This window comes from Canis lupus, chromosome 3, assembly GCF_003254725.2.
Source record: "Canis lupus dingo isolate Sandy chromosome 3, ASM325472v2, whole genome shotgun sequence".
NCBI classification, from domain to species: Eukaryota; Metazoa; Chordata; class Mammalia; order Carnivora; family Canidae; genus Canis; species Canis lupus.
This window is the reverse complement of record NC_064245.1, coordinates 64976376-65120554: the sequence shown is the minus strand read 5'-3', so window position 1 is coordinate 65120554 and position 144179 is coordinate 64976376. Positions and strand designations below refer to the sequence as shown.

The window sequence follows — 144179 nt, the reverse complement described above, 5'->3', positions numbered from 1 at the left end:
CTCTGTGGCTTTCACAGATCCATGCTTTTTATTTCCATACTAGTCAGCAAGGGTTGGGCTATACTGCAATAACCATCAGTACCCCAAACTCTGAGGCTGAAAATAACAAAGGGTTATTCATCTTTCACACAGAGAATTTGGGGGGGTCTAGATGTCTCTCTGGGTTGGCTATCCTTTATGTGATAGTTCAACATTTCTCCTCCATGTCAGAACTTCCTGGATTGCTGGGGTCAGAGAAAACTGGGTGCTTGAATCTCACATAGACAATTTGTTGATTTGCCTGAAAGTAACATGTAGCACTTCTACTCACATTTGACTTATCAAATCAAACAATGTGGCCCTACATCATGACTGCCTTTCCATCCTCACCTCATACCACTCACCTCTTTCTCACTTCTGTCACAGCCGACTCTGAAGATCTCCAAAAAGGGCTGCATCCTCCACCCTACCCCCCAACCCCACACTTTCCAAAGTGCGGTTGACTATTGCTGAAATTGTCCACCCGTGACTTATACCTCCCTGTCCTTACTCCCTCAGGACCCTATCACATTGACTTTGAGCTTGGCCGTGTGATTTCCTGTGGCCACTACATGTCTGCTATTTATGGTTGGTTTGTTATGCAGCAAAAGCTAACCAACACACAAGGACTATTCTGTTGAGAAGGTTCGTTCTGTTAGCTTTTACTACACTGGCTCCCTTCTTCTCTTTCAGGCCTCATGGAAAATGGCAACATTTTTATATCTTAATTATAATGACAGTTTGATTTACACAAAATCATCAGCATTTATACTTGATTTATAACTTTTGATTGGCTAGGGCCAATGGTTTTTATGAAATTATTTCCATTTGTCTGGGCAGCAATATCTATTATACCCACAGCACTTTTTATCCCCCTTACCTTTATGTAGTGAAGCTATTGCCATTCTTGTATTTTTACCTAAAGCTTCTCATTTTGTCCCCCCCCAACTGCAATGTCTTACAGATCTTCCGAAGATATTCAATTGTAATTTAATAAATGCTTCTAGATATCTGTTACATGATCAGCGAGGCACTGAGCACTTACAGATGAGTAAACCACAGTTCCTACGCTTGATGGTTTACAGTAACAAACAATACATGAATAAAGGAAATGCAGAAAGCAGGATGCTTGTAATAGCAGAAACATGAGGAGGGGCAGAGATATCACTATCACTGGATAGGAGAGACTGTCCCAGGTGAAGAAAGGGAGAGACAAAGCAGTCCATTGAATACGGCTTCTTAGAGGTTATTCTTAGGGCTGTATTTTAAAAGATAATAGGTGGACTATGCAGGGAAGAGCATTCCAGGCTGAGAAAAAGACCATGAGTAAATTTATTTTTCTTAAAGATTTTATTTATTTATTCATGAGACACACAGAGAGAGAGGCAGAGACACAGGCAGAGGGAGAAGCAGGCTCCATGCAGGGAGATGGACTCAGGACTCGATCCTGGGTCTCCAGGATCAGGCCCTGGGCTGAAGGCAGCGCTAAACCACTGAGCCACCCGGGCTGCCCCATGAGTAAATTTAAAAACCAAACACCCCAGGGTATGGGTCACAAGGGTGGGGATAGACTACAGGCTGTTGTGTGTTCCTGGAAGTTGAGGTGCAGGGGACACCAAGAGGGAATGATGCTTCCTGACCATGCAGGGGCCGGATAATGGTAGACATTGCACGCCATCCCAAGGAATCTGGATGTTCTGATGTCTTCCTCCACTTCCCTTTATCACATGGATTATTGCCCAGGAAATAAGTGAGTCATTTGTATCTCACCCATCTCCACTCAATCTGCACCACCTCTGACACAAAGGGTGTTTATCTGCCTTTAGGAAAACAATTTCCTGCTTTCCAATCTGTTCTCTCTCTTCCATTCAACACCTCCCGTCCCTGTGCTTCCACCAGCAGATCTCCCCATATCATACACAGTCTCTCCTGTTGTTATTGGTTTCATTGCTAATTCTTCCATTCCTACCCTCCTCTTACACCACCCTATATTACAAATGAAATGATTTGTAGAGAACACATTCTAAGCAAAGACCAAAGTGTGATTTAAGATGAAAACCAGTCACTTTTATGAGCAGCAGGAAGGATGGAGTGAGAAGTCATGCCATCAAGGATGTATTAGTTGGGCTGGAGTCAAAGGTTTGTGTTTGGGGGACAGCGGGTGTTTGGGGAGCAGTGAGTGAGAAAGGAAAGGTCCAACAATGGTGGGCAGAGTCACAGGCTGAGATGTCTATCTATCTTTAGATGTTTCCAACCTGAAGACAACAGGGAGCTTCTGCAGACTTCACTAGATGATCCTGTGTGATACTGGATGAATGGGAGAGGAGTTATACACTGTATTCGGATAAATTGCATGGCACTCAAATAAAGAAAATGTTATCCAGAACAAACATGAGAGGAAAGGACCAGAAAGAATAGAAGAGTAAGGGGCACCTGGGTGGCTCAGTGATTGAGCATCTTCCTTTGGCTCAGGTTGTGATCCCCAGGGTCCTAAAATCCAGTCCCACATTGGGCTCCCCACAGGGAGCCTGCTTCTCCTTCTGCCCATGTCTCTGCCTCTCTCTGTGTGTCTCTCATGAATAAATATATAAAAGCTTAAAAAAAAAAAAAGAATGGAAGATGAACTATGCAATGTAAGGAAGGGTAGTCACACAGGTTACATGTCCACTATCATGTGCTATGTGTCAAACAATACGATAAACTCTTTATATGTGTTCTCTTGCTTCACCTCATTAGTCCTCCCAATAGCCATGTGAGTGGATACTATTGCCCCTATTTAATAGATCAGAGATTTAGAGATTTAGTGAACTGAGCAAGGTCACATAGCTGGTGGAACTGGGATGGAACTGGGGCTCAAATCCACAGTCAATCTACAGCACTTGGAACACTTATAGGAAAACGCCTCCAGCCCCCTTAACAGGACAGCCTAACCCTTAGGAGCTCCACACAGCCCTCATTTAGATGGTATCTTCCTCTTCCATCTGTTCAAATAGAAATGTGTGCTTGGTTCGCCTTCCATATATGATTCATGTCAAAATGTATTTTATTTTCCACATTCCCTTCTAAATTCCAACCTCTATCTCTGTCATTAGTTTTCAATTTTAGAGGGACCATAGAGGCCTTCTTTGTGAAGGTCCCCTCTCTCCTTCTGCAATTAGGTTATTATGATTTACAGCGGGGGCCTCTCCACTGGTGGGGAGAGGACAGGTGCCTGTCCTCTTGAAAGAGTCCATTAAAAACCAACTATCAAGCCAAATGCAGTTATATCCCTCCCATGATGCTCTCTCTCCCTCACACCTGCAACCACTTTCTCATCCTGTCCTCCAGGAATCCCCTGTCCTCTCCTCCATCCACCTTGGGCCAGTCCTGGTGCTTACCCTCTTCCTAGAAAATTCTCTTTGCCCTGCTGCCCTGGGTCTCTAAATCACTTTTTGGCCATGAATGTCCAAGCTCTCCACTTTTTCCAAGCTCAGCTATCCCTGCTTCCTTTACACCTGGATCTGTACCATTTCCTCCCAACTGCACTCACTTACTGATGCTTCATGTGCTATTACTCAATAAATATAACAGAATAATGACTCTCCAAAGATGTCCACAACCTAATCTCCAATACCCATGAATGTGTTACCTTCCATGGTAAAAGGGACTTTGCAGGTGTGATTAAATTAAGGACCTTGAGATAGGAAGATTATCCAGGGTTTTCTGAGTTGGCCCAATGTGATCACAAGGGACCTTACAAATGGAAGAGGGAGGAAGGGAGGTAAGAGTGGTGGAATGTGGGAAGGACTCCAAATGCTGCTGCTGGTTCTGAAGATGGGGAAAGTGGGCCACACGCCAAGGAAACCAGACAGCCTCTATGAGATGGATTCTCCTCTAGAGGCTCCAGAACAGAACGCAGGCCTGCTGACACCTTGACTTTAGTCCAGTGAGACCTGTGTTGGACTGCTATGCTATGGAACTATAGAATAACAAATTTGTGTTGTTTAAGCCACTAAATTTGTAGTAATGCCTAACAGCCACTATAGAAAACTGATATGCTCCCTCCCTGAGTCTTTTTAGAAATTTTTTAAAAAGGAAAATAAATAAATAAAAATTAAAAATAAAAAAAATTAATCCTGGATCAACAAATTACTCCAGAAAGGGGAATTTGGGGTCTCCACCGATTAACTAAAGGTCCACCTGAAAGTCCTTTTTGCTGGAAACCTTTCAAGAAATATTCTTGAAATACTATTTTTCCAGCTCAGTAAGCAGAGTGTACTCTACAGGCTTGTTACTCAGTATAGTGTTTGGGCCAGCAACCTTAGCAGCACCCAAGAGCAGACTAGGAAATAAAAATTACAAGGGGCCAACTGGCTCAGAATCTGAATTTTAATAAGATGTGTAAATGATTCAGGTCCACTTCAAATTTGAAATGCACTGTTCTCCACAATTACAAATTATACTAACATACTTGTATTGATTGCATTCTTGCAGCCAGTCACCATCTGTTTATTCAGACTTCTTCAAGTCGAGAGCTGGACAGCAACTTGATCACTTCATCTGGTGGGTTTTCAAACATATTCTCCAGAAAAACTTTATTTTAAAAGAAATCGTTCCAATCAGGAGAAGGATATGTGTCCACAGAACCCTACCTGCCTCCATCCCTCTACCACCAGCTTGAGAGTCACTTGCATGGATCTCTTTGGAACCTGAAGGGGTTCACCTCACATGGTTTGAAAAACACAGATTTTAAGCTAAGTCCTTTTTAATATGTGTGGAAAAATGAGGACTTGAAGAAGAGAAAAGATTTGCCAAGAGTCATAGATATAATTATGAAGCTGCAAATAGGGGCATGGAAGACCTAGAAGCTTCTCAACATGATAGACTTGTTAATGATCTTGACTACACCCCAAAGAGGGAGGATCTATTTCCACCGTTATTGTGATGATGGTCTCTGTGTCAGAGATGACGAACCTGAGGCCAAAGCATAGAGAATGAGCAATAAAGGATGGAGGGAGATCTTCCTGACTCCAAAGCCCCAGTTCTTACTTTTAAGCTTTACTGGAAAGGCTTGCTAGAAAACAGGTCTAGTGTCTCAGAGAAGTAGTAGCCCTTAGATCTTCTGAAGACCCTTCATTAAGTGTAAAAGCTTCTCCTTATTGTATTTATTTTACCACTAATAGGTTTTTGAATGTATGCCTCCCCAGATCTGGGTGAATTTCTGCATCCTCAGGGCTTAGCACAGCATGCAGCAGTACACAGTAAAGGTTGACAGAATAAGTTAATACTAGTGATAACAAATGGCTTTTGAAAGTTTACTGTACACCAAGAACTGTTTGTTTCATCTTTTCTGGCCTCAATTTCCTGCTTTATATAATAATGGATTGATGGACAGATAGACAGTTGGTTGGATAAGATGGATGGATGGATGGATGGATGGATTATTGGGTGGATGGAAGATGGATGGATGAACAGAGAAATGGACAAGCAGGTATTAAGTTATATTGTTGGATGCTCAGATAGGGAAAAATATACCTTAATGTCTAGAATATTTTTAACCAAAATATTGAATCTGGTTGCAATTCCCCTCCTTTTGTAAGTGCGAATATGATCCGCAGAGCACAAAAGCTGGAAATGTTTTAGGATGGTCTTGATTCAACCATTCTGAGAATTAAGGGATTCTTGCCCAGAAAGTCCTTTAGAAATACAGTTAGGAAGTTTCATGAAGAAATAACAACTGAATTGCTGGAATCTCTCTCAGTATATGCATGCTGCCCTTTCAGAGCTTTCAAAAGATTTTTTTTAAGTTCAATTTTACAGGTTTAAAAAAATTATTATTTAACACTTCCTCACAATAGCACTAAATAAGTAGATTACAAGGATAATATTTTATTCATCCCTTTATTTCTACTATGAGGCATAGAATTTGAAACATATTGTTTCAATAAATACCAAATAAATCAATGAATGAATGAACTTGATTGCTATCAGAAGACATTTGAACACCGAGAGTTTATAAATTTTTCATTCTTTCAACAAATGCTAATAAAAGCCTGCTATTCCCAAGGCCCTGTCCTGGTCACCCTGAGAAATGCAAAGTGAATGCAACACTTTTAAGGCAGACATAACTTCACTGTGTTTGCATGTGAAGAAACTGAAAAATCAGGTCACTGAGTGAATGCATCCACTCATGCAACAAATATCTACTGACCACCAGCAATATACCAGTAAGCTGTATTTTGAGAAGAGCCTGGAATGCCACGCCACAGATTTTAGATGTCATGCCAGGGACCATGTGTAGTCATGGAAGGGGGGTTGAAATGGGGGTGCTGAAATCAGAGCAGAGCTGCAAAAAGAAGTGGAAGGACAATATGCTGCTATAAAATTGAAAAATTGCTAAGTACTTTCTCCCATAAATGCTTAGCTGTGCTTGTCTCTGTCAAGCTCTGGTTTCTTTTTTAAATCTCAAAGATAAGAACTTTGTATAGAATTCCTATATGGTGAAGGAGGACATGAACTCTGGAGTCAGACAGACCTGATGTTACATCCTAGCTGTGCTTCTCATCAAAAGTGTGATCTTGGGTGAGTACAAATCCCTCTTGGCTTCAGGGTCCATGCATGAAAAATGAGAGAAATAACAGTAACCCTGATACAGAGTTCTAGTGACAGTTAAATAAAGTAATAAATGCAAACACTTAGCTCTGTGCATGGCATACAGTAACCACTCAATAAATACCAGATATAAGTGCACAGCAGGCAAGGGGGTGGATGGGGCTAGCCAATTATTGAGCACCAAATATAAGACAAGTCCTCCACTAGATGTTTAAGCATGCATTTATTCAATGAGCTTCATGAAGCCTCTGTTCAGTGTCAGGCACTATTTCAAAGATCTGAGCTACAGCAATGAAAAGAAACAGAACAGGAACAAAAGTCTTTACCCTCAGGGAGCTCCCATTCTAGCGGCAAGCGAGACGGTAGTTAAAAGCTGACCTGTCCTCACACGGTTGTGAGGAAAATTCAATTATTAAATGTGAAGCACTTCAAACAGCACCTGGCACAGAGTAGAGGCATGTAGAAGGCCTTGCTGCTATAAATAATGAGTTTTGTTCTTCCTACTGTCTTTATTATGTTTGTAGGGAATCATGACCTACCTCTTGTACCTCTGGCACCAGCCGCAAAGCAAATTGTAGGAACTATTACCTATGTTTTACAAAGATATCAAGTAGTCATATTAAAATCACACAGTTATTAAAGGCAGAGCCAGAACTTAAGCAAAATTTGTCTTCAAAATTGACACTCTTAACCTGCTATAAACATTCTCCAGCTTCCTCTCCACCCACCCTTGAGAAAAATTTATTTTATATACACTGACTAGTATAAACAATTATATCATATGCTTCTTTTCCCAGAGTCATTTAAGCTCTTAATAAATGGGTTTTTCTGATTTTGCAGTGATGGATGAGAGAATTAGCAGCACTTTTGGAATTTCTACTCCCAGGCTGACCTCATTAGCCTTGTTTATAGACCAAGCAGGGCAGACAACGTTATGTCCTGTTAAACAAAGAAGGAAGGCCTTATAGGTTGGGGCAGCTTGCTTTGATTATCCATTCTGGACCATGGAAGCCCATACAGTAGTAATTTTTATTAAGTGTTTTAATACGAACCAGTGAGACAACTTTGGAGTTCTAAAATGCAGGCAGCCATGGGTTTTTTTGAAAAGTGACTTTTTAAAAGTCTGCAAATTTGTTGTTTCTTTCTTTCTTCCAGTAATGAATATTCTGGACCTTTTCTCTAAAGACAATTTGAAATCCTCTTTAATCTACAGATTAAAACCTAGTTGGAAATTACATTCTTTCTCTGATAAAAGGGACAAATAAGACAAAGATCAATATTGTGTGTGGCAGTGTTTCTCAAAGAGCTAAGTTCAAAGATACAGCTGAAAACTTCAGGGGGAAAATATGCAAAGTATACAAGAGGGAAGTTGAAAGATAAAGAAGAAAAAAAAACTGGGTTAATAAAAATCTTTGCCAGGGCAGGAAATCAACCTAGACATATTTTATTTAAGCCTTTTGACTTTCTGTTTGGGTTGAATTCCAATGGCTTTGAACTTTTTTCAAAAACATCGAAAAATATTTCTTCCAGAGGAGGAAGCTCGGCGTGAATACAGGAATTCAGTGAGATCCATTAATTATTTCAGCTCCTGAAATCCTTGTTAAAGTGTCTAGATTCTTCTGGTGAATGAGACTCTCCTGCTGCTTAGAATGCACCTGAGATGCTCATTAAAATGACAGGTTCCCTAATCATATCAGAGTCTTACAGAATTAGAAGCCCAGGTGCAGGAACAGTGTGTGGGAGAAGTTCGTAGTATCAACAAGGCCACAGTAACTGTGAAGCAGGTCGGGACACTCTTTTCCAACCTTTCCTCACTGGTCTTGTGGCCCATTTTGTGGATGAGAAAACTAAGAACCAGAGAAGGAAAGTAACTCATCTCTGAATTTTTTTTTTTTACTATGGTGAAATATACCTAACATAAAATTTACCATTTTAACCATTTCTTTGTGTGCAGTCCAGTGACATTAAGTATATTTACCTTGTTGTACAACCAACCCACCATCCATCTCCAGGATTCTTATTACCCCACAATGAAACTGCATACACATTCAACACTACCTCTCCATCCCCGACTCCCCAACTCCTCCCAATCATTACTCTACTTTTGGTCTCTGTGAAATTGACTATTCTAAGCACTACATGAAAGTGGAATCATACAATATTTACCTTTTACTGTCTGGCTTCTTTCACTTAACATATCTTCAAGATTCATCCATGTCATAGCATGGTTTCAAATTTCATTCCTCTTTAAAGTTGGATAATATTCCATTGTATGTATATACCATATTTTGTTCAGCAAGTCATCCACCAATATACATTGGATTTTTATTTTTCACCATCTTGGACCAAAGACATGATTTTTCACTTTAAAATCTCCCTTTTCAGGCAGCTAGGGTGGCTTAGCAGTTTAGTGCCACCTTCAGACCAGGACGTGATCTTGGAGTCCGAGGATCGAGTCCCATGTTGGGCTTCCTGCATGGAGCCCGCTTCTCTCTCTGCGTCTCTCTCTCTCTCTCTCTCTCTCTCTCTGTGTGTGTGTGTGTGTGTCTCTCTCATGAATAAATAAACAGAATCTTAGAAAAAATGTAAAAATAAAAAAAATAAAATCTCCCTTTTCCAGGGCATCTGGTGGGGCTCAGTCAATTAAGCATATACCTTAGGCTCAGGTCATGATCCCGGGTTCCTGGAATCCAGCCCCGTGTCCAGCATCCTGTTCAGTGAGGAGTCTGCTTCCCCCTCTGCCCCTTCCCCTGCTCGCTCTCTCTCTCTCTAATTAATAAATAAAAATCTTTACAAAAAAAATCTTTCTTTTCCTATTCCCATCACTGAGTCGCTGGATTTAACAAATGAACATACAGAATGCCCACTTGAATTTCAGGTAAAAAAAAAAAAAAAAGGGAGGGGGGTATAGATTTTTAGTGTAAGTATGTTCTATGCAATATTTGAGGTACGTGTATGCTTAAAAAAATATTCACTATTTATCTGAAATTCAAATTTAACTGTGTGTCTTGGATTTTTATCTGGCAGCCCTATAGACCACATTCAGTAAAACCACAAGGAGATTCCTGTCTATGTCTACTTGGAATCTTGAGCTGCCAGAATTCTTGTTTTTGAAACTTATCTTAATCAAGATTAATGTAGAGCAAATAAAAGCACAGGATAAGCAAGCAACGTTTGTACACTTCTCAGGATCAAAAGTTTTGTCTGATACTATACACTCTTGACTCAGTCTTACAAACACCATCTCAACTTTCTAGATAAGAAAACTGAGGCTTGCATATGGGGATTTCCTAAACTCATACAGGTGGCAAAAATCAAAGGTTTGGTTCCACTCCAACACTCCCAGATTTCAAATCCAGTCTTTTTTTTTTTTTAATATTTCACTTTAAATATAGAAATAGGATAGATGATGGGGAGAACAGATAGCCTCATTCAATGCTGGAGGGGATGCAAAATGACACAGTTCCAACAGGGGATTTAGCAATACCTAACAAACAACCCAAGCAGAAGGCATTTGTCAACCCAGCAATCCCACACCTGAAGATCCACCCCAACCGTATACTTCCAATAACATGAAAATACATATGCACATGGCTTTATTGTTTTACTTGTTATTAAAAATATTGGAAACTAGGTGGCTCAGTGGTTGAGCATCTGCCTTTGGCTCAGGGCATGATCCCGAGGTCCCGGGACTGAGTCTCACATTGGGCTCCCTGTGTGGAGCCTGCTTCTCCCTCTGCCTGTGTCTCTGCCTCTCTCACTCTCTCTGTCTTTCATGAATAAATAAATAAAATCTTAAAAAATATATTGGAAACTATTTAACTGCCCAGATATAGATGTCGGGTGAATAATCTATAATAGATACACACAGTGGAGTACTATGAACCTGAAAAAAGACAAGAAGCTCTAGAAATTGGGGCACCTGGATGGCTCAGTGGTTGAGTGTCTGCTTTTGGTTTAAGTCATGATCCTGGGGTCCTGGGGCTGAGTCTCGCATTGGGCTCCCCTCAGGGAGCCTGCTTCCCCTCTGCCTCTGTCTCTGCCTCTCTCATCAATAAATAAATAAAATCTTTATTAAAATCTTTTTTAAAAAGCTCTAGGAATTGATGTGAAGTGATTTCCAGGAAATAATGTCAAATGAAGAAAGCAATGTACAAGAACCCTCTTACACTGTTGGTGGGAATGTGAACTGGTGCAGCCACTCTGGAAAACTGTGTGGAGGTTCCTCAAAGAGTTAAAAATAGACCTGCCCTACGACCCAGCAATTGCACTGTTGGGGATTTACCCCAAAGATACAGATGCAATGAAACGCCGGGACACCTGCACCCCGATGTTTCTAGCAGCAATGTCCACAATAGCCAAACTGTGGAAGGAGCCTCGGTGTCCATCAAAAGATGAATGGATAAAGAAGATGTGGTCTATGTATACAATGGAATATTACTCAGCCATTAGAAACGACAAATACCCACCATTTGCTTCAACGTGGATGGACCTGGAGGGTATTATGCTGAGTGAAGTAAGTCAATTGGAGAAGGACAAACAGTGTATGTTCTCATTCATTTGGGGAATATAAATAATAGTGAAAGGGAATAGAAGGGAAGGGCGAAGAAATGGGTAGGAAATATAAGAAGGGGAGACAGAACATAAAGACTCCTAACTCTGGGAAATGAACTAGGGGTGGTGGAAGGGGAGGAGGGCAGGGAGTGGTGGTGAATGAGTGACAGGCACTGAGGGGGGCACTTGATGGGATGACCATTGGGTATTATTCTGTATGTTGGCAAATTGAACACCAATAAAAACAAATTTATTATTATTAAAAAAAGAAAAAAGAAGTCTATTCTTTGTGTAAAAAAGAAAAGGAAGTAAGAAACAAATGTGTATATTCTTCTCTCTGCAAAAAGAACCACAAGAAGGATCAAGCAGAGAAAGCTGAAGTTGAGTAAGGGAGAACAAGGTGGACAGAGTCCAGGAGTGGATGGCACCTCTCTGAGTACACCTTTGACATAGACTTGACCTTTAGAAGCAAATTTATTTCTATGTATTTAAACAGTAATTTTAAATTGGCAAGGATGGGATGGAGGAAAGAAAACCTAGAATGGAATACACACTAAAATTAATAAAACCAGGGACCTCTGGGTGGCTCAATGGTTGAGCATCTTCCTTTGGCTCGGGGCATGATCCCAGAGTCCTAGGATTGAGTCCCACATCAGGCTCCTGCAGGGAACCTGCTTCTCCCTCTACCTATGTCCCTGCCTCTCTCTCTGTATCTCTCATGAATAAATAAATAAAATCTTTTTTAAAAATTAATAAAATCAATGTATTTAAAATAAATGCAAAAACCATACTGACAGAGGATGACTAATTTGAGTAATGATGACACAGTATTTCACTATACATCCTTAGTCTTGAGTGGGGCTGGAGACAGGGGACAACAGATCTGCTTAGGAAGTGTGCTTTCCCCAGTGGTGTGGGTGAGGCAATTTAAAAACTAATCTAAGAAGGGTGCTTGGGTGGCTTAGTTAAGCAACTGACTCTGATTTCACCTCAGGTCATGATCTCAGGGTCATGAAATCAAGCCCCATGTTGGGCTTGGCTCTAAGCATGGAGTCTACTTAAGATTCTCTCTCTCCCCCTCTCCCTGTGTCCCTGCCCCACTTGTGTACTCTCTCTCTTAAAAAAAAAAAAAAACTACTTGATATGTATAATAGGACTGAACAGATGAATAATGTGCCATTGATGATGTTGGGACCAAGGATTCTCACAAAGGAAGAAGGTAAATTTAAATATAGAATGAGGGATGGCAAGAACAACCACCAGATCAAGATCGGAGTTCAAGGTTCTAGTCAATGCATGCTCATGATTCCCAAAACATGTATGCATGTGTATACACGTGTATATGCATGTGTATATGTGTGTATGTGTATCTATGGTATGCTAGAGACAGAGGTCTCATTTTTCAATTTTTAGGCACTCTGAGCCCATTGTTAATATGACTACTATTAAAATTAAGTTATATAAGCTTTAAAAAGTTATATAAGCTTAAAATTAATTACATTAAAAATAAAGAAGTGTTTGCTCACTTCTTTACAGTCTGCCTCTATCTCTTGGGAACATTCATTCTGAGACAGCAGAACTTCATGCATTTTTTTTAACTTTTTTTTTTTTAACTTCATGCATTTTATGGACCACTGCATGTAGTGTCTAGGACACAACCTGCCACAAGGTGAGTAGCTGATAACTTTTTGCCAAATGAATGAAAAGACAAAATGACTAATCATCCTCATTTAAAAATTCTAAGGAGTCCCTGATTTGTCACAGCTATGTCACTACAAGCCTACTAAAGAATCCCAAGATTCCAGCCAAATTTGAGATTAAGAGACATTATCTCCAGCAATGTAAATAGAATGGCACATGAAATCACTGACTTCCCTATGTAGGCTGGTGTCTCCCAAACTTCCTCTCCACCACTGCCCAGAAAACAAGGGCCCAAGGGCTGTTGTGATCATTGCCAAATCCCCAGCTTCTAGAATAGTGTTTGCCATGTACTAGTCCCTTGATTAATGAAAATGGGATCTCTTCTGGCAGTTCTCAAAAAATAAACTTGAGGCCTTTCTCTTTTGGATCAGCACTTACACACAGCCACTGTTCCTTAATCATCATGCATGTGACTTCAGATAAATCAAGGGAAGTTATTTTTAGGGAGGAAAAATGTTGGGAGCCCAAGTATTCAAATCCAGTGAAAATACTTTTGAATTCAAAGAGGTTATTCACTGAAAGAAAAAAAAACGTTCAGGGATCCCTAGGTGGCGCAGCGGTTTGGCGCCTGCCTTTGGCCTAGGGCGTGATCCTGGAGACCCAGGATCGAATCCCACATCGGGCTCCCGGTGCATGGAGCCTGCTTCTCCCTCTGCCTGTGTCTCTGCCTCTCTCTCTCTCTCTCTCTCTCTCTGACTATCATAAATAAATAAATAAAAAAAAATTAAAAAAAAAAAAAAAAAGAAAAAAAGAAAAAAAAACGTTCAAAGGGTAATCACCGTGGAAAGCCAGTCAGGTGAGGTAACACAAGAGGCCCACCCCAGGATGTCTGCCTGGGAATTTAGAGTTCATCCTTTTCTGAACATGCGCTCCACTGCAAACCTCTGAAATGTGAATAGCTAGCATTCATGTAAGCATCCTCCCTGTTTGAGGATAGCTCTGACCTTGGATTTTTTTTTTTCTGCTGCTTCCTTTACAATCCTTAAAAATCCCATCTCCTCCCCCAGGAGTCAGAGGACCTCATTCCCAAACTGCTTCCTGTTTGAGGAGCCCAAGACATCATACTTCCTAACCTTCTGATTGCACTGAGAGAGGACTTTAGAGATAGAAAAAAAGAAGAATATGGCAAAAGTCCCATGCTAGTTAGCCTCACAGCCCTACATCAGAACCAGAGGCACAGAACAGTACTGGAATTGACTCTTTTGCTTTCTCTTAACATAACCAGCCCAACCCCTCTCTTTTCTTCCCATGGGAGTATCCTCTGGGAAAGAGAGACCTTATTTAACAAACATCATTGGACACTTACTCTGTGTCAGGCACTGTTCTAAGAGTGTTACAAGTATTATAACATTTCATCCTCACAACAGCCCCATCGATTAGCTACTAATTATGCTCACCAAATATTTCCAGCTCTCCACTCTCCAAGCACCTGCTGAACTCCTGTGGTTGGCCAAAATCATGTGACAGGTTCTGATCAATGAGTTGGAAGCAAAAGTGATGTGTATGCCTTCTGGGTTGAGCTAGATTGCCAGACCCTTCAGAGATCTCTTTTCCATGTGCTATAGGTACCCACAACATTCAGATGCCAAATGTTTCATTGAGAAATGGAAGGGGACTGAAAGAAATTCAGGAAGACACAAAGAGATGGAAAAATATTCCATGCTCATGGATTGGAGGAATTAATATTGTGAAAATGTCAATGTTACCCAGGGCAATTTACACGTTTAATGCAATCCCTATCAAAATACCATGGACTTTCTTCAGAGAGTTAGAACAAATTATTGTAAGATTTGTGTGGAATCAGAAAAGACCCCGAATAGCCAGGGGAATTTTAAAAAAGAAAACCATAGCTGGGGGCATCACAATGCCAGATTTCAGGTTGTACTACAAAGCTGTGGTCATCAAGACAGTGTGGTACTGGCACAAAGACAGACACATAGATCAATGGAACAGAATAGAGAACTCAGAAGTGGACCCTGAACTTTATGGTCAACTAATATTCGATAAAGGAGGAAAGACTATCCATTGGAAGAAAGACAGTCTCTTCAATAAATGGTGCTGGGAAAATTGGACAGCCACATGCAGAAGAATGAAACTAGACCACTCTCTTCACCATACACAAAGATAAACTCAAAATGGATGAAAGATCTAAATGTGAGACAAGATTCCATCAAAATCCTAGAGGAGAACACAGGCAACACCCTTTTTGAACTCGGCCACAGTAACTTCTTGCAAGATACATCCACGAAGGCAAAAGAAACAAAAGCAAAAATGAACTATTGGGACTTCATCAAGATAAGAAGCTTTTGCACAGCAGAGGATACAGTCAACAAAACTCAAAGACAACCTACAGAATGGGAGAAGATATTTGCAAATGACATATCAGATAAAGGGCTAGTTTCCAAGATCTATAAATAACTTATTAGGGATCCCTGGGTGGCGCAGTGGTTTAGCGCCTGCCTTTAGCCCAGGGCGCGATCCTGGAGACCCGGGATCGAATCCCACGTCGGGCTCCCGGTGCATGGAGCCTGCTTCTCCCTCTGCCTGTGTCTCTGCCTCTCTCTCTCTCTCTCTCTCTCTCTCTCTCTCTCTGACTATCATAAATAAATAAAAATTTTTAAAAAAGAACTTATTAAACTCAACACCAAAGAAACAAACAATCCAATCATGAAATGGGCAAAAGACATGAACAGAAATCTCACAGAGGAAGACATAGACATGGCCAACATGCACATGAGAAAATGCTCTGCATCACTGGCCATCAGGGAAATACAAATCAAAACCACGAGATACCACCTCACACCAGTGAGAATGGGGAAAATTAACAAGACAGGAAACCACAAATGTTGGAGAGGATGCGGAGAAAAGGGAACCCTCGTACACTTTTGGTGGGAATGTGAACTGGTGCAGCCACTCTGGAAAACTGTGTGGAGGTTCCTCAAAGAGTTAAAAATAGACCTGCCCTACGACCCAGCAATTGCACTGTTGGGGATTTACCCCAAAGATACAGATGCAATGAAACGCCGGGACACCTGCACCCCGATGTTTCTAGCAGCAATGTCCACAATAGCCAAACTGTGGAAGGAGCCTCGGTGTCCATCAAAAGATGAATGGATAAAGAAGATGTGGTCTATGTATACAATGGAATATTACTCAGCCATTAGAAATGACAAATACCCACCATTTGCTTCAACGTGGATGGACCTGGAGGGTATTATGCTGAGTGAAGTAAGTCAATTGGAGAAGGACAAACAGTGTATGTTCTCATTCATTTGGGGAATATAAATAATAGTGAAAGGGAATAGAAGGGAAGGGAGAAGAAATGTGTGGGAAATATCAGAAAGGGAGACAGAACATAAAGACTCCTAACTCTGGGAAACTAACTAGGGGTGGTGGAAGGGGAGGAGGGCGGGGGGTGGGGGTGAATGGATAACGGGCACTGAGGGGGGCACTTGACGGGATGAGCACTGGGTGTTATTCTGTATGTTGGTAAATTGAACACCAATAAAAAATAAATTTATTAAAAAAAATTAAATTAAATTAAATTAAAATTAAAATTAAAATTAAAAAAAAAGAAATGGAAGGGGAGGTGGGTGGGAGATGGGGTAGCTGAGTGACAGCACTGAGGAGGGCACTTGATGAGATGAGAATTGGGTGTAAGACTATACGTTAGTAAATTGAATTTAAATTTTAAAAAAATTGAAAAAAATTAAAACAGAAAGTTTCTTATACATTTTATCCTTATCTCAATCTTACAATACAATCTCAATTTTTATGATGAAGACCTCTGACTTTGATCAAAAAAAGTGTGTTTCTCAAGATCACATGGATGATAATAGATACAGGTTGGGCTCCAGCTTTTTTTCCCCAACTTCATAGAAAAAAGATGTATGCTTTTAATAATGAGCTCTGATAGGATAGAGCAGAGCTCTAATTGACCCACCCTGAAGAGGGAATATCAGAGAAATAAAAATCTCTGATATTATAAACTACTAAGAAATGGGTGTCATTTGTTATAACAGCATACCCTGGCCTCTCCTGACACATTCTGTGAGGTGGAGCCTACCATTATTCTCCTATTGAGGATGTGGAAGCACAGTGGTATTAAGTAATTTCCCAAAATCACAAAGCTAGTGAGCAATGGGGTTCCTATTTGAACCCAGGTGGTTTGGAAGAGGATTTATCTCACTGTTCTTCGAGCTGGTTTGTTTCCCAGCAGTTGATGCTTCCCACTGCCCAAGTATCCACAGAGAGCTTAAAGGTGCTGTCTGTGATGACCATGGAGGAAGTGTACTCATTTTAGAACTGCCATAAAAAATTGCCATAAACTGGATGGCTTAAAGCAATAGACATTTCTTCTCTTGAAGTTCTGAAGATGAGAAGTCTGAGATCAAGTTGTCCCCAGGGCCATATGCCCTTTAACGGTTCTAGGGGAAAATCTATTCCTTGCCTCTTCCAGCTTCTGGTGGCTCCGTGTGTTCCTTGGCCCATCATTATAAGCCTCCTCTTTTCCTATGTCTCTTGTCTGTGTGCCTTATATAAGGACATTTGCCATTGGAAATTAGGGCCCAACTGGATAGTCCAGTATGATCTCCTCATCTGAAAATCCTTGACTTAAATACATTTACAAAGACACTATTTTGAAAAAAAGACCACATTCTGAAGGACTCAGGACAGTGCCTCTACTGCCTTTCCCAGAACCAAGTGGGCACTGACACCAATAAAGGTTTATACTCCAAAGACTTTAGAAAATTGTGTCAAAACTGTACAAAGTTGGAAATCAGGGGCTGGGGGCACTGAATTGGGCAGTAGGGAGAGGGTTATGTTGAGAGGACTACAAATCAAGAGCCATTGGACTAATGAAGTCACCTTATTCTTTGATGAGCTCTCACTGCCTAGGACACCATCCTCCTAGATTCCTTCTTGTGTTCGGCAAAATTCTGCAGCAATGGGTATCCACTCAATGTCATAGGCATGTCTCTGTTTCCCACTTAGAGGGAAAAGCTGGGCTTCAACTGGTAGTCTTCCAGTTCCCTGGAAAAGCAAACATGAGCTCTTGCTTTATAATGAGGGAGGATATGACTATTTGGTCCTAGAGATAGGGATAGGAAATTACTGTCCTCAAGGACTCAGCTACAGATATCCTGGTTGACCAGATTCCCTAGTCTTCCAAAGTAGCCTTGACTTTCCACTATCCTGTATATAGCCTACTCTCTCATTTATCCTATATTCCCAGACCCCTGAAAGTATTTGAGTTTGAGCCTCTCTGGGATATATAAAATTAAATGTACCTCACCACCAAGAGAATCATTCTGAAAATTCTTGTCTGGTCTACATTAAAAATTCATAATCTTGCTCCTAACATAACTGACCTCATTCCTTGAGCACTAATAACCTTAGCCCTATTATTCGTTTGCCAGTCCCCATCTTCCCTGCCAATTCCACCCCCTCCTTCCTGCCCTTATTCACATTACAAGGTTCCAATATTGAAGGGCCCCATGCCCCAAGAGTTTCTCTCTAATCATTAGGTCTCTCCACTCACCACAGGAAGGAAGATCAAAGAAGAGTTTCTGTTATCACTGGATGCCAATGATTTTTGCAACCTGCTGGAATGCACCAATAGCATTGCAAGATGACTATTTCAGAGGAAGAGGAACTATTCCTAAAACCAGACAGACCCAGCTCTGCATTTGGCTTGCTGAGAAAGCATACACAGAGAAACCCCAAGTTTTAGCATCTTCATGCCTTTGTACCTAAACAGGGGTAGTACATGGAGAAGTTAGATGAGATGATAGAACTGAAATCACTTTTCTTGCTGCAAAACCTATATAAACACACAGACTGCTATTTTTCAATCCATGCACTTCAGTTTCCTCCTACGTGAAGTGACTCTTCCATCCACATCCAGAACTGCCAACCAACCCTTGATTTCTTCAGTTTGCAAAAGCTGTTGACACGCCCATTGGAAGGCATATGTGGATAATCAGAGAGGACTTCAAAGGGGAAACACTAACACCATCATCATTATAGTCCTTGTAAGATTTTAGAAGAAGCACTTCCTTCCTGCCCATCCACCCCCAACAATTGCTTTCAGGTTCCCTTCACAGAATGACTATAACTTGATCCCCAATTTGGCTGCTTATGTCAATGATAATCATCTCCATAGTCTGTAATTATTGAAACCTGCTGAGTCTCCACCAGCACCCGCCCTTGGAATAGGAAAAAGACTTAAGTACATCATCAACAGATGTGACCAAATAAAGGCGATGAAATATGGGAATCCACAATGAACCCTTCCTGCTATGCATTACTCCATCAATTTTACTGCAATATGAAGAGATACAAATTAAAAATAATAATAAACATTTATTAATGGCTCCAATGTGCCATTATTTCCCTTAACCCCTGTGTATCAGTAAGGGTTCTCTAGAGAAATAGAACTAAAGAATACACACACACAAGCACACACACATATGATTAGTGACTGAAAACATTTAACAGCTCACAGTTCTGTAGGTCAGAAGTTAGGGTGGTGTGGAGTAGAGGGTTAGCTGGATTTTATACTCAGAGTCTGATAAGTCCCAAATCAAGGTATTGGACACACCACTCTTACCTGAGGATCCCAAGAAAGAACCTGCTTCAGGCTCATTCAGATTGTTGGCAGAATCCATTTTCTTGCAGTAGTAGGACTGAGATCCTCACTCCCTCCTGACTGACCCAGGGCCCACTCTGCTTCTAGAAGCTACCTATATTCACATTACTTCTCACATGGCCTCCTCCAACTTCAAAGCAGTAACAGCACATTGAGTCCTCCTCACCATTGGAATCTAACATCCTGTGTTGCCACCAATAAGCCAGATGAAATGCTCTGCTTTTAAGGGCTTATATGGTCCCAGGGCAGGGTGACCCAGTCATTGATAAGATGAGGCCCACCTAGAAATCTCACTCACTTAGGTCAACTGTGATGACAAAGTACAAAACATAATCAGCAGAGTAGTATCTCATCACATTCACAGGTTCCAAGGATTAGGGTATATAATTCCTGCATTTTCCTTTCTTTTTTTTTTATTTATTTATGATAGTCACAGAGAGAGAGAGAGAGAGAGAGAGGGGCAGAGACACAGGCAGAGGGAGAGGCAGGCTCCATGCACCGGGAGCCCAACGTGGGATTCGATCCCGGGTCTCCAGGATCGCACCCTGGGCCAAAGGCAGGCGCCAAACCGCTGCGCCACCCAGGGATCCCAATTCCTGCATTTTCCAACACCACCAAACACCTCTCCAAATTTCAGGGAACACTTAACCAGCTATCCCACAAATTCAACTATCTACCTACAGATAGTGTCAGATCCCGCTGGTTAAGAGCTCAGCCTCACAAGCCTTTAGACACCAATCACAAGCCCAGGTTATTTCTTGTGCTTCTGACTGACCAGCTGTAGATCAGAGGCTCCCATGACTTCCTCCTTCTTGGGTTCCATTAATTTGCTATAGCAGTTCACAAAACTGAAAGAAATATTTTACTAACTAGGTTACCAGTTTATTATGAAAGGATGTAATTCAGAAAGAGCCAAATGGAAAAGATGCACAGGAAATTATGTGAGAAGTGGTACAGAGCTTCCACACCTTCTCCAAGTGGGCACCCTTGTGTTCATCAAGTGGGAAGCTCTCCAGACCCCATGCTTTTGGAGGATTCATTACATAGGCATAATTGAGCAAATCATTGGCCATTGAATTTGTTTCAATCTCCATCTCCTTCCTCCCACCACTCACTCACTGCCCAGAGGTCAGGAGGATGCAGCTGAAAGTACCAGCCCTCCAATCACACGGTTGTTCTCCTAGCAACTAGCCCCCATTCTTAGGTATTTTCCCAAAGTTACTTTATCAACATAAACTCAGCTATAGTTGAAAGGGGTTTGTTATAAATATCAAGGCATCTTTATTGCTCTCCTCATTTAGGACATTCCAAAGGTTTTAAGAGCTCTGCGTTAAAAACCGTGACAAAGACCAAATATATATATTTCTTATTATGAATCACAATTATCACAGGGTGGGACATCTTTGAGAGCCTTGGAAGCTTCATCTTTGAATTCTACCCCCTATAGTCATGATTCCCATATGCAACATTAAAGCTTGAGAAGCACTGTTTTAGACCATTTAGAATTGTGATTCACACTGTTGATTCTTAAATGTGGGACGCAAGACCCTCACAATTTGGTTAGCAAGTATGGCCCATTTTGGAATGCACTTGTATTATCTCATAAAATTCTTCAAAGAGCTCATGTATGGTAATGGATGCTTCCCATTTGAGGATGAAGCTGTTACTCAGAGAGCCTCAGAGTTCCATCATGTCTCATGACAAGTGCACAGAACCACTGATATTTGAACCTGAACCCCTACTTAAAAGCCAAGCAGGCTTCCTCCCTCTCTTTCATCCAAATAATACTCCCATACACTTAAAAAAACTAGTTTCCATAGATTATTAGAAAAGCAAGTCTGATATTAAGCTATTTTCGCTGAAGCATCAACAACTGAAAGAATGATGAACTCGTTCAGTATTTTGTGAAGGACTTGGTTCTGTGTGACAGGCTTGTCCATTGGTGAGTATGAATGATTAGAACTGCCCTCTTCACTGGAGTAAGATGTCAACAGTTAGCAGACAGGGTACTCTGGCAGCTAATGACTCAAGGTGAGAGTGAGGAGTTCTAACCTGGTCTAGGAGACTCAGGAAATCCCTCCAGAGGGTCTTGCAATTTATGGGAGTCGATTCAAAGAGAATGAACCCAAATAGCATTTTTGAGGAGGGTTTTTTGTTTGATTGGTTTTTTGTGGGGGTTTTTTTGTTTGTTTGTTTTTGTTTTTGTTTTTTTGTCAGAGCCCCTTCCTTTGAAATCCTTCAAACCACACCCCCAGGATGATATAGGCATACTTCTGAATCTGTGTGTAAGGTAGAGAAATTTGCCTTGGATGAAAGTTTGAGATCTAAAGCCTGGGTCCTCAACCTGACATCAGCAACTAGCTGATATCATGTACTAGCTCTGAGGTACAGAGCTAGTTTTTTCTGAAAACTGAGGTTTTCAAAAAACCTTGGATAGTTTTTTAAAAACCTCAATTGGAAAAGTAACTCTATGATCCTTTTTTTCAAGGATGCTGCCCTAGAGACAGCAGTGAGCTATAAAAGGAGCTCATGAAAGAAAGAATCAAATACCTGGAAACTATTTATGAGAAACCATCCCAGCCACAATGGTCCCAGGGCAGGGTGACCCAGTCATTGAGCAAAAGCCAGAAAATCTGGTGGCATTGGAGTGGGCCAAGAAAAGGTGGTCTGGAGGAACTCTGTTGTTGACAACTTTCTACACAGTCCCACCTCGGGCCTGACAGCCAGCTGGGTTCAGTAAGGGCATGGATCTCTTCCAGCTACGGACTCAAGTCCTGCTGAGAACACTGAGCCAGATCCTTCAGTGCCCACCATCAGCCACTTTCTCTTTTGACATTTTAACAGCTCAGATGGAAAACTCTTGGGGACCCAGTTTCTGAAGCATGATGAGTCATGTCATCAAGTTAAATGATGCCACCTGCATACTTTGTTTCATCTGGAAGGCTTTTAAAGTTTTTTTTTTTTCAAGGACTGTGAACAGCTGGCTACCAGATGCCAGTATCCATCCCTTGAGTTGTGTTGGCTGCTTATAGTTGGGATGATTTAGTGACCAATCTTCACTTAAGTTGGTGCAGTTACTGCCAAGTTTGACTTTTATTATTATGTGGCATTTATATCCAGGACTATGGAAGCCTTAATGAAAAGAGGTAGAGGTGGTTCTGGAAAATAGTCCTAATGATAGATTGGCTATAGGTGACAAAAGTTTTAGAATTTTTAGTTTAGAACCTTATGCCTAGATAAACAAATGGAAATAAATATATAAGATAAGGCCAGCTTACAGGTAATAATGCAAAACAAGTACCAAATCCAAGTACTTTTCAAGACATTCTAATATTTATCAGAAATATACCTCTGGCACAATGAACTGAGGACAACACGAGTGTTTGAACGTCAATAGTCATGTTTGCCTTACTACTGCAGCATTGCTTTTCTGAACAGGAAATGCAAGCTGAAAGGAAGAGTCAAAATTCTCAAGATATTTGCAAAAAATTATTTTCAATATTTTTTCTTTTTATTAACTTTATTTAGGTATAATTCACATATAATTAAAAAATTCACATATAATATATACATAATACAACCATTTTCAGTGCATGGTTCAATGAGTTGTGACAACTGTGTACCATTGCAACCACCACCACAAGTTAAGATCTAGAATGTTCTCAGTACTTCCCTAAATTTTTCTGGAGCCTTTCCCTGCAGCCCCTTTGTTTTTAGTCTCCACTCCCACTTTAGATCCAGGCGATCACTGATCTGCTTTTCACTATAGATTTGTTTGCCTGCTCTAGAATATCTTGCAAATGGAATCATACTTCCCAAGACAGTGCTCTCACCTCCAGGACAGTGCTATATGGGATTTCATAGTTTTCCAGCTCCATATCATCCACACCAAGATCCAGGCTGATGGCATATTCTCTTTTGTATTTGTTTTTTGTTTTTGTTTTTTTTTTTTTTTTTGGCTCAGAAACGTTTTTGAGATTCATCCATGTTGCAGTCCTTCATTTTCCCCCCCGAGTAGTAGTCTGTTGTATGAATTTACCACAATTGGTTTGTTCCCCAATTGATAAATTTGGGTTGCTTCTAGTTTTACTGCTGAGTAGTGTTCTATCATCTGCATGTAATTAGAGTTGTTAATCCAATCACAGGTGGATATTTTGTTTTCAGCTTGCGACTATTATGAACTGGGTTGCTGAGAATATTTTTGTATTCACTTGTTGCAGATATTCTTTCATTCTCTTGGAAAAATGGCCTAGGAGTGGAATTGCTGGATTTCACAATAACTCTATGTTATTGTCCATCGTTAACTCTATGTGAAGGTGCCAACCAGTACTCAAGAATGTTTGTACTGTTCTACTTGCCGACAAGCATCATACAAGAGTTCTAGTTGCTCCATGTATTTGTCCACTCTTGGCACTGTTAATCTTTTTTGTTTATTTGTTTATATTTATTTATTTATTTATAGAGAGAACAGGTAAGCAAGCAGTGGATGGGGAGGAGCAGAGGAAGAGGGAGAGAATTTTTTTTAAGATTATTTATTTATTTATTCATGAGAGAGAGAGAGAGAGAGAGAGAGACGAGGCAGAGACAGAGGGAGAAGCAGGTTCCCTTCAGGGATCTTGATATGGGACTTGATCCCAGGATCACGACCTGAGCCAAAGGCAGATGCTCAACCACTGAGCCACCCAGGTGTCCCCGGGAAAGAGAGAATCTTAAACAGGCTCCATGCAGGGCTTGATCCCATGACCTGAGCAGAAATCAAGATTCAAATGCTCAACTGACTGGGCCACCCAGGCACCGCTTGGTCTTTTACATTTTCACCACAGTAGGGAGTGTGTAGTGTTACCTCACTGTGTTCCAATTCCCATTTCCCTGGTGATACTTTTTTTAAGACATTTTTTCAGATAGGAAGAAAGAAGACTTGGATGCAGGTATAATACTAATGAGTAGAGTTACCATATGTTCTAGTGTGTCTAGGACAGTCCTGAATTATACCCAGTGTCCTAGTGTAATTACCAATAGCAACCCCATAAGAAGTCCAAGACAGGTGCTGGCCAACTTGGTTCCCCAGTGAAGCTTCCCTTCCCAGCTTGCAGGTGACTACCCTGTCTCTGGGTCCTCACATAGTAGAAAGAGAGAAGCAAGCTCTCTGGTGTCTGTTCTTATGAGGGTGCTAATCCCATCATGTGAATCCTACCCTCCTAACCTCATCTAAACCTGACTACTTCCTAAAAGCCTCATGTCCAAATATTATTACTCTGGGGTTAGGGTTTCAACATATGAATTTGAGAGAGGGGCACACTCTATGGCAGCCCTGTAATTTGGATTAAGTTTTGCTGTTGGGCATGTGATATAGACTTCTCTAACTCCTCACAAAACTTCCAGTAAATCTGCCTGTCTCACTAGTACATTTGAGGTTATAGTTGGGTTTGTAAATCAGGAGTATTAGTGACCTGGTGAGACCTCATTACATCCATGCACAAACATTATAAGCTTTGAAAACATTCTAAAAGCAGCAATGTCCACAATAGCCAAACTGTGGAAGGAGCCTTGGAGTCCATCGAAAGATGAATGGATAAAGATGTGGTCTATGTATACAATGGAATATTACGCAGCCATTAGAAATGACAAATGCCCACTATTTGCTTCGACGTGGAGGGACTTGGGGGGTATTATGCTGAGTGAAATAAGTCAATCAGAAAACGACAAACATTATATGGTCTCATTCATTTGGGGAATATAAAAATTAGTGAAAGGGAATAAAGGGAAAGGAGAGAAAATGAGTGAAAATATCAGTGAGGGTGACAAAACATAAGAGACTCCTAACTCTGGGAAATGAACAAGGGGTAGTGGAAAGGGAGGTAACTCCCCAGTTGGGGTGACTGGGTGATGGGCACTGAGGGGGACACTTGGCAGGATGAGCACTGGGTGTTATGCTATATGTTGGCAAATTGAACTCTAATAAAAAAAATTTAAAAAGTAAACACTACTATGTGCATCACCTTATTAAACAATTAGCTTTTTTTTTTTTTAGTCTAGTGTTTTGGTTTGAGGAACAAAATTTACATCCTAAAAGCATACTATAAATTAAAGAATGACTATTATCAATGAAAATATATTATTTCAAGTTCTAGCCATTTCTAAAATAAATGAGATTTATCCTCTAACATTTTATTTTGACCTTTTGTGAATTGAAAGAATTGTACTGCACACTCAGGTACAAGTGTATCCATGAAGAGAAAATAAGAGTTGAGCCAAAGATTTTGTCCACCCCTGAAACTAAATCCAAGAAAAAATGTTTTCTTGACTCATTTCCCATTTTCCTCTTTCATTCTGGCAATAAACTACCAGCAGAATGTAATGATTTCAATTTCACATAGTCTATCTCTTTCCTGTTCACAATATGATTCACAATATGATAACGTCCAATTCTAAGCATTACGTCTGGTAGCACTTCATGACAGGTTAAAAATGGATGGAAGTATGCATGCATACCTTAAATTTGCTACATAACTCTGAACACATTTTCACAACATAACCTTTCATATGGTTTTACCCGTATGAGGTTTCATTTGGCAAATTTTTAGCATGTACATAAATACAAGATAGCACATGAGGCACCATGGATATCAGAGTTACAGAGAAGGTTAAAACATAATCCTAGCCTTTGAGAAACATATACGTTAGTATGGAAAGAGGAGGGAGGACATTCACGTAAAGAAGTGTAACATAACGCAGAAAGCAAGAAGTACCCTGTAAGTGAGATTAATGATTATAGCTTGGAAGCTTTGAGTGTCCTTGTAGGCAGGGTTTTGCTGTGCCAAGAGAACTTTGCATATAAGAATTATTAGCCAAGCGGGGGATAAAGTAATGCATACGAGCTTTGCAAGTGCCTCTTTATACCACCCCCTAGACAGAGAAAAGCAAAGCTGATCTTTTCCGATATTTAGCATTAAAGCATGAGGTTTGTAATTTTATTCCAAAGTGAGCTTTACTACTCCATATCGTCCATCCCCATATCCAGAGTAACGCTGAATCCACTTACTTAATCAACTCTGTGGATCAAAAGCCTAAAACAGGAGGATCCCCGGGTGGCTCAGAGGTTTGGCACCTGCCTTCAGCCCAGGGTGTGGTCCTGGAGTCCCAGGATGGAGTCCCACATTGGGCTCCTTGCGTGGAGCTGGCTTTTCCCTCTGCCTGTGTCTCTGCCTCTCTCTCTCTCTCTCTCTCTCTCTCTCTCTCATATGAATAAATTTTTAGAAAATCTTAAAAAAAAAAAAGCCTAAAACAGATTGAAACAGTGGTGGGCCCAACTTGGGGAGAGATGACATAGTGCCACACAGAAACAAGAAATTGAAAACCATACACATCACCTGAGCAGAGGAAATGAGGGGGTAGACATGAGAATTGTCTCTGCTCAGCCCTTATTCCCTGATCTACTACAGAATCACTTTTTGAGGATCACTAAAAAGCCCAGTTATAAAAGCCCTAAGCTGTCAAGGGCATGTCTCCATCCACTAGTGAACTGTGGCCAGTAAATTTCAGCCTTGGATCCAGCAAATTATAATTCCATATTCATTAGAGGAGAGCTAAACTAGGAAAGGAAGATTGTGGAAATGGAAGACAGGAGTATTACCTCTCCCTCTCACATGGGCTGAAGATGAGATGTGAACAGGGAGATAAACATATTCTCCCTCTCCCCACAAATGTCATGACCCTAAAACACCCTCTTCTTGAATGTATTGTGACCAATATTTGCATTTCTTTGAATCAGGTGTGGCTTTGGAAAAGATGGAGTATTTTATCCCTCAGTGGAAGATTGATTGCACTCATGGTTCAGTTTTTTTTTTACATCTTTGTGTCTGTGTCTTTTGTAGAATCTCACACTGACTATGGGCTTGAGCATGTGTCTTGCTTTGGCCAGTGGGTCAATAGCAAACTTGATTCAAGTACAAACTTGAAAACAAATACTAGCATATTTTTACTTCTTCTCTTGGACTCTTACAATTGCCTGAATATATGTCCATACTATACTTCTAGAGAATAAGATAAATGAAGCAGAGTCAATTGCCCCCGCCAAGGCCATCTTAGATCAGCCAACAGCCAGCAGATCAAAAACATATGAGTCAGTGCCCATCAAGACCAGAAGAAATGGCAAAAATGAACTATTGGGACTTCATCAAGATAAGAAGCTTTTGCACAGCAAAGGATACAGTCAACAAAACTCAAAGACAACCTACAGAATGGGAGAAGATATTTGCAAATGACATATCAGATAAAGGGCTAGTTTCCAAGATCTATAAAGAACTTATTAAACTCAACACCAAAGAAACAAACAATCCAATCATGAAATGGGCAAAAGACATGAACAGAAATCTCACAGAGGAAGACATAGACATGGCCAACGTGCACATGAGAAAATGCTCTGCATCACTTGCCATCAGGGAAATACAAATCAAAACCACAATGAGATACCACCTCACACCAGTGAGAATGGGGAAAATTAACAAGGCAGGAAACAACAAATGTTGGAGAGGATGCGGAGAAAAGGGAACCCTCATACACTGTTGGTGGGAATGTGAACTGGTGCAGCCACTCTGGAAAACTGTGTGGAGGTTCCTCAAACAGTTAAAAATAGACCTGCCCTATGACCCAGCAATTGCACTGTTGGGGATTTACCCCAAAGATACAAATGCAATGAAACGCAGGGACACCTGCACCCCAATGTTTATAGCAGCAATGGCCACGATAGCCAAACTGTGGAAGGAGCCTTGGTGTCCAACGAAAGATGAATGGATAAAGAAGATGTGGTTTATGTATACAATGGAATATTACTCAGCTATTAGAAATGACAAATACCCACCATTTGCTTCAACGTGGATGGAACTGGAGGGTATTATGCTGAGTGAAGTAAGTCAGTCGGAGAAGGACAAACATTAGATGTTCTCATTCATTTGGGGAATATAAATAATAGTGAAAGGGAATATAAGGGAAGGGGGAAGAAATGTGTGGGAAATATCAGAAAGGGAGACAGAATGTAAAGACTGCTAACTCTGGGAAACGAACTAGGGGTGGTAGAAGGGGAGGAGGGCGGGGGGTGGGAGTGAATGAGTGACGGGCACTGGGGGTTATTCTGTATGTTAGTAAATTGAACACCAATAAAAAATAAATTAAAAAAAAAAAAAGACCAGAAGAAATGCCTAGCCAAGTAATGCCAAGTTCAATGGAACTGCTCAGTCAACCCATGGATTCACAAAGAATAATAAATGGTTGCTTTTTTAAGTCATGAAATTGTTGTTTTTGTTGATTTTTTTAAAAGATTTTATTTATTCATGAGAGACACACAGAGAAAGGTGGACACACAGGCAGAGAGAAGCAGGCTTCCTGCAAGGAGCTCAATATGGCACTCAATCCCAGAACCCCAAAATCACAACCTGAGCCAAAGGCAGACGCTCAACCACTGAGCTACCCAGATATCCCTGTTGTTGTTGTTTTTAAATAGAAATACCTAATGATATATCTTAAATGAGATTGCTGTGAACTGAATTGTGTCACTCCAGAATTCATCTATTGAAGCCCTACCATATAATGTGATGATATTTGAAGGTGGGGCCTTTGGGAAATAAGTTGGTTTAGATGGGATCATGAGGGTGAGGCCCTCATGACAGGCTCTGTGTCTTTATAAGAAGAGGAAGAGATAACGGAACTTTCATTTTCCACTCCATGTGAGGACACAGTGAGACGATAGCCATCTAAAACACAGAGAAGAGAGCTCTCATTAGAACATGACCACACTGGCACCCTGATCTCAGACTACCAGCCTCTAGTCCATAAGAAAATAAGTGTCTGCTGTTTAAGCCACAAGTTTATGGTACTTTTTATGGCAGCCCAAGCAGACTAGGATGCTTTTGGTACCAAGAAACAGGGTGTTGCTGTAGCAAATACTTGAACATATGGAAGCAACTTAGACATTGAGTAATGGATAGAGACTGGAAGAGTTTTGGGGTATATAAGAAATATGGACATTAATGGCAATCCTGGCAAGGTCTCAGATAGATGAGGAATGTGTTATTGGGAACTGAAGGAAGGGTAATCCTTGTTTAAAATCTTAAAATCAGCAGAGAACTTGGTTGAACTGTATTCTAGTGTTTTGTGGGAGGTAGAAAGTATGAGCAAAGAAACTGGATGTTTGGCTGAGTTTTCTAAGCAAAAAGTTGGAGACGTGGCTTGGTTTCTCCTGACTGCTTACAGTGAAATGCCAAAAGAGATAGATTAATTGAAGAAAGAATCCTTAAGCAAAAAGGGACCAGAACTTGAGGATTTAGAAAATTCTCAGCATATCCATATTGTAAAAAGGAGAAAGCTTGTCCTGAAGAGCATACTAAGGATGTAGCTAAACAACCATTTAATAAAGAGATCATGCATGGAGCTCACGAACTTAATTGAAGCCAGGAATAGAGATGGGACTTTATTAGCAAAGACACTGCCACTTTGAACTAAAGGAGGAAAAAAAAAAAAAAAAAAAAAAAAAGGTGAGATGGAATGAAGGAAAGCTGTCAATTTTTTTTTTTTTTTTTTTTGGATTTCATAGGATGGGACTATATTGCTCTTTGATAGTAAACATGTACTATCTTTCCAGAAAAGGGAAGAAGGAACCCCCAAAGTAATTTAGAAATCATCAGAGCTACCACTCTGATGGTAGGCCCAGAACACACAGACCCGGAGCAAGACTGCTTCCACCTTAGTATTCAAAGAGTGAGACCACCACCTAGCATGCCTTCATGGGTGTGGGCACTCTGCTAAACTGTGAGGGTAATGCTACTGCCCCAGTCAGGCTGTAGGGCAGAGCATCAAACCAAAGAGAATTACTCACAAAACTTAAGATGTAATGCAAATTGCCTTGCTAAATTTTGGGCTTGCTTGGGGCCTATGATCCCTTTCTTCTTTCTTATTTCTCCCTGTTAGAATGAGAATGTCTATCCTATGCCTGTTTTGGAATCATATGACTTATCCGGTTTCACAGGTTTGCAGCTGGAGAGAAATCTGCCTCCTACCTAGGGTTTCACCTATATCTGACTAGGATGATATTTAAATGAGAATTTGGACTTTAGAATTGATACTAGGACAAGTCAAGACTTTTGAGGCTGTTGAGATGGAATGAATGTATTCTGAATACAAGAAAACATGAATTTTGGGAAGCCAAGGGCAGAATGTTATGGACTGAATTATGTTTCCTCAAAATTCATATATTAAAATCCTAACATTCAATATGATGGCATTTGGGGATGTGGCCTTTGGGAGATATTTAATTTTAGATGTTACAAGGGTGGGGCCCTCATGATGAGATTAGTATCCCATTTAAAAAAAAAAAAAGAAAAGAAAACAAGAAAGAAAGGAATAGACACAAGAACTCTCTCTCCTTGCCATGTGAGGACACAGTGAGAAGGTGCCTGCAACAAGACAGAAAGGGTGCTCTTACCAGAACCTAACCCAGCTGGCACTCTGATCTCAGATCTCCAGCCTCCAGAACCATGAGAAAATACATTTCTATTGTTTGAAGCACACAGTTTACGACATTTTGTTATGGCAGACTAAGAGGTTCCCATATATAACTAGTATCATCCAAACTTATTTTACTATCCTGTCCCTTCCCATGGCACATTCCAGAATATGATCCCACAGACAACACTTCCAGAGAAACAATGGGATAAATAAATCATAATAATATAAGTGCTCCAGGATGCCAGATTTTAAAGACATAACCAAGAAAGGACAATCAGGATTTTATGATGGAATGTTTTGGGGGAAGTAGAAGAGGGAGTAAACGCAATATTCAAAATCCTGAGAACCTGAGAGGATTGTGGTTTTAATGACAGAATTAGGCAGCTCAGGAAGAGTGAGTTTGAGGGAAAATAGTTTTGCTTTTGAGATATTAAACCTGAAGGGATGGTATTATCTCCAGGAAGTGAGAGCCAGCATGAGAAAAACAAGAATGGTGCTTCTGGAGAGGTCATATTAGTTCTATAGATTCCGAATACTGGGTGACCAACTCATGAAACAAAGAGCCTGCAAAGGAAAGTCAAAGGCCAAGTGAGGCTTCTCAAAGTACTGTGATGCAGGAGGGGCACACAGAGGCCCAGAGTGTGAAAATGACTTTTCAAGGCCAATAGCAGAGTTCAGACTATAACTCAGACTGTTGATTTCTGGTAAGCTTAATACAGTGCTCATGAGTCATTTAGCAATTAATTGGATATTGGTTCACTGAAGGGCAACCAACCAAGATGGTAAGTTAATTGAAATCATGTTGCATGAAGAACAATTGAAAGAGCCAGAATTGTTGAGCTTGGGATAAGGAAGATGGACCTGTGGGGAGAGAAGAGGCCGAGTGTTGCCTTTGGAAATTGTACCAGCTTTTATGTGTGAAAAATGGAATAGGAATATTTGCTGTTACTCAGAGATTAGCCTGATAAAGTTGTGGCCCCTCTCCCTGGGAGCTGTCAAGCAGAGTGGCTTTCTGCCAAGGCTCATGAACAGAGAGAGAGTGAATTAGAACCTCTCCAATCTTCTTCCAAATCTACAATTCTATGATTTACAAACAAATAGTCTCCTTTTCTAGTTTTGACTGCTTGCAATAAGTTGATCTGCTACCCTCTACCACCAAGAAAGTTAAAACAGGCTTTCAGATTTGCTCAACATGACTGGAAACCATGAAAGGTGAGTGCTCGAGAAACTCAAAGAAAGGCTCTGTCCGGTGTCTGTTTCTCAGAGCTAATAGCAACAAGCACACAGTAGGTATCTGTGTATCATCTGACCCTCTGGAGCAGAATCAGCACCCCCTAAGTGGTTTCACTTCAGTTAGGACTGTGTAGTGGTAGGATTTCCTACCACTCTCAATAAAGAACGTTTCATTTACTCTCCAATCTCCAAACTTCAGTAACATCTTCCAAGAGGAAGATGAAATTTTCCAACAAGATTCATTTCTCCTTTGGCCTCTTCCTCGATGTCTTCACATATTTGATAGAACTTAGCAAAGGCTTTATTATAAAATCCAGATGAAGCCACCTGGGTTTTAGGATATAATTGGAAACTTGGCTGCTGCATTCATGCAAAGAAGAAGAAATAAAGTTAACCATAAGAGCACAATCCTTAATAAATGAAAAATGTTCAAACTTTATAATTACATTCAGATAGGGAACTGCATGTTTTCCAAGAATAACAACCTGCTGCCACTAAGAGTTTGGGGTGTCTTTCAGAAGTAATCTGTATTCATCTCTAATGTAATGGACGCTAAGGAAAATATATGGTGTAAGCATAATCTCTTCATTTGGCAATAAGATTGTGTTTTAACCAGCATTTAAGAGTTCAGGTACTAGAACCAAACAACCTCCATTCAAATACCAGTTTTGCAGGGTTCCAGGGTGGCTCAGTCAGTAAAGTGTCAGACTCATGGTTTCTGCTCAGGTCATGAGATCAGGGTGCTGGGATCCAGCCCCTCCTTGGGCTTCACGCTCAGTGGGGGGTCTGCTTGAGACTCCCTCTCCCTCTCTCTCCGCCTTTCCCCCTTCTTTCTCTCTTTTTCTTTTTCTCTCTCTCTCTCAAATAAATAAATCTTTAAAAATAAATAAATAAATCCTATCTCTGCTACTTACTGGCTGTGTGACCTTGAGGTAGTCACTTAAGCTCTCTGTACTTTATCTAGGTTCCTCATCCGTAAATTGACAATAATGTTAGTATCTACCTCATAAGACTATTGAAAGAATTAAATGAGTTCATATACTTACAGAGCACATAAAGCAGTGCCTAGTACATAGTTAATGCTCAACAAATGTTTGTCATTGTTGTCATTACTGCTTTAAAATGGTAAAGAACGGGCAACACTCTCGGGTCCCCTCTCTCTTTGGCAGAGTTGTACTATCGCTCAATAAACTGCTCTACTATCACTCAATTTTTAAAAAAATGGTAGAAGAGAAAGGGGTCTGTCTGACCCTTTAAAAGAGTTTGCAGAGTGAAGGAAGCTGTATTTCTAGTGGGGAGTGCTCAAAATACTTGAGTTAGAAACAAAACATATGAACCAGGACCTTCTGTACTGCCATTTACAGCAGTTCAAAGCCAACCACACATGGCCTGAGTAGAGGGCAGCTTTTGGAAACATTAGCTCTCAACTAGCATGAATACACTCTTCAGCACATTTTGACTGAGGAGCAGCCTGGAACAGTCAATGTCAGGATGACAGCTTTGTTCTGTACACACAGTAAAATAAATGTTTGGGTAAGTGGAGTTTACACTGGTTAAATGCTAAAGAGTGTATTTAACTTGTAACTTGGAGTTTATAATTTCCTTTATCCCCTGCTTTGAAGGTTGCTTGTGAAAGTTGACAGCAACTCATTGGACAATTTTCGTAATAAATGCAAATATTTTTAAGGATGGGGAATGAATTTTGTTTTCAGCATCTATTTCTGTCACTAATCTTTCCATAGTTTCCAATTTACTTAGCTCAACAGCGCACCATTTACAAGCCTTAAATTTATAATGTTCACAACTGACATTTATCTAGATTGGTTTTGCAAGAGCAGGAAAGTGGGGATTTATGTTTAATATAAAAATACCCACCATTTGTTCAGAACTTTTTATTGTGTCAGGCCCTCTTCTGCATTCTTTGCATATATTATCTCTTTTAATCTTCCAAAAATCTTTCAATGCAGCTATCTGCATCAGAGTAGTTGTCACTAGCCAACTATGACAAACCCCAAACTCAGTGGGGGAACACAACATAGGTTTGTCTGATGCAGTCAGGCAGTTCTCCTAGGCAGCATCTTCTAAGAGATGCCACAGGGTTTGGGGTGCCTTCTACTACAGGTCCAATACCTCTTTTGCTTCCTGCCATAGGGGTAGAGGGAAGAGAAAAAATGTGGAGTAGGTACACCAGCTGCTACCCCAGCCTCAAATTAACCCTCCATTACTCCTGCTCATGTCCCATTGGCCAAAATCAGTCACATGGTCAAACAAACAGCAAGGGAGGCCAGGTAATGGAGAAGAATATAAAGACATCACTAAATCCTAAACATACTTGCCATAGTTTACCCTTCTGGTCACCACATATCCATTTTCTTCCCTCTTTCCTTATGTATAAGGAGAAGAACACAAACACAGAATACACACCTCTTCAAAGGAAAAAACCTCAAATTCCATCTGGTCACTGCATGGATCAAAGTGAAGACTTCTGAGTTATGTGAATTTCATGTCATAAGTCTGGATGTGCCATTTCTCTTTTTAAGATTGTATTTATTTATTCATGAGATACACACAGAGAGCAGAGACATAGGCAGAGGGCTCCCCAGGAAGCCCAATACAGGACTCGATCCCAGGACCCCGGGATGACAACCTGAGCCAAGGGTGGACACTCAACCACTGAGCCACCCAGGCATCCCTGGATGTACCATCTCCTGATCCAGTGATCTGTAAACTAAAAGAAAAGTGATCTCTATCACCCCAAAATACAAATTTCCTCCCTCTCCCTTTCTCTGTCTCTCATTCTCTCTCTCTCTCTCTCTCTCTCTCTCTCTCTCTCTCTCACACACACACACACACACACACACACAAGAAGTGAAGTAACAATAGTGATATAACTACAACAAAAATTTCCCTTCAGAAGGGAAAGAATAGGAGACACACAACAGACACTGATGCCACATCTGGCCAGGCAGACATGGTAAGACCATCTGCCTTAAGGGTGAAAGAAGTTGTGGATATGGGCCTGACTTTGTTCTCTGAGAACTCCCTTGTCCTTTTTTCTCTATGGCCCTCAGTCCTTCCTTCTGAGTGGTTCTGCTTGCTTCCTCTGTGATATGTATTGAGGAGCCAGCCCTCCTCAACAACATGCAGGCAACAGTTCACCGGCTGATAGGAGGATTGTTTTCAAACTTGAAAGATATTTCTAGTACAGGCTTATAGTTACTTTAGCAAAATAAGACTTTCAAAAGATTGGTAGGCTCCTAAAAGCCATCAAATTTAGGTACCATCTCTCTATTCTCTTTTCTTTCTGTTTATAATTTAGCCATTTCTTTCCGAGGCTCATTGCATTCTTGAAACACCTTGCAAAATGCAGTAATAGCAGCCAAGACACACACAATGGATGTTCCTTCTCCCCTGCCCCCCCACCCCGCCCTCTCATCCTAGGGCTACAGGGTAACTGGCACAGATGCTTTGCAAGTTATCATAGATGTCAGTTTTACCAACGTGCCATTGGGACAAAACACGGCACCTCACCTCACGGCGTCTGGTATCCAGCTCCTTGCCACTCAGCTCCTGACTACTTAGCTCCTGACTACTTAGCCAACAACACTGAGTGTAGGCTTTTGTTACAGCGGCACCCACACCCGTTACCAATTTTAGTATTGGTCAGGGGAAGCAAGGCTAGCTGCTGTGGTAAATCACAATGACTCACAATAGGTCCTGCTAAGTAACATAGTGAGGAGTTTATTGACTTTCATTGGATAAATGCAACACTGTGTGCATATATGCAAATAGGTTGTTTAACATATTTGTATTTAATCTTTCACAATTAAGTAAGCAAATGCTTAAAGAGATTAAAAAAACATGCGAAGTCACATAATTGGAAAATCATGGATCCAGGTCTGGGACAGACACTACACATCCTAGTGCCTGTAGATGTCTCCTCAGTAGAAACAGAGCCAAAAACAGACTCTACCTTTTTCTCTGCTTTCATAGCAAAGAAAATCTGAAAGCTGACCCCTTCCCTGCAGTATTAGACACTTTCTCTCTTTGCACAATTTCAGTCAGAGGTATTGTCCCCTGTCCATAGCGTAAGAGTTACTTTAGGTAACTCAAAAAAACACCATGAGAAATAATCTATAGTTTTAAAATAATGAATGAGGCTTTTGTACTGTAATTGTTTGCATAAGCTTACATAGTAAGCATACTGAATAGATCATGCCTGTTTTGACATCTCTATTCTCCATTAAATGGTTTATTTACTTAACTGTTTTCTATATTAATTTAGGTGATTTTTATTATATCATAACCATTCATTAAATCTGGCAAGAGCACACGTTGTCCTGTTTACTCTCTGTACAAGCTTTGACATATTATCCTTCCCCGATGTGAACATATTCTAAATGCAAACCCAACTTGTCAAAACTGTTGAATGCCCTGAGCCATTACAATCCTTTATTCATGCAGGAGGTATTTACTGAGTACTTATTATCTCTCAGATACTAAGCAAGACCAGCTTTAAGATATACTATAAATATTTTTTTTAAATCATCACTTTAAGTTGGCTGTAATTTGAATTCACAAATGCTCTGTGTGTGTGTGTGTTTAATGGCAAATGGGGAAGTGTGGTTGAAAGAGTGAAATCAGGAACATTGATTACAGTCTCTATGTCAGAGACTTACCCAGCTACATGGACACACTGCAAAGCGAGTATCCCTCCTAGAGTTTATGATTCATATACAGGATGCAAGCTAAAATAAGTCCAATTCAAATGACATCATTTTAGGTATTTTCCTCTTTTATGAAAACGTAATGCACATTAATTTTACATTTTCAAACAGATGAATTAGGGCAGAATTGAATAGAAATAATTGTGTTAGCAAAAGTTTAAAAATAATTTCACTAGTATCACTGTCCTATAAGTAGAGACAGAAACTTTTCTGTGTGTTTTTTTTTTTTTTCTTCCAGTGAAGTGATGCCTTTTGGTCTCAAGGCATCACTTGAAAAGGCAAAGAAGCAACTTGAAGTAACAGAGTGAGAAGAGCTACGGGTAAAAGAGACAGAATTGCTCAGATACCTGAAACCTTTGCTTCCCATTTGCCTCGGTCCCGGGTTTGCAGAGGAACGTCACCCGCTCCTACTCTTTCCTAACGAGCGTATATATTAAGCTCTTTGAAATGTGAGTATTATGGGAAGGATCGCAGTTGCTTTAAATTATAGACGTTGGCAAGTGGTGGGGAGGAGCGGGAGGTTGTTTAAACTGAGAAAGACAGTTGCAAAACTTCGTGCAACAGCATGAGCTCCAAGCTTCAAACACAATCTCATGCTCAGAAGAGCACTTTATTTTTCATCGCGTTATTTTTTGTATTGTTTCGAAGCAGCTTCGAATAAGACACACATATTTCTGCTTTAAATTTTTTAATGGTTTCTAAATTCATGGGACAACCAAAGCAAGAAAGCCTCATGTTTTGGGGAAAATTTTGACATCAGCCATGCCTAGAAAAGGTAAGCCATTCTCTTGAACTTTTTGCCTCCTGTTTGGCCTTCATCAAAAATATTTACTGGAAGAACTTAAGACAGCTACTTGTAAAGAAATGAGGAACTTGTAGAAAGTATGTCAACAAATGATAAATCAGAGGTTGGAAAACCTCAGCAGTCATGCCTTCTCCTGCTTTCTATTCTGCTTGACGCAAATCTCTGTGAAATAGCTTTGACTATTTGAAAAATGAGATTTCTCTTAGAAAATGTGTGCAAGATATTCCTCAGAATCTCCAACCTGATGCGCCTCACATTCACTAGTGTGGTGATGGGCTCATTTATTTCCCGGGTCAGAGTATCTGTGTTTTCTTATCCCGTTACGTGCAATTCGGCTTCCAGAGCTATGATCTTTCTATTAAGTTGGAAATCTTTCCCATGGAAGATTTTACTATCATTCCAAAAAATTTTCTTAAGTGTGGTTACTATGACTTCTTATAAACTTGTTTTGCAGAATATGTTTTTTAAAGTTAAATAAATCATTTGGCTTTTCCTTTGTAACGACCGGATAAGGATGTTACGGCTCTGATGTCCTAGGAGAAAAAAAGTTCAATTCCATGTTTGTTCATTCTGGTTGCAGTTGACTGACAATGCTAGGGTCTGGTGAGGGTGGCTTTGCCCTCTTGATTGTGCCTTTGATACAAGCAGGGAGCAGAGAGTCTTAGGTATTCCTTGGTTTTCTATGGCAATGATCATATGGGAAGTATGCGGTGGTTTTAGGTGGAGGGACACGTAAATGTGTGATGTGCTGTTCCTATTTCCCTGGGAAAGTCTCTCTTATCAGATTTCCCATCTTTCCGAGACAGAATTCCAGATGCAAATAGCTAGCTATCCACAGAGATCTATCTGCAAATTCTCTCGGCAGGCTTCAATTTTAACAGAGCATTCATTCCTCCACGCACACATATGTACTCACGGGCGGAGGCTAAAAACCTGGTGGGTTTGACCAAGCTTGAGTGCTCTGGGACACCTAGGCGACTTCAGTCTACGAGACCCACTGGTGCAGAAGCAAGAGCAAACGTGCTCATTAGGCCTGGGTGAGAATGTGAGGCTCTGCCCGGAGAAGTGTTCTTGGGTTGGGAAGGGCTTCACCTGCCTTGCCGGACCAGCTGCTGCTCTGTTTCTGGGATATTTTTTCCTTCTGTGTCAAATTCTAATTATATAAGATGGATTATGGTGGCTTCCCCTACCTTTTGTGGTCTCAGTGAGTGAAAAAAAAAAAAAAAAAGAGGTTAAGATCAGAAGAAGGACATTACAGAGAGGAGAGAAGGCAGCTTGATCGGCTCATTGCAAGGTGGTCAAGAGAAACTGCTAGCTCCTTTTTCCATCTCCAGTTGTTAATGGAGGAAGTGAGGAATCCACGCCTGCCACTCTGCTCTCCTTCTCCTCCCTGTTTCTTCCCTGCTCTCTCTTCCTCCCTCCACTTCTGTCCATGCCGGCCATGCAAGCTCAAGAGAGGGAGCAGTGGGTTGGACGGACAAGATTATTACCATCTCCTCATCTCCACCATTCCCAGGCCAGTTGGGGAAGCCCCCACCCTATTTGGAGGGGGGGTCTCCATTACCCCACCCCATGACCTCATCACAGGCAGCCAGGGAGCTGGGATGGCCAGCGGTTGCATGGCGCCTGAGTGCACCCTGGGGAAGGGTGCGGCCCAGAAATGCGCAGTGTGGCATGACGTGGCTGCTGGGGAGTGGGGCGCGGACTTCCCATCACGGGCTCTTGTGGAGGCTGGCGGCATTTCTGGAAGCCAGGCCCGCCAGGCCCGCCAGGCCCCACCTCTGGGCCTCAGAAGGCCCCAAAGAGGACAAAAACAAAAAGGCAATTAGAGTTGCTAATGAAGCCCCAAGCCAGCTGACTCATCCAAGGCACAGCCACTGGGGGGCTTTGTAATGAAACCTAGACAACACCCTGGAAAGGACAGGTCAGGTTTGTCCCCAGAAGGACACTGACAAGAGGCCCAATGTGACCTAATCGTGCTCTTCACCTCACAGAGGCTGGGGAGAGGCAACATCTGCGAGGCACAGAGGGGGGACAGTGTTAACTAATGAACTGCCAGGGAGTTCAGGAGTGATGCTCTCCAAACCTGAAAAGGGTTGGAGCCAGACTCAGCCCAGGTCACCAGCTACAGTCATAACCCGCAAGTCTATGACCTGTGACTTAAAGAGCCCCAGGCTCGGGAAATGACCCCCTAGAGCAGCTAGGAAGATTGTGATTCACTAAACTCTGAGTGCCCACTCAGTGCCAGAAACTTTACCGAGGCTCTTTGAGCATGGCTCTTGACAGAGAGACTGAACATTAACAGGAGTGGAGAACACAGATGCCTTTGCACATCAACCTGCTGACATCAAAGAAAGCTCCTCATACAGTTGCATTTGAACTAGGCGTTGGAGGAAGAGTAAAATGTTATGATAAAGGCGAGGTGAGCAAGAACATACAGGCAGAGGTCAGTAAGCAAAGTGCAGAGGTGGAAAGGTCACGGCTGCTCCCATGAACCAAGTAGCTTGGGAAAGCAAAGCTCTGTTGCCCAAAGTGCATCCCAAGGGACATGACTTTCATGGGTTATTAATAAGAGGATAACCAAAAGTACTTCCTGATCAGGCAAATCCAGGAATATGAGAAGCTGTGTATCACAGTGAACCAGAACAGGTTCTAGAGTTACAAATATCTGATTCCAATCCCAGCTCCAACTCTTAAGAGTAAGGAGCTGTAAGAACTTGGACCATTCAAGCATTGATTTCTTCATCTATAAAGTAAGGATAATAATTATAGCATTTGAGGATTAAATTAAAGAATTCGTATAAAGGGCCTACTATCAAAATATCTGCCATGAAAGAGCTCAATGAATGTTAGCTACTCTTATTAGCTATTAAGAGCTGGTTTCTTTACTGTAGGACTTCTCACACATTTTAGTTTCTTACAACATCCTCTGTCTCTCCATGAGTGGGTCTTTAGAATCTAGTGTTTTCCAAGCGCATCAGAATATAAAACCTTGCCCCCCATCCCAGAAGTATCACACAAACCTGGAATACAGATGGCATGATGGAAAATGGTGAGGCTAAGTTGGCCTAATTAGTTCAGGCCACAGACATGTGTCTTTCCCAACTTATCAATCTCTACCAGCCTCTTCACGCATTATCTGCCATGTTTCTAGAAAACAAAAGCCCTACAACTAGGATTCTCATATCTAAGGAAACTGACTTTAAAACAAAAACAAAACAAAAAACTATTGTCAACTTTTAGAGGGAAGAGAAAAGTGACAGCAAAGCAAATTGTTGTGGGGAACCTGGGTGGCTCAGTGGTTGAGCATCTGCGTTTGACTCAGGTCGTGATCCTGAGGTCCTGGCATCAAGTCCTGCATTGGACTTCCCGCAGGGAGTCTGCTTCTCTCTCTGCCTCTCTCTCTCTCTCACACTCTCTCTCTCTCATGAATGAATAAATCTTAAAAAAAAAAGAAAAAAAGCAAATTGTTGTCATACCCAAATTTCACGCCTACAAGGTCAGCCTTTGCCTGTGGTCTGAGAGCTTACAGAAAAGAGGTCAATGCACAGGACACACACTAACTAAACCACGATCACACCTTCAAGGAGTTACAAATAGCATGGGGAACACAACATGTGAGTCCTAATATCTAAAATGCAAAACCCAGATTTACAAGGAAGACTATCAGAGAGTTCAGATGAATGGGAATTCACAGAAAGGGAGTCTGCAGTTCCCTGGAATAATCAGAGTAGTATGTAACATTCTTTGATGTTTACCACGTAAAAGGAACTATGCCAAGTACTTCACAGTATGGCTGTCCCATATGTACTTCATAAGGCTACATGGTGGATATTGACTTGCCCATATCACAGCGAGAAAACTGAGCCCTAGAGAAATTCAATAACCTTCCAGAGATGTTCTAGGAAGTGAGGGGCAGGGTATGCTCTCAAACTCAGGACCATCTGATGCTGTGCATCTTGCATGCAGGGAAGACTCCTCAGAGGAAGTAATGTGTAATTTAGCCTTGAAAGATAGATAGGGATTGGTGGAAGGGATATCCAGGCAGCAAGAACATTAGTAAAAGCATGAAAGAGGACAGCGTGAGGAGTAGCAGCAAAGCTACCGTGGCAGAAAAGGGCGCACATATAGAGCAGAGGGAAATGAGCTCAGAAGACTTAGATGGAAAAAAAATAACCAGACTTGGTTGTAATCAGATCATAGAAAGCCTTGAATGCCAAACCACAAAGTTCAGATTTCTCTTTTCATGGAATAATCATTAAAAGTTTGTAAACAAAGTAACTCCTTGGAAGTTTATTAGAATGATGATTTAAGATGATTAATCAGTGTCCAGAAGGAGCAGAGACTAATTCTCCAGTTAAGAAGCAATATCTGTCCAGATGAGATAAGAATAGCAGATGTTCACACAGCAGTTAAAGGGTAGAGATGCTCGTTGGGCCCAGTCCCCTAAACCTGCTACAGCAAGGCTCTGACCATCACAGAGTCCTGTCAGAATAATAACTTGGAGGCCTCGCTAAATCCAGATTCAACCCTGTAAAATGAGAGAGGGTAAGAGATGGAAAGGACAGGAGGAGCAAGTTGGTGTCCAACGGCCTTCCAACACTTCAAACTCCATGAAAATAGCCTGCTATGCACTTTTATGGAAATCATTAACTATACAGTTCCCTATTCAATCACATTTCTAGACTGCTTCTCCATATCAAGCAGGCATATTTCCAGAAGAATTTTAGGGTGTGCAAAAGTTTTATGAGTATATAGCCTTGGCAATTACACAGTAATGGTACAGGCATGCAGTGATTGGGGGAGGGTACATTTTAATATATCCTTTCAGAAGAAAATTTACCCATCATCCTGGCTGTGTGCCTTTTGCAAAATTTAGCTGCCTACCTCTTGTGATGGAGGAGTGTTAACTGTAGTTCGTTTTTATCCCATTTCACTGTGAAATCTAATTTGACATTGATGGAATCCTCATCAGGGGATCCTTTGAATTTATCACCATTACCAACTCTTTTATCATAGGTAAATATCTATCAATTTCTTGGATCATTAGCATCTCCTCTTTTCCTTCCCAGTAAAGATCAATGGAATGGTCTTGGAGGGCTTTTGAAAACCTGTCTTTGGACCACACTCCTTGTCCACGTTCATCTCTCCAGCTCCCCATATAGCCACATATCCAGGTATACTAAGTACCACAGGCTGGGGGCTTCAACAACAGAAATTTATATTCTCACAGTTCTGGAGGCACGAAGTCCAAGATTAAGGTATCAGTAGGTTTGGTTTCTTCTGAAGCCTCTCTGCTTGGCTTACAGATGGCTGCCTTCTTGCTGTGTCTTCACATATTCTTTCTTCTATGCAGAGAAGCCCTAGTAACTCCTTGTGTATCCAAACATCTTCTTACAAGGATACCAGTCAGATTGGATTAGGGTCTCCTTAATGGGCCTTATTGTAACTTTATCACAGCTTTAAATGCCTTACCTTCTTGTACAGTCATATTCTGAAGTCCTTCAACCTGGAATTTCAGGGGAACACGATTCAACCCTCAACAACCCAATACCTGTGTATGGTGAACTCCACATTTTCTCAGGCATTCTTTTCTCCATGTCTCATAGGAATTGAGTTCATCCCTTGCCTTTGTATGAATTATGCTGAATCATATCAAATTGCTGACCTTCAACCATTTTATTACCTACCAAAAATGGCAATTTTATATGATTCCGATATAATCTGGAAACGCAACAAAAACTTTGATTCCTGATGACAGTTTTATGTGCCAGGCCCCTAAAATATCTCAGAAACTGTTGATCATCCCCCTGTTTGTCCCTGAGGCTGAGATGGAATAGTATCCAAACCGACTTTTAGAATTTTTTTTTTAAGATTTTATTTATTTCTTCATGAGAGACACACACAGAGAGAGAGAGAGAGAGAGAGAGAGAGAGGCAGAGACACTGGCAGAGAGAGAAGCAGGCTCCATGCAGGGAGCCCAACTTGGGACTCGATCCCAGGACTTCAGGATCACGCCCTGGGCTGAAGGCAGCTGCTCAACTACTGAGCCACCCAGGTGTCCCTAGAATTCTTTTTTAAGATTTTATTTGTTTGAGAGAGAGCACAAGCGAGGGGGAGGGGCAGAAGGAGAGGGACAAGCAGATTCTCCGCTGATGTGGGGCTCGATTCCAGGGCCCTGAGATCATAACCTGAGCTGAAGGCAGATGCTTAACCAACTGAACCACCCAGGCACCCCAAAAAGACTTTTAGAGTTTATCCACATTACAGATCTCACCTCCAGCTTCATTGTACCAGTAACAACACATTCATACTTAATTAGGCAGCACCTTCCATTAAAGCACCACTGGTCAACAGGAAATTCTTTATCATGCCCAAAATATGGCCCCTTTTAATGTTTCTCCATTAGTCCTTGTGCTGCATTTAGCCATAGCAAGGAAACATCCACTTGAAGATGTCACTGTGTGCCTTCCCACCCTCCCCTGGTCTCCCTGCACTTATAGGAAGGACTTGCCCTGGACACCATAGGATTCACCGAGAATATTCATGCCCCTCTTGAAACAGACCTCCAGACCCGAACACCAAATTCCAGATAAGTTTCACATCTAGTGCTAACTCCGTATCAGCTTTCTGGGATAGAGAGTGACTACTTGGAGTCCCACATTGAGAAAGGATCTGAACTCACTCTAGGACTAGCAGGAAAGAATGTAGAATGAAATCAGTGAATTCTAAGGGAGAACCGGGTACTTTCTAGAGCTGGTCTAGCTACTACTTTGCATACTGTCTACAGCCCAGGCTGCAGGGAATCCAATGTCCAATTAACGCTCTCTGACTTAAATACTCCATTTTTCTTGATGCTAAATAAGGATCCACTTTGCTAGTAAGCCCATCTCATACAACACGTGGTTATTTTTTAAACTTAGTTGTAGCAAAGCCAACTTTGACCCATGTTGTGGTATTGCTTTTCTTCACAGTTACCTAGAATGAAGAAGCAGGAACTGTGCTTGCTCTGTGTGTATTTTCAGCCCTAACCCTTCCTAGTTGTGCAAGTTATTTGAACTCTGAGCCTCTGTTTGCTCATCATCGAAAATGGGAATAATATATTCCTATTCTACTGGATTCTGGAAATAGTTGATGTGATATGATGTAAGAAAAAGTATGTGAGCTAGAAAGTGATACAAATTTTTGTTATTGTTAGGAGCCTGATACTTTTGGCCAGCCATCTAATGTTTCCCTCAGCCTCGTTTTTATGGGATTGCTTCTAACTGGACACACTGACATCTAGTAGGGGATTAAAACAAAAGCACAAGGAAGAGAAAGGAATACACACAGGATACTCGGTAAATGGACTTGCATGTGAATGAAACGTGTTAAGGGAAAGGATTTCAGCCAAGAGGCAAGTGTTTCCATGATGCCGTCAAAACAGAGTGACAAAATCCAGACTGGCTTTTCCGGGCTTGTTTTGATCAGCCAAGGCCTCAGGATGTTTGTTTTGCGATGATTTATGCTCCCCATTTGCTCTCACGGTTCTACATACTTTTGTTCTAATACTTTTTCCTGCAAAAGAAAGTGTACCCATTTCTCTGTCTTATCAACAGCACATGAGCAGAGCTCTAGGCAATACATTAAGTCATGGGCTACCATCCTAAAGCTATTGGACCTCGCAGGAAGTGTACATGAGTAAGTGAGAGGTAGAGACCCTGGGGACCTAGGGCAGCATGCTCCCCCTGAAGTGGGCAGTATCTATGGGGCAAAGTGGCCTCATGGTGCTTAGATCTAAAGATATTTCAAGTAAGTCCATATATCTGCATTTGTATGTGAAATGTTCCTTTTCAAAAAACACTTACTGTAATAAAAGAGGGGGGTACCTGGGTAGCTCAGTCAGTTAAGCATCTACCTTAGCTCAGATCATGATCCCAGAGTCCTGGAATCCAGCCACACCTTGGGCTCCCTGCTCAGCTGGGCATCTGCTTCTCCCTCTGCCCCTCCCACCCCCTTGTGCTCTCTCACATGTGTGCTCTCTCTCTCTCTCTCTGTGTTTGAAATAAATAAATAAATCTTAAAAAAAAAAACTTACTGTGCTTTGACCCTTAGAAATGGCAATTTTGCATGACTCAATATAATCTAGAGACAGAAACAAAGATCCCACTTTCTTGTTGTGTGGGAAATCTCAAGAGCCTTTGCTCTTCAAAAAACTTTCCTTTGAAAGATGAATGGATAAAGATGTGGTCTATGTATACAATGGAATATTACTCAGCCATGAGAAACGACAAATACCCACCATTTGCTTCAACGTGGATAGAACTGGAGGGTATTATGCTGAGTGAAGTAAGTCAATCAGAGAACAAACATTATACGGTCTCATTCATTTGGGGAATATAAATAATAGTGAAAGGGAATATAAGGGAAGGGAGAAGAAATGTGTGAGAAATATCAGAAAGGGAGACAAAACATAAAGACTCCTAACTCTGGGAAACTAACTAAGGGTGGTGGAAGGGGAGGAGGGCGGGGGTTGGGGGTGAACGGGTGACGGGCACTGAGGGGGGCACTTGACGGGATGAGCACTGGGTATTATTCTGTATGTTGGTAAATTGAACACCAATAAAAAATAAGTTTATTATAAAAAAAATAAAATAAAATAAAAAACTTTCCTAAACAGGGCAGCCCCAGTGGCGCAGCAGTTTAGCGCCGCCTGCAGCCCAGGGCATGATCCTGGAGACCCTGGATCGAGTCCCACGTCAGGCTCTCTGCACGGTGCCTGCTCTCTCTCTCTCTCTCTCTCTCTCTGAATAAATAAATAAAAAATCTTAAAAAACAACTTTCCTAAACAAACATGCGCACAGATGCACACAACACTAACAGCTATACTTAACGGAGTGCATGCCCTCCCCATAAGGTACTTGTGTGGTAAAGCCTTCTTTAATCCTTTCAGAACTCCCAATAAGGCTGATGCTGCTTAGCAGTTTTTACAAATGAGACCCAAAATCTCACCATCAGTTAGCTGTGACCCATACATACCTGAGCATATAATCTCCTGGCCAACAGAGCTGGTATCCTTGTGTTCTTTGGATTGGAGGAGGAAATGTGAAACTTGTGTCACTGCCCACCTCCCAGACATGGGCAGGTTGGGGTGAATGCTGATTCTCCTGGCCTCCTATGGGAATCTTCAATCTCCATACCCCTTGTCTTTGTGCACTCAGGCCACCATAGCGAAATAATGCCACAGCCTGGGACTTGAACAACAGAAATCTACCTTCTCATAGTTCTGGAGGCTGGAAGTCTAAGAGCAAGGGGCCGGCAGGGTTAGTTTCTTGTGAAAACCCTTCTTTCTGGCAGACAGCTGCTTTCTCCCTGAGTCTTCACATGGCAGAGAGAGAGAGACAGAGAGAGAGAGAGAGATCTGGTGTCTCTTCCTCTTATGAGGACACCAGTCCAATTGGATTAGAGGCCCATTCCCATAACTTTCTTCACCTTAATTACCTCCTTAAAGGTCTTATCTCCAAATATAGTCACATCGAGAATTAGGAAGGGCTTCATTATGTAAATAGGGGAGGGAAATACCATTAAGTTCCTAACACCTCCAGCCCTTTCCATGGAGACACCCTGTTCCCCTTCCATTGAGACTCCATCTCTCCTGCCATTTTCTTTATCTTCCGATTCACACCCCTTGTCCTGCTCCTACTCACCCTCTTCACTCAGCCAGCTCCCTTCCCGTCCCACCACTTTTTAAAAAGCTTTATTTATATATTTGAGACAGATTGGGAGAGACAGAGAGATCACAAGCAGGGGGAGGAGCAGAAGCAGAGGGGAGAAGCAGACTCCCCACTGAGCAGGGAGCCCAACGTGGAGCTCTATCCCAAGACCCGGAGATCATGACCTGAGCCGTAGGCAGATGTTTAATCCCCTGAGCCACCCAAGCACCCTCTACTTCTCTCTTCTACACAGTATTTCCTTTCCCTGCCCCCTCCCACATTCGCCACCTATCTCTGTCTTCTGCTTTTCCTGCCCATCTCTCTTCCATTCCAGCCACCTCCTTCTCCAAAATCCTGTCCTCTTCCCATTTTCTCCTCACCCTCTTCTCCAAGCCTCCCCCGTCGGGCCTAGCCTCCATCTTTGTGGGTACGCATGCCCCCCAGCACTGGAGAGCCTAGCACCGTGCCTGGCACAGAACGGAAATGCCATTCGTGTCAGCGTGGCCTTCCCACACGGGATTGGAGCCCAGTTCAAAGACAAGTGCAAAATGAAGCAGTTTTAAGAGGAAATAGAAAATCAAAGCCATGAGCTGGAGGACGGGCAAAATGTGCAAACCACAAGGATGAATCCGGTTACCATGATTGAGCGTGAAATTTCACTTCCTGGCAGCCAAACCCAATCTTTTCAGACATCAAGCGCCTCGTGTATTCTCTGGTGAGTTCAGGATGCAAGGTCGCAGGAGGGGGGTGATGACTTCCCTTTCTGTTGCCCTGACCCCATCCCACCATGGAACAAGTGTCCTTCCCCACGTCTCAGCTCACTTTTCCGTCCCAACCTCTCCACCACCGTGTTGCATTAAAATCTCACTCACATCCTTTTTAAATGTTGTTTTGTGGGGCAAAGCACGCAAATCTTATAATTAAGGCAATTGGTAGCTGAAGTTGTTGCCATGGTGTTGCTAGAGGGAATGTGCAATCCATGGTTAATCAGAAAATCTTTCTGAGTGCGGGTTCAAGGGACAGCTGGCTGGTTTGGGGAGAAAGGGACCACAGAATTGAGGGAGGGATGGGGAAAAGGAATGGTGGGGGGAGAGGTGGAAAGAAAGGTTTTGCTGAATCCTTACCTTTTTCCCTAAAGACATTCCTTTGTCCCATATTTCCCAATCCTGCACTCTTTCCTTTTCTTATCACCAATACTTCCCCTGAGACCCTCAGAGAAACCTTGTCTCTCCCTCCCAGCAAAAACCTGGTCCTTCAGGTACCACACTTCCTACTGAGCAGAGAAGACGAGTGAGCCACCACAGCAAACTTTCTGTGTCGTTATTGACTTGGCCGTTCTCCCAGACATGTGGCATGCTTGGTCCCTGCCCCACCTGATGCCACCACTGCTCTATGACTCCAGACACCACCTGTTCACATGGCATTGCCAAGCAGAACAGAGGTGGCCTGGGTGATGAGAAGAGGAGAAGCATGAACACAAAGGCACACATAGAAGGATGGCAGGGTCCCACTCCAGAGAAGGGAAAAGGGGCATGAGATACAAGACCAATTTCAGGTAGTTGAATCTCCCTCAGGAAGGATTTCTGAAGGAGTTCTCCCAAGATTTGGCACTAATTACTTAGGATTCTTTTTAAGATTTATTTATTTATGTATTCATGAGAGAGAGAGGCAGAGACATAGGCAGAGGGAGAATCAGGCTCCCCATAGGTTGCTGGATGTGGAACTTGATCCCAGGACCCCAGGATTACAACCTGACCCGAAGGCAGATGCTCAACCACTGAGCCACCCAGGTGCCCCAAATCCATGGAGGATTTGACCTGAGTTAAAATAACAGCTCTCTCATTTTCTAGGCTTGTGTTCTGAGGCAACTAACTCTCCTGATTCCATTTCCTGGCTGTAAAAAATAAGGAAAATTGTATCCTTCTCATCAAAGTTGCTGTGAGGATATAATATGGTGCTCAATCAATCATAGCTAACATTAATATTCCTGGTACCTCTGTTGAGATGCAGAAGAGAAAGCATTAGATATACAGGGTTATTAAGTTGTTTGGATCATGGAGTATAAGATTTTCCTTCCTTCTTTCCTGTCCTCCCTCCCTCCCTCTCTCCTTCCTTCATTCCTTCCCTCTCTCCCTCCCTCTCTCCTTCCTTCATTCCTTCCTCCCTCCCCCCCTTTCTCCTTCCTTCATTCCTTCCTCCCTCCCCTTCCCTTCCTCCTTATCTCTTTCCCCATAGCCATCCAGCTATACCCTGAACCTACATTCAGTAAGCTCCTGATGAACCAAGAATTCCAGATTCCTTTAGCAACATGATAGCAACGACCCCAACTATAACTTGCCTTACTCACAAAATTGCATTCTAAACAGGATTTGGGTGACACCCTGAAAGAGATTCAGAAGAAGTGTTCAAGCAGGGGAAACAGAGCTTTGCAGTGTTATATGAATGAAGGAGAGGAGTCAACTTAGCTGTAATTCTCAACTTTAGCTGCCCCTTAGTCATCGACAGGGGGGCTTTGAAAAATCCCGGCACCCAGGCTGTACCCTAGACCTAAACATAAGGACTTCTAGAGGGTGGAATCCAAGCATCGATCATTTTTTTAAAGCTCCCCTCCCCAGGTGATTCTAATATGCAGCCAAGATTGAGAACTGCTGTTTGAAAGGAAGTGCTGGCCGTCAGGCTGGAAAGCTGTAGAGTTGACAAGGCTGTAGGGGCAATATGAGCACAGTGGTGACTTTCTAGACTCAAGAGAGACCTTTCAGGAGAACTGTGGAAACAGAGTAGGCTGTGAAAGGAGCAAGAGGTTGAGAAGAGGCTACAGGCCTCAAGGCTCCATCCTTCAACAAATGTGGCAGAACTGGAAGGGAAGGGTAAGGAACAGAGCTTGAGGAGTTAGTGAAAGCAAAATAATTTCTTCCTAGAATATGGGAGACCTGAATATATTTGAGCCAGAGATGAGTCTACGGTATCTTGTATGCTTGCAATTTAAATTTTGGAACATAGTGAAAAAATGTTTGCATCGATTTGGTAAATTTCATCTGGACCATTTCTGGTTCATCACAGAGTCCTGACCAAATGTGCTCTCTGCTTTCTACCTCATCCCTTGGTTCATTTTAACTGTCGCTTGTTATATTTTCTGCTGTGTGTCAAATACATCACTTGATTACCACTGGTAAGCCTCACAAAATCCTATAGAGTGACTGCTTCCCATCTTAGAGATAAGGAAATTCTTCAGGTGAGGAAATGAGATTCAGAGAGGTTAGGTGGTTACTCAGAGTCAGTAAGTGGCAAAGCGGGGTTCAGACCTGGATCTGTCTGACCCCAAAGTCCATGAGTCTTTGCAGCCTTACCATTGCACCACCAGATAAAACACAAATTCAGTCTTTGGAGAGCTGCATGCTCCCATCAAAACCCACCAAATGACAAAAACTGACCTGGAAAGTCATGTTCCAGCGCTGGGCCCTCTGAGTGAAATGATAGAAAGAGTGGAAGATGTATCAGAGTCTGCAGCTCCGACTCTAGGTTGCAGAGAGCTTGAGCAAGAAGGGGTGGGCATGGGGTCATTGGCATCACTCACATCGGTGCCCGGGGAGATAGTGGAGGAACAGCCAGACCCAGGATCGCCTGCAGCTGACACTAACCTGAAAATGCAGCATCTTGAGCTCAGGTGTGGCAGGGTTCAGACAGCAACAGCCACACTCAACACCGTTTCTCCGCACCACCTGCTCACTCCTTCCTCCTTCCCTGGACGTGTAATCCTGCTGACCTCTGACACATGCCAGCTCATTTGGCCACCTTTACTTGCTGAAACCAAATCTCTACCTCCTTTCATTAGCCCTGAAAACTGATTAATGTCTGTTTGCAAGCAATATTTTCTTTCTGTACATCCTGGTATATATGGTCCAGAGGGCTACTTTGATTTCTGGAATATTAGCTTAGAGGAGAAAGAAATCTAATAAAAAATATAATATTAGCTCCAAATAGCTGCATAATCTGTGTCAAAGAGATGATTTCCATTTGGTTGCCATCTGTAGGTATTATTATTAGTTATCCCTTGCACTCAGATGGGGGACCGAGCAAAACATTGCTTTCCTTTCCAATCAAAAAGCCTAGAAATTGCTGATGCAATGTCTACATGAAAGAGCCAGTGACATTTTTTGTTGCCTTTTAAAAACATATTTTAATATCATATTTTAAAAGCAACTGGCCAGCAAGTTCATTCCAGGACAAGTTTTAGATTCTTTGCAAATCAAGTTGGGTAAGACCATAACAGAGACTGTTTAGTTTGGACAGAAAAACTACCAACATGCCCATAAAAGGGAGAACTGGCTGAGCATTTTACTTTCAGCTCTTATTTTCAGATTTTCTTCAAAAGTTAAAGAAAAATTTGAAAGAAGCCATACGATAGACCCATAAAACACAAACACCTCAAATAGAGCTTGAGTCTCAGACCGAATCCAACCAGGGATTTTGTGGTGATTCAGACGAAATTCCTGTCTATGATATCCCTAACTGATTATAAAAGTCATCGGAATAAAGGAAAGGTGGACAGTTGCTGAGTGCCCACTTTGTCTGACACATGCTTCATGTCACTGTTAGACAAGCATTATCTCATTATGTCTTCCCAGTCACTCCCTGAGATTAGTATTATTCCCATTTACCAGGAAAGAAAAAGAAGCTGGGTTATTTGTGCAATAATGAAAATACTATTTGTCCATAATGTGTTTGAACCAATAAATGAATGAATCTCAGAAGGTAATCAAATATATATATAATTTAGATATAAAATATATAAATAAAAATATGTATTATATATTATGAATAAAATATATATTATAAATAATATACATGTAATATATAATATATAAAAATATATAATTTATATATATAATATATATATTTGTAAGGTTTTTAAATTTATTTATTTGAGAGAGAGATAAGATGAGTGGGGAGAGCAGCAGAGAAACAAGCAGACTCTCTGCTGAGCCGGACCCTGGGATCATGACCTGAGCCAAAGTCAGATTCTTAACCCACTGAGTCACCCAGGCACCTATATATATATATATATATATATATATATATATATATATATATATATATATCTTTTTTTTTAAATTCCTTTTTAAAGGGAATTCTATAGGGATGCCTAGGTGGCTCAGTGACTGTCTGCCTTTGGCTCAGGTCATAATTCTGGAGCCCTGAATCAAGTCCCACATCAGGCTCCCCACAGAGAGTCTGCCTCCCCTTTGCCTATGTCTCTGTCTCTCTCTCTCTCTCTCTGTATTTCCCATGAATAAATAAATATAATCTTTAAAAAAAAAGAATTCTATGAAGTAAATAGATACATTAATGATTTTATCATTGTGGACTGGAGCATACAAATGAAATTTCAAATGATAGTGCATAACAAAAAAAGGACATTTTGAAGTAAAATAGATACATATATATCTAATTTTATGTATATTTGATATATATATTGAGATGGATAGATAGATGATAGATAGATAGATAGATAGATAGATAGATAGATAGATAGATAGATGATAGATAGATAGATGATAGATAGATAGATATCAATTCTAATGTATCAATTCTAATCCTTGGAAATCAGAAGCTGATGTATTGTGTGTCCAAAGCTTCAGTCAAGGTACATGGCAGTATTTGTGGATCTCTGTGATGAAGTGCTGCTAGCCCTTCCTCTTCCACAGATGTTTTGTGGAAGGCTGATTGTGTGCACTTAATCCTCATCAAAAGTTATCTGCCAGCTTGGGAAAATAAGGCTCATAAGTCCCAAATTTCAAAGGAGAGGAGGCTGGACAAGGTCTTGAAGAAATAAGAGGACACACGTGTCCTGTGGGACATAGCAGAAAAGACTCACATATGGAGTCTCCAGTGAAGGCCAAGTAGCCCTTGGCTGTGATCAGAGTAAAATGTTATGGAAGGAAAGTAGTAAGATATAAGTTAGATAAGGTTTGGATAAGAGTTAAAACTGTGATAGACTCAATACAGGAGAGGTAATGTTGACTTTATCCTAGGAACTAGGGAACCCATCAGAGCTCTTGAGTGAGGGAGACATATGAAATACAGAATTTTAGAAGGATTAGCCTGGCCAAGGTGTGAGAGAGGGACAGAGTGTGGGGAGGACAGATGGAGAACTTTACTCAGAAGGATTCCATGACACTCTGAAGGCCATGGCTGTTCTCTGCATGCCATCTGGGCTCTGCTGTGTCCTATTCGGAATGAAGCAGGCATCTTTAGTCTGTTTGTGCTCCACCCAATAGCTCATGTTGAATGGACTAAATCCCGTGGCCTTTGATGTGGAAATCTCATCCTGACAATGAAGGAATTCTAGGAACTCTTCCAGCCAAGAAAGTCCACCCGCTAAAGACAGAGGCCCCATACACTCATGTTGACCTTAGGAAGCAGGAACACAAGATAAGGGGAAAGCCAATGGGGGAAAAATGTACTTGTCTCCTAAAGGATTTTTCCCAATGCTGAAGAGAAAAATTTAAATTACAGGCCCCAAAGCATAAATTGTCAGAATATAAAATGCACTTGAACTTGTTTAATACTTAGAGATCAATTTCCCAGAAAGACATTGCTGCCTCCCTCCACCCTTGTTCATGTATGCAGGTGTGACACCACTAGATGCTTGCTTTTAGAAATTGATGCATTAAAAATATCCTTGCGAGGCCTTGCTTGGAGGCAAATAATGGGTCCCTGCTGTGTACAGGTTGTAAAAATTCAAGAAGACTGTGTGGGAAAAGGGGCTGGAAAGCTCCGATTGAATCTCAGTTCATTTAGCCAGATGATCTGGGGCAAATTCATTCAGCTGCAGAATCATAATGAAAGCACAAGGATCAGATGAAAGAATGTAGGTAACAGCATCAGACTGGAAGGAAGGAGCCCACACAGCAGTGAGCAGGGCTCTAAATCAATATCTGCAGCCCCAGGCTGGAGATGCAAATGAAAGCTCTGGGCCCCAGTGAAGACCATGAAAGCTAGACCCTACCGCTCTACCTTAAGAGGGCACCAGCTGCTGGAATGCTCTAAATGTATTTTCTGGTTTTTAAATAATAGCAGCTAATTCAGATCAGTTAAACCCCAAATAAAACAGCAGATCAAACTTGACTGCCAGTTTGCAAACAAGGACTGACAGCTTGCACACTCATGCTCAACCCCACGTTGGCCACTTGCTAGTTGTGTGGGTTTAAACAAATTCCACACCTTCTCTGAAGCTTACTTTTCTCATCAAAGAAATGTGGATCTTGATGGGATAAGCACTGGGTGTTATTCTGTATGTTGGCAAAGTGAACACCAATAAAAAACAAATTTATTAAAAAAAAAAAAGAAATGTGGATGATAAGGGTCATGCAGAGGGCAGTGGCAGAGATGAACTGAAACCAAGTGTAAAGTGCTCTGTAAAGCAGGTCAGAAGCCCTGGCTGCAACAGGCATTAACCCTTTCATTGATGGTCTGCCTAGAGGTCTGGTGGGTGGGAGGCTGGCCTCCATCCAGTTTCCAGTCCCCCATAATGTTCAATAAGTAGTGACAGTTATTATTAAGGTTTGTTCAATTAAAGTTTGTCTCTTGCACCTGCTCCTCATATCCAGAATGGTTTTCATGCCACTTGAAACCACCCTGCATCAAGGGGGATAATATCTGAGAAAGAGGCAGGCCTATCTCTGACTGTTAGAGGACACATGACACTTAAATGACTCCTCACAGGACAGAGCGATATGGTTAGAACTGAGCTGGTCTCTGCAGCTGGGGGGACCCCTGACAAATATGGGTTTGTCATCAGGGGCCTGGCAGGGCAATAACCATGGCCTGGCCCATGGAAAAGGCCTGCAGTGGCCTCCTTTTGGCCAGGCAGCCATTCTCCAGATAGCTAGTGAGAGCTTTAGAACTGGAGCAGGTGACCAGGCATTGGAGAGTGGGGTCTATGAGCAAAAAGAATCCATCAGTCTTTTAAAACCCATACAGTCAATTCTTAAAATTCCCAGTAGTTCTGTTCTATGTAAAGTCATTCCAAAAACTGAATTAGCAAATCCTGAATCTCTGCTCCTGGGGAAAACACAGGGTTAGGGTCCTGCCAGGTTCTGATCACGTTTTCAGCAGTGGATCAACATATAACCTTGTTTTACATGTGTTTCTGTTTAAAGGCACTTTATTTAATGTGTATTGTTGATTCATTAACATTGAACTCATGGCCAACAGCACAGTAACTCATGCCTGAATGAAGCTTTTCTTTCATGGTTTCTCCCTAAGGCACCTCACAGCCCTCTTGTGCTTAGGGATCACTGGATAGGACTTTTATGCTCGGGGACCATTTGAACAACAAAATCACCCCTCCAAAAAAAAAAAAAAAAAAAAAAAAACCTCTAAGTGCTCAAAATGTGGTACTAAATAGACTTGCTAAAAGAATACTTGTTTATAGTATGAGAAATTGAAAGAAGAAGGGAATGCATCCCCTGGTCTGATCTTAGCTGGGAACATGCATGTCAGGGTCTCAAATTTTTGCTGCTCTGCATATATCTGCAAATGACCATGAAAGCACCTTGAGTATTGATTTGTATTCACCAATAAATTTCAGCAAGTAGGCAAATTCACAAGTACAGAATTTGAGAGTGTATCTAAAATCCTTTCACATACTTTATATATGAGACATAATATTTACACATAAAGTCAGCCTAGCAGAGCTCTGGTCAATTCATATCAACTCAGTATTTATCTAAGACCTGCAAGTATTAACTAGCCCAGAAGACACAATGGTTTTCAAAAAAAAAAAAAATCTATTGTAAAGTTGGGTCTCTTTTTCTCCAAAGGACATAGACCCCAAATGGAATTACTACTGAGACAGCTTTCCAAGATACTACATCAGCCTCTTGCATATTTTAGCATTAAATAATAGAAAACTGTCTTCCTGTTGAATCGGATTCTCTTTCTGGAACTTTTCTGAATTGATCCTAGTTCTGTCATTGGGAACTATACAGAACAAGGCCAGCCCTCCTTCCACATGGCGGTCTATCAAATATTTGAAGGCATTACCAGTTCCCTCTTCCAAGACAGTGATGTTCATCACTGCCATCCCTAAAAATGTCCTTATTTTCACCATCTTTGTCATTTTCTTGGAATATGCTCTAATCCATCAGAAATTAACTGCTATCACCCACTTAGGCCCTAGAATAAAATGAGTAGACTCAAACTCTGCTGATAGGACAGTTAACTTAAGTACTTTCACCGGGGTGTAACTTGGCAGTATATATGAAATTCTTTAAAATAGGCATATCCTTCTATGTCTTAAAATTTATTCTAAGTAAATACTGAAATTTTGTTATAAGGATGTTCATTACAGGGTTCTTTACAATTCCAGCATGTGGTAATAATCTAAACATCCAAGAATAGAACAATATTAAAGAAAGTATGGTACATCGACAGCCATTAAAGACTATGTAGCCATTAAAGTGACAATGTGAACAAATCTACATCAACTTACATAGCTATTTATATAATCGTAATACAAAAGACTATAAAAGAGTGGGTAAAAAAAAGAGTGGGTACAATCTGATTGAATTTTTATTAAAACATCCATCTACACTTCTAGAAGTGAAGAACAACATTCGCAAGAGGTTAACGCAGGCTCTTGAAGGTTTAACTCCAAGCATTTCCCTTCTTCTTCATCTATTTTTCCTACAATAATCTATTACATTTATAGTAAAGAAAAACAATTCTATGTAATGTTTATAAAGATTAAAATTAAAACATCTTTGGTACTTCCCCATTGCTTCCAGCAAAGAGTCCAAACACCCTGGCTTGGGACATGAGACCTTTTATGATCTTACCTCTTAGAGTTCATCTCCTAAAATGCCACACACACAAGCACATTCTAAAATGCCCCAGATATGCATCACTCTGTTCCACCTTATACCTTCTGCTTGAGATATCCTCTAGGTTTCAAAAGATATGGGGAGATAATTCAAAATTACACCATTGACAAATGGCAAAACCAGTCCAGGCTGCCTGTCTCTGGAACCCATGCTGTCCCCCCATGACCCAGATGAAAAACTGAGACAGTCAAGGTGATATTTGTCTAATTATCTTTGTGCCATATTTAATCTCAGCATAGGCAAATACTTAACACTGTTTATGACATTGGGGAAGAGAAAAAGCCCTGAAATAATGTTCTTTCCATTGTCCTATAGACAGAAAGTCAAAATGATTCCAGAAGTGTGTTTCTCCCTTTTGATAAGGATGATTGAGGGTATTTGGAGCAATATCTTACTTAGCCAGACATTAAAGCTCAGTTTGCAAACGTATGCCCTGTTTAGTCAGATTTCACTAATATGGTCTACTTTGACTTCTTTGTCTCTTTCATTATAAGAATGTAATATTGGGTTTCAAAATCCAAATGGCATAAATAAATTCCAGATGTCTTCCCAAATCCCTAAATCTCCCATTAGAATAAAGAGAGACACAGCCATACATGAGTAGGTGGTTACATTTTAATTCACTGAAAAACTGAAAGGATCTCTGAGCAGTTGGTCAGACTTTCTTCCACAGAAAAATTACAGGAACTCTTTTGAGTTTCTTAAGGAGCTGAGTCCTCAAGATTTACAGCCCAACTGTCTGACATATGTTCTGCTTTATTTCTTCCCTCAATGGGTGAAACAGTGTCATTGTGAATGCAGGGCCTCAGGGCCAGGCTTCTCAATTCCAATCTAACTGGATGACTTTGAGCAAGTCACTTATCGTCTCTATTCCTCACTTTTCTCATCTGCAAAATGGGGATAGTCACGGTATCTACTTCGTGGGGTTGTTGGAAGAATGAATGGGTTAATAATTGAAAGTATTTAGCACAGTCACACACAGCAAAATGCACTCATTATCACCTAATAGATATGTTTCTGAGGAGCTGAGTGAGGTCCTCAGTGGCTAAAAAATTCCTTTATCTTTTCCATCTTGATAAGTAGGGTAAGTCTCTTTAACCTTGCATTGAGAAGACTCTCATCCTTCCTTCTGTGAGTTACTAACAAGCTAACTTCAGATGCAAGACCTCCTCCCCTAAGCTTGGCCGAGGCCCACACATGCAACTACCTGAGTCCACGTCCCTGATTTCAATGCCTGGGCCACATCATCCCACCGATCTTGCATCCAGGGCAACTCCACACATGAAAGTGTAAAACCTCTGTCTTCAGAAGATTTGTGGAGGGAACTTGACATCTCCAATTAACTGAAGGAGATTATATCTGTAAAACACCAAAGTACCATAGCAAGTGCTCAAAAATCCTAGTTTTCTTCCCTCATTTCTCCTTCACCATTAATGATGTTTGCAAGAAACACTTACTCATACCCGTAGAAGACCTTCATTGCTAACCTTCAAGAAAGAACTTACAGTCTGTATATCCTTCAGCATCTCAGCCTCACACCTCTAGACCACACATCCGTGCCAGAGGGCAACATTACAAATCTGGCATGATTTAACACTTGGCACGTCTTTTTTAATCTCTCCACAGCAATGAAAGCTTGTGGGATATTCTGATATTTACAAATCATGTTCACATACATCACCTTCCTCACTCTTTGTCTCAACTCCGTAAGTAGGTATTATTATTACTGTTGTTGTTGCTACTGCTATCATGATAATTCTGCATCTGGGAAATTAAAGCCTTAACAAATGAAAAAACTTGCCCTAAATTATTCAGCTGATCTGTGACTCAGTAAGATTTAAAACTGAATTCTCTGTGTTGCCATTCTGTGCTTTCTCTTCTACCGAACTCCACTGTTAGAATTATAGGATTCAAGAGTGAAAACCTTAAAAGAAGTCTCATTAATTCTTTGCTACATCTCTTCCACTGGATGTCCTTTTTTTTTTTTTTTTTTTTTTTTTTTTTCATTTTAAGCTTTTGATTTTTCTGTTTTCTCTGATGTTGCTATGGCTGGCAAGTTCAAGCTCAGTCTCACGGCTAGGCTGGAGCTGTTTCTATAGCCTATAATGATTGTGTGCTAGATGGTTGGTTTAAAAAAAAAAAAAGACATGTTTAATTGGTGTTTTCTTTCAGGCAGAATTGTGTTATACTGTGGCCAAATAATGCCTCATCTAGAAAGAAAAGAAATGAACTATTCCAGAAAGTTTGTTCAGAAAGGAGCCAAATCTTTTGCAACAATGAAGCATTATACACAAATCTGAAAATATTTCAGATTGAGAACAGAATGGGAATGTGAAGTAGAGCTGTGTCAGTTAGGGAATGTGCTTGACCCCATGTAACAGAGGCCTGGCCAAATAGGGGTTTATGTTTTTCATCTACAATAAAGTTAGTTCGGAGATACGTTGTCAAGGGTTAGTATGATGGCTTCTATGTCATCAGAACCCAGGTTCCTTTCTGCTCTTACATTCTAGAATGTGACTGTCTTTATCATTATCACGAGACGTCTACTTTACATTAACATCATGACTGCATTCTTGGTAAATGGCAAAATGCGAAGAACAAGATCTAAACGGGTGACACCAGCTGTCTTTATTTCACGAGGCTTTCCCAACAACCTCTTCCATCAACCTCTGCATCCTTGCTTTGTCCCAGCAAGGTGGTCACATGGCCTTCCCTGGCCATAGGGAGTCTAGGAAGGGGGCATTACACGGTCACACTGACTCCCCAAACAAACAGGGTTTCTATTAATACAAAAGAAGGACAAGATGGACATTGGGAAGGATGTTGGGAAGCAACCAGCAGAGTCTTCCAAGGCAACTACCATTTGCTGAGGACCCTCAGTGTGTTAGGCACAAATTACGACAAAACTAAGAAATAAATAACACTACCCTTATATTAGACACACAGAAAATTATATCCACAGAGATTTAAAGAGTGAAATGAGAGTCACTGTTCTCAGAAAATTGCTATGTGGATTTTTCTCATGTGACAATGCCTGGCATAGAGTAGACACTCAAAAATGATTTCAAACATTTCCCTTCCCTTTGTCCTCTCTCTCAATTGAAATTAGAGATGCAATGCCAGCTTTCGCTTGGAATGTCTTTATATTTGCATTATCTAATTAATCTTGTTATGATCTAACTATGGCTACTATTTTGGCCTGAGTATCCAAATCCCCCAACCTTTGGCAAACAGCACTGCTGACTCTATTAGATTATGTCAAATATTTCCTGCTTAATATGTTCTCTCTTCTTGATTGACTCTCTAGAGCTATAATTATACTGTTTTCACTTTTAATTTCATCAGCTAGGATATAAATATATAAATAGTCTTTGGCTTAGTGGCTTATCAGCCTCTTCATGATGCCTGGCCCTTAGTAGGGGCTCAATGATACCCACTGAATAAATGAATCCCAGCTTCATCATTTACCAGCTGTATGATCTTGGGCAAGTTTCAAAACCTGCCATGAGTAAGAAAAAAAATAAATATTTTTTGTTGTTACAAGCCACTGAAATTTGGGAGTCATTTGTTATGCTGTAATATTATAGCTACAATAACTGATTACTACAGCCTGCAGTGGGGGAAGGGAGTTCATAGAATATAAATTTTCAGTAGATAATGCCAAAGGCATTTACTATACAAGAGTATCCACATCATAACAAGACACATTGTTTTTCTAGCATTCATTACAATTAACAATCTTGAATTATAATAATCTCACATAAAATAAATGCTTAAAAAAATGACACACAAACTTTCCCAAATCATACTGAGATTTTTAGAGCATGGATAGATCACTAACGTGGAAAAGAAATGTTTTCTGTGCAAACATCATTCTGCTGCATCAATGAGCAAGCATATGGGATGCCAAAGATTCAGAAAATGCCCTGAACACTTATCTCACTGACACAGCTGCGTTATAAATGTGTTAGGTTTGAGTTATGGGAAACAATTAAACAATCTCTCTGTAGAGAGAGTAGAATGGGTAAAGAATCTCTCTTTTGTGAGGCAAAAATTGCATCTCTTGATTTTCAGTGAAATCCAAAGCTGGAGTACATTTGGAAATCTGACATATGATCGCCTGGAGCTTTATCCCTACCAAAATGTAAATACGTACCAGAATACAATAGAGTTTTCCATCTTGCTTGACAGTCTTATGTATTTGACTTCTTTTCATGAAACAGCCAATGAAACAGGAATTTTGGAAGCCACAAGCAGGTGTTTGGCACCATATATAAGTCATATGTAGGGTGTGAGTCACAACCTAGTACCTTTTCAAGGCATTTGTCAAAAAGCAAAGGATAGGCCTAAGAGATTACTTTTTTTTCAGGAAGCATGAACAACTGGAAATGTACTTATGTACCTTGGAATCAAACAGAGCTGGATCTGATTCCCAGGTCTCCTGTCTAATAAATGTGCAACATTAGGTACATCACTTATCACCACTGAGTTTTGTCCTCATCTGTGAAATGGTAAAAATAATATTTAAGTTGAACCAAGTGAAATTGCCATATTTGCATTCAAAAGAAGTCGAATATTAGCAATTTCATATAGCTCAACCTATACCTGTACAGGACTGAGTTCAGAATAGGAGGCCAAGCCCATATATGTCTACTAGTCACAACTCCTTTGTTGCACATGACAGGCACCCTACTCAAGATAGCTTAAGAAAAAAGAGAATACATTAGCTCATGTATTTGGTCAGTTTAGGAAAGGTGTTAGCTTCATGCATGGCAAAATCCAGGGGTTCAGATGATGCTCTGGATTCTCTCTCTCTCTCTCTCTCTCTGGACAGGGTGACTAAATCTTAAATAGAAGCAAAAGAGACTTCTCTCTCCCAAGAGCTGTCTTTCTTGGGTTACATGCTCACCCCTACCAGTCACTATTTCCAGATGTGTCAGATGGCCTACTATGCTTGGCCCAGCCTGGTTGACTTTTTTGCTTCAAGGGAGGTAGCAGGAATGAAGGGTACTAAATATGACAGCCAAACTAAAACCACATAAGATAGGGAAAGTGTTAACCAAAGAATATTGGGGTGCCAGGTAGGGAAAAAAAGATATCCATTACATTGTGTGCAATATTTAATACAGATCCTGGCATGCAGAAAGGACACTAAAATTAGCTAAAACATTTCCTACAGAATATTCAAAGGACATAAGAGGTAATATTTACCCAAAGATAAGGTTTCATCTGAAGATATGGTGACCAACTTTTCTCAATTTGTCCAGGACTCTTCTGGTTTAGTACTATAGGTATCATGCCCTGCACAACTCCTCAGTCCCAAGCAAACCATCTTGGTTTGTCTGGACTATCCTGTGTTAAAACTGTAAGTCTCACATCTGGGGAACCCCTTAGTCCCAGGCAAACAAAGACAACTGGTCCCCCTGCCCAAACATGGCACTTGTAGGTATAAATGTTAGCAGCATTTGAAGTCTTATTAAGTCAGTTTATTAGTTTCTGCATCATTAGAAAAATAATGTAGTGTGGTACATCTCAAACTGGAACTGGTCCTATGGGAAAAATGAATAGATCATGTCTGTTTGATTTAGAGTTATAGGATCTGTAACTTTGCTCTTCTTCCCTCTGCTTTGTTTTTCTTTTGTTGTGTCTTCTTTTCTCCCTTTTTTTCTTTCCTCCCTTTCTTTCTTTTCTTCTTGCCTTCCTACTGATCTTCCTTCCTCCCTTCTCTTATTTTCTTCTTTCTCTTTTACTTTCTTTTCTGGTGACATATTTACCTTTCAAATTACATATGACTTAGATTTTGTTGGAAATCTTCAAAGGAGCTATTATGTGTTGTTTGACTGAAACAAACAGGCCATAGTAACTTCATTTATCCTGGACAATGCACCAAGTAAATGGAAATTTCATTGCTGGTTAAAACAAGAAGTATACGTGCGATTACAAGGAATTTGCAGAGACAGCACGGCCACGATGCAGATAGAGTGTGATTGGGATGGCGGGCGGGGGGGGGGGGGGGGTTGCGCGGAGATGGTGATGATTGTGAAATCATTGGAGTTTGGAAAGGCTTGAGATTGAGTTCTTCCAAAAGCCATTTCAGTTTAAGTGTTTACATAGGGGTTACATCTACTACTATTGGAAATTGCTAGGATTTGGGAACTCTTTCTTCTTTTGAATCAATATTATCATTAATTAAGCAATGTAAACCAGGAAATCCTTTTTGGTCACAAACTATGCTTTGAAGCCAGGCATGCATTTGAGTGTTTTCAATCAAAACCTTAAAGTAAAAATAAAAAGAAAGCAATTTCTCATCTTCAAAGGAGAGCTATCAGTGGGGGAAATCGTTTTCTGAATTGTACTTCGGAGAATGATGTGAATTTTGTTGCCCTGATTGAAACACTGAAGTTCTAAAGAACTAACTGCATTTCAGAGTCAAAAGCTCCCTTATAACAAGGTTCCACCCACAAGTCGGGCTCATTGACTTGGGACTTCCACATTTGGGTTTTCCAAATATGAGTACTCACGTCCCTTTCACAATTTTTGTCATTACATGGCACCACTTGTGCCTTCTTTTTACCTAAAATTTTGCTGCAAATTTATTTTTTTAATAAAATAGATTAAGCTGATGCAGCCAATACAGCTTGTTAGGGCTTGTGAATAATCTTTATAGGAAAAAGATTTTTGTCACTTGCAAGAAAAGCGATATACTATGGAGGCATTGAATAAAGGCTAGAGGACTCACTACCTCGCCTTCAGCTTGGTTCTACCTTTTGGTAGCCTTGAGATTTGAGACAATCAACTTCAATTTTTGACCTGTGTAGTTGTGAGGATTAATTAATTGAAAGAATTGATAAACGGTGCTAGCACATGACAAATATTCACTAAGATTCTCTTCTTAGTCCATTAGTGAAGAGAGAAAGCTTGAATAGTCCTCTACCTCAGAAGAGACACTTTGGGGGGAATTGTGTCTTAGCTAGGAAGGGACAAAGGACACAGCATCACTTTGTTTCTAAATTGGCTTCTCCCAGACTGGATTTTTATGACTTGTGGCTAGTGAGTCAAAGGTAATAATCAGGAGGGGGAAAATAATATTTTACCAAGATTTTATGACTCCCTCCACAGGAGCTGAGCTGATTAAGAGCTCAAATGAGAAAACACAGCCAAGAGTCAGAGAGAGGCTGGGATGCCCTTCCTCTAAAGAAAAGCCAGCATCATTTTGCTGTCATAAGGATTTTAGATTTTTTTTTTACCATTCTATTCTCTGATTATTTTTAGTATACAGACTATTTTTAGGGTACTTTTTTTAATCTGGCACTATATTGAAAGTATATCCTTTCTAATAGTCTTTTAAAATTTGCATGCATCATTTCGGTGTACAATTGTACTATCTGCCAAAAATGATGTTTGTTTCTTCTTTTTTTAAAGATTTTATTTATTTATTCATGAGAGGCACAGAGAGAGAGAGAGAGAGAGAAAGACGCAGAGACACAGGCAGAGGGAGAGGCAGGCTCCATGCATGGAGCCGGATGTGGGACCTGATCCTAGGACTCCAGGATCACACCCTGGGCTGAAGGTGGCGCTAAACTGCTGGGCCACCAGGGCTGCCCTGTTTCTTCTAATCCAATCCCTGTACCTCCCATTTTTTGCTTCCTGTGTTATTACATGTAAATTATTTTACCACTATTAGGGATGATTGCCCTTTCTGACATACTATGGTAATGACTTTGAGAATGTAGCCACTAAAAGCCCAAGAATAGCTAAAAATATTCCATAGTAATGTGTAGGTAATGTGACAATGCCTTGGACAAAGATAATGGATTAAAAAAGCATACATGAAAAAAACGTATAATTGAGCAATATTTTAATTTAATAAATGAATGAACAGAATGGAATGCAAGAATCAAAACTTGACTATAAGGCTTCAAGTATGAAATGACATGAGGAAATTATTGTTTGTATCCATCAGGATTCAGTTAAGAAACTAAAAATCACTCTAGATAGGGATTGAAGATGCAAAATCAAAGCCTTAAACAACCATTGAAAGAACTGTAGGCAATCTATACACAGGATCAAATTTCATTGAACTATACAGCACACAAGTGAATCCATGCAAAACTGGTGAAATCTGAATATGTTCTACAATCTAGTTATTACTGTTGTACTGATGCCAACTTCTAGTTTTGATATATTACAGTGATAAAAGATATCGCTATTGAAAGAAGCTAGTTTTTGTCTTATTTGGTTTTTATGCAACTTTTTTTTTTTTTACAAAATTCTTTGAGTCTATAATTATGTCTAAATTAAGAAAAGGAGACTGTGGGGACGCCTGGGTGACTCAGCGGTTGAGCATCTGCTTTTGGCTCAGGGCATGATCCTGGAGTCCTGGGATCGGGTCCCACATCAGGCTTCCTGCATGGAGTCTGCTTCTCCTTCTGCCTGTGTCTCTGCCTCCCTCTCTGTGTCTCTCATGAATAAATAAATAAAAGCTTTAAAAAAAGGAAGGAAGGAAGGAAGGAAGGAAGGAAGGAAGGAAGGAAGGAAGGAAGGAAGGAAGGAAGGAAGGAAGGAAAGCTGTGGAACCAAGAGTTAGAGAGAAAAACATGCTGTTTTCCTGGAAACCCAGAGTGCAGGATTTCTGGAAAGCCACACTAGTTATGTGATTCCAGGATCTTGCCCAGAAGCTCCTGCAAACCTTACTATCAGTTGACATATTTCTGCCTTTTACATGACTGTGAGTGCCTTCATTGGTTGACTCTAACCAGGGAATCTGACTGCAAAGGTTTGGAGAAATTGAGTTTCAGGCTTCTAGTCCCTGACCTCTAGGAGAGAGTAGAAAAGTCCAGGGATAATGCTGAGTTAAAAACTTATATCCCTGCTCACTGATATTTAATAGGTACTATTTTTGGCTATCACCTAGTCTTTGAAAAGGAGATTAGAAGAAGAAAAGTGGTCAAACTTTCCAGTATGCAAGTAAAGAAAATTCATAAATAATTTAATTTCCCAGCATAGTTTCTCAGTCTCTCTGCTGAGCTATCTTCATCCAAAAGGACTTGTAATAAGCAAATTTTTATAAGCTTTTTCCAACTTCTAGAACAATTTCACACAAAATCTTTCATTCGCTTACCAAACAAAGCCGAGCAATAGATAGTAATGAAAACAGAAAATAATGAAAAAGATAATACTTACCTAGAACTTACCTTATCACATTTCCTTGCAACCCACCAACAAAAGTGCATTCCTTGCAGTCCTCTATACGCAACACGTTGTCTTTCCATGTCTTTGCACATGTGGCTTCTTTAGCTGAGAATGCCTTTCCTGGTACAAATTCCTCCTGGCAAGCCCTATACCTCCTCACACCCTGTTCATCAGGGTCTTGTTTTATCTCTTTCCTGAAAGAGACTGAGGCTAATGGAATATGAACAGGCAGTCCCACTGTGCAGAGGGCCAAGCCATGCTACCCTTTCAGGAGTCCAGGGGTTGACCAGCAGGCCAACAAGTATGACCCAAGATCTGTTCTTCAGTTACCTCTCTTTACTCCAAGAACCTCACTCTTGATAAGCCAAATCTAGTTTCCCCATGCAAAATATCAAGGACAAAAATTAATTTGGTAGCATACAGAGGGCTTAGTAAGAGTTTACCCTTAGACTGTGGTCTCAGACATGTGTTTGCCAGTCATTCTATTATTGCAAATGAGTCTTGTAGCTCCTCCTTACTATTTGTTTTCTCTGATTCGCCGATTCCTACTCCTCCCTTCCTTCCCTGTAGGTTCTCATATTAGTGGTCTAATGGCTGGAGATACTTCAGTGAGCCAAACACCCCTGTCCGCAGTGAGCGTACACACCAGTGAGAAAGACAAACATGCAGCTATCTTAGAAATAATATAACTACTTAAACAACTACTACAGCTATCACCTACAAAGTTTTACAAAAGGCAAAAAATTTTAAAGGGGAAGGTTAAGATAAGTCTAAGGGAGAGCTAGGAAAGGTGAGGGGCAGGTCAAAGAAATCTTTCCAGAGGTAAGAATCCCACTTGAGTTCAAACTGATGAGAGGGATCTACCCACATAGAGGAGGCTAGGGGGAAAGCATAGAGAGAACAAGAACATTCTGGGCAGAATCCCCACAGCTGTCAGTCTGAACTTGGAGTGGGGCCCCTGGGGGAAACCACAGAACTCCCCTCCACTTCCTCCCCTCTTATGGTGTGCTGAGTAACACCACCCTGTCACAAGGCAGCAGAGGTCAACATTAGCAGGAAGGAAACAGAAGTCTATGGCTCAGAATCCAGCAGAGAAGAGAAGGAGGTGGAGGCAGACTGTGTCATGGAAAGAACATGGTGCTGGTCATCACAGTTTACATGTGGACGCTGCCACTTAGTAATTTTGTAACCTTGGAAAAGTCACCACCAGCCTCTTAGAGTTGTTGTGAGGATTCAGTGAAAAAGGAAAGGAGTAGGGCCTTTGACCCAATGAGTGCTCAGCAAGATTAGCTTAATGTGCTCACTTTCTCCAGGTTTGCTCTGAACTGAGTTGTATCCCCTCAAAGGTCATAAGCTGAAGTCTTGACTTACAGGGCAATGTGACTACAGGTAGTCTTTGGGGGGTAATTAAAGTTTAGTGAGGTTATAAGGATGGGACTCTGCTCCAAATGAACTTATAATAAGAGGGAGAGGGAAGCTTCGGTGGCTCAGTAAGTGAAGCAACTGACTCTTGGTTTTGGCTCAGGTCATAATCTGATGGGTCATGGGATGGAGCCCTGCATCAGGCTCTATGCTCAGCAGGGAGTCTGCTTGAACCTTCTCTCCCTCTGTCCCTCCCCCTGCTCACTCACTTTCTCTTTCAAATAAATAAATAAATCTTTTTAAAAAATAGAAGAAGTAGAAGAGGGGGAGAGAGAGAGGGAGATCTTTCCCACTGTCCATCGTGTGGGGACACTGTGAGAAGTAGCTACCCACAAGCCAGGGAAAAGGCTCTCACCAGAACCCAACCATGGTGACACCCCAGTCTCAGACTTCTAGCCTTCAGAACTGAGAAAATTAATTTCTGTTGCTTAAACCTCCAGTCCATAATAGTTTGTTATGGTGGCCCAAGCCAGCTACAGTAAAGCCCAGTCAGAAAATTCCTCTTACAGATGATGTAGTGCAAATCTTAACTGCAATGACATCCAAGAATGAATTTATAAAAAGGCAAAGGAAGGTAATGGAATAACTGATTAGGCTCAGGGGCTTGAGCATTTTCATAAGTGAGGCTGATCTCGATCCATCGCTGTCTGGCTGTGACTACTCACGAGATGCACACAGCCTCGCATGTGTCAAAACTCTATGGAGAATTTTCTATGTGGTTGAGTAAAGTGTTTTCTCCTTGTTTTCATTCTTACTGTTGCATGAAAGATGGAAGAAAGACCAGTAGTGGCCAGCACCAAGAGACAGCATGACAAAGGAAGAAAGGCAAAATATACTCCTTAACAGGAGAAGGGAAAAAAGTCCAAAAACCCGGGATCCCTGGCACCAAGGGGTGTGAGCCAATACCACAGATGAAATGGAAAGAGGTGGTGGCACCATTCCATCAACACTGCTTTTTGCATGAAATGCTATGCTGAACGCTGGAAAATATTACCTCACAATTTCAAAGACTGCAAAGGTTGATAAGCACTATAGCCATCAAGATTCCATTTGATCTCACCTCAGCAAAATTAGGCAAGCCCAGCAGGACAGGGCTTATGCCCCCAGAGAGGAAACTGTGGTTTGGACTGCTTCAATGGCGTTCCTTGGCTGGCAAGTGTTAGAGGCAGTAGCCAAGCCTCGATTTTCTGATTTCAGACCCAGTGTCCTTTCTGTGGCAAATGTCAAGACATGCTCTACCTTTGCATCTGATCTTGACCTGGTTTTCCTAAGCCAAAGGCTTTCTTCCTATCCTATCTCATTCCCTGACCAACATTCTCCTCCCCCAAAACTTCACAGTATGGCTTCTTCCAGAACATGAAATAACACTGAATGGACTGTGAGAATAGAAGAAGAGAGAAGAGGAGCATGTAGATCAAGTCCTCCTTACAAAATCCCGTATGTGGTATAGTGGCTTTCCCCCTTGACAAGTCTCTCCCATAGCCATCCCCATACTGTGATGCCATGCAAGGATGACTGCTATTCTGATTCCCACTTTGCACCTATGAGAAACAGGCTCAGAAATATGAAGGACCTTGCCCATGACATGCGTTCTAAAGATCAAGAGCCAGATGTCAAACCTTTGTGTCCACCTCCACCTCCCTATAGGGGACAGAGCTCTGACATGCTGGCCAGGAGGCTCTTGGGTGCCACTTCTTTCACTCACTTTCCATGTGCCCCTGACCGAGCCTTGTAAACTGCAGGCTTCCTTTCCTTCCACTGTAAACCAAAGGGGCCGGACTGCATGGTCTCTAAGAACGTTCTCTAAAGTGGCTGGTAAGAAAGCAATCACAAATATTGGAACAAATATTGTCCGGACTCTTTGTGCTATTTCCCAAATATGATTCAGGGAGTGAGCCAACAGATAGAGGAAGATATTTGTTTTTGCTGGTGAGGCCGACAGATCCTTCTTTCAAGCCCGATCAAACAAGAGGTCTGTGCAGGCCACAGCGTCATTGCACGTCATGGGCCTTGCGTGTTCCCTCTCTCCCTGCTACTGCTCGAAGCCTGGGAGAACGCTTTTGAAACCAATCAGGAAATTACTTATCAATCTGAAGCCCCACAGAGTTATGAATGCTCCCTGCTGCCAAAGGGAAGGGGATTTCGAGTGAAAGCTCCACATCTGTGCACAGTAGAATTCAAAGACTCCAGCTGTTGGAAGGTCTTGCGAGCAATGTAAGTAAACAGCCCTCTCTCCCGATCGAAGTGAGCTTCTTCAGGCTTTTTTTCTCCCACAGATGAGTCTTTTGGCTCACGTCGGTGTTGAGCTGTCCTCTCTCTGTTCATCTATGAGGTTTGGGGGTGTTTACTGCCTGGGGCTTACTCAGTGAACCATCTCCTCTGGGGGATGCTTCTGCTGAAGAGAGAGAAAGTGAAAGTCGTCAGAATCGGCTTTGCTTTGGAAGGGTTAGTTTTTAAAAGAGCCCTTGACTTGGCAGTTCTGCTCCTTAATGGTTATAGATCCATAGTCAAGAGGAGCATGAGGCTGACATGAACACTTGTGTAGGCTTCACCCTGAAAAGCAGAAGAGTCATCGGGTCTGGCCTACATAATTCAAATTTAAGGTGTTCCCTTCGTTTGGATATACCGCAGGATTTTAATCGAGGAAAAAGGGAAACATTAAAGCTAACACTGTCCGGTGAGATTTCCTTGCACAAGTATAAATCTTGTGTTCAGTTCAGTTTGGGTTGGGGTGCTGATTTCTATACTTTTTGTTTTATTAAACAAGTGGGCTCGACATTTTACATTGCTGTGGGGAGGATAATGCATTCATTGCAACACATGATCGTAAGCATCTAAGCCGTGTTGGTAAAACTGTGGTTGGTAAAACTTGTATTAATAGTGATTATGTGATGGGATTGCTTCGTTTCATACATAATGCATAGTACTGGACTGTATTTCTTTTAAAGATATCTTAAATCAGATTGTGGTTAAGGATTGGGAAGTAATTACAGGAATAGAGCTAATGTGAAGGAAATAGCTCTGTTTTAATCAACCTTTGTTCCCTGAGACCCAACAGCTTCACCAGGAACTTAAGTGTCCTTTTCCAAGGGTCCCTTATCAAGAACCCTATGGTTGCAGGGAACTCATGTCCCAAGATCTCAGACTCTGCCCCACCGTCAGACTATGTAACCTGCACTATGGCTTGATTCCAGTTTGAATAATAAAGGCTCACTCTCATCTTGGTTCTTCTACTCCCTGGAAAGCTCCCCTGAGCACAAGAACAACTGTCCTTAACTCCGGTTGATATCAGGCTTCCTTTCTTGCCTTTGAACAATCTTGATTCATGGTTTGATGCCCTGTGATGGTGAGACTGGTCTTGTTCGCAGTATGTTAGTTACTTAACTCCTCTGTGCCTTGGCGCCAGCACATGCATAAAGAACATCAGAGGGTCAGGGAAAAGGGATTTTTAGCTACTAAGAATTTATAACAGCCTGTTTCCTATGCGGACGCTGCCCTCACCCCTACCCTAGAGCAACTTTAAGTCTGAGGAGATCTCTAATTTCTCGCCTTTACTATGTGTTATATACCTAATCTGAAAGCAATGAAAACAAAAGGTGAGATGATGTTCCCCTTCTAGAATTAACATGTTTGTAGTCTGTGCAGCCCAAGCCAGCTTTCATTTTTGTGACAATAATTAAATAAGTCTGGGCACTGGCTATAGGACATGTGGGGTGCAATAGAACATAAAATGGAGAGATACATATTTGGAATGTGAAAGGAAATTATCCAAATACGGGGAAACATTTACTGAGCATTCACCATGCAGTTGTCCTTCTGCTCACCCTACCTCGGGTGGTCTTAGGAGCGGGCAACTCACTGGTTAGGAGTATTGACTCTGCAACCACAGCACCTGGGGCACATCCCAGAGTGGCCCATGCATGGTCACTTAATGCCTCTGTGCCCCGGTTTCCTTACTATGAAATATGGGTAAAAACCATGGGACTGGTGTGAAGGTTGAGAGTTAGTTAATATAAGCAAAGTATTGTTTTTGTCACTCTTGTAGGAGAAACTGAGGTTAGGGATAGCTAAGGAACTCGCCCACAGCCACACAGGTGATGACTGGCAGGGCTGGGATTTGGGAGTAAGAGATCTGGCTGCATCATGGTGGAGAAAGGCCATGTTTTTAACTACTACCAGCTTCCCTTGCGCCAGTGTTCTTTTGTGTGCATACTTTTCCAGCTCTCACAGTGTCTTCTGGGTAAAAGTGACTGACCATTGCCCAAGAAGATTTCAGACAGGGAAACAAGCTCAAGACCTAAAGCTCACACACTTAGAAATCAGCAGCACTGGGAACTAAGTGCAGACTTTGGAATTCCCAGGCCTGTGGTCTTTTCAGGACCCCATGCTCTTGATGGGGGTCAGGCCCATACTGCCCCTTGCAGGCAAGATGACCATACTAAGCATCAGTTAGGCCCTTGCCTGTGCCTGGCCGGATGTCTCATTAATTAAAGCAAGCTCGGGGCCCCTTTGTTAGTAATTCTTAGAGGATCAGATGTGCATCAAAGTTTGACAATCACTCTCCTCAGCCTGTTCTGTAATCTGGAAAAGCATGAAGATTGCCATATCCACCTGAAGAAGGTAAAAAGTTCTGCCAAGTATAAGAGACAGGGCATTTTCCTCATTCAAATTTTTGGATTACCCTGTGGTCAGAATCAACCTCATTTCAGAGTTATTTACTGCATTGTTTATATCTCAGTGCTTTCTTCATCTTTCGACACGCATCACCTTCCAAGTCCTGTGACCATCTGAGCTTTGTGTTGTCAACCCCTTTGATTGCACGAGCAGATTTCCTTCTCTTTGTCGACTTTTTATTCTAAATCAGTACAGCTCAGTAGAATTCATCACCATATTAGAATAAAGCGAGCTATTTGTGTAATATGAGAAATTTACTCAATAAACTTTGCACAGAGAAACCAGCAACTTGGAGCATTTATGGTGCTGAATAAAATATAATGAGATTGATTTCTCTGCAGACTACTGCTGCACAGATAGAGGCAAGCCAAACGTGTTCTCAAAACATGTGCTGGGAACTTCAGCTGCCTCGGAAAGAGGTTACAGAGGGTGTGGGGGAACAGGAACCACTGAACGCTGGAAATAATTTCCGGTGGTGGCAAATATCAGCATTTGAAGGGAAATAGCCATGGTTTTGAATTCTGGCTTGATCACTTTCTGACCACAAGACTCCAAGTGCATCACTTACCTCTCAAGTGTATGTAACAGATATAAACAACCCAGCATGGTGCCCAGCATAATGGGTGCCCAACCAACAGGGATTCTTTTTCTCTTTAGCTCTGGTCCGTTCAATCCACAAATATTTATTGAGCACCTATTACATGCCATGCATTATTCTAGATATAGCTATGAACAAAAGCCCAAGTCTCTCTCTTCATACCTCTAGAAGAAATAGAGAAAATAAAGTATGGTGATGAGATACAGTGACCCATGACAAATCCACAGGACTCCTTTTAGACCTGAAAATCTGTTCTGTCATTTTCTTTCCTCATCTCAGCATCATATGCTAGGAGTAATTGTATGTAAAGGAGAGAAAAATCTCTGAACCAAAGTATACTACAGTTAATTCTTTCATCCCATCTCCTGGATGTTTTTCAAAATGTTCTTTCTCATCAAAGATAAATCAGTAGGCCCTAAATGCATGAAGATTAATTAATAATTCTTAAAAAGTTCAAATCATCACAATTCCTAGGGATTACATTGTTGGAGAGGAGAAGAACCACCGCATGGCAGATTTTTAGCGATGAATTGTGCAGCTTCACAATGACTTCATGTGTGGCTTTGAGTCTGAAACTGTACATATGTTAGTGCAGCCAACACGCAAAGCTGCCAGAAGTCGGCTGATCCAACACTCTAATAGCCAAGAGTCATGTGTACAGCTTTGAAAAACAATCCATGGTCTGAAATGTTTCCTTTCTTAAAATGGTACAGCAAACCTCACTTGGGTCTGAGACAACATCTCTCCATAGCGAAGGTCACAGTGCAGATAACTTGTACCAGAGGAGTCTTTGTCTTTCAATCAGCCAACTATTTGTAGCCAGAATATTATTGGATGTAACAATACAGATGATTGTCTCATTACTCCATTATGCCTTTATCACCATAATATAAATGGCCTCATGGACCCACGACTTAGAATGAAAATGTTGTGTACACGGCAACACAAAATACACAGGTCAATGTTTTCAATTTCCAAATACAGCTCTGATATTTTTCTGTTTAATGTATAAAAACGTTGTTTCTCCAAAATGCAAACACATTTCTAGAAATTGTTTTGAAAACAAAGCCCAAAGCTAAAATGCAAGAATGGAAAAATAAGAGCAAAGAGGATGAGATTAGGACAGTGAAGTTAATTAGCTGATGACAGAGGAGGTTGTGGGTTGATTCAGTGATGCTCCTTTGGGTTCAAAGCAATCTCACTCAGAGGATGGTGGTGAGCTGCCATCCTGAGGGGAGAGAAGGGGAAGGGAGCTACTGTTGTGCATGCACTTTTATGACAGTTACTATTCTTAGCATTTTACATATATGAGGTCCTCATCATGACCCTTGTGTGGCTGTTATTTGCTTGTTATACAGATGAGGAACTGAAGCTTGGTGCAGTTAAGTAACAAGGAAGTTCAGCACCAGCTAGGAAGTGGCAGGACAACCTGAATCCAGGACTGCCCTGCTGCACAACCCACTCTAGCACATGCTGGAGAAAAATAAGGGTTTCTCCAACCCCACCCACCCCCCCACACACACATGCAATACACATTCTATTTAAGTAAGAGAAGAATGTTCTGTAAGTTTTTTAATGTTGAAATGGCCTCCTGAGGCAAGAGGCTGAGGAACTGTCTTCTTTGGAGGTCTATTAAACCCAGATTGGTTATCGTATATGTCTGGTATAACTTCAGTGTGGTCCTTCCCCAAGGTGAAGAGAAAGACAAAATGATTTCTCAAGGTCCTTTCTAGTTTCTCCAACCAAAAGCCAACTCTATATCCATACAGGGCAAAATGGTGGTGACATGTCAAGTCTAGTCATCCTACTCTTCCTCCCTGACTCCATGCTGAGTGCTTTGGCTGGAGTGAGGGATATCCAGACTTTCTGGAAGTACCACAGTCATTCAGATCACAGGTTCTGCTGCTCTCTTCCCAACAATCAGGGAGGGAACCCAACTCTGTTCTGGTTTGTGCCCAACCAAAGGAATACCATTCCAGTGAATCTATTACCTAATTTAATGGCTATATTTCTAATGTTTCTAAACTACAAATCAGGATCAAACAGGCATAAAAATGGAACATAGTTAGAAAATAGGAATGTCTTCTAAAATTCTGGCTACCATGTGTATCAGTTAGGATTGCATTTATCTGTAAGCATCAGAAAATCTAGTTCCTTTCACATATAAGGGGTTTATTTTTCCCCACACAAGAAGCCGAGAGATAGATGATCCAAGGATGATGTAGCTATTTCAAGATGTCACCAGAAAACCAGGCTCCTTCCATCTTTTTGCTTCACTTGTGTTGGTTAGCATGTGGCATTCGTGCCCATGGTCGTAAGACATCTGCTGCCCCTACAGGTGTTAAGTTCGTATTCCAGGCAGGAAGGCAAAAACCTTCTTGCCAAACTTTGCTTTTTTATTTGGAAAAGGAAGCCCTTTTCCAGAACTTCCCATGTATATGGGTACCCCTCAGTACAAGGAGATCTGGAAGTTTGTGTATTCCACCTTTAATACAGAAAAAAGCATAGGGAAGGTGGATGGGGTGGGTAGGTTTTGAGAGAGTCAAACCTACAGTACTTGTCAAAATATTCCACAGTTTCCTATTTCTGGAAGCAATGAATTTGGAACTTGATACATAAATAAATCTTACATAAACATTTGCTAGTTGTGTCTATTTTGGTACTTAAATTTGAGGATGAAATTATTTTTAAAGTGGTAAAGGGCAGGTAGGGGCAGGATTCTACCCAAAGTACCAGAAAGCAGGGAGAAGAAATGGTTCTGAGTGTCAGATCAAGGTCTGAATTCTAGTTCATACCCTAATTAGGTGTGGGATGTCTATAGGCCTTCATTAATTTATATTTAAAACAGGGATAATTGGGCTCAGTCTGTTGAGTGTCTCAGTCTTGATTTCTGCTCAGGTCATGACTCAGAGTTATGAGGTGAAGCCCTGCATAGGACTCCTGGCCCAGCAGGGAGTCTGCTTGAGATTCTTTCCCTCTACCCCTTCCCCGGCTTGCTCGCTCGCTCTCTCACTCCCTCTCTCTCAAAATAAATAAATAATTTTTTTGAAAAGTAGGGGTAATAATAGCAACCCATTATTTTACCTGAGAGTTAAATAAGATATGTAAACTATATATCATATAACGAGTCTGACATTAGGCATTCAAAAAATGATAGTTCTCTCTTGCTTTGCACCTTTTCTTCAGCAATTGCATAAACTTCATGAGCTAACAGTTGAAAAAATCAGTTCTTTGATTTCAAGAGATTAGAACAAATCCACTGAATGGTGTGTAGCCTTGCTCTATCAATGCACGCCAAGATTCTTTCATTTTGGGCTTCATCACATTATCTTAGCAAACCAGACAAAAATGTCCAAGTGATTTTGTTTTCCAAACTGCATCATACACTTCAAAGTGCCATCTGCTTGTGACTTGTTACAAAACAGTCAACAGAGCCATTTGGTGACATTTTAAAAAGTGACCAGTGTTTGTTACCAAGGGACATAATTCCTAGAATTTGTGCAATTTGTTCTGTGTTGTTGAGATGTGAAGTAAAGCCTGCACAGAAACTCTCAGCTGTTTCAATACATTATCCTCATCTTAATCCCCGAAGCCAGGTCTTAAAATGCACTTCTTTCCATTTTAATTATCTTCCCATGTCACTCCAACCTTTCCAGTCAAAGGTGGATATTTAAGGCTTATCACCTCATATTCACCCCTGCAAAATTAAAAAGAGAAAATGAAACAAACCAAAAAAGAGTCCACTGCTTTGCCAAGTCAAAACCCATCCATCAGCCAAAATCTCATTTCTGCACTATGGTCAGGTAGAAAAAAATGATAGAATGCAACTCAAAGTCATTGGCTCTTGTTCACATATGAGTGAACCTTGTAAAGTCACCTTTAGCAAGCCATTTAACTTTATTGTCCCCATCTTAACCTGGAAAAATTAATGAACATCCCAGCCCCTTCCATATCACTTGGTTGATATAAAGACCATTGAGATAATGTGCTAGATGTGCCAGTCAAAATAACACATGATATACCCAAGCTTATTTTAGCATTTCCTGTCTATTGTAGTCAGTTTGTACTATACCTAATGCATAATGAATTGTATGACCTTCTCAGATTCCCCTGTGATTTTTCACCTCATTTTCACTTTTCTTGACAAGAGGCCATTGCTCTTCCATACCTCAGCCTGAATGTAGCCAATTCTTCCTGGATTCTACTTGATTTCTCACTGTTCAAACTAAATATCCAGCTCACCACCTCTTTTCCTGGCCAGAATGAAGCCAAATTCATTTTATGTTCATTGAATGTATACTTATTTGTTGGATCAGAAATCATCCAAAGAGACAAAAATCCCTGCCCTCCTTGAGATTACATTTCAGTCCTCTGGCCTCACCAGTGTAGGCATACTGATGCAGACACCCCAAAGTCAACAAACCAATGTTGCACTCTCTTCTGTCGTTGAGATCCTTCCCCCAAGTGTTTCTATGCTGTACTCACATGTGCTCATGAATTCCTACACAACAGTCACCATGTAAATCACGGTCCAAATCATAGTCCTCTATGCAAATCATAAACCATTAAGGTCCAACTTGAGAATGGTAACATTCAAATAATGGATGCAATCTCTTGTTTTCTCAAAGCTGATTGTCTTCATGCAGCCAGAGTGTTGCTAAGTTCTGGGCAGAAATGAAGAGAAATCCACTTTCCCGTGGTGAGTCACCTGGCTCCAAAGTAGTTGTGCTTGTACCCAGAGATTAAAATCTTTACTGGTAATATCTTCCTGAAAAGTTTTCCTGGAAACATTTCTTTCAACATCTGATATTAACAACCCTCTCCGTAAAGGCTTAAAACCAGTCACTGGGCAGGAAATTGAAACCATTCAGATATGTGTGCATACACATCTCCACACCTCCTCACCTCTCCCTGATGGTCAATATCTAGCTTCTAGTTGTCCTTAGCCAGAACACTCTAGAAACCAATGAAATCTGGGCAATCTATTTAAAGTGTTGTCCCTTCAAATTAGTAGAGTTTGGAAATAGTTATTCCCATCTACTCCTAAGCACAGATGCCTTCAGGTAGCAGTTTCTGAGGTACCCTTAGAAAAAGTTGGTTTGCTTCCTTCACCCTTTATTGGTCCTGCAAGTTGCCTTTGACCTCACTGGTCCAGTCTCCTTGGAAGAACAGAGAGGTATGGTAGTTAGAGGTGGGTCAAGGAAGCCAAGTGAAGGTTATCTCAGAGTGGAAAAGACTTCAACTAGAAACAGACTGAAAGTAATCAGCCAGGAGTAGAAGTTGAAGATAGTAGAGAATAAGAGAAGGTATCAGAACCAGGTAATCTAAGAGAAACAAGCAGTAGGTTGAAACAACCCCCAGGGGTGGGCTTGGTTTTGAACAAGCATGGGTGCTGCCTCACATCAGTGTCAACTGAGACTGGTGGGAAGCGAGTGAGAATGGATAGGAATGTGGATAAATTAGGGATGATAGAAAAATTGAAGGGATCTTGATCATGCTCTGTTTTTCTCTAGGAGGTTGGAAATGGGATTATTGCTTGAGATAAGGACAGTGAGCTGCTTAAATGTGTACTGCAAGTACCCAGCCCAGTTCTCATCATGGAGAAAGCACTAGGAAAAAAATTATATTTACTTCTTTTTCCTTTGACAGATTGAAATCTATAGCAAATGTTTATCTCTAAAAGACATCACATAAAAATAGCCACCATGACACCAGCCATATATTTTGCATTTTAAGTGAAATACATGAGCCTTCCCGAAACTTTTATTTTAAACTCTAAACTATAACGACCTCTCTACACTCATCTCAGTTTTGAAAATAACTTGGCTCAAGTGCAGACTGTCAGAGAAGTGCAGACTCTGACCACACATATTCTCTTTCTGTGACCCACAAGCCTGGAGAATGTTCTGGAATCTTGCCAGCAAAGAGGTGTGTGGAGGAAGAAAGCTGAACTCTTAGAGCTTTTGATTTCAGTGCTGTAAAAATGATTCCAGACATGACAAATGAGAGGGAGATAATCTAAAACATGGATCGTTTCCATGTTTGCCCTTTGAAGATTTTAATAAGCATCAGCTTTCTTGGGCCAAATCAGGTTCTTAGCTTCCAAATGTTTCAGATTTAGACTGTCTTCCTTTGATTATTTGAAATCATAGGGTCAGTTTGGGAAGGTTTCATGCTCAAACTTGAGGGCAGATGGCTGACAGACCACAGCAGGTAGTGGCCTCTGAGGGGATCAGAGGTTCTCCTTCTGCTTGCCCTACTACCCTTTGCCCACAACATGATGGGAAGGATCATGGGTGTGGATAGACCAGGTCCAGATTCAGCCAGGTTCGAAGGTTCCCAAGAGGAAATTTCTCTCTTACGAACAAGGGTTAGGAGTTTGAGATTTCTTGAACAATTTTTTTTCAATCTCTCTCTCTTGTAAGTAAGTATTGGTCTCTTTGGCTTGTCTTTTAAGAATTCTGATCACCCATAAGATCAGTATAGTCATAGGGAGCCAGTATTAAATAGTCACAAAGTGCCTGGCACTATTCTAGGCACTCGGGACAAAGCTGATATCAAAACAGACCAACTTCCTCCTCTATATCCTACAGTCCACTTGAGGATTAGAGAGACAAAGACAACAAAAGATGTGCCTGTCAGGAGGTAAGGAAGACAATGAAGAGGGAAGTGAGTAAGAGGGAGGCAGGTGTGCTATTTTAGAAAGGTGGGTCAGGGAAGGCAGGGGCCACAGAAAGCCAACACTTGAGCAGAGACCAGTAAGGTAAAAAGGAATGAGTCATACCAGCATCTGGGCAAAGAGCATTTTGGGCTGAAGAGTAACAAGCTGGAGAGAAAGCATGATTGATGTCCCTTGGTTCATTCCAGAAGTAGGAGGATGCCAGGTGGCTGGAATAAAGTGCATGCTGGATGTGAGGTCAGAAGGGAGTGGAGATCAAGCTCGCCTAAGGCCTTGCAAAGGACTTGAGCTTTATCCCAAGGGATGCAGGAAGCTATTGTAGGGTTTTAAGCATGAGAGTGACTGACATGCTCTGACTTAAATTCTAAGACCTGTCTAAGACTCTGTTTGGGAAATGGATTGTTGGGTGAATGACATCATCCCTGTTCAAGCTCTCAGCAGACTTGTCAAACTTATTATTATTTCAACAACAATAGCAGGCTCGGTTGATAAAGAATTCACAGACCAAAATAAAATGGACATGCATAAAAATTCTGACAACAATCTACTACCTCACAGCTTATATTTTACATTCCATTGCTCTGCTTGAGGGCAGACTAACCCCATCACAGCACAGTAATAAAATGTAATTAATTTGATTAAGGACATTTCTATTTGTGGCATTTTATTTCACCAGCCAGAAAGCTGAAATACCAGACTGCTTTGTTCAAAACTAGACCTGAAAGCCAATGGAAAAGTTGTCTGTTGCATTTGTTTTCCCTGGACCTGCCTTTCCTGGTAATCAGAGTGATATCCCCCAGAATGTGGGAAGGATGTTTGCATCCCAGCCCAGCTCATCAGGGTTATGGGGTCCTACTTTGGCATTTGTGACCAAAGCTCTAGCTGTAACAAGATGTTCTTTTTCCTGGCCTCGTCTCTTGTGCATGGGACTCTTTGGGGACTGGGGATGGGAGGCGAGAGGCAGGCTAATATAAAAACAAGCTAATTGAAGACTTAGATGTGAGAAATCATAGATCCCAACTAAATACTGTTTATCATCATTGGTAGCTTTTATTTATTTACTTCATCAACAAAAACATGTCCTTACTATGAGCCAGATGCTATTCTATACCCTCAGGACTCAGCAACCAAAAGCACAAACAAAAATACCTGCCCTCACAGAGCTTTCATTTCATGAGGGAAAACAGATGATACCAAAATAAATAAAAAGCATAGTATGTCATATAAAAATACTGGTAATGGGTTAAAAAAAAGGCAAAGAAGGGAATATGGAATGGTTGGATTTGTAATTTTGGGAAGAGTTGTCAGAGAGGCTTCATTGGGAAAGTGAAATCTGAGTATAAAGCAAGATGATGGTCAATACAGACAGTGTAGTTACAGATGTAAATATAGATACAGATGCAAATGTAGGTGTAGATATACGTGAACACATGCAGACACACATTACCTACACATATACATATAGGTAATGATGTTATAGCTATAGGTATGTATGTATGTATGTGTGTGTGTGTGTATATATATATAGGCATACATCTGAGAGAAAGCTTTCTTTTTTTTATTTTTTTTTATTTTTATTTATTTATGATAGAGAGAGGCAGAGACACAGGCAGAGGGAGAAGCAGGCTCCATGCACCGGGAGCCCGATGTGGGATTCCATCCTGGGTCTCCAGGATCGCGCCCTGGGCCAAAGGCAGTCGCCAAACCGCTGCGCCACCCAGGGATCCCTGAGAGAAAGCTTTCTAGGCAAGAAGAACAGTGTATGCAAATATCCTGCAGCAGGAATACTCTTGAGGAACAGCACAGAGACAATGTGGCTGGAGTAGACTATGAGGTCACATGGTAGGGAGGGGCAGCCCATCCAAGGTTTGTGACTCATTCTAAGCCATTACTTTGTAGTCTGCATAAGAAGAGACACCATCAGACAGTGGTACAGGAGTGCTCTGCCTGCTGAATGCACTCTCCATGCCAGGAGCAAGAAGACCAGGTAGAAATGGTTGCAATAACTTAGGCAAGAACTAACATGTAAAGGGACAAGAGTGGCAGCAGTAGAGATGGTGAAGAAGAAGGGTGAGATGCTTGAGACAGTGTTTAAGGAGAGTCACAAAGACTTGGCGCTAAGGTATGATTCATGAGAATGAGGAGCGTCAAGTCCAACTCCGAGGTATTTGGTCTGAGCATCGGAAAAAAATTGTTACCAAATACATGAGGAAGAACCTGGCAGCAGGTTAGGAGGAAGACATCAGGAGCTCAATGCCAGCTGTATTAAGTTCATGATGCCTATAAGATATACACATGTAGATGTCTAGTCAGTAAGTCTGGAGTTCACAAGGAAGGTGTAAGCTGCAAAAAGACCTTGCAAGCCATGTGATGGTTGGGATAACTAAGGGAAAGAGTTGAGACAGAAAAGAAGAGATCTGAAGATTGAGCCTCGGCTTCCAACATTTACAGATTAGGAAGAGGATAGAGATCCCGGAAAGGAGGCAATGAAAAAGACAAAGGGGCAAGAGGAAGACCAAGAGACAGTGGTTTCTCATGGATGGATGAAAGAAGGACGAGGAACAGATCAGGTACCAGAAAGACAAAGCCGTGACCACTGACTGAGACTGTTGGTTGATGGCCTTGAAAGGCTGTTTCCATTGGAGCAGTGGGATGGAAGCTGGATGGGGTGGGTTTGAGAGAGTACAAGAAGAATGAAACTGTAGAGAGTCATTAGAGACTTTATTTAAGGAGTGTACTATAAAAAGGAGGAGCAAAATGAGGCAGTGACTAGAGAGAGAAGTGTTTGGAAAAGGTAACATTTTAGTAATGTAGTAATATTATATATAGTATATGTAGTAATACATATTAGTACACACAAAATTTACTTTATATGTAGTGCTCCTATACATTATTTTATTACTATTTACATATATATAACTACATATATAATTTCTATATTTACACGTATAATATGTATATATATTTAATCTCTCTACATTATTATACTGCTATAGAGAGACGCAGTGATAGAAGGAAAGAAATGACCTTTAGAGAGCACGTTATGTACGCAGAACAGAGAGGAGGATTGCTGGAGTGATGGCATTGAAAAGGGAAGAGGGGGAGATAGGAGAGGGGATGGGATCCTGTATATAGATATTAGGTTGGCCTGGGATAGAGGCACAAACAGTTCATTCTAACAAGAGAATGGCAGAGCATATCCACATATCACACAAAAGGGGTATCACTGTAGGTGTAGGAGCTTATATGCCTTCTGATTACTTCTATTTTCTGAATAAAATGGGAAATAAGGTCATTCACTGAGGATGACCACAGAAGAAGAGCTGTTAGAGATTTAAAATAGAAGACGAGGTATGACATAGTTATAAAGGAGAGTGGGATGGCTAATGAAATAAGAAAATACAGTATAATTGATGGGCAGCATTAATCAAGGACCCTTCTGAGGTAAACAATCATATTTGGAGAGGGCAGTCAGCCTGGTTGTGTGTTTTTCTCTAGAGCATCTAGCCAAAGTGGTGGTTTAGTTAGTTAAATAAGATTCAACAAAGCAAAAGAGAGGCCAGTGAGTCACTGGTATATTCCAGAAAGTCATTATCATAGAATCTAAACAGGGTAAGGAAAGAGGTGAAGACTTGAATAAGGTATAGAATGAAAATGGTAGTGTCCAAGTAAAATCGAAGTGTTGTTGGATTTGGGATACTGGATGGAGTCCCAGAAAAGAAGTGCTGGTGGGAAGCAGAACCTGAGTTTATGAAGATACCATAGTTATAGGTAATAAGTTCTCTGTATGGTCATGTGAGTAAGAGGCTGAGGTAGAGTGGGAGACAAGACCATTGAAAGAAAGAATGGTCAAGGGGCTGTGAGGCCAGGGTATGTGACAGGTTTTCTAAGGAGATACTGAACCACCCAGAATTATGGCAGTGATGTTAGAGAGAGTAACAGAGGTCAGGAACTGAAATCTCCAAGATATGAGGGTAGTGAAGTAAATAAGTAGATGATGTCAACAGGAGAACTGGTGGGTGTCATGGACAGATGACAGGAGTGAGACTCGACCCTGGAAGGGCAGAAGGAGGCGGGGGATGAACAGTCTAGAAATGGCAAGAAGGTCTTACTGCACATCCCGGCTCAGTGGAATGAGGACTGGGGGTTTGAAAACAGCCACCACGTGAGTGTGCTATGGGGACAGAGGTGTCCTCAGGGCACAGCCAAACTGCAGTCAGAACAAGAAGATACGATGACATTCAGAAAGGACGGTGAGGATACAGGGCATTTTGTTGATGAGTGACCTTGTATTCTAAGAGGCGCCAGGGAAAAAAGGTGTGGGAGATCAGAGAAAAGGGATCAGAGTGATAAGAGCCTACAAGGCCTAGAAGTCTGGAAGGACATGAAGAGGCATAAAGGATGTGACAAGACTCCCCTGATGTCTCAAGGTAGAGAATGGAGGTGAGTCTGTAAGTGGGAGGGAGGATTGAGGTGGGATCTACAGGAACCATGACAGGTTTATGGAGGCTTGAAGGTTGGGAAGTGAGGAGCTTTGTCTGGAGCACCCAGAAAGTTCTGGGGTGTTTTCCTTGCTCCCCATAGAAATTTTCATGAACTGTCTTATGGGACCCAGGCACTTTGATAATCCTGGATTATAAAAAGTGAGAAAGTGAGAGGCAAGAAAGGAAGCTGAGGTGGTCAGTAGGGACCGGTTATGGAGAACTGCACATCATTTTAAAGACTTGGGCCTTTATCCAGGAGATCATGGTTCTTAGTCTTATGATGTGACAGGAGCTTTTTGGAATTCTAAAGACTGTGGTCTCACCTCCACTCTCACATGACCCCTGCATGTCCATTCTGTCTATCATTTCAGGGAGCATTTGTCATTTGTCTATGTCAGTGCTAAACTAGAGAATCAGAACCAGTAGAAGAAAATATATATTAATCGATGTATGGTAAGCAATTGTACTCTGTGTGAAGATTGTCTAGAAATTCCAAAATCTATAGGGCACCCTCCAGAAAGAACATACTAGGACCTTTAGACATGAGGAAATGCTGCAGTACTTAGATGGAATTTCTTCTTTGTTAGAGAAGCCTCAGCTCTGCTCTTAAGACCTTTTAATTGACTAAATTATACCCACAAAGATAACCTAGAAAAAACTTCCCTTACTTAAAGTCAACTTGTTATAGATTTTAACCACCTCTGCAAAATCCCTTCATGCCAAAACCCAGATGAAAGTTTGATGAAAATCTGGGGACTGAACCCTAGCCAAGAGGATACATAAAACTGACCATGACATTAGTATCTTCCCTAAAATCTATATATTCATGGCTGGGGGCTCCTTTTGTGAATGAATGAGCAGGAGTCCATGAAGGGAGAGGGGTAAGATGGTCCACCTTGCAGTCCAGGAAAATCAGATCTTCATACTTAAGTGGTAAAATTCTTAGTAAAGAATTTGAGTAAACAGTACTAAAAATAAAATATGACTTTCTCCAGTGCAAATCCATGTGAACTACAGTTGGTCTCAGTGGGAAATCAAGCAAGTTGGAAAGAACCCCAAAGAAAAGTTATTCCAAATTTCCCTGGATATCACAAGAAAGGGAGTATTCATCCAGTATGCAAGGATTTTTAAATAATAGTTCAAACTTCTCAATAACTATCCCATCTTCCACTGAATTCATGATTAATGAGTTAACAAATCTTTATGGGCACCTAATCAGTGCCCAATATTCCAGCAAAAAAGGAAAAAAATAATTAGCCACAGTGTCCCCTTACCACTTGCCAAGAAGCAATCTCTTTGGCGGGGGGGCGGGGGCGGGGGGGTCCATCAGTTCACACTCTTTCAACCGAAAGTGACAAAAAACCCAACTCAAGGGACTTCAAAGCAAAAAAAAAAAAAAAAAAAAAAGGGAGGAGATTTCTTAATGCATAGAACTAAAATCTCTGGTAGATCTTCTGGCTTCAGCATCTATTGGATCCAGTTACTCTAAGGATATGAACTCTGTCTTTCCACATTTCTTGATTCTGCTTTTCCTTGAGTTGACTTCACTGTTGGTTAGGTCTCTCCTTGCAATGGTAGATAGGGTCACCAACAGTCACAGGCCTACATCCTTGTAGCTCAGCAATCCCAGCAGAAAATTCCCATGGTTGAGTTTCTCTGAACTCATTTAAGTCACTAACTCTCCCTTGAATGAATCATTGTGATCAGAGCAACGTAACACCCTGGAAAGGCTAGCACATGGGTAGACCTCACCTGAACCAGAAGTTCTGGAGGGAGGAGAGAAAAAAGGTCCCCAAGGGAAAATCAAGAGGCTATTCCAGAAGAGGGAATGGATGCTTGCTTGCTAAACAACAAAAGTCAAAGCCTCAGCCGGAACATCCCAACTCAAGATCCAGAAACCAGCGCAAGTCAGAAGAGAACTGAGAATCCCATGGGGCTCCCTGCCCTAAACAACGAGGCTGTTTCCTTATCTCTAAGGGCAGCTAAGAGCAATACTTACTGTGTCTCACAACTGTAAGCATTATTAAAAGTCAAATGAGATATATGCAAATATACCTTATAAATAATAAACATCATATATTTGAAAGGAGAGGACGATAGCTTTACCAACAAGGTGAGGCTGGATTTCTTTGAAGAAGTCAGAAACAAGGAAGCAGGAAGAAGTACCACTACTTGGGTAAAGTTACTGACAGGTAAAGAAATCTGTTCTGGTTTAGCATAGTTAGTCAACATAATTAACACAGTTAGCCTTTGTAAGTTTGTATTCAGAATTCCATGTGCAAGAATAAATTAACATAATAGGAGTTTAGTCTCTTGAGCGTAAGACTCTTGGTTTCAGCTCAGGTCACAATCTTAGGGTCCTGGGATCGAGCCCCACTGCAGGCTCAGGTCACCATCTCAGGGTCCTGGGATCGAGCCCCACTGCAGGCTGGGTGCTCAGCATGAAGTCTGCTTGTCCTTTCCCCTCTGCCTCCCCCCAGCAACCCCCACTCACTTTCTCTCAAATAAATAAATAAATAAATAAATAAATAAATAAATAAATAAAATCTTTTTTTAATGAAAATAATAGTAGTGAGAGTTATAGATTTGTTCCCTGCTAGCTGTGTCACTTTTGAAAAGTTATTTTAACTTCTCACTGCCTGTTTCATCATTTGTGGCATAATAGTAGTATATACCTTATAGGATAATTGCAAGGATTAAATGTGTTAATGGAGGTAAAGTGCTGAGCATAGACTAAGTATTCTATGAGTATTTACTATTGCTATTGGTCCTCAAAACCCAGTGGTAGGTATTCTTATCCCCATTTTTCTACATTAAATCACTGACACATGAAAGAATCAAGTAGATAAGGTAAGATTTGAACCCAGGTCTGACTGACTGAATTTCATGCTCTCTCTGTAGCAACAAAGACTTTGTGAATACAGGCAGGCAGGCAGGCATGGGGGAGAGGGGAAGAAGGAGGGACAGAAAAGTATTCATGAGTATCCAGATCCTTACCCTGGATTTACTTTAAGAACAGTTAACCAGAGATTCTAGAATATTCCTTCAGTGATATTAATTTAACTGGTTTTGTTAGAGAAAGTTTTGGCTGGCGCAAAAAGAAGTGAAAATTTGACCAATGTGCTGGAGACACCAAGCTGAATTTAAGTGCTCTTCTCTGGAAATTCCCAAACTCTCCGTTTTTCCAGACATGAAGAAACTCAACTTCATTCTCCTGCCAGGAGACTGAGATGGCACATCCATCCACCTCAAGGTCCACAGCTGTGTCTATCTAGAAGCGCTCACCTGACATCCCTCATTCTCTCCTCATCACAGCCCCAGAGTAGAGACAGCCACCATCATAGCCCCAAGGAGAGAGTGGCAGAGCCATTTGTGAATCAAGCCTCAACACAAGTCCTCCACTCATTCAGCTCTGTGCTCTCATCTGACTGGGAAAGCAGCCTCAGCTTCAGGGCCTGGGCCACACTGCACCCTGCAACAGCCACCTGCCACCCTGCCACAGCCCCTAAAGGACATCCACGTCCTTCCCGTAGCCTCTCCAGGGACGCCCAGTGGCAGGGGCTCAGGGTGGAGTGCTGACAGAAAGTTCCCAGGTATCTGCAGACAGAGCACAGGGTGTCAGGAAAGAGGCTTTAGAGCCAAGAACTTCTGGGAGTCCCACTTTGTTCTCTGGGGGCCTGTTTCCTTTCTCCAGCACCGAACAGTAAACAATAATTAGTATATAAAAAGAGCACCAACAGGTTTTTCAAGAGGGATTTGAATGAAATGATAAATGTGGGTGTGAGAATAACCAGGAAAATAGATGCATGCCAAGACCTGGGAGTTTGTTATGCCCCCCACCCCATCTCCCTGACAAGGAAATAATCCTAACAATTGCTTAAAAGCCCAGAAATGGATGGTGAGCTTGCCGGGAAGGCTCAGTTCCCCCACTGAAAATCAGGAGCATCTGACACTCATCCCTCAGAGCGTTCTGCGGGACCCTCTCCTGTGGCCAGAACCCACGGTGCCTGGGCTGTTGGAGCTTCGAAGAAGGGTAGGAGCCCACGTTCTGGGCAAGCTGAAACACACAGGGTTCCAAGCCCTGGCCTTCTTCAGAATCCCCTGGGAGCAGACAAAGAGGCAAACTCCCAGTCCTTACACCTAAAGATCTTAACTCTGAATGTGTAGTGTGGGGCCTGCACATGTAGATTTAAGAGGATCCCCTGGAAATTCTGAGTTTGAAAACCACCATTCCACTGAACGTCCTCATTGTGTGGCCTGGGACACCAGAGGTCACCTCTCTGAGCCTGTTTCCTCAACATTTAAAATGAGGCAAACCCATCTATTCCGTAGGGTGGTTATGAACAACTAGACGATGTGAGAGCCCCAGCACCAAGCAGGGCTGTTCACAGTAAACACACACTTGTTGAGGGCCTGCCATGTGCCAAGCTCTGTTCTAAACATGGGGGGACACGGTAAATAAGACCTGGACCTTCCAAAAGATGAACCAATAACCACTCCCTATCTCAGAGGATGACACAGCACTCAGAAGAAAAACAGAGCTGGGAAGGGGGCACAGGGCCAAAGCAGGGGGAGTTCTATTTCATACTGGGGGCAGGATGGGCTCAGATGTGTGATGTTTGAGCAGGAGCCTGAAGGAGGTGAGGGCATGAGCCTGTAAAAGTCTAAAATACATGCATTTCAGGCAGAGACAAAGTCCCATGCAAAGGCCCTGGGGTCAGAATATATTTGGAATATTTGAGGAACAGTAAGGTAAGATAGTGTGACTGAGGCAGAGGGAGACAAGAGGTAATGACAGGAACTGAGGTCAGGGAGAAATCCAAGGACAGACTGGAGGGCCTCGCCAGCCACTTTAGCTATACAGTGACCTCTCCAGAAATAGCAGCTGAAGTGACACAAAATTAAAGACAGCCTAAATGTACATCAAGAGAAGAAGACCTATATAAGTCATAGTCTACTCAGACCACAGAGCTCTGGGCAGAGATGGACATTCAGCAAAGATTGTTGAGTGAAGAAACATGTTGCAGAAAAGAGATCTGTTCAGATCCCTTTTCTTGAAAGAAATGTATCTCGATTGTGTGCATATCTGTGCAGAATAAAACAAGTGTGGAAGGATGTGCATACAATATGGTTGGTTGGAGTCTTTGAGGGTTGGGACTCAAAGGAAGAGATTTATGAAGAGGGACTCACATTTAACTCTATATCCTTTCAGAGCATGTTCTTTTTTTTTTTTTTTTAAGAAATAGATTTATTTTATAGTTTTCAAAAAATACAAAATAGGTGCTGGATCCAAACAGAATTGGAATCTACCCTTCACATCCAAGGATCACAGATGAGATCATGAGAACAGGTCGTGAGCCATAAGATTTGGCTCTGGCACTCTCTTAGCCAAGGCATTGAAAGTGTCTTAGGAAGAAATCTGTACCCAAGGGGATTCTAATCACTAATAACAATCTGTGCACTTCATTTGTTTCCCAAAAGGATTTGAGCAGGACTGTCTCAAAATGTACCTGTGGGAAGTGACCGGCTGATAACCAGCTGAGCACTCACAGGTCTTTATTACTTATATTTCCTGAGAGGAGGGATGAATGTGACATCCAGGGCCATCTGGGGAAGCACATGGTTGCCTTTATAAGATAGAGGGAGAGAGAGGAAAAAGAAGCCAGAACCTTTGTTGTGTTTTCCACAAGAAAGGGAAGGCAGAAAAGAAAGAAAGAGAAGAAAGAGTAAGAAAAAGAAAAAGAAAGAAAGGAAAGAAAGAAAGAAAGAAAGAAAGAAAGAAAGAAAGAAAGAAGAAAAAGAAAAAGAAAGAAAGAAAAAGAAAGAAAGAAAGAAGAAAGAAAGAAAGAAAGAAAGAAAGAGAAAGAAAGAAAGAAAGAAAGAAAGAAAGAAAGAAAGAAAGAAAGAAAGAAAGAAAGAGAAGGCAAGTCCACATGCACAGGACTGGCTAGTTTGAATAATTCCAGCAGGCTTTGGGGCATAGGGCTTGTCCCCAGTTGTCAGGTCACTGGTGCTGGGATGATTTAGGGCACGAGGAATATAGATCTGGAGAGTTTGATAAAGAATTTGTTTTGGAAAAAAAAAAAAAAAAAAAGAATTTGTTTTGGGGGTCTGAGCTCTGGATTGGACTTTACACATAAAAGTCATGCTCCCTGGGGTACCTGCGTGGCTTAGTCAGTTACGTTAAGTGGTTAAATATCTGCCTTCAGCTCAGGTCATTGATCCCAGGGTCCTGGGATGCGCCCTGCATTGAGGAGCCTGCTTCTCCCTCTTCCTTTGCCCCTGCCTCCTGCCCCTGCTTGTGCTCTCTCTCTCTCTCTCTCTTTCTCAAATAAATAAAATCTTTAAAAAAAAAAATGTCATGCTTCCAGGTGAGCCCTTTTGCCATCTCTAAAAATTGGCTAGCATTAGGAGGAGCAGTCCCTCCCTGGTCTGTGAGGCCATAAATGCCAGAGCATCAAGAATACAAAATATAAGACAACTGGTGGATTTAATTGGCTCTGTTATGAATTAATGTCAAATAGATTTAGAATCTAAGAAAATTCAATTAGAACAATGACCCATTTAAAAGATGCCTGTGTCCTGAGTCATAACTCAGACATTCTCTGCCAGGAGGCATAACTAGCTGTGGGTTGAGGGGGGAAAGAAAAAACAGAAAATCTTAGAACCTCCTATGTGCTAAGCAAAAATGGAGCACCCTAAATATATTACCTGTAATAACCCTTTGAAACATGTATCACCATTATACAGATGAGAAAACCAAGGCTCAGAGAGACCATGTGTCTTGTGCAGCAGAGCCATCCAGCCAGTAAATGGTAGAAGTGGATTTGTGTTTTTTTTTTAAGATTTTATTTATTTATTCATGAGGGACACAGAGACACAGGCAGAGGGAGAAGCAGGCTCCCTCAGGGAACCCAATGTGGGACTCCATCCCAGCACCCGAGGATCAGAACCTGAGCCAAAGGCAGATGCTCAACCATTGAGCCATGCTGGTGCCCCAGAAGTGGGGTTTAATCCTCAGTCCATATGATTCCAGATTTAAAGCCCAATTCCTCATAAATTTGGGCCTAAACCTGGGTAGATGCAGATCATTAAGCAGATTGATTCTGGTGGGTCGAGGGAGGAAGAAGCAATGATAGCTGTCAGCAACGGTGTCCCCTGGTCAGGGTGTTGCTGCAAGCCTCATCCAAGCAGAGCAGCCAAGCAAGAAATTTAGCATGAGGCTCTCATGAGGATCCCAGGGCAGATGTCATTCCCAGCCCAACCAAGCATCAGGAATAGGTGAGGATGACAGCTTGAGGGCACCCGATTGTGAAGACTTGGCCACCTGTCCTGCATCCTGGGCCCCCATAGTCCAGATCCCCATGCAGCTGGCCTGAGTCAGCCTCTGGGATTTGACTAGACTGGACAGAGAGAGAAGCTGGCTGTGGATGGGAGGAGAGCACCACCGCCTCCAAATGACAGGACCAGGGAGCAGAGAGGGACTCGCACAGAGGACCATGAACAGCATGTAGCAGAACAGTGAAGGCCCCATCAGGAGGTCAAGTGAATCAACACAGGTGGACACTAACATTTCTGTGTGCTTCTAGTGATAATCATTTTCTGGGAGGATGGGGATCGATCAGTATTTATTGAGCACCAACCATGTGCATGACACAGGGGAATCATACTTTGGTTTTCCCAAAAGCGAACCCTAAGACAAAGACTTGGGGATGGATTGTTTTTGTGCACAAAGCAAAAAGTGTGCATAAAGAAAAAGAGAGGGTTGTTATTGAATGGTGAGCTCTGTGGGCAGCTGAGGCTTCATCCCTCTGTGGACTCTGAAGATCCACGGAAAACCCACTGCAGAGTGGCCTCATCAAAGATAGGGAGGCTGAGGTGTTTATCCACCAACCCATGTCCCTCACAGGTTGAGGATCGCCCCTGGGTTTTCTCATCCCCAGCACTTCCCCACAGCCCACAGTCTCCAGAGAAATCACCCAGGCAGGGAGGCATGGGCCATGGGCAACTCAGGAGGCTGTTGTCAGTGTGGATGGGGACTTCCTCCTGCAGATGCGGGTGAAGGCCACACAGCAGGTCGACAACATTTTCTGATCCACGGAGAGCCCTCACCCAGCCTGTCCCTCCATACCGAACTATTTGCAGTTACCCACCCTCTGGCTCTGCAACAATCTGGGCCCCTGCTCAAGACTCCTCCATCTGATTGGGAACCCCCTACCCAAACTCTTGGGCTGAACTCAGCCTGAGTTCCTCAGGCTGAACTCCCTTTCTCCAAAAGGCCTTTTGTGACCATCCTTCCTTAGGCGACAGTCTGCTTCTGGCAGCTGAGTATCACAGGAGGGCCCATAGACAGTGGCTAAGCTCATGCTCCACATCACACTGGGCTTGAAGACAGTAGCAAGTCCCAGCTCTTATCTTCAAGGGGCTTACAATCTGAAGCAGGAGAAGATCCCAACATCTTCTAGGCTGTGAACACTCCCACGAGCATTTAAGGCTTCACTTAGAAATGTGCTTTCTAAAAAAAAAAAAGAAATGTGCTTTCTGAGAAATGAACACAAGCAACATTCTTTGGAATTGGCTTCATACTAGATGCTAAATTAGTCATAGGACACCTAATAGCCCACCAAAGACAGCCCCACCCACAGCCAGGGAAACCCCCCACTTAGTAACTGGTAACCACCGAGTTCTACTTCCAAGAATTCCCAAATCATCCAAGCTACTTTTGAAGGTGCCACGGTGTGGGGTAGCCAAACCATCCCCACCTCGCACTCCCAAGCCCAGTGCATCCTCAACCAACACAGAAGCTCTCCCACAAATCTGGTCTTTATTACTTTTTTCCCCACCTTGGCTACTGTCATTAATCTACTTATTCATTCATTTATTCACTCACTCAGCCAACAATTTCCTGAGTGCTAGTCATGGGTCAGATGCTGTAATTGATTTCAAATATGAATGAGGTATGGCCCTATGTAAAAAGGAGCCTATAGGCCATAGGGAGGATAGCTCTTTCATTCTTCCACCCCCAGCTGAAAATTTTAAGACACTTAGGGTTACCCAGAGTTCTAATGAACCTCAGCTAGAATCCATTTCCCCAAGCTAACAGCAAAGCCAGTCATATTGGACTCATGCTTACCATCCAGTACTGGTGTCTCACCAGGCGCCCAGCTTCAGGTTTCCTCTGAGTGGGCACCTCTTGCTCAAACTTCAGGGCTGAGCTCAGGCACTGTTTTCTTCAAAAGCCTTTCGTGACCATCCATCCTGAGGAATCTGTCTGCTTCCAGTGCCAATGGGTACCCTTAGAGGTGTTGGAGATGATGGTCAAACAGGTGCACTGGGGTCAGGCTGCCTGCAGCGTCTACTCCAATTCTGTTGCTTGGTCATCTGGGCCAGTTCCTTCTTACCTCTTTGCCTTAGTTTCCCTATCTTGAGAGTGGGAATAGTGACAGCAATATATGTAGAGATGATTCTACAGATTAAATGAGATGGCCCATGTACAAATGTAGCCGTGCCTGAGCACATCATAAGCACTCAGATGCTAGCTACTGTAATCTCAGAATATGTACAACATCTGATTTCAATTGTCACCTTAATTTCACTGTCACCTCCTTATGTATGTCTTGCACAATGGTAAGTAACTATATATATGGTAAGTACATGAATAAATGAACCAAAATTAGCAAAGTGCTTTCAACTAATGTGTACTGAGTGCTCCCTTGGGACCAGGCACTGCTCCAGGGGCTTTCCCACATATTAGCTCATCAGCTCTTCCCAGTATTCCTGTGGGATTAAAAAGTCCACTGCTATTATAGCATTTTTGCAGATGAGAAAATAAGCTCAGAAAACTTACTCAATTTTTCTGGGGCCATGCCATTAAAGAATGGCCAGGCAGGGATGGAAGCCTGGATGGTCTGGTTCTGGGGAAGAGATGTCACCATGGAGCTAATATGCAGGCTACAGACAGGACCAGACCTAAGACATCTTCAATTGTCTCTTGGCCAGGTGGTAATTCAAAGATGCAAGGTCTTATTTTTATGAAATATCTAGGATTGTACACACATTATTTATTTACGGAGAGAACAAATAACTTGATTAAGGAAAAGAGAAACCTTTACAGACTATAAATTGCCAAAAGACCTGAAGGCAGCAGCACCTCTGGCTCTTTAAGGGGGACACATGATCAGTGTAACTGATCAGAAATGAACTGAGTTTGTTCAGAGGTAGTAATTGAGGCTGTCAACAGCAATACCTTTAGGGAAAAGAAGATGTAGGAAAGGATGCAGAGAGAAAAATGATCTGAAACCTTTGCAACGAGAGGCCTTAACTTTGCAAATTCTACAAAAATTTTCCCTCCAACGTACAAGGAAACCATTGAGGTTAGCCAATGTCCTGGATGGGTGATGGGTGGTCTGCTCTGATGTATACCTTCCAGCCAGCCCTCCTTACCTCCTCAATGTCCAGGCTTCCTAATGTTTGATACAGAAATCGTTGGCTTTTCTTGCCTTATGTTGGTCAAAGACTATATAGGACAAACAAATCTCAAATTTCAGTGACTTAAAACAGCAACGTTAGCCAACTTTACCATCTTCTTCATAGACCACTGTCATGACATAAGGCTTCATAGTTCAACATGGAAAGGGAAGAAATATAGTTACTTCTACTCACATTTTGCTGCCTAAGCAACTCATCTGGCCATGCCTAGCATTGAGGGGTGATATAAGCTGTGTTTCAAAAGAGGGTAGGACCAGAAAGACTGGTGGGCATCAGTGCAGTGTACCTCACATAGGAAAAGGTGGACTATCCCTACAAAAATCTACCTTCACATTGCTGATAGCCAGGAGGAAGGGAGTGGAAAGCAAATGAGGAGGAACCACGATTATATGCCATGTTTGTTATTTAGGAAGTGTCTGGTTGGGAGAGCCTGCCTGGTATGAAAAGGGATGAACTGGACTGGGAGGAACAACTCTGAAGTCACAACTTTACGTGCTTCCTAAGCCACTTTGACCCCCTGGAGACAAAACTCTGAGGGAGACATTTCACCAGGGCAGATTGAATAGGGGGGCAGAGACTACAAACTAATATGGTTAACCACAAACCCCCATGTCCCTTCTGCACTATTGTTGATCAACAGTTAGATGCTTCTACTCATATTTGAGTAATACCAAGAAAGCATGGACCCCAGTAAGAGTATTGCAAGAAGGGGAAAACAGGAAAAATTAATACTGAAGACAGATTTTAAAAATACACGGCATAAACGATCTATTCCAGAGAACAAAGACATTAGTTCTCTTCAGTATTAAATCATTGACAGCATAGTTTTTCAGGGAAAAAAAAAGTTCAGAGAGGGAATAAAAGTGATCCAAAAGAAATAAGAAGAAAACTGGTTGTAAAGTGAACTGGCAGTGCTCAGGAAATAAATGGAAGCTAAAAATAAAGCAATTACAGAGATGAAAGTCAACTTAGAAGCAATCGAAAATAGATAAATACCATGGAAAGCACAAGCCACGCTTAAGAAATCACACAAAATGAAAGAGAAAGGAACAATGAGATCAAAATGATTGTAAATGAAACAATTCAAAGTGAAGAAAGAGACAGGCTGACATCCTCAAACTGGTATTCTGAACAGAAAAACACAGGGGAATGGGAATGGGAAAACACAGAGAAAATTCAAAAAAATTTCTTGAAGTAAGGAAAGGTAGGGGTTTTTCCTCCCTTTTTCACATTTTTTTAAAGATTTTATTTATTTATTCATCAGAGACACAGACAGAGAGAGAGGCAGAGACACAGACAGAGGGAGAAGCAGGCTCCATGCAGGGAGCCCAATGTGGGACTCGAACCCAGGTCTTCAGGATCATGCCCTGTGCCGAAGGTGGCACTAAACTGCTGAGCCACCCGTGCTGCCCTCTTTTTCACATTTTTAAAAAATTTTAGTTAGTTAACAAACAATGTAATACTGGCTTCAGGAGTAGATTTAGTGATTCATAACTTACATACAACACCCAATGCACATCACAGCAAGGGCCCTCCTTAATCCCCATCACCTGTTTAGCCTTTCCCCCTAGGTATCTCAAGATTTAAAGGACACACTGTGTCTCAAGAAAAATAAGCAAAATTAGAAGCATCAGGACAAATACTGTGAAGATACTGAAATTCAAAGGGATATATCCTGGGATGCCTGGGTGGCTCAATGGTTTACCGCCTGCCTTTGGCCCAGGGCATGATCCTAGAGTCCCAGAATCGAGTCCCGTGTCGGGCTCCCTGCAGGAAGTCTGCTTCTCCCTCTGCCTGTGTCCCTGCCTCTCTCTGTCTGTGTCTCTCATGAATAAATAAATAAAATCTTAAAAAAAGAAAAGAAAAGAAAAGAAAGGGACATGTCCTGTCTGCATCACCCAAAGAACAAGAATCACATGATTCCTCTCAACCGCCACTACCAACACTCAACATGAAAACATCAACCAAGTTCTAAGGGGCAAAAGGGGTACCTGAGAGTCTTCTACTCAGTCAAAGTGTACTGCTACTATAAAAGAAACCAATGTTCTTGAACATGCAAGAATTCAAGGACTACAGTTACAATGCACTTTCTGAAAAATACGTGATGATGCAATCCAGCATTATAAGGTATGAATCAAAATTAAACACTCAGCAAAGGAGAAGCCACCATAAAAGGACAACCATGAGCACCAGATCCATTTAAACACAAACCAAAGCTGGGCCACAGTAGGAATGAGTTGACGGAACAGAATATGAATGTTATACTTCCAGAAAATCTAAAAATAATAATGTAACTAACAAAAATTGGGAGGCCGGGGTAGAAAGGAAAAGAAAGTGCATAAAATCTTTGTTTCACAGCATAAATACCTATCATGTACAGTTGAAACATTCCGTTTTTAAAAAGTGAAATCATACCAAATTCTTAAGACTTTATTCATAATTAATTGTCTCTTCACCTGAGAAATATCTTTTAGGAGCTAGCATCTCTTGTTATGAACAAATATTTATGTGTATCTCAACAATTCCTTCAGTTTGATTCTACTTTCTTTTTCTTCTGATAAATGCAAGTAGACTTGGGTTTAAGCATGTTTCTAAAAATAGCATGGATAGTGTGAATCTATTTTTGTAAAGCTCTATCTACCAAGGTTGCTGGCTAAATACGGGCCTAGAGAGAAGTTCAGGATGATGTTGGCAGAATGGTTTCTGAGAGGTAGAAATTCTGCTTTTTTATATGTTCTGTTCTGAAATTCTTAGATTTTTGTAAGAAACAGCTACATTTCCATGAATAGTACCAGAGTCTCAATGCAAGAAAGCGCTCTTGCACCTACCTAGCCAGCCAGTCGCTGAGCTCAGTGCTGCCCCCAAGCCTTGCACAAACCCAGCCCAGCCAAACGCTCTGCTCAGGGAGAGTATGTCCCACTTGCATAGCTCATCAGACTCATCACTCCAAACTCTGCTTCTTCTCCCCTCCTCTTCTCTTCTAAGGACACATTGGATTTTGGGCCTACCCTAATCAAGGACAATCTTATCCCCTCAAATCCCTAACCTCATTACATCTGCAAAATCCGTTTTGCCAAGTAAGGTCACATTTACAGGTTTGGGGTGAACCTGTCTTTTGGGAGCTAATATTCAATCCACTCTAAATGCTTTCTGAATGGTGTAAAAGCCTAAAGTCTGTGCTTACACATCTATGTGGTTCACGGAACCAGCAACCATTCCTCTAGATGGGACCCAAGGATCCCTAAAGATCACAAGTTTTAGACCCAGGTAAATATCCAAGAACAAGTTCTTTTTTGTCCACCTACTGAGCTGCATGAATTTGGGAAGAATGACTTAACTTTTCTGGGTCTTGATTTTCATCAGGAAAATCATGTCTAGTCAGCAAATCTTGAGGAAGGGTAAGTGAGGATTAGAAATAATTTGTATAAAGTCCTGCAGAAAATGCCTAAGATAGAGTAGGTGCTTATCAGCTTGCTGTTATAAATTATATTTTCCGGGATCCCTGGGTGGCGCAGCGGTTTGGCACCTGCCTTTGGCCCAGGGCGCGATCCTGGAGACCCAGGATCGAATCCCACGTCGGGCTCCCAGTGCATGGAGCCTGCTTCTCCCTCTGCCTATGTCTCTGCCTCTCTCTCTCTCTCTCTCTCTCTCTCTCTCTGTGTGTGTGACTATCATAAATAAATAAAAATTGTAAAAATATATTAAAAAAATAAATTATATTTTCAAGGGATTGTGTCAGGGAGACCACCAGCCCTCAGTAATTTCACCATGGGAGAGGGATTATCCCAAACTCAGAGGCATCTGCATGATCAGTGACCAGAATCACTTAAATAGTGTGTTCTCTGGCCTCAGCTGTGCCCTTGGGACTTTAAAATGGCAGAGCCAGGGCAGGCTGGCTGGAATAACGGGTGCTGTGTGATCTTCAGTGAGAACTGAGCAGGCAGAGAACAAGAAAACCAAACCATCTTTGCATCAAAGCCTTTGGCATGACTCCCCTCTCAGGTAAAGGACGTCTGCACAGCACTGTAGAAAGCGTTTCTGTATCATAATAGCACATCCATAGCTTCGAGATCATGAGCCCCAATCTGCAATACACAAGCTTCCCAAGTTAGGGTCGGTAACCGTTTCAATTTTAATACACATTAAGTTATTCAGAATTTTAACGATTTGCATAATATTCTGTCAAATTATTAATGAAGTCAGTTCTCACTTTTCCAAGGTGATAAATGTATTAGTTAGGAAGACTTCGGCTACAATCAACAAAATTGTTGGAACAGCACCTTAAACTAAGTAGGGCTTTTATTTTGCCCTGTAACAAGGATTCGGGGGTTGCTGGCATTAATGGGGTTCAGCTGCTCATTCAAGCCATCAGAAACCCAGGCTGTTTCTCCTCCCCCTCCCCCACCCCGTCATCCTTAGCATATTGTCTTTTATCTTCATGCTTGTCGTTGAATGATAGCAAGATGGCTCTGTGCTTGAGACATAACCTCTGTTCTAGTCAAAAGCAGAGGAGCCAATTGTGTCCTTTTACGGGGAAACCAAAAGCTTTTCTAGAATTCTCCAGACAATGTTTCTTACACATGATTGGCCAGAATGGTATCACATGCTTTCCAAGGCCACTGCACTATAAAGGATGCTGGGAAGGAAGCATATATTGGCACCTGACAAAATCAGAATCCTGGTTGCACACATGGCCAGGGTTGGGGGGAATGGATATCGATTTTTAAATTATGATTATTGAAGTAGAGCTGCCATGCAATCTTAAATTATTTTCAGGTGTACAACATAATGATCCCACACTTCCTGGATATCTATTTAATAACAGTATCTGCCACAGAAAGAAATCTGGAAGTCTCAGGAAACTACAACTCAGAAAATCCTGTCCCTTCCTCCTGGCCAATATCTGTTGAGGAGTTATCACTCTCCCTGCCGAGCATCTATCATCTGGATAATATGGGTTCAGGGTAAAATCTGAGCAGAGTGATTTTTTTTTTTTGAAAGATTTTATTTATTCATGAGAGAGAGAGAGAGAAGCAGAGGCAAAAAGAGAAGCAGGCTCCATGCAGGGAGCCTGATGTGGGACTCCATCCCGAGTCTCCAGGATCACGCCCTGGGCTGAAGGTGGCGCTAAACCACTGAGCCACCCGGGCTGCCCCAGAGTGATCTTTTAAAAATGAAAACCAGATCATGTTCTGTTTTGTTTTGTTTTTTTCCCCACTGTCTTCAAAAAAACTGAACTTCAAATAAAGTTTGAACTTCTCCCCATGGCCTCTGAGACCCAGCGTGGTCTAGCCTCTGTCCAGCCCCAGGGGCCCGTGTCACACGCCCTTGTCCCCAGTCTCTCCTGCGGTCCTGGGAACAGCCTGATGGTTCCTTCTACAGAGTCCTTGCAGTGGCTACTTCTCTGCAAGGGACCGGTCACCCCCTCCCAGTCACTTGCCACATCTTTGCATCTCCCAAATCTCTGCCCAAAGGTCACTTCCCCAGAGAAAACTCTGAAGCCCTCTCCAGGGCTCCTCATCCTCTTATCTGCTCTCTGGTCCTCCTCTACCATTTATTGTGATTTGCAATCATCCCTGCATATGTTGCCTTGTTCCATGTCTGCCTACCACTCTACATTGCCCCTCCTCCAGGGCAAGACCCTCTCTGTCTCCTTTGCCCTATTTCTCCCAGATCCATGCTTTGCACATCAAAAGTTCTCAACAAATCTCTGTTGAATGAGTGAGGATATGGACCAGAGTTAAGAACACAAGTGTCAAGTATCCAAGTAGAACAATGGGGAAGCAAGTTCAGGATAATGGGCCCCAACAGTAGAAATGCATGGAGGGTTGCATGAAGATGAAGAGAGCAGCATGTGCTCACTGCCCTCAAAGCACACAGTCCCCCACAGAAAGTAAGAGGAAAAGAGGGTGTGGGCGCATTATGACAGTTGCCAGCTTCAAACTTCCAAATTGGAGAATGGTGCACAGAAGATTTTGCTAGAGGGATACATATTGCAACGTTATTGGCAAAAGCGAAAATTGAAACCATCAAACCATCCAACAATAGAGAATTAGTTGAGACAATTTTAATACATCCTTATAATTTAGTTTAAAAATAACATTCAAAAAAAATAACATTCCAGGATTATATTTTATTATATGGAAATATGGGTAAATACAGAGTAAATGACAATAGGATTCTGAAAAAAAGTGATGCATAAAATAGCATAATTTAAAAAAGAAGAGAGAAAGAGAATATGCATCTTTCCAGATGTAGATCCCAAAATGATAACAAGGTTATTTCTGGGTGGTCTGATGATTACAGCTGATTTCTATTTTCTTCCTTTTGTTTATCCATATAACCTAATTTTTCTATGATTAACATGTATTAATTATGTAATCTTTTTCCACTTTGGAACAGCTGAATTAGGAATCATGTTTTAAATCCCATCTCGAGAGTATGATCAAAACATTAGATATCAGAGGGCTTTTTTCTTGGAGCAGGAGAGCAGGCTGCTGCTATACTTTACTCCAGGCAAATGACAACGTTTAAGAGGTTCAGCAGGGCATGGGGACAAGCCCCTGGATGGCTGCACCAATGGTACAGGACCAGGGGCACCATATGATTCCGCTGAACAGCTATCATAGACGGAATGCCTCTTACAGTTGTACCTTGTGCCAAACTCACTCTATCTTCAAAGCGTGCAAATTAGGTATTACTTTCCCATTTTTATAGATTAAGAATCTTGAAGTTTAGGGAGGCTCAGTGTATCATCCAATATCCTCCAAAGTTAGATCGACTCAGCCTGGCTCCAAAGACCTTGTTTGTTCCCCTATGTCACAGCTAATCCTCATATATGATGTCAGCCTCAGCCATACAAGTAGAAGACAACTAGCCAGCAGTTAGTCCAGTGGATATCAAACATTTCTTTCTATTGTTATTCTGGAACCACTGATTTGAATAAAATCTTAATCAGAGGCAAAATCAAATAAGTTACTAAATGCAATGTGATATCCTGGTCCTAGAAAAGACAAAGAGCATTAGTGGAAAAGCTGATGCAATCTGAACAGTCGGGAGTTTATTCCTAAAAAGATGATAGATGGTAGATGTTAGATAGATAAGATGGAGTTGCTCTTGTTGAATGATGAGTTGGGAGTGGGAGGAGGGAGGTTGGCCTACTGACATAGAAACCTGCCTACTCAGTCATCAACACTTCCCTCCATCTCAGCCCCAAAGAGCACTTGAGGTTCCCCAAGAGAGCACTTTGAATACCCTTTAGCAAATTCAATCAGCTCATCTTATAGATGAGGAAACTAAATCCCAGCAATCAAAGTAACTTGACAAGAACTCTCGGCTAGACATGGCAGATTGGACTAGAAGCCCAGAGTTATGGACTAAATGTTGTGTCCCCACCAAAACCCATCTGTTGAAGCCTTTACCCACAATGTGATGGTATTTAGAGGTGGGCCTTTAGGTGTAATTAGGTTTAGATGAGGTCATGAGAGTGGGCCCCTCATGAAGGGATTAGTGTCATTATAAGAAGAGGAAGAGAGACTGGAGCTTTCTCCCCACACCATAACCATGTGAAGTTCTGACAAGAAGTGTCTGGAAAGAGGGTTCTCACCAGGAACTGAACTGGCTGCACCTTGATCTTAGACTTTCCTGCCTCCAGAGCTTGAAAAATAAATATGGGTAAAACCAAGAAAAGTTGGGACACCTGGGTTGCTCAGTGGTTGAGCATCTGCCCTTGGCTCAGGTCGTGATCCTGGGGTCCTGGGATCAAGTCCTACATCAGGCTCTGCAGGGAGCCTGCTTCTCCCTCTGCCTATGCCTCTCCCTCTCTGTGCCTCTCATAAAAAATAAATACAATATTTTTTAAAAAACAAGAAAAGTCGAACCCGTTGTATCCTGAGATCACCTATCACCTATATCCTGAGAGGCTGTATGAACTGAAATATTATTGACATATACAGAGTGAATTTATTTTTTTTGTTGAATTGGATATAATGGTATCATTGGAGCAGTGGGCCTCAGCCTCTGACCCACTTTCAAATATCTGGAAGGGTCTTGGGCAAACTTAGGAGATTCTAAATCATTACAACTTGAGAATGGGTCTCCAGGGCCTGTATTTATTAGTGCTCTCCATTTATAGCGGTTTTCTCAGGGAAGACAAACTGGAGAATGAGAGATGCATCTGGAAGGAAGACTTATTTTCACCATGTATGCTTTTTATTATATGAATTTTTCAAACACTGTTGTGTACTGCCTATTCAAAACTAAATTACACGTGGGGCGCCTGGGTGGCTCAGTCAGTTAAAGTGTTTGTCTTCGGCTCAGGCCATGATCTCTTGGCATCAAGCCCAGTGTCAGGCTCCCAGCTCAGCAGAGAGTCTACTTCTCCCTCTGTGCTCGCCTTATCTCTCTCAAATAAATAAATAAATACAATCTTTTTAAAAATAAATAAGTAAAATTAAATAAAACTAAATTATATCTAACTCCCCATGCACAGCCATGGTAGACAGCAACAAAACTAGGGAGACCCTATCAGGTCCCTGAAAACCAGAGCATTATACAGATGAAGCTGGAGGGTCTCTGGGCAGCCTCACAAGCTGGAGTCCTGGCTGAGACAATGAGCTGTGGAGTCCAACAACCCAGGCTCTGAACCTACTTCTGCCCCCACCAACTAGCATTTACTTTTCTGAGCATCTGGTCTGTCAAACCTGTATAATGGCACCTACCTAACAGATCCATGAGGCTGACCAGAGACAGCAAACTTAAATCACCGAGTACAGGGCCTGGTACATAGCAGGCCCTCTGTGAAGAAAAAATTTTCTATTTTTCTCCTGAGCGCCTGAGCTGGAATAGAGGTTACTGATATAATCAGAACTGAATTATTTTTGGAGAGCAAAGCTTTTCTTTGTTTCATGAAACCAAACCAGCTCTCTTCAAGCAAGAAAGCATGTGTTAGAATGGTCTCCACATGCCTTGGTAGGTGCTAATAGTCAAGATGTCTCACCATGGAGTTCCTGCAATCAGCATCAATCTGGAAAATTAGAACTCCTTATGCATTTTCACTTGAGCTGTAAATGTATGAGTTCATGATTTTCTCGGACATACGCCACACTATTGTGAAGCTTTGGCTTATTGTATGTTTTTAACTAATTTTTCCTTAAATATGTAAATAACTGTATTACAAAAGATTTGGAAAATAGAGAGGAGAAAAAAATTCACAATTCCATGATGTGAACACAATGGATATTGGTATTTTGTAATATTCTCTGCTAGGCTATTAACGTGTGAGTTATAATCATCATATGCATTATATTCACACTAAACACCATTTTGTCTTGATTTTTCTATCAGTATATTGCAAATATTTTCCTTATTATGGCAGTCATTATGACCACACTCTCAACTAGCTGCATAATATTCCACCAAGTGACCATACCACAATATATTTAACAACCCCCTTATTTTCTAACGTTTCCATTTATTCCAATTTTTTTGCTATTTTTAATAATGCTGCAATGAACATTTTTGTATGTAGATATTTCTACTGAATTAAAAATTATTTCCTTAGGCTAAATTCACACAAATGGCAAGTCTTCTGTTTCTCAAATATGAAATTACATTAGAGAACAGCATTACTCTAACTAGATAAACTTAGAAAAATAACAATTTCACATGAATGTGCTCTTTCTCTGGTTTTCAGAATTATCAAGGGAATAACTTTTTTGCATTGCAGAAACAAGCAGTATGATCTATCAGAGACAAAAAGGAGTTGCAAAAAGTTCACAGGGCAACATTTTATTTGGCTGTTACACTTCAACATCAATTTTGAATTACAAGCAAAAGACAATGCAGAGCTTTGAGGAGCGTCAACACTGGTCACCCTGTTCACATCCCATTGTCCATATGTGGGCAGAAAGGGAAAGAAATTGCCCTTGGCACCACTGAAAAAACCTCTCCATGGAAATGAACGTGTACACTAACTAAAATAATCCTTTGACACTATCCAACCTATCTTTGAGCTTCTACCAACACCTTGATGCCAACAATTTATTCATTTTCCATTATTCCAGAAAGACAGTAATTTGTTTCGGTAAGAATGTGTTTATATTAATAACAGCTTATATTTACTGAGCACTTGCCACACGCCAATGTTCTGATATATATCCTAAATGTAGGTTAGTTTTCATTCCATTTTATAGGCTCAGGCAGGATTTCCTCATTTCACCTGTATTCATTTCCTGTTGCTACAAATTCCCACAAACTTGGTGGCTTAAATCAACTTGGTTCTTAATCTAGAATTGAGAAATCCAAAACAGATTCACAGTATTGGGTTCCTCTTGGAGGCTCTAGGGCAGAAGCTGTCCCCTTGCCTTTTCTTTCTGCCTACATTCCTTGCCTCTGAAGGTTCCTCCACCTTCAAAGCACCTCCTTCTCTGATTCTGTTTCCCTCTGCTTCCATCCTCACATTACCTTCCCTCTATAACACCAGCCCTCCTGCTTCCTCTGGTAAGGACCCTTGATTTTTTATTAGGAAACAGATCTGGATAACCCAGGATAATCTCCCTCTCTTAAGACTCATAACTTCATCACATCTGCAAAGCTCCTTTGCCAAGTAAGGTAGCATAGTAACAGGTGCCAGGGGTTAGGATGTAGACATCTTTGGGTGGCTTGTACTCTGTTTACCACACCTGGGAAGTAAGTAAAGCTAAAAGACAATGCAGAAGGCCACAAGTATACCTGCAGAGCTATTTTCTCAGAGATGATACAAGTAGGAAAAGCTGTCATGCTTAGAGCCCCAGCAATCCCAACACAACCAGTACTAGGGAGGGAAACAGCATCAAAAGGACATTGTGTCAACTCCTCCATTTCTGAGCAGCTAACATGGTGCACATCCTTCACCTAACTCATTTAGTCATCCCAATGACCCTCACAGGGAGCATCCTTGTCCCCAGAACAGAGATGAGAGGCTCAGATTAGTGACATAACTCTCCTGCGGTCACATAGTAACACTGGTGGGTACCAGGCCCGTGATTAGGACCTAGGTGACTCTGACCCCAAAGCATAGGCATAGTTCACTCTGCCCAGGCCACTGGTAACAAAAAATAATCAAAATGAGCCATACCAGCAGTGTGTGCACGACCCCTCCACAACCATCCCCTGCACAATATTTATCACCAATTTCCTTATCCATTTGTTTGTCTACATGTTTGTTACCTATCTCTCCCTGAAAATAAGGATCTTGTCTGTTGCTGACTGCTGTCACCCCAACTCTGAGAACAGGCTAGGCACATAGTAGACACTAAATAGCTGCTTGTATAACAAATAAATAACACTTCTTTGACCAAGAGATAACTAGTGTGAGCAAACTCAACCACTTACAACATGGCTGGGATGCTTAAAAGTAACAAACACCCCAAAAACTCTTCCCAACTAGCCAAAGCAAACAACTCTTAGTCCAAGTTAATGCACTATCTCTTTAGAAAACCCCTTGAGACACAACCCAGAGCCTGTGTTCTCTTTCTGGAAAGTAAATTCTAACTAATTTGTTGAGCTCTTTATCACTCTACTTCCTGCTAAAAGGGATATCCTTCAGTGACTGAAATTAAAGAGAAAGATTATCCATCTGAAACACATGATCCAAGGGAGCAAGGTAACTGCATGAATGTGAGAGAGTTCAGAGATGCATCAGTGAATTACAGCCTCTGTAGATGGAGACAAGAGTTCAGAGAAACTGAGTCATGACATTTCTCAAATTGACAAGTTGTAAAGCCCCAACCCCAACACTTGTGTGCACCTCCCTCAGCCCCTACAGAATGGATCATCTCAGATTAAGGATCTCATCCTCCGAAACACACGTAACTAGACGGAACAAACTGGAGCTGATATTCTTTCATGCATACAGGACCCTGTCATTATGGTCACACACAATTATTTTTAAATTTTGACTCTACACATAAATATAATACCATTGCTTTTTTAATTCACACTGTGACCTCACATATGCCTCCCTCATGACAACTGTTCACTTCTCTGTCTCTCTCCACAAGAGTGCTATAAACTTCTTTGTGGCAGATAAGTGGCTACATCATTTTGAATCTCTAACCCTGGTGATTGGCACCTGCATGTCTGATGGATGAATGAGTCCTTTATTATAAAAGTAATGCATAATTATTATGAGTGTCAGAAAACAAAGGTAGAGAACGACAAACGTAGTTCCATGATCATGAAGAAAAACAAGAAACATTTTGTTATATTTCTCTCTCTCTCTCTCTCTCTCTCTTAATGTGAGTGGTTTTTCTTTCTTTTAATTTTTCTTTTTACAAAATACTATGCACACATTTCCATGTTGGGACTTTTTCACTGAATCTTATAATATAAGCATATCCCATGCTATCTCAAAGGTCTAATGATTGATTAAACTATAGGATGTTCTAACACGGCTCTTGAGGGCACCATTGGGTACGTTATTAACTTCACTGTGGTGTTCTCCAAGGAGAATTCTGCCTATGGCCCAGCTACTAGCAAATCAGGCTTCATTTCCTCAACTCAGCTAAAAAATCCTTTTGTTTTTCCTCTTTAACCTATTATAATCCATGGCCTAAATGGAGCTGGCCCTATGTCTTCTCAGCTTGATAAACAGCTACAGCCATCTGAATCTATCCCTAAAACTGTCCGGCAGGAGTCTTTTGGCAAAATATGGTATAGGGCATTCTGGTTCTAGTGCTGTTCAATTGGGGTTTTTTTTCTATTAAAATAAATGTTTTCATGAACTCACAAATGTGTTAGTCATAACCATCACAGAGTTCCAGCTGATGATTAAAAAACAAACTAGGTTTGGGAAAAAATTCAAGATGCCTTCCATACTCCAAATTTGTTCCCAGTCAACAGAGAACAGGGGCCAATGCCTTGAAACCAAACATATTTTTATGAAACCAAACATCATAAAACATGAGTGAGCGTACCCTTACATCACTCAGACCACTAAGATTAATAGACACGCTGAAAGCATTTGCTTCACACTTGCTCAACTGAATAAATACATCTTTTCACAAAACCAATCCAAAATCTTGGCCATTCCCAGATGTCTAAAATCCAAGACTCTTTGCTCTCAAATTCCTCAATGAGAAAGTGTAGAGGAAGAGAATTTGGGACTTTAACCAAATGTTTAAATCTGGCGCCAGGAAGAAATTGGAGCTAAATTGTACATTGAAGAAGCAAGTAAGAAAGAAAGAAAGGAAGAAGGAAGGAGGGAAGGAAAGATAGAAAAACAGGAGGAAGAGAAAATACACTGAAATGAATATCCACAAATCTCTTGTATTATCAATGTTTTATTTCTTTGAGAAAAAGGACCATCTACACATAATACTGTCCATTGGGTAGGTAGAGTGAGTTTGTTTTAATGTAGCATTTATTGACTTTTTACTTATTTTTTAAAGATTTTATTTATTTATTCATGAGAGATGCACAGAGAGGCAGAGACACAGGCAGAGGGAGAAGCAGGCTCCTCACAGGGAGCCCAATGTGGGATTCGATCCTGGGACCAGGATCAACCCTGAGCCAAAGGCAGATGCTCAACTGCTGAGCCGCCCAGGTGTCCCTTTATTGACTTTTTAAAAACCAAAAGGAATATGCTTATTGTTACTCATAGAAATTTGGAAACCAAAATGGAAATGAAAGTAAAAAATGTAAATCAGCAGTAACACCTCCATACAGCAGTAGAGCCACATTGATATTTTGATATTGAGGCTTCTCATCTTTGTGATACATTTATTATTTCTTAAAGCCAAAATGGATGCTCCAACACTAGAGACACTATTTGGCAGCCTATATTTTCCCTTCATTAATATATATAAACATTTGGCTCTGTCATTAAATGTTCTCGTAGAACATAGATTTTACTGGCTGCAAAATAGTCCTCTTGTTGATGTGCCATTGACTGAACCAATCAATAACTGCAAAAGAAATAATTTATAATAACCAAAAAAGAATATGTTAAGCTGTGATCTATATCATTGTATATATAGCATTGTCTATATTTTTAAAATTTTCTTCAAATTAAATTGTAAAAGTAGAAATGTTGAGACAGAGTTAGACAATTTTCAGACTCTTCATATATGTTTGTCAATATAAATTTTGCATTCCTAAAAGATTATACCACTTTGTATTTGCACGATCTATGGACATGCCTGCCCCCTAGCTGATTTGAATTTTGTGAATCTTTACCAAACTACGTGGCCATTAAAACTGCTTTGTTTTACTACCATTCATTTATTTATTAAGCAAGTGCCTATCCACAAATTGAATTTAAATAAAATTTTAGAAAATAATAAACAAGTCCCTATCCAGAAACTTCCATGTGCAGGTTCTGTTCTTAGTCTGGAGGCACTGCAACAAACACAGGCTCTGGCACAGACAGACTGGGTTGGACTCACAGCTCTGTCTTGCTCCCTCGGTGACCTTGGGCATATTCCTCACCTAAGCCTCCATTTCCTCAGCTAAAACATGGAGGCAAACACAATCCACCCAAGAGGCGATTCTGGAAGTTAGCCACATTGACATGTGCACAGTGCTGGCCAAGTCAAGATCCTGGGGCCTCTCAGAAGTGTTGGTACCTGAGCTCCACTTCCCTACAAACGTGGGCAGCTACTCTGTTGAGGCACCAACTCTTTCCATGACATTTGATGGAGCCTCAGTTGGGAAGACTTAACCCTCTACCTGATGTACTCTGGTATCTCAGACAATTCCTTCTCCGTCTGAGGGAAGAGACCAATTTATGGGAAGCCAATATTTGTAGTTTGTTTGATCTCACATTGACATTGAATTCATTCTAAGATGGGAACTGTGGCCACACACACACACACACACACACACACACACACACACACAGCATCTGAGTCACATGACCTTATAGTCCCTCCTTTTACATTCAAGTCAGAGGCTGTAGTGTATGGAGAATTTGACTGAAATTTGGCCAACTCTGCCTTCATGCTCAATTCTGGAAGTCAGTTTTGCCTTAGCTCCCTTTCTCTATATGGAAGAATTTCCAGCAATAATGCCAATAATGCTAGTTTTTTATTATTATTATTTCAGATCTTTTACAAAGAAATTTTTTTAAAGTTTCTATATAAAAAAATTAAAAATTACCAGTTAAGCTAAGGCTCCATTTTGATTATCTTTCCTTGTTCCTCTGCTAACCACTGGCCTGGAGCTAGTGCATTTCATTCCCATGCATTACTTTTTATAGAGGTGAAACTTACGTGTTATAAAAAATTTACAATCTTGGGATCCCTGGGTGGTGCAGCAGTTTGGCGCCTGCCTTTGGCCCAGGGCGCGATCCTGGAGACCGGGGATCGAATCCCACGTCGGGCTCCCGGTGCATGGAGCCTGCTTCTCCCTCTGCCTGTGTCTCTGCCTCTCTCTCTCTCTGTGACTATCATAAATAAAAAAAAAAAAAATTTAAAAATTTACAATCTTAAAGTAAACAATTCAGTAGCGTTTGGTGTATTACCATGTACAGCCACCAGCTCTCTCGAGCTTCAAAACATTTTCTTCATGCTGAAAGAAAGCCCCCATAACCTTTAAGCACTCCTTCTCATTTCTCACTCCCATTTCCAACCCTTGGCAACTACCACCTTGCTTTCCATCTCTACAGATTTACCTATTTTAGATACCATTTCATACAAATGGACGCATACAATACGTTGTCTTTTGTGTCTGGCTTCCTTCACTTAGAATAATGTTTTCAAGATTCCTCCATGTTTGACATGTATCAGTACTTCCTTCATTTTTCATAGCTGAACAATATTCTATTGTATGCCTACACTAAGTTGGATAGAGTTCCATGCACACCTTCTTACTGCCAGGGTTTCCTACTCAGTGATAATCCAAGCAAGAGCCTGTTTCCCTAATGTGCAAACCTGGTGGGTGGTGTAAGTAGGAAGGTAGCTGGGTGTTCTTGCACATGGTCTTTTCCACCAACAAACCTGGTTTCGAGCCATGGCTCTCATACTTCATAGTTACATGGGTGTGATAAAGGTGATTGGCCCTTTATGCCTTTATTTCCTCTTCTGTAAAATGAGCATGAAATATTAACCACTTCATTTGGGGTTGCTGAGTGTCGCACATAAGACAATGCACAATAACTTTGTGTGGGGATTGGCACTCAGTCAAGCCCGGAGGTGATTTGACCTCATCTATTTCCCTGACCGCCTCTGTGATAGGCCTCCTTGCCCTGTAAGCCCCAACCCACTGTCCTTTCATTTGCTAGAATTCCCAAAGCCGTCTCCTGCCATGAGACCTTCGTGCAGGCTCTTCTCTCTTCCTGGAGGACTCCTTTCCGGTCTTCACCCAGCCAAGTCATCCTCAGGAATTTCCTTAAATGTCCCCTTCTTAGAGTGGTTTTCCCTGACCACTAGAACTAAAATAGTCCCCTATTTTTTTTTTTATTTCTGTCACCAACTCGCCTTGTTTTTCTTTGTAGCATTTACTATCTTTGGTGTGTAGTTACTTACAGAAAAGAGGTAGTAAAATATAGTAGTGAAGAGTCTAAGCTTGCACGGTCTCAGGCAAGATACATAATGTCTCATGCCTTGGTTTTTCCACATGTGAAGTGAAAAGAGTAATAATAGTAACTACCTTCTCTTGTTGGAAGAAGATGGAGTGGGTATGTGTGAAGCCTTGGGCACAGTGCTGAGCCCAGCACAGCACTCACTGAGGGTCCTGACAGTTGTTCAGCCCCCTAACTGCAGATTCAAAGGCCTCGTTGAGTCTGTTCAACAGTATTGACCAATGCCTGGGCACATGGTTAAATGCTCAGGAAGGTTTTTTTTTTAATAAGTGTGGGCTGGAACCAGATGAAGAAACAGAGAGAGAGAGAGAGAGAGAGAGAGAGAGAGAGAGATTGCAAGCTGAAAGAGAGCAACAACATTTAAAGTTGTAGAGCCCCACAAGAATGAATTGTAAATAAGGACTAGAACGGACTTGTCTAACTCTACACCTCAGCGTACAGCCAGTAGCTGCTATAGGGAAATAGAATAAATCTCAGCGACGTGAATGAACGGCCTGGAGTTAGCAAAGCCAGCTTTCAGCTGGATCTGGAAGAGTGGTAAATTCTAAACAGCCTGAAGGGCAAAGGAAAAGCAAATAAAGGCCAGCAATGAGCAAAGCAAAGGCCACTGGTAGGTCAAGATCAATAAGAGCCTTAAAGGGATAACCAGGAGGGCTTGTCATCTTGGGTGCAGAAGAGATACGAATACATTCTACCTGCCTAGCCACATGACTGATTTTTGAGCAAGGGCTCCTGGAAACCTTTTTAAAAGTGGCTCATACCTCAAAGAGTCCATAGAAGAGGAACCTCCTGGGGCTGAGGACTCCTGATGCCCTTAAGACCTGACCATACCAGAAGGCTACTCTGGTGTCCTGTCAGAGCTGTCCACCCAGGGAGACAATGAGATGACTTCAACCCAGGCCATGTGTCTCATCACCTATATCCCATCTGCCAAGATCAGCTGAGCACCCACTATGTACCCAGCATGACTTTCGTTCAGCAAAATTACACATGACCAGGGCTTAACCCCTGACTGGGGCTGTGTAGGTAATCTGGGGTCACCCAAACCAGAGATGGTACAATTGTCAGTACTACTATGGAACAAGCTTCAGTGTCCTCTCCACAAAATATCCTGCTATGATCAAGCATCGGTAGAGGTCAGCTTTGCTGACCCTTAAAGTTACTTCCAAATCAAATATTCTGTGGCTCTGTCTATTGTTCCAGGGATTAAGGGTGCCTGACTGTTGGGAAGCTTACATTCCCCTGGATTTTGTTTTCATACAGGGACAGGGTACTGTAAATTCACACAACCTTTTGGAAAGCAGTTTGGCAGCATGTACCAAGAGAGACATAAAACATCCAAATCTTTTGACCCAGTAATTCCATTTCTGGGAATCTATCCTAAGGAAATAATCCTAAATAGGGATAAAGGCTTATGGACAAAAGTTTTCAATGTAATCTCATTTATAACAGAAAAAAAATGGAAATAGCTTAATTGTCCAATCATTAGGGGGGAAGGAGATTAAATAAATTATGGTATAACTACTTGATGAATATTGTTTGGCCATTAATGGTTCCAAAGAATAATAGAGGAGAAATACTTATTATATAATAATATTAGGTTAAAGAGAAAGCAAGCAGATGACCCAGCAATCCCACTTCTGGGTACATATCCAGAGGAAAAGAAAACAGGATATAGAAGAGGTATTTGCTCTCTCATGTTTATTGTGACATTATTCACAATACCCAAGATATGGAAACCACCTAAGTGCCTATTAGCCACTGAATGGATAAAGGTGTGGTATATATAATAGAGTATTATTCATCCATGAGAAAGAAGGAAATCTTGTCATTTGTAGCAATATAGATGAACCTTAAAGTCGTTATGGTAAGAGATAAGTCAGACAAAGACAAATACTATATGATCTCACTTATATGTGGATTCTAAAAAAGCTGACTATGGCTACAATGGCAATTGTATTACAATACATATATGTTTCAAACCAACGTGTTTTACACCTCAAATTTACACAATCTTGCGTGTCAAATATATTTCAATTATAAAAAAAAGAAAAGGAAAGCAGCAAAGTGATAGATGATACTACAAATGTTTGTACAGAAGACCTATATGCACACACACAGAGACATAGAACAAAAAGTAATGGGAAAAAGATAAACCAAAATAGTAACAGTGGTCATCTGAGATAGAACTATAATTTTTGTTACTTTTATTTTTCCACCTTTTCCTCTTCTACAGGCTTTCTTTAATGAGTACATATTTAAAATAAAATATGAATAATTCTATATGACAATGATACTCAGCATATAGAGCATAGACAATACATTTTAAGGTTAAAAAAGAACATATGTATTTTGATGAAAATTTTGTGAACTATGAATAGGAAAACATATTAGAAGGAAATCTCACACACACACACACACTCACACACACACAGTCACACAGCCACACAAAAAAATGAACAAACCAAACCTGTCACTGGTTCCATGAGAAACATGACCAGTGGTTGGATGGTTTTCTTACCTGTCTTTACCCAAGGGTGCTATCTACCCTAGCCCTTCATTCTTGCCTTTCTCCAATCCTTCTTGGCATGGCAGTCTAAAAGACCTTTTTAAATTGTATATATGGTCCTGTCACTCCCAATCCTATTATTTACTTGCTTCTTATTACTGTTCAGATAAAGTCCAAGATCCACAATGTCCCTTCCACTCCTGCAATCAGCCTCTGCCTCAGCCTCCCCCTGCATTTCTCATTGTGCTTCTCACACTATTCTGCTCCTCACCAGCTTTCTCCTAATTTCTTCAAAGTATCCTGTGCTCTCTCAGTGCCACAGTATCCCTCGAGTTCTTAGCTCTGCCTAGACAGCCTACTCTCTACCCCACCTCAAACCTATTTTCCCAGATACCTGATGTCGCCCTTCAAGTCTCAAGAAATTGCTTAGAAGTTATCCCTTCAGGGAGTTTCTCTAACCACATAGATGAGATTATTCTGAAAACACAGATCTAGAGTCCAGAAGGAGTGTCACCAAAGACATGCATTTCCTAGCACCAGCAAGAAGGTAAATTCTAAATATTGCTATTTAAAAAGGTGGGGGTGGGGGAATGTCTCTAACTTAGAATTGCTTCTCCTTTCACCAACAGAAACCAAAATTTCTTGATTAGCACAAATGCCAGTCAATGAGATGCATTACTTCATTAATCTTAACAATCATACCTTGTTTGAGCAGTTTTAGATTTTTAATTTATGGAAGAGAAAAGTAAGATTTAGAGAGCTTTTGTAAATTGCCCAAGGGCACATGGCTGGGCAATGAAGACTTTGGCCTTCAAAGCCAGTGGTCTTACTCTGCCAGCTGACACAAAGAAATGTCAGTGGGAAGAGAGAAGATGTGGAGAGTCCTGCTAATTTAAACTGTGGTAACATTCCATTGCTTTCGTCCTTTTTTGCCAAAACCACTATACTCAGCTTGCTTCCCAAGCACACTATGAGTCACTGTTGGATTTCCAGCTTTCTCTCCACTGGGATGGAGTCAGTGAGAACGTTGTTTTGGCTGGCAGGGGATATGTGTGCAAATGGTACCACCTGCTGCTAAATCTTTGTCTTTGTTGGGTCTATTGTCACTCTTGACTCTGAGACTGGCTCATGTCCATGGGTCTCCTCCCAGAATGCCTCAAATGTTTTCAGCACGAAGCAAAGCAGGGAACAAGAGTCTTCTATCATCCGGGTAGACATTTAGAAACACCAGGCAGTTGGAATAGAGCTGAGATGCCCACAAAGAAGTCAGTTTAGGGATTTCCAATAAATGTAAGCTATTATTATTATCATCACCACCATCAGACTATTTTTCTGCCTAGATAATGTCACACAGACACTCTCAAAATCCTCAGGATAGAAAGGTTTCATTACTAAATGCCCATGTTACCTCTGGCCTCCCTGCAACCAAAGACAGGGCTCTGGGTGGTCTTCAGGTGCAACAAAGTGGGCATAGAGAACACAGGACAGACAATTCATCAGAGAACAGGAACCAAAGCTGCAGAAGTCAGAGCAGCAAAGACAACACCAGCAATATTAATTCACCTAGTAGTTACTGAGTGCCTACTATACTTTAGGCAACCTGGGACTCATTCTCTGTGGATTATTTCAGTTAATCTTTACAAGAAGAGCTAAGTGGTATTCCTGTCCTCATATTAAGCTAAAGGTTCGATTTGGGGGTCAGAAAAATCTGAATTTGAATGCCAAATCCATCACTTAGTAGCTGCATGACCTTTGTAAATTCTTTCATTTGGGATCCTGACTTTCCACATCCATAATAAGCAGATAATAATACCTTCTTCACTAAGTAATCAGGATTCACTACAGCTAGCCTATAGTAAGTACTTCATAAATGGATGCTATTATTTCCTGCCTTCAAATTAGGAGTTCCCATAAATGATGTTGATTATTAGCCTCTTGAAGGACCTCCTCTGGGCTGCCAGCTGCAATCCTTTGGATAGATCCCTTGCCCTAGCACACTGGATAATGTTCTGGTGTGCTTCTCAGTGACCATGAGAGAAAGAGCAGTCATATGTAGCCAACTGGAAGGGGGAGCAGATGTTTTGGCTTCCAAGGTGTTCTGGAAATCCAAGAACAAGGTGAGTCTCACCATTCCAACCAGTGCCACCCCACACACTAGCAAATAATTCCTCTTCCTATTGGTGTCTTCTGTGACTTTTTCCTTGCATTTGCCCTGTGGCAAAGTTCTACCTAATTAGGATATTTTGGGTCAAAAAAACTACAAAGCAGATTTAACTATTGGAATGAATTTAAATAGGAAAGTGATATTATTCATTCTTTTAGCAAATATTCATTTATGAAGTGCCCATTGTTTGGGTTCATTTTAGTAGCATGCAAGAACCTGGACTTGAATGCAGAAAACTGCAGGACCAGAGACAGCAGGTCAAAGGCTGTTGCAAGAGGTTGGGAGAGAGACAGGGAAGTATGGAGCTACTCACAAGGCTGTTGAACCATACTGGTCTGTGGTTGCCTCCAGAACCCAATCAGCATTGAAGACTAACTTTCTTGCTCTTATTCTGGTATCTAATTAGAATTAGTCATTAATCCACCAGTGTATGCTGAGCATCTTTAGATTCTAGCCCTTGGGTGTATGTTGTGGTATAGGTGAATAAGACAGGGTCCTTGCCCCAAAGGAGCATACTGTAAGGAGTGCATTCTCATACCTGACTCTTTATCAGATGTAACTCATGTATAGAAGCCTATACATGAGTATAGAAGATTCTCCGTAGAGACAGCAAACCCCTTAAAAGTAGGAGTTGGCTTGCCCACACTTTTGGGAGCCCCAGTGAAAGTACACCTCTTCCCTTCTAGAACTTTAGACAAATTGAGAGGATTGTGGGCATCCACATTATGGAAATAAGTGAAGACTAATCAGATTAGAACAAGAAAAGGCTATTTATTCTGAACTTACTATAGCAAGGGAATCAGCCACCATCACTTGGTTTTGGCAGAGACTCAAAGACAGGCAGAGAGGTGGGGAAACTTTCTAGTAGAAGAAACCAGGGGGCTGATTGGAGGCTGTTGGTCTGGGGAAGAGGAGGGCTTTGAAGTCCAGCTCTGCCTCTTACCAGCAGTGCCAATCTTCCTCTAACCCCAACCACCTTATCCACCATGAGGAAGTCCTAGCAGCTACCTCATGGGCTCATGGTAAAGAATAAACAATAAATACATATAAAGTACTTAGGAGAGTGCCTTGCCACAATAAACACTTGATAAATGGTAACTATTTTTTTATTTTTCATCATTCAAAGATGCGGCATCTCAGAAACAGCCTTAAGTGTCCATCGATGGATGAATGGATTAGAGAAAATGTGGTATGTATATACAGTGGAATATTATTCAGCCACGAAAAAGAAGGAACTCCTATCATTTGCCACAGCATGGATGGGCATTACGCTAAGTGAAATAAGACAGAGAAAGATAAATGCCATATGATCTCATGTGAATGTGGAATCTAAAAGCAAAACCAAAAACCAAATTCATCCAACAGAAAGCAGATTGGTAGTTTCAGAGGCTAGGGGTGGGGAGGGAGGGCAACATGGGGAAGGGAACCAAAGTGTACAAACTTCCAGTCATAAAATGAATAAGTCCTGGGAATGCCATGTACAGTATGGTGACTATAGTTAACACTGCATTGTACATCTAAAAGTTGCTAAGAGAGTAAATCTTAAAAGTACTCCTGGCAAGAAAAAAAAACAATTTGTAACTATGTGTGGTGATGGATGTTAATTAGACTGTGTGACCATGTCACAATATACATATATAATCACTATGCTGTGCACCTGAAATGGATATAATGTATAATTTGATCATATCTCAATGTTTAAAAAAAATCTACACGCACATGAAGACACAGCATCTCTCACATGCCCCATATTTCTCAGGAAAGTGTGCAAATTGTAGTCAGCACAACCTGAAGGCATAGGGGTTGTGAAGCAGACACAGAGAGGTTTGCTCTGGTGGTCTGTCCACCTGGTTGTTACTGTCGAAGTTCTCCTCTTGCCTATCTTGCCTGATGGCACCATAGCCGAGATGGAAGCGGCAGGAACCAGCCTTGCAGGTTCGAGACCAACCAGCCCCATTCTGTGCCGATGGACTGTTAAGCTCCCAAGGCAACTCCAATCACCCAGATAGCTCTCACATTCCAACTCCAGGATTACCTGACATTTTGAAACCACCTCTGGCTCTCCAGTGTTTCCTAAACAATCTCAGGACAGTTTGACAGGTTTTGATAGTAAAAGCCACACGGTGCTACACCTGGCATCAGCAAAGGCCCCGTCCTGGACATGTGGTGATGTGGAAGACCAGCTCTGTGGCTCTTGCCTCCCAGAGCACATGGCCCTCAGGCTGGCCTTTACTGAACTTCTTGGAATTTCTCTAATGGGTCAGCGGAGAGCTCCCATTGCACTCTGAAAACTTCCCTGAAAAAGCTTGACAGCCTCATAAAACTACATTTCAGAACTTTTAGTGCACAATATGGCAGTCTGTGAGTAAAGTGCTTTTAAGACATTTTTGACTTATCTAAAAGTATGCTCTTTTTTGGTTAAGAGGTCTCAAGGGCCAATGGAGACATAGGGTGTCAATTGCTCTGTTATTTGTTATCCAAGATGATAAAAATTCCTAGGTTTTCTGAAATAGTTACAGAATAAATGATATGGTGTGTGGAATTTGCTTCAAAACATACCAAGTGCAGGGGTTGAGGAGAAGGGAGCATAAGAACGGGGGCACCAGAGAAACAATATTCTCCTTGGGTAACTTGCAGCTGGGTACCTAGGGCATCAGTATGTATCACTTTCGTGTATGTTTGAAATTTTCTGCAATTTTTAAAAAATTTTTTATGATTGAAAATATGAGAAGTGACATTGTGGACATAAGGGCAAGGCTCAAGTATTATGGTCAGGGATAATGCTGTTTGTTAATTCTCAGTTATCCCCAATAATGGATATTTCTATAAATAAAGAATATTGCAATGTCTTAGGAATGAAAGCTTGATGAGAGGATATGCTATGCAAGGAGTGACTCTTGGCAATGATACAGGGACCTGAGTTCTAATTCAACATCATATGTAATTGTGGCCTTTGGGCAAGTCACTTCTCCTCACTGCATCTGTTTTTTAGTCTATAAAATGGGAAAATCAGGCTGATGCCCTCTGAGGGTCCTTCCTTCCCTGATGGCATGAAATTCCTACTGGAATGTGAGCTCTGTTTCACATCGAAATCCCATCTGCCTCTTTCAACTCCCATCTGCAGGGCCTGGGACAGAGCCTGGCACCCAGTGGGGTCCAATAACACTTGTTCATTCAATGAGTGAGTGAATTGCCTTATTGTTAAACATGCAAACTTTTCATACAAGAAGTCACTTCTTTCCCTACAGTGAAAGGAGACTGGGTTCAGAAACCACCCTGGGTCTTTATGGCCTGTTGAACTCACCTTGAAAAGCCAGGGAAGTGGCAAATAGGCCTTCCCTCAATGTATATCATCCTCATTGTGGTAACCTATCAGGGTTGAGGGAGAGTTGACAGCCTGACTCATATAATCCTGCTCACAGTCCTTCAGGGGCGCCTACCACCCCAGGAAAAAGATCAGAACCTCCCATGGCCAGGAGAGCCATCCTCCCTCCAGGATCACCCTCTACTTTGCCCCTTTCTCAATGGTCTTTTTTCAAAATTACCCTCTTCTACCTCAGGACCTTTGGCAATTGCCTTTATGGCAATCCCTCAGCCCAAAAGTGTTTTCTCACAACCTCTTACTGGTTAATGCTTGCTTCTGTTTCATATTTCAGATCAGATGCCATATCCCTAGACAGGCCCTCCCTGATCCAGAGTCTTGGTTATGTCATCCTGCTAAATACTCCCAAAAACACTATTCACCTTTCCTTCAGAACACTTTCTAGAGTTTATTGAATTATCAAATGACCTTAGCTATCATTCTTCACATGATATAAGTAAGAAACGACTTCATTCTTCTCCCATCACTTCTTCTAGTCAAATTCTTTTGGATCTTTCTTCCCTGTCCTTTCATGACATCTCAAGCAAATTCCTTAACTTTCTGGTCATTTTCAGTTACATGACCCAGTTTCATTATTTAATTGTGACTCATTTCCAGATATTAAAAAGACATATCTAAATCATAACTTTCATTTCATGTCCAAAACACAGCCTGTTCCCTTTCCATGCCTTCAGCTCAGGATCTGCTAGGATTTTTCACTCTTCCCCAATCTCCTCTCCCTCCTTCCACTTTGAACATGTCTAGATCAGATCAGAGTATAAAAGAATTAGATAAACATGATCAAAGTATTTTTGCTCAATATGTGCCATTTGTATGGTTATCTCCTGCCACATACAGGTGCTCCAAGTCTTAAAATACCAGCTATCTCTAATTAAACATATTCCCAGGATCATTGAAAGTTTTTTGAGAGACCTCCATATTATACAGTCCCCTGAATGGGTGATCCGCTCTTTGTTTGGTACTTTGCATTGGCCCACACCAGCCTGAGCTTCTGTACTCGTGATATACTCAGTGGCTTCTTACTGTCTTCCTTGATCTAAGAGGACTTTGTCCTAGTATAGAGTCCCATCTAGATGGCCCAACTCCAGCTGGATCCTTAGTACCATCTATTTCTTAGGAAACTCATGAACCCTTGCCTCTCTAATAATGGCTACCCCTACACTGGCTCCCTTCTCTGACAGCCTTCTGCCTTTATAGAACTATAATTCTCTCATTTCTATGATTCCATAGGACATCAACCTCCAGGGGTGGGTCAAGCTCCCCTAGAACCTGTTTATCACATTTCTCTGATCCCATGAAAGCTGCAAGGCTTACAGCTTTATGGTTTAGTTAAATATTTAACTGAGAATTATTAGCTTCTTTCTTGCAAGCAACTTTCACACTATCAGTGATCTCTTGGGGTCCTTGCCATTTGGCCACAGAGTATCACTCTTCCCATACCTTCCTCACAGGAAAGGAGGGAAGAGCTCCTCAGCACTCTCTTATCAGCTAATAGGTCTCTACTTTGAAAGTTTTCTTCAGCCACGAGTCATTTTGGAACTTCTAGTTTTCTCTTGCATGGATGGGAAGTGGATGCTGGACAGTATCAGATCCAGCTGTTTTTATCAAGTCTTAAATGGGTGTGTGGACATTGATTGCCCATTATAATTTGTTTTGAATCCTAAATTGAAACTCCAAGATGATGGGAAGTCCAAACTAACATCTTACTAAACATAGTTCTGTGATTATTTGATGAGTGTCTGTCTTCTTCACTAGACTTTTCCCCTATAAGGGCTTTATGTTTACTCTCCCTTGAATACCAGTCCAAGAATTCAATAGCTACCATGCAGTAACAGCTCAATAAATATTTGATGAGGTAATGAATAGGAGAACAAGATGAAAGAGGGAGAAAACCGGATTTGTATCCCTGGAACTTTGTTGTTTGGAAGGACTAAAAAGCAGGCCATCATTTCAACAAGAGAAGATTAGATCATTCCCAAAACCTGGCTGTCCATCAGAATTACACATAGACATTTTGAAAAATATAAATACTTTGACCTAATCTGCTTATATGCTGAATTAATAGACCTAATTGAGAATGCATGAGCCAAGGAGCATAAGAAAGGTCCAAATAATGTGTCAGGAGGGCTCAAGGGAAGATAAGGCTGTACCTGATGGGGAGCATCAGGGAGACTTTCTGAACCATCAAGGAGACTTTCTGGACAAAGCAATGATTAAGGATAAAAAATGTGAGCAGATGAAGAAAGGGACATGGGGAAGACATGGTTAGCAGGAACTTGCAAGCCAGAGGACATAAAATAAGAAAGGCACAGGAGCAAAAAAGAGATTAGATTCCAGACAGAATCCAGTGCTCCAGGGAGGGGGAGGGGTCAGGTGTGCATTCCACCTGCCTGAAAGCTCTTTGGATGCAGGAACCTGATCTTGTAAAGTTAGCCGCACCCTAGGGAGGTATATGGTATGGTGGCTGGTGAGCCAACTATGAATCAGACTACTTATAGTCTTCATCTATAAAAAGGAAATGATAAAATTACTCACCTCAAGAGGTTATAGTGAAGATTAAGGGAAGTAATGATATAATGTTCTAGCATGTAATTGCTTATTGTATATCAGCTAGAACCTTTTTAAAAAAATAATTCTAGTACCCAGCAAAATGGCCAGTTCTGTACACATCTTCCCAACTTTGCATTTGGTCAAGGTCAGGTGGCTTGAAACCGGCCATGATAGGAGGTGTTTTGGTTTGGTTTTTTTTTAATCATTCATCATCAGGGAAATGCAAATCAAAACTACAATGAGACATCACCTTACACCTATCCGAATGGCTAAAATAAAAAAGACAAGAAATAACAAATGCTGGCAAGGATGTGGAGAAAAAGGAACCATTGTGAACTGTTGGTGAGAATAGTAAATTGGTGCAGCCACTGCAGAATACAGTATGGAGGTTCCTCAAAATATTAAAAATATAACATGATCTCATAATTTCACCACTCAGTATCTACCCAAAGAAAACGAAAATGTTAAATAAAAAAAAAATACATGCACCCCCATTGTGGGAATATTTACACCAAAAAAATTGGCAAAACTACAAACTTGAACCCTTTTCTTGAGAGCTGAACCAGCACATTGTTGGATGCTTTGTGGACATTGCTTGGATTGGCCTAGATTGAACTGATTTCAGTTGAGAAGTGAGTTAAGGCTACAGGAAAACAAAAGCACAAGATGAGAGAAAAAAACTTCTCTGCATAGGAAAAATAGAGGAAGACCTTGGCCTTGGCATGACTGAAAGGTAAAAATAGAATCTGATTTTTTTTTTTTTTACTCTAAGCTAATACTGACTTCAACATATTATTTTACCCATCACTTTCACCATTGTCTCTAAAAAAAGCATCAAAAATGCTGAGTGAAATAGTCACTAACAAGCTTTAGTTCCATCAAAGCTCCGACTGCTCTAGGAGACAATTTCAAAGGCTAGTTCTCTTTGTGAAGAATATGTCTGAGAAGATACAGATTATAATGAGTTACCTCAGATGAAAAAATATTATTAAAATCTAATATTGCAGAACAGAAAAAATAGTGTGATACCTTAACAATACAAGAAACTTTATCATCAAACATTAAAGGGAAATTAAGGGAGCTGCAAATGACACAAGAAAGCAGATATAAATACCCGTAAATTGTATCAATAGTTGGCCATGGTAAGCCAGTAACATAAGAATACCTCTGTCTCTTTTGGAAGTCAAGAAACTATTTCTAAGTTCTTTGACAAAGATTGTGCTATTTCAAAGAGTGAATGAGAAAAAAACATTAAGAAGTCACAACTTTAATAAACTTATATTAATCAACTTTATATAAATTAACACATCCAAAGGCTGAAATACCTGAAATTAAGCTTATAAAGACTGGTTTTCTAGTTTAGCCAGTTCAAACCCTTCAGTATAGGGAGTGGGAAGATTCCTTTAAGACAGAGAGTCAAAGCTGTCTTACACATGACAAAGGGTTATTGTGTGATGTTCTCCTGGCACTGAACTAACTGAAGCATTTTACCCCAATGACCTGCTTTGCCTGTTGAAGTTCATTATGGTCATGCCTTTCTTTGCTTTCAATGAATTGCTAGAACCCCATTTGCTTTCATTAGCACATAGATTACCCAAGACCTAAATCCTTCCTTCCATGAACAATCTAAGAATTCTAGGGGCTTGCTTGGCTCAGAGAGGCCATTCCTACTCCCAACTTAGGTAAAACATACAAAACAAAATCTTTGATTGTCCACCCTTGCCACTGATTTAGCCACCAAATGGTGACACTGTTGAACACTAGTCATGCACATTCCAGTAGAGGCTTTTGTAGGGTATGCTCTTGTTGACCCCAGTAATTCCCCCTTACTAAGTTTCAGTATAATAATCCTTTTAATTCACCACAGTGTGTTTCACCACAGTCCCCCAAAGGATATCTGCCCTGACAGAATGACCAAAAGTAGACAAGCTTGCAGCCTCATTTATATACTATACCAAAGCCACCACCCCAAAATCCTTTAGATTTTTTTGCCCAGATTCCCCCTTACCTCCTGGTCAATTCCCTTCTGTGAACTACCATGTCCTTTCTTGATGACAGGCTTTCAACCAGGCCAACCCTATAGTTCATGACTAATTTCTCTAAATTTGCATCATGGAAGAGAATTGGACCCCTGGTTCCTTCCTTCTAGAAGACGATAGGTGCTTTAAGCAAATAATCCCAACACCTCTCCAGCTAAAAATCCCTGAGAGGAGAAATCATTGAGCTACTACCAAGTGCCTCCTTGTATGCATGGCACTTGAGTGACTTCTCTCAATAAATATCTCCTTCAAAGTGACTTGTATCTCTATCCATATATATAGATGTGGCATTTTTTATAAATTCCGTCTCATCCCGCACAAGCACTTTGTTGGAGAACATAAAGAACTGTGAGAAAACTTAGAAATAATGGAAGATATTTCATTTTGAAGATGAGAAGACAAGCTCAGGGACTCCATCTGATTAAGGTCATACTCTATAAAATGGTGGTTATCAGAGGAGGAGGGGGAGAAAACAGATGATGTTTAAGGGTACTAACTTATAACGAGCATTAAGTAAGTCTTAAAGATATAATATAATGAATATATGCAATATTATTGTGCTATAATTATGTAATATAACAAAAACAATCATATTACAATAGATAAATATATCAAGTAACACACTTTACACCTTAAACTGCAACAATGCTACATGTCAAATTTACTCAATTGAAAATAAAAGATCCTACTCTAATTTAACAAAAAACTGTCTCACTCTGTGCCCAAGATATGGTTTTCACTACCTTGTGATAGCATCATATTTTGGATAGCCAACAAATTCAAAAAACCATTTCCTCCGGATGGGAGGGTGGATGGCTAGGGCAAAATGAAGTTTATCTGGGTGACAACCCCATCCACCTTCTTGGTCAAATTTATCACCAGTATCCACTTCAATAACTTTGAAAAGACTTCTTCCGATTAGCATTCCCAAAGGCTTGAGAAGAATGGTAGGGAAAGCAAGATAAAAACAAGATTTTTCAGTCACTGAATTTCCATAAATGACATCATGAATTATATATTGCTGTTGCTAAGGAGACGTGAGAAGTACGTATCAGAAGGAAACAAAGAAATTGATTGCATCGAAGATTAGTAGTCGCAGGCTTTGGAGAACCATTCTGCCTTTTGAGTTGTTATGATCAGTTCTCTACAGTAACAAAGACATGTCAGTCTTCCAAAAATACCCAATCATTTACCCATTCAACAGAGAACAAAGAAAAGATCAGTGCAGTACTCATAACCCTCTTCCCTTTCACAGCACCCTCTTCCATTTCCATAGGATGACGGACCCTTTTCCCGCCATATTTGCCAAGAACATTTACCACCTCTCCTTGTTTATTCCATGAAACCACACCCAATCTCCAGAATTTGAAGATTCTACCTTGAAAATTTTCAAATAGGAAATGACTCCTTTCTCTAAGTTAACAACTAATTTCCAGTCAGTGAGTAATTTTTTTCCTGAAACTTCCACTCAGTGGAAAACAAATGAAGAAGGAAAAATTTAAGTAAACAAATCTGCAAAAGAGGCCACGACACACAGAGATGGAAGCACCTCTAAACTTACCAAAGAAAGCGGGAGCTTAAGGTTTATCTCAAACAAAACTGTAATTCTGACCGGCCCCTGATTGAGCCTCACCCCATGAATGACTTCCAGGGCCTCTGGCTCTTTGGGACTAAAGGAGAAAAATTATTTTTAGCACAACTGTTTGGAAACCTCTGAGAACTTGGATCTCTTTTTCTGTCTGGTACCAAAGCAAGTTTTTCGCTGAAGCTCTCATGAAAGATCCTCAGTCTCTTGTGGATTTAGAATCCTGGAGCAACCCACCAACCCAGAGCAAGGTATGGTGTTTACTCTTTTTATAGAACTTTGGCAAATGTAGATGCAGTGGCCCGTTTCATTACGGGAGTTTCTGAATTTATTAAACAGACAGCTCTGTTAGAAAAATCCATGAAACTGAAGGCCTGGGTTCAAATCTCTGGCCTGACACTCGCTTTGCGGCCATAGACAAGTTACCTGACTTCTTGAGACATCAGTTCCCAGTGCAACCTACCACTAAAGGGTCTTTTGGAAAAATGATATGAACTTAACGTTGCTCTGTAGACTACAAAATGTTTGCCAAATGTCAGCATTTTTTTTTTTTTTACTGTTGTGCCATCATAGCACTTTACATAAAGCAGCCAAAGCTTTAAAAATCACAAGCTGTTCTTGAAGGAAATATTGATGAATAAATATTTTCTTCATCCAACCTTTGGTGAGCCTTTACTGCAGCCTAGCCTTGGTCCTAAATGTTGGTGGTACAGAGTTTATCTTTTGGTGGAGAAAAAGCAATAGATAGTCATAACCCAGTGTGTTTGTGAGGTGCTGCACGCTGCACAGTGACAGAAAGGAAGGTATTCCGTGGCCAACCGGAGAGGCAGTTCTGAGGAGGAATACTGGAGCCCAAGGACAGAGCTGAGGAACCACACAACAGAAACAGCTAGGATATGAACACCTCAGGTCCCCACCCTGTCTTGCTTACTCCTAGTGAGAAGGACCGAGACTGCTATTATGAAATCTCTTCCTCTGCAGGCCAAGGATATGTCGTGTTTTGGTCACCCCTAGTTACCTATCTTCTTCCTAATGACTTCCAGGCAAAATATATTCTCAAGTCAAATTAATAATCGAGTCCAGCCCTTTGTCATGAAGTAATATTACAGTTTCCCTCACATGATGTGGGAGAAAATTTGAGTGTTTGGAGACAAAAAGAGCTCAGTTCAAATCCTGCCTGTGCCATCTTTATGGCTGTCTGGATGTGAGCCCTCAGTCTCAATTTTCTCATTTATAAAATGAAGATAATATCATCTACTGCATAAAAGCAGTGTAAGGATGAAGTAAGCAATGTTTGAAAACACCCAGCACAGTAATAAAAATACTAGTATATTCCTTGCATCCCAGCATATCTTGCTTTTTTCACTTAGTATTTTTTATTTTGGTAAAATATACATAATATTTACTTCACAATTTTGAAGTGTACAGTTCTGTGGCAGCAAGTATATTCACACTGTTGTACAACCATCACACCACCATGTGTCTCCAGAACTTTTTCATCTTCACCAACTGAAACTCTGCATTCATTAAATGTTAGCCCCCCCACCCCTCTCCCTAGCCTTTGGCAACAACTGTTCGACTTTATGTCTCTACGACTGTGACTATTCTAGATACATCATATAGGTAAAAATCATACAATATTTGTCCTTTTGAGACTAGCTTGTTTCACTTAGCATCACGTTTTTGTGATTCCTCCAAATTGTAAAATGGGTTGAAATTCCCTTCCTTTTAATGGTTGAATAATATTCCATTGTATGTGTGTACCATATTGTGTCTATCCATTTGTCTGTTGATGGCAGCTGGGTGGCTTCCACCTTTTGGTTCTTGTAAATAATGCTGCTAAGAGCATGAGTGTACAAATATATGAGTCCCTGTTTTCGCTTCTTTTAGATAAATACCCAGAAGTGGAATTGTTGGATCATATGATAATTCTAGATTAAATTTTTTGAGGACTTAATTTACTGTTTTGCACAGCGGTGCAGCATTTTACATTCTACCAACTACAGTTTTTTTTTTCCAGCTTTATTGAGCTACAAGTGACATATAACATTGTGTAAGTTTAAGGTCTACAATGTAAAGGTTTGATACCTGCATGTATTGTGAAATGATTATTAAAGTAAGATTAGTTAACACATCCATCACCTCACATAATTATCATTTTTGTGTGCAGTAAGAACATTTTTTGTGTGTAGTAATAACATGCAGTAAGATGTATTCTCTTTCAATATACAAGACAATATTAATTATAGACACCATGCTGCACATTAGATCCCCAAAATTTATTCAGCTTTTAAGTAGAGGTTGAATTATTTCACCAGCATCTCTCCATTTCCCCCACCCTCCAGCTGCTGACAACCACCATTCTATTCTCTGTTTATATGAATTCAGAGTGTTAGATTCAACATGTAAGTTGAATCATACAGTATTTGTCTTTCTCTGACTTATTTCACATACTATAATGCTTTTAAGGTTCATCCATCATGTCATAAATGGATATCCTTCTTTTATGGCTGAATAGTAGTCCATTATATTTATAGCACATTTTCTTTATCATTCATTTGTCAATGGACATTTAGGTTGCTTCCATGTCTTGGCTATTGTAAATAATGCTGCAATGAACCTGAGAGTCCAGATAGCTCTTTGATATCCTGTTTTTATTTCCTTCAGATATATATGCAGAAGTAGGGTTGCTGGATCACACGGTAGTTGTATTTTTAATTTTTCGAGAAATCTCTATATTGTTTTCCATAGTGGCTATACCAATTCACATTCTCACCAGCAGTGCACAAGGGTTCCCTTTTCTCCATAAACTCAGCAAAATTTATTATCCCTTCTCTTTTTGATAATAGCCATTCTGACAGATGTAAGGCGATACCTCATTGTGGTTTTGACTTGCACTCTCCTGATGACTAATGATGTTAAGCATCTCTTCATGTACCTGTTAGCTGTTTGTATGTCTTTGTTGGAAAAATGTCTATTCAGATTCTTTGTCCATTTTTAAGAAGATTATTTGTTTTTTCCTGTTAAACTGTATAAATTCCTTTTATAATTTGGGTATTAACCCCTTACGTGATATATGGTTTGCAATTCTCTCATTCTTTAGGTTTTTTCATTTTTTTTAATATCTCTTGTGCTAGGCAGAAGCTTTTTAGTTGGAAGTAGCCCCATTTGTTTATTTTATGCTTTTGTTGTTTGTGTTTTGGTGTCATATCCAAAAATACTGTTGCCAAGACCAATGTCAAGGATCTTTTTACCTATGTTTTCTTCTAGAGGTTTTATGGTTTGGGTCTTATATTTAAGTCTTCAATCCATTTCAAGTTGATCTTTTGAGGGGTGTTAAGTTAGGGATACAATTTCATTCTTTTGCATGTAAATAGCCAGTTTTCCCAACACCATTTATTGAAGAGACTATTCTTTCTCCACGAAGTAAGTATTCTTGGCTCCTTGTCAACTATAAGTTGGCTGTATACATATGAGTTTATCTTATTTTTAAAAAAAAAAAAAAGAAGGAATCTCAATCCGTGGGTGCATTATCTAAAAGTTCAGTTTTTGCAATGATTTGTTCAGTATTTCTTCAAGTATTTTTCATGGCTAGTTTAGCAAGAACAAAGGATTCTATCACTAAAAATCTCACAAGACACTACATCCTTACGTTCATGCTTTACAAATTCAAAATACACATTCACACAAAGGCTGTGAAATCTAAAGTACCACAGAGTAAATAGAAGTTTAAAAAAACTAAAAATCTGTTACTTTGTAATCCCTACAGAAAAATAGAATCCATTAACATCCCAGGACAGATCTGTTCAAGATTAACAATATTTCCAGAGCTTTGATTTTCTCACTCCAAAGGAGCGTGGTGTTGGGAAAAAATACATTTTAGCACATATTCTACATAAATTTGCATATTCAATACAATCAAAATATTTTGTATGAGGAGTGACTGCAAATGTGTCTGAGGTTTCTTGCTGTAGTTCTGAAAGTGATCTAAAATTGGATTATAGTGTACGTTGAGCTGAATACTTCAAACTGATCAAATTTATAATGTGTAAATTAAATCTCAATAAATATTGCTGTAAAAAATATTGTAATGTTTATAAAACCATGACCCACATAATTTTGTCCCAGCCAAAATAACCGAGTTCACTACAAACCGGTGGGAGAGTGAGTGAAAGATGGATTATTAAATACAGGTGTTGAAAATATACAGTTGGATCTCTATCTCACACTTGTTATCAGAAGTATTCTAGGATCACCTGGGTTGCAGAGTCGGTTAAGCATCCAACTCTTGGTTTCAGCCCAGGTCGTGATCTCAAGGGTCATGAGATTGAGCCCTGCGTCAGGCTCTGTGCTCAGAGTCTATTTAAGATTCTCTCTCCCTCTCCCTCTGCCCCGTTCCCTATTCTCTCTTTCTCTCTTTCTCTCCTGTTCTCTCTCAAATAAATAAGTAATCTTCAACTGGAGAAAAGAAAGAAAGAAAGAAAGAAAGAAAGAAAGAAAGAGAGAGAGAGAGAGAGAGAGAGAGAGAGAGAGAGAGAAGAAAGAAAGAAAGAAAGAAAGAAAGAAAGAAAGAAAGAAAGAAAGAAAGAAAGAAAGAAAAAAAGAAAGAAAGAAAGGAAAGAAAATTCTAATGGGTCAAATATTAAATGTGAACAAGTGAAACAACAAAAGAACTGAAAATGGGAGAATTCTTTTTATTATCCTGAAGTGAGGAAGGCCTTTCAAACACAATAAATTGAACTTCAAGAATGTTGGGGTTTTCTTTTTTTAAAGATTTTATTGATTTATTTGAGAGAGAGAGAGAAAGCTTGCCAGAGATAGCACCAGAGAAAGCATGAGCTAGGGGAGAGGAGCAGAGGAAGAAGGAGTGAAGAGATTGACTTGGGGCTTGATCCCAGGACTCCAGGATCATGAACTAAGCCAAAGGCAGACGCTCAACCAAATGAGCCACCCACGTGCCCAAGAATGTTTTTATGATAAAAATATGTTTAAATGCAGGAAAAGGCAAACTGGGAACAAGCTATTTGCTGCTCAAGTAACGAACTATGTACAAATAAAAGAGAGAGAGATTGATTTATTGCACTATTGCTTATACAAGAATGAAAATATCCCAAATACTCATCAGTAGGAGACTAGTTAAGTGTAATGTATCTATATGGTAGATAATCTATAGTTTTTTTTCTTTTTGTTCCCACAAAACTCACACCCACCTCCCCCCAAAAATCTTTCTCCTTTCCCACAACTTGATGTTTTGTGCTACAGAGTGTTCTAGATGGTTGTAGAAGTCAATGAGTAAGACAAAATCCTTGCCCCTCACGGAGATTACCTTCTATCAGATAGAGATCTTCAATATTTTTAAAGCACAATAAACATAATAATTTAGTGACTTAGAGATGATGAGTACAAAGAAAAAGAGAAAACAGTAGAGCAGAATGGGGGGGTCAGGAGGTATAAAAGATAATTGTACAGTATAATAATTGGCTTCAGAGAGAGGGTAGAAAAGAGAGGGATGAGAGAGTAAGACATGTGGATGTCTGGGGCAGAGACTTCTAGACAGAGGGAAGAGACAGCATGAAGGCCCTAAGGTAGAACATTCCTGGTGTCTTTGAGAAACCCAAGGAATTCAGAGTGACTGGAGCTGGAGAGCGGGAAGGAGAATAGTGGAAGAAGTCAGGGAAGTAACAAGTGTAGATGCCTAATCAAATAGAGCCCTGAAGATGATGTACCATGAGGCCTTTGACTTTTCAGTAAAATGAAGGACCATTGCAAGGTGATGCCACTGTAGTTTCCATTATACCTGATACCTCTTTGTCATCCCAATAAATTGAGTCTGAAGACTCAAGTGGCCACTTACCACCATGCTGTTGTCATGCATCAGGAAGCATATCATATTGTTCCTCAATTCTGATGAGGATTATTAATGGACAATCATTTTGAGTGACTTTCAAAAATTTTAACTGGGAGGGGCACCCAGGTGGCTCAGTCAGTTAAGCGTCCAACTCTTGATTTTGGCATGGGTCATGATCTCAGGGTTGAGATTGAGCCCTACATTGTGCTCTACTCTGAGCATGGAGCCTGCTTAAGATTCTCTCTTCCTCTCCCTCTCCCCTTACCCCTACGTCCCTCCCTCTCAAAAAAAAAAATGATAAAATTCTAACTGAAGATGCTTCCAGCATTTAGACTACTATACAGACAATATTCTAATGCATTTGTCAATGAAAGGCAAACCATTTGTTTGATGAATGCATCGGTTTTAGTTGTGTTAGTCTTTACCTTCTTTGAGCACTTTTTAGCCTGGCTATTGGAAATGTTAATATCATTCTACCCACCATCACTCTTACTACAAACTTCTTTATAGACTGGTCCCTGAGTACTGGCGTGTTTGTGTTTTTCAGCATCTCCACTACAGTGCCTGAGATGCCACTGCCCAAAGTGCCCTCTCTCCACATAATTTCAAGTCCCTCTTAGAATCAGATCCTGGCCTTAGCTACAGAAGCCCATTCCATGTCTCTTTAAACACCTTTTTATGAGTATCTCATAAAAAGAGAGCATGAGTATCTCATGAGCATGTTCTTGTCTTTCAAATTCCTTCTTAAAACCTCCTTTAATCAGTTTTTTACAAGAAAAAGCTAGTAATTTAGTCATTGTAGTTTGTTTTAACCATGTCAGAGGTATGGATAAAATGTTCTTTCATTTTCTTTCATCTGGAAGACCCTTGAAAGGGCTCGTATCTTTATCAGAACTGATGGGCTTCTCCAAAGGGCCTTAATCCCAGTCGAGCAATGGGATCACTAATTTTGAATTCATGCTACATTATAGCAGACAGTACACAGCAAAAATATTCTCCTGGATTTGGGGAAGGGGGGATATGGGAGGAGAGACATTGGTAACATGAAGATTTGGTCAAAGACACAAAGGCTATATTTGGGTAAGTTGCTTTAGTTTTTCACTAATAAGATTTCTAGGAATCAGACATATTTTGAACCACATGTGCACACTGTGTTTTTCTCAGTTTGTCATTCCTATGCTCTGGCAAATTTCTAGGTCTAATTCCAAGATGTTGCAATTTTCCCATGGGTATCATAAAACTGGTACAGTATGCCTGGTTAATTTTCTGATGTGGCTGTCAAGAAACAAGGAAACTCCATCCGATTGCTTTTTTCACATTTTATGATTATTTCCTTTGGGCGAGCATATGCCAGGCATATACATCAAGCATTGTTGAGATTTCTTATTAAAGCACATGTCCAACTATCCAAAAACTATTAATTTACACCACTCTGAAACCATGTGTATACAATCTCCCATCCAAGAAGCTGATAATCCTAAGGACCATTTAGCCTAGAAAATCAGATGTCCCAGCCTATACTGCCCACCTCTCAGTTTAAATGCCAAATGTCATGCTAATAAATGATCTGTCATTCTCAGGATCCTATTTGTGGAGAGAAAAATCAAGTCCTATTAAATCATAGCTGAAGAGACCTGTTGTCTGCTTCTCCAGGAGCACGTGGCACCATGCATGGTTTAATTTCACTCAGCTCTTTAATTGAGCCTTGGTGCTAACGGCTTAATGGTTCACCAGGGCATTATATCCTGCAGATTTTAAATTAAAGTTTGAGACCCCCCTGTAGGACAATGCACAGTACTCCAATTAACAGTAATTGGTTTTACACATGATTATCAAGTGAAAAACATGGTTTTCCTGAAAATGCCACTTCTTTTCTCCTGCTTTAAAAAGCCCATAAATTCAAAGGAAACAATCATGAATACATGCAAAGATTAGACATACAGATGTCTAGCATAGCATTTATACTGGCAGAAAACTGGAAGGAAATATCTATGATGGCAAATCGTGTACATAAAGGATAGTGGAGAAAAATGCAACTTTTTAAGAATCTTATGAATAATTTTTGACATGAGAAGATGCTCATTATATATCACTGTTAAATGAAAAAAGTTTAAAAAATACAAAGTGCCATAATATCAATTTTCTCCACAGCATCGAAAGACCAGAAGGGTGTATGTATCAAAATGTAAGTTGTAATTATTTCTAGTGGTGAGAATAATGTTAATGTTTGTCCTACTCATTTGCATTTCTAATTTCCTAAAAATAATGCATTATTTTTGCAAAAAGAAAGCCTCATTTTTCAAGATCCATCATTGACCCTACAGGAAATAATGCAACAAGTGCGTTTATTTTGAAATTGTTTAAATCAAGCCTTCATCTCCACCAACCCTTGGGTGGGGCACTGAGAACTCTCTATCAGTAATACATTCATAGTTTCCAAGGAAATTATGAGAGTAAACTGAGGCTTTCTACATGCATGGAGAGGTGAGCACTGGAGTGAGTGGTTGCAAACGCCTATTCTCATGTTCATTTATGCCAAAACTCTCCCCTGAGAGGGTGCATTTATGTCCCTGTGTTTCTTTTCCAGAGCCAAAGATGTTTATCTTGCTCTATGTTACAAGTTTTGCCATTTGTGCCAGTGGACAGCCTCGAGGTAATCAGTTCAAAGGAGAGAGCTACTCCCCAAGATATATCTGTAGCATTCCTGGCTTACCTGGACCTCCAGGACCCCCTGGAGCAAATGGTTCCCCTGGGCCCCATGGTCGGATCGGCCTTCCAGGACGAGATGGTAGAGACGGCAGGAAAGGAGAGAAAGGTGAAAAGGGAGCTGCAGGTAATGAGTGACCAAGTTCCCTAAACTCCCCATGTCTATGCTCAGTGGGGAGTCTGCTTGGGATTCTCTCTCCCTCTCCCTCTGCCCCTCCTCCACTTGTGCTTACTCTCTCCTTATCTCTCTCTCTCTAAAATAAATAAATCTTTAAAAATAAATAAACATCCCACATTCACTCCCACCTTAAACTACTTCCTTTCTTGCCTTTTCTAATGACAATTGCTCCTGAAATCTATTCTCTACCTTCCTTAATCGTGATTTATTGAGCCCTTACTATGCTTTAGATACTGCTCTAAATTCTTCACCTGCAACCTTATTTTACTATAATGACATCTCTTCTAGTTATCCTGTTGTACAGATGAGAACACAGAGCAATAGCATGGTTAAATTAATTACTGAAGATGGAAATTCATTGCTAGTGACCAGCAGAGCTGGATTCAAACACTGATGCCCATGACCACAGGGCTATTGCAGCTAGCAGGCGATGTCTGGATGTGCAAGGGCATGGATGGATAGCAGACAGATGGACAAGGAAGGGAAATGAACAGACGAAGCAGAGGCAGGCATCCCAAGAACCAAAAGCACACGTCACCCTGCTCTGCACTAATATTCTGAGCAAAGTTATATAAAGGACTTCTAGATTTTATTTTTCACAGATGAAATGATAATGGTACCGTATAGTCCACCTTTCCTAGCTCACCTCTTTCCCACCTGTCCTGTAACAGCTAAAAATTAGATTCTTACCACTCTTCATGGTGACACGATTGCCCCCTATGACTTCAGTAATTTTTACTTTTTTCCCCACAAATAAGTTGGCCCAGGAAGATTGCCAGATTCTGCAATCCTTAGTAAACCAAATTCAAATTATAGAGAAGCTTTGTTAACTTTAAAAGAGGAAGTGATTTGGCATCAATCTTTGAAAACAAGTTTCTGAGCGTAAAGGCTGGGACAAAAGATAGGAAGAGAAAAGTCAATCTGTTCAAAGAAACATATCTCTATCTAGTAATTGCACCTGATTTACTGGCATTCCTTGAAACAGTAGCATAATATATATGCAAGTTACTGGATAATAATTCATTTCTCAATTTGTCATGCAGAAAATACTTGGGAAATCAGTAGCTACCAAATGTGTATGAATGTTGTTCAATATTAGATAAAAAAAAAAAACCTTTAGGTAAAGGTTCAATATCAGATAAAGAACCTTTAATTTGAAGCTTATGTCTTATCTATGGTAACACCTATGAATACAACTTACTGCTGTGTCATGATCACGAATAGCCTTGAAATCTTGTAATAACACCCGGAACAGAGTTACATACAGCCAACTTTTTTAGTTTACTCTGTCTGGAAGCAATAATGTAGTACTCACACAAGCAGGCATAGGAGTCCTTCGGATTTAGGCTCAAACCTTGGCTCCTTCAATTACTAATTTAGTATCCTCAGGCAAATAACTGCTTTGAGCCTCAGTTCCCTCATTTGTAAATTGGGAGTATTAAGGATGATTGTGATGTTTAAGCACAATAATACATGTACAACACTTGGTAGAACAGCTGCTGTGTGGTAAGCACTCAGGAAATGTTAGCTGTCATTACATATCACACGGTGCTCTGCGAACATGAGTCATAGCTAAGTACTTGAATATCCAAAGTCATGTAATAAACTAGAAATGAGTGATGTGTTTCATGAGTATCATTGAAAAATAAGGGTGATGGGCATTAAGGAGGGCATGTAATGTGATGAGCACTGGATCTTGGCAAATTGAATTTAAATAAAAAATTAAAATTAAAAAAAATTAAAAATTAAAATAAATAAAAATAAGTATGTAGATATGCATTCAGATTACATTGAATGTTCATAATTGCTACAATTTTAATCATACAAAGCCAGCTACACCCTCATATTCATTTATCCACCCATGCATTATTCTTCAACAAGCTTCTTGTGTACCTATTGCTATCTGGTGTTATTCTGGGCCAGTATTTCTCAGCTTCCACCCTAATGACATTTTGGGCCAAATAATTAGTTGCTGTGGGATGGCTATACTCTGTATTGCAGGACATTCAACAGCATCCCACTAGATGCCAGTGGCACCCCCACCACCCATGACAACAAAAATGTCCCAGACATTGCCAACCATCCCTTGGTGGTAGTGTAAAGTTGCCCCTGGTTGATATTACTGTTCTAGACAGTGAGAACACAAACATGAATAAGGCATTGCCCTTGCCTTGATAAACAATCATGGAGGTCTGGGAAGCCAATATAGAAAACATATAATTACCATATTCATCATCATCATCATAGCCATTTATTAAGAACTTATTGTTTCAGAAATTTTACATTTAGTACTTAATGTCCACATAACCCTGTTAGAAATCAATACAATAAGCAATAAATATAATAATGTTACAGTGAAAACATTGAGATTCAAAAATAAAATCACTTTCCCAACCTGAGATTACTTAAATCCAATATACACAAATACACATATAAAGTGCTAAAACAGATAAGAAAGGTAGGAACACCTTTGTGATCAATGAAAAACATATCCCATTTATGAACAACAGTAATAGAGACCTGGGGCTTTGGGAATAAACTTTTAATGCAGCTGGAACTGGACACAACACAGCTAGGAATGCTTGGTTCTTCTGTCCCCTTTAATGACACCACAAATGTCTTCTCATTCACCTACTGTTGCTAAACATCCCCATTATATACATCCAACCAAGTGCAAGCAGAATCAAGCATTTTTTGTCCAACTTCTCTACCTTAAATTACAAGTACAGAACTTCTTATACCAAATTAGGAATTTTCTGTTAAAAATATGTGTCTTCCTTACTGGTCTATTGCAATTACTCTTGTAACATCATATCACCATTTAATTTAATCTGAATGCATCCCTATAAATATCTTCAAATAATACTAGAACCACCCCATGAAACAGATCGATCATATGGTTTTCGATATTCATGAACTTAGCTATGACCCATATTTTCAGATCATGGTATAGTTGGTAGTAACAGCTAACTTGAGAGGGGAACAGGTGTCATTCATGTCAATGTCCCACTCGGCCCCTAGTATAGTGCCTAGCAGGTAGTGAATGGTCAATCAATATTACATGATTTAGATATATGTATGTATACACACATAAATACGTGGATAATGCATGGATGGATAGATGGATGGATGGATGGATGGATGGATGGATGGATGGATGGATGGAAGAAAGAAATAGCACTGAGGAAGAAATCTTTGTAAGCTCATTTCAAGGAGGACTAAAAAGAAATCCTTTCTCTCCAAGCATCACTACCTAGCATAGACTAATCACTACTCCATAATTCTCTCTACCCAAGCATATGTCTAACTGAATAGGAAGAAGGAGAGTGATGTATCGCTTCTTTCCATTATTCATTAATTGGCCCTTAACACAGGTACAAATCCTTCATGCAAACAGGAAGAATTACTTCAAGTTATTACAGCTAATCCTGATTATCTAATTCAATAACCATAGAAAATCCAAATACTGAGATTGTAAAGACCTTTACATGGCTAGCACTGTAAAATTCCACCTTAATATTTATGGTTTTGTCCCAAAGAATTTTCAGTAGGATGAGACCTTAAGCAACCTAGTCCAACACTTTCATTTCAAGGACTGAGAAAATATAGTCAGAGAGAACTTATTCAAATTCACCTGACTAACCCATGGATGAACTAAGGATTTATCCCCAGTCTGCTGAACCACTGTTTACTGCTTTTCCTGCTAGGTTTGGAGTGGACCTAAATCCAATTCTTCATATTACAAATGGAACATTTGAACACAGACAAGAAGTGACTTGCCCAAGGTCATAGAAGAAGGAGGATTGGAGAACCTAATGAAATTTAATAGTCAAAATTGTTTCTGATGACAAAAGTTTTTTAATTAATACATCTAAGGTCACTCATGGAGACAACAAAAGTTAAGCTCCTGTTGAAAATAGAAATAACAATTTTTAAGTTGTGGTCCTCGATTCACAAATAAATTCAACAGTAAAATAATATTCATATTTTATTTCTACTGAAAAGAAGCAATATTGAAAGATCAGACTCTTATGGCCTCATTTCAAGACATAAATACCAGAGTATATTCTGGCTGGGACCAGTGGAATTTCAACTTCACAACAAAAGCCATCTAGAGCTTGAAGAGATGTCCTCACATCAGTTATGAGATCCCAATCACTGATCCCAGTCACCAAAAAAGGGTTTCGTTAATAGACTCTTCTGTGCATCATAAATTGTTAAACAGCTTATTTCCAAAATTATCAAAACAAAATACTGGATGTTTTAAGGCTAAGGCATTGATTCTCCTCAAATTAACATAATCTAGAACATTTGCTAAATTTGTCAAATAACTGAAAAATAATTAAGCTCATACACTGATACATGTGTAACATTCAAATAAATGTTACCAGAGCACTATCAAGATAAAAAAGCTTAGCTTAATAAAAGTTCCTGAGAACAAATACATAGTTAAGAGTGAAACTACAGAGTAGACCAATAATATATTTCCATTGACTACAAAAGTAAATCATAGGGCAGCCCCGGTGGCCCAGCGGTTTAGCATCGCCTTCGGCCAGGAGTGTGATCCTGGAGACCAGGGATGGAGTCCCACATCTGGCTCCCTGCATGGAGCCTGCTTATCCCTCTGCCTGTGTCTCTGCCTCTTTCTCTCTCTGTGTCTCTCATGAATAAATAAATAAAATCTTTTAAAAAAATAGTACATCATAAATTACCAATAATTTGGATACTTTTTGAGGGTATATCATTATACAAGTATTATTTATGGAATGAATTTAGCCATAAAAATTAAATGACATTTTTATGTTATTAGTCATTGTATGTGTGTGTATATATATGTATATATGTACACACACAACTATATATATATATATATATATATATATATATATATATATATAAAATTAAATGTTGCTTATCCCTTTCAACCAATGATCATAATTTCTCTGCTTTTAGCCTATGGTTGATCTGTAGTTATAAAGATTTGGACAAACAGAAAATATTTCACTGTGGTGATTTTGAATTTGTTGAAATCCTTTCACAGATATTATGTCTTTTCTATATATAAGGAGACCCAGAGAAATTAAGGGACTTGCCTAAAATGATACAACCATTTAGCTGCAGAGCCAAACAGAATTTAGGATTCTTGATTCCAGCCCCAAAGGTAAGAGGCACTTTGATGAAGGGGAAGCATCATTACACTAGGACTTGGATTCCAGTCCTAGCCTTGCTACAGAAGCGAGTTTCTTCACCATTCTGGGACTCAGTTTTCTCCTTCCAAAAAGAGCTACTGCATAGTGGTAGCCATCACTGTTGTTTGGTTATCATGGCATACTGAGCCCTCACTATGTGCCAGGTGTACTTTACAATGTACACTCTAGCTTCCCCCCCAGGGGGATGCTCAGGCTCCAGAGTCAGGTAGGCATGTGTTCAGGTCACAGCTCCATCACTTACTAGCTCTGTTACCTTGAGCAAACTAACTTATCTGTGGCTCAGTCTCCCCATCTGCAATGGAAGCAATAAAAATTTCCTAATCCATAAAGTTCTTGCAAAACCTAAAGAAGACAATGCCTGTGAATAAAGTGCTGTACCTGGTACACAGTAAATGTTGAATAAATATGAGCTAATCAAGTTTTCATCAATTCTTGTACTATAAATACTGATAGAAATAGGATGGGGCATGAGACAATATAGCCTCTAAGGATTGATCTGGTTCTATCTGCCCCCTTAACTCCGCTCTGGGGAATAGTATCATTATGCTCATCGAATTTCTCCTGGAGTGACAAATATTGTATGTGACTGATTTCATTGCAGATGATCCATCATCAAAATAGCATTTAAATGATTTCTCACATACTCAGGAAAACTAACCTGAAATTCTGATGAAAATTTTCTATTTCCGTTTTAATGCATCAGTGATTTTTTCTAAAGATGCATTAGTATTTAGTAGTGTACTGTTGAAAATTGTTTGGAGAGACACATTTAGGGTGTACTGACACTATGTGGGACATGCTGTTTGTGACTGTATATTTGGAGGAATCATTAATTTAAACCATACTCTTTTTAAAGGTTTGAGAGGTAAGACTGGACCGCTGGGCCTTGCTGGAGAGAAAGGTGACCAAGGAGAGACTGGAAAGAAAGGACCTGTGGGACCAGAGGGAGAAAAAGGGGAAGTAGGTCCAGTTGGACCTCCTGGAGCAAAGGGGGACAGAGGAGAGCAAGGAGACCCAGGGCCGCCTGGAATTTGTAGATGTGGAAGCATCATGCTCAAATCTGCCTTTTCTGTTGGCATCACAACCAGCTACCCAGAAGAAAGGCTACCAATTATATTTAACAAGGTCCTCTTTAATGAGGGAGAGCACTACAACCCTGCGACTGGGAAGTTCATCTGTGCCTTCCCAGGGATCTATTACTTTTCTTATGATATCACATTGGCGAATAAGCATCTGGCAATCGGGCTGGTACACAATGGACAGTACCGGATAAAGACCTTTGATGCCAACACGGGGAACCATGACGTGGCTTCGGGGTCCACGGTCATCTATCTACAGCCAGAAGACGAAGTCTGGCTGGAGATCTTCTTCACTGACCAGAATGGCCTCTTCTCAGACCCAGGTTGGGCAGACAGCTTGTTCTCTGGATTTCTCTTATATGTTGACACAGATTATCTAGATTCCATATCAGAAGATGATGAGCTGTGATCGGGACTGATATCCTGAATGTTCCGAGATTCCTGTGGCAGACACTTTGATTTAATCTGGGGCCCTGGAAGGTGGAGCAAGCAGAAATGAGATCCAAAGAGACTCCCACTCAGATTCCAAAGCATTTACAGAGAATTCTAACAGAATCTATTAAAACAAGATGAACCACCAAGTGGTTGAAACCACACCAAAATGAATTCTATAAAACAATAATCCCAGATAAGAATCCTCTCCAAAACAATGTTCATAAATATTTAAACAAGTTAAAGACAATGTTAACAAATTTTCTATTAAACTCCCAGAGTAATAAAATCAGCTGGCAATGATATTGTCTCATTAAATCTTCATAAAATTACATTTTTGCTTGCTATTTAAGAGAATCATAACACCCTAGAAAAAGTCTCTAACAATTCTCAAAGTCAAAAACTAAAGGTAAGAGGTACTGAATAATTTGAGGCAAGCTAGAGTGAAGTGATAACTTACTTTGTTTTATTATTTGTTCCTTCACACTCATATATGTATTCATTCAACAACTCTTTAGTAAGCCTGTGTCACCCAGACACTGTGGTACTGGGACAGATTTAATAATGAGTTAAGACAAAATCTCTACTTCACACAGGCTGGTGTGTGATGAGCATACTGTCACAATTCAGTGAGATGAACACCTGACAAACAGTCTGACTCGAAGCTGGATGCACATGGGACCTGCTCTTCCTGGAGACGAGGGCCAGAGAAGGTTCCATACACGGAAAAATGCTAAGCATGCTAAGTTGTGTTTGTTTAGGAGGTGGGAGGGATACAAAGAAAACATGAATTCAGTGGCTCCACTCACCCCATCTCATCCTCAAAATACCCCTGGTATTTGCCTTCGGAAAAGGGTGTTAGAAAACTCAAAGATAGAGGGGCCCGGGAGAGGTATCGGAAATGAAGAGAAACAGGTTACTGAGATCAGCCAGGAGGTTATTCTCCTAAGCCTTTAGCTTACAGTTTCCCAAGACAATTATTATTCCTCTTAGCTTGTGTACAAATGACAGGACTACATTGTCAGGAGGCATTTTTTCTCATGGATTTCCAGGGTATTGAATTCAAGTAAAGTGAAGCATAGGCCTACTGATTTATAGTAAACTGATGGGAGTGAACAGGAGAAGGAGGGAGAGAGAGACCAGACGTGTGAGCAAATAATAGTCCCTTCCAAGCCTCACGGTTCCTGCAGTCCCACCGTCTCTTGGGGTGGGCATCTTGTTCCCCACAGCTACACAGTTCCTCACTGTTCCATCTCAGTCATGATTCTCTTTAATCTGCTACTCCCTCAGTCATAGGATTCCCTTACTCCCTTCCTTTTAGTAGCTCCTAATCCTCCTTACATGTGTTCTGTCTTGGCTCACTCATTTAATAGACATTTGAAATGCCTCCTATGCGTGAGTCACCACAGAGTTCTGTGAAGGTGGAGGAACACTGAGGTGAGTATGGCACAGCCCCTGCCACCAAATTTCTAAAGATATGAGAAAGGAAATGACACACATGCCCATATACAAAATACCAAGAGTTCTAGAAATGAGCAGGCTAAAATATGTGAAGTGCTAAACTGAACATAGAGACAAATGCTCTGAAAGAACTGCTGAGGGAAGCAGGCTTACTTTCAAATTGAGGGGTGAGAGAGGAGGCTTGGGAAGTCTCCTCTGCCTCCTGGGCCTTCCAGGTAGGTGAGATGTAAAGTGACTAAAGTGAGGACAGAGGTAATAATGGGGACAAAGCATGAAAGTAAGAACAAAGACCCAGAAAAGCCTCGAATGCCAGCCTGACAAATGTGGACTTCATTTACAAGGAACCATGGAGCCCCTGTGTGCTCCAGAGCTGGATCTGCCATGATCAGAGGTGACATTTATAGTGATCACACAGCAGTGTGTGAGGGCAATGCTTGCTTCTCTCATCAGCAGACCTATCTCCCATCATCTTCTGCCTGCCATGCTTTGCCCACTTGCTGCTCTCCTTCTGACTCAGGACATAAGTCTGGAAGGCCAAGAGCAATGAAAGTAGAAAAGAAGAGAAAACAAAGGTGGTTGCAGATAGTCACCTGCCTCTAGATAACAGCTGAGCCTGGAAGGCCAGACTACAAAGTGTAACAAAGAGCCAACAGCAGAAGCTCACCTGGGGAACATGAAAATATGGGCCCTTTGAAGACAATGGGATTTGCTGGAGAAACTGGAAATGGAGGAATTATTGCAGACAGTCATGACCACAAGATTATTGTGTAATTTAAATTTTTTTCTGATCATGATCCATTAATACATTCAGTTTGTGGACATTGTTTACCTATCTTTTAAATGTTTCTTTCATGACAAAGCCTATTTTGAGTAGCTTTTTTGTGCTTCTACAACTGGTTCTAGGCCAAAAGATGAATTTTTATTTTGAAATATCTGGTGGGATTGTGATGGGTACCAGAGAGCTAAAATGGGAAAGGAAAGACTATTTTGATATTAAAAGGATAAACTCCTTAAGCAAATGTAGGTGTCTTTTGTTCCTTGAAAAAGAAATGACAGATACCATTTATCCACATTTATGAGTATTTGTGTAAAAAAAATAGAAGACTAATTTTGGTTTAAATAATTCTAAGTCTCATTCCAATCATTCTTTGTAAGGGCTTACTTGTAATGAATATGTATTAAGAGAGATTTATTAACTATATAACATCTTGTTCCAGAAGGATTTAGAGTTACTTGCAAAGACAGACAAACAGAAAGAATGCATTAGTCAGAATCAGGTGAGAATAAAAGAGCAAAGCAAATTTTTAAAAAGCGACACCAACACAAAACTGTGTAGATAAACATGTGTGTGCCTTGGAGCACACTTTTGGGACACGTGTGTTTCCTTGTACCTATGCACTCCTGGGTCCTTCATCATTGTGAATGATGTTGTTGGCAGTGATAAAAAAGAAAGGTTTTATAAACTCTGAATATACTTCTTCTCTGCCACTATGTGAAAAAAAGATCATGGACATAAAAATATTTCAGAAATTGGCTAACATGTTATTTGATGCCATCCTCTCTCTTGCCTTCTATAGCT

General features: G+C 40.9%; 1 protein-coding gene and 1 long non-coding RNA gene across 7 annotated transcripts; one reads left to right on the top strand and one right to left on the bottom strand.

Annotated features, from left to right (window-relative positions):
* The first annotated feature begins 36923 nt into the window (after positions 1 to 36923).
* C1QTNF7 (C1q and TNF related 7) lies at positions 36924 to 141431 on the top strand. Of its 6 annotated transcripts, none has more exons than XM_025437062.3 (4): positions 36924 to 37031; positions 37214 to 37424; positions 134122 to 134367; positions 140485 to 141431. In XM_025437062.3, exons 3-4 carry the CDS (start codon positions 134130 to 134132, stop codon positions 141114 to 141116), a joined length of 870 nt encoding a protein of 289 aa, XP_025292847.1. In that variant the 5' UTR covers positions 36924 to 37031; positions 37214 to 37424; positions 134122 to 134129; the 3' UTR covers positions 141117 to 141431. The 6 variants fall into 6 exon arrangements, with proteins under 6 accessions (XP_025292847.1, XP_048964568.1, XP_025292844.1 ...); XM_025437059.3 differs by lacking the exons at positions 36924 to 37031; positions 37214 to 37424 and adding exons at positions 37492 to 37750; positions 117257 to 117319; XM_035714742.2 differs by lacking the exons at positions 36924 to 37031; positions 37214 to 37424 and adding exons at positions 69341 to 70187; positions 117257 to 117319.
* Positions 136653 to 141846, bottom strand: LOC118354341 (uncharacterized). Its single transcript, XR_007409907.1, has 2 exons — positions 141600 to 141846; positions 136653 to 141180 (listed from the first exon to the last, which is right to left on the bottom strand). It is a non-coding gene; the product is annotated as an uncharacterized LOC118354341 (long non-coding RNA).
* Between the last annotated feature and the right edge of the window lie 2333 nt (positions 141847 to 144179).

What these genes read in the sequence shown, in the direction of transcription:
- C1QTNF7 (XM_025437056.3), top strand. An exon ending in AGGTGAAAAGGGAGCTGCAG is followed by an intron (nt 134,368 to 140,484) that starts GTAATGAGTGAC and finishes CTCTTTTTAAAG; the next exon opens with GTTTGAGAGGTAAGACTGGA.